Source organism: Ranitomeya imitator, chromosome 5, assembly GCF_032444005.1.
Source record: "Ranitomeya imitator isolate aRanImi1 chromosome 5, aRanImi1.pri, whole genome shotgun sequence".
In the NCBI taxonomy this organism is placed as follows: Eukaryota; Metazoa; Chordata; class Amphibia; order Anura; family Dendrobatidae; genus Ranitomeya; species Ranitomeya imitator.
In genome coordinates, this window is record NC_091286.1 from 169,269,281 (window position 1) to 169,413,459 (window position 144,179).

Below are 144,179 nucleotides of genomic sequence, written 5' to 3' on the forward strand. Positions count from 1 at the left end.
CCGCTGGAGGACTAACAGTAGCAGTGATTGCAAGACATAGCGCCACCTGTAGTGCGCGGTGGCGTCATCCCGCCAGCAGCCGACATGTAGGCTGCAGGGGTATGTGAGGAGCAGGCTCCTGTGCGGCGCTGCCACTCTGAGGGAGAGAGCCAGCAGCAATCAAGATGAAAGGTCAGACTCAGCATACCGGCCTGTGTGTGCACGGAGCTCCAGCTTCTCCTGCTCTTATCTGTTATCCCGGCAGAGAAGGAGAGACGGGGGAGGTGCCGGACACTGCAGAGCTGTGAGCAGGAGAAACTGAAGAGCTGCACACGGACATCAGCCGCCCCTGCACCACAGAGGAGAGTGTGTGATGTGTGTATGAGCCTGGTATCTGGTGTGTTGTGTATGTGATGGCTGCATGCATGTGTGTGATGGCTGCATGCATGCATGTGTGTGATGGTTGCATGTGTGTGATGGCTGCATGCATGTGTGTGATGGCTGCATGCATGTGTGTGATGGCTGCATGTGTGTGATGGCTGCATGCATGTGTGTGATGGTTGCATGCATGTGTGTGATGGCTGCATGCATGTGTGTGTGTGATGGCTGCATGCATGTGTGTGTGTGATGGCTGCATGCATGTGTGTGTGTGATGGCTGCATGCGTGTGTGTGTGTGATGGCTGCATGCGTGTGTGTGTGATGGCTGCATGCATGTGTGTGTGATGGCTGCATGCATGCGTGTGTGTGATGGCTGCATGCATGTGTGTGATGGCTGCATGCATGTGTGTGTGATGGCTGCATGCATGTGTGTGATGGCTGCATGCATGTGTGTGATGGCTGCATGCATGTGTGTGATGGCTGCATGCATGTGTGTGATGGCTGCATGTGTGTGATGGCTGCATGCATGTGTGTGATGGCTGCATGCATGTGTGTGTGATGGCTGCATGCATGTGTGTGTGATGGCTGCATGCATGTGTGTGATGGCTGCATGCATGTGTGTGATGGCTGCATGCATGTGTGTGATGGCTGCATGCATGTGTGTGATGGCTGCATGTGTGTGATGGCTGCATGCATGTGTGTGTGATGGTTGCATGCATGCATGTGTGTGTGATGGCTGCATGCATGTGTGTGATGGTTGCATGTGTGTGATGGCTGCATGCATGTGTGTGTGTGATGGCTGCATGCATGTGTGTGTGTGATGGCTGCATGCATGTGTGTGATGGCTGCATGCATGTGTGTGTGATGGCTGCATGCATGTGTGTGTGATGGCTGCATGCATGTGTGTGTGATGGCTGCATGCATATGTGTGTGATGGCTGCATGCATGTGTGTGATGGCTGCATGCATGTGTGATGGCTGCATGTGTGTGATGGCTGCATGCATGTGTGTGATGGCTGCATGCATGTGTGTGATGGCTGCATGCATGTATGTGATGTCTGCGTGAACAGGGGCGGATTATAAGAGGGTCAATATAGGCGGTAGCCCAGGGCCAAGTGGTGTGGGGGGGGGGCCTGGGCTACCGCACAGATTGCCCGCCACCATCAGGGCATTACTGCCTGTGCCCTGACTGGCGTATCATATATGGGCCCGGTTGGCAGAGAGAGGGGGCCCGCATCGGGCCCCGTCTCATCTGCTCACCGGGCCCCTACCGGCGCTGTGGCGGTTTCCTATTGACGTGCGGGCGCGTGCCCGCACGTCAATAGTTAACAACAACAGCCGCCAGCCAATTGGAGGCTGGCAGCTGAAGTCGGCCGCAGGCGCACGCGCAGCGCACACGTCGCTGGCGTCTGACGTCATTGTCAGTCGCCGGCGAATGCGCGCTGCTGGAGGGAGCTCGCCGCCTGGAGCGCTGTTAAGGTGAGAACTCAGTTTGTTGATTGCTGGACACACTGGGGCAATGCTGGACACACTGGAGCAGATTGCTGGACACACTGGGGCAGATTGCTAGACATACTGGGGCAGATTGCTGGACACACTGGGGGCAATGCTGGACACTGGGGCAGATTGCTGGACACTGGGGCAGATTGCTGGACACTGGGGCAATATGATGGACATACTGGGGCAGATTGCTGGACACACTGGGGGTAATATGCTGGACACACTGGAGCAGATTGCTGGACACACTGGGGCAATATGCTGGACACACTGGGGGTAATATGCTGGACACACTGGGGCAGATTGCTGGACACACTGGGGGCAATGCTGGACACTGGGGCAGATTGCTGGACACTGGGGCAGATTGCTGGACACTGGGGCAATATGATGGACATACTGGGGCAGATTGCTGGACACACTGGGGGTAATATGCTGGACACACTGGGGCAGATTGCTGGACACTGGGGCAATATGATGGACATACTGGGGCAGATTGCTGGACACACTGGGGGTAATATGCTGGACACGCTGGGGCAGATTGCTGGACACACTGGGGGTAATATGCTGGACACACTGGGGCAGATTGCTGGACACACTGGGGCAGATTGCTGGACACACTGGGGCAGATTGCTGGACACACTGGGGCAATATGCTGGACATACTGGGGCAGATTGCTGGACACACTGGGGGTAATATGCTGGACACACTGGGGCTGATTGCTGGACACACTGGGGGTAATATGCTGGACACACTGGGGCAGATTGCTGGACACACTGGGGCAATATGCTGGACATACTGGGGCAATATGCTGGACATACTGGGGCAATATGCTGGACATACTGGGGCAGATTGCTGGACATACTGGGGCAGATTGCTGGACACACTGGGGGTAATATGCTGGACACACTGGGGCAGATTGCTGGACACACTGGGGGTAACATGCTGGACACACTGGGGCAGATTGCTGGACACACTGGGGCAGATTGCTGGACACACTGGGGCAATATGCTGGACATACTGGGGCAGATTGCTGGACACACTGGGGGTAATATGCTGGACACACTGGGGCAGATTGCTGGACACAGTGGGGGCAATGCTGGACACGGGGGCAATGCTGGACACACTGGGGGTAATATGCTGGACACACTGGGGGCAATGCTGGACACTGGGGCAGATTGCTGGACACTGGGGCAATATGATGGACATACTGGGGCAGATTGCTGGACACACTGGGGGTAATATGCTGGACACACTGGAGCAGATAGCTGGACACACTGGGGCAGATTGCTGGACACACTGGGGCAATATGCTGGACACACTGGAGCAGATTGCTGGACACACTGGGGGTAATATGCTGGACACACTGGGGCAGATTGCTGGACACACTGGGGGCAATGCTGGACACTGGGGCAGATTGCTGGACACTGGGGCAGATTGCTGGACACTGGGGCAATATTATGGACATACTGGGGCAGATTGCTGGACACACTGGGGGTAATATGCTGGACACACTGGGGAAGATTGCTGGACACACTGGGGCAGATTGCTGGACACACTGGGGCAATATGCTGGACATACTGGGGCAGATTGCTGGACACACTGGGGGTAATATGCTGGACACACTGGGGCAGATTGCTGGACACAGTGGGGGCAATGCTGGACACACTGGGGGTAATATGCTGGACACACTTGGGGTAATATGCTGGACACACTGGGGGTAATATGCTGGACACACTGGGGGTAATATGCTGGACACACTGGGGGTAATATGCTGGACACACTGGGGTAATATGCTGGACACACTGGGGCAGATTGCTGGACACACTGGGGCAGATTGCTGGACACACTGGGGCAATATGCTGGACACACTGGAGCAGATTGCTGGACACACTGGGGGTAATATGCTGGACACACTGGGGCAGATTGCTGGACACACTGGGGGCAATGCTGGACACTGGGGCAGATTGCTGGACACTGGGGCAGATTGCTGGACACGGGCAGATTGTTGGACACTGGGGCAATATGATGGACATACTGGGGCAGATTGCTGGACACACTGGGGGTAATATGCTGGACACACTGGGGCAGATTGCTGGACACACTGGGGCAGATTGCTGGACACACTGGGGCAGATTGCTGGACACTGGGGCAGATTGCTGGACACTGGGGCAGATTGCTGGACACTGGGGCAATATGATGGACATACTGGGGCAGATTGCTGGACACACTGGGGGTAATATGCTGGACACGCTGGGGCAGATTGCTGGACACACTGGGGGTAATATGCTGGACACACTGGGGCAGATTGCTGGACACACTGGGGCAGATTGCTGGACACACTGGGGCAATATGCTGGACATACTGGGGCAGATTGCTGGACACACTGGGGGTAATATGCTGGACACACTGGGGCTGATTGCTGGACACACTGGGGGTAATATGCTGGACACACTGGGGCTGATTGCTGGACACACTGGGGGTAATATGCTGGACACACTGGGGCAGATTGCTGGACACACTGGGGCAATATGCTGGACATACTGGGGCAGATTGCTGGACACACTGGGGGTAATATGCTGGACACACTGGGGGTAATATGCTGGACACACTGGGGGTAATATGCTGGACACACTGGGGTAATATGCTGGACACACTGGGGCAGATTGCTGGACACACTGGGGCAGATTGCTGGACACACTGGGGCAATATGCTGGACATACTGGGGCAGATTGCTGGACACACTGGGGGTAATATGCTGGACACACTGGGGCAGATTGCTGGACACAGTGGGGGCAATGCTGGACACACTGGGGGTAATATGCTGGACACACTGGGGGTAATATGCTGGACACACTGGGGGTAATATGCTGGACACACTGGGGGTAATATGCTGGACACACTGGGGGTAATATGCTGGACACACTGGGGCAGATTGCTGGACACACTGGGGCATATTGCTGGACACTGGGGCAATATGCTGGACACACTGGGGTTAATATGCTGGACACACTGGGGGTAATATGCTGGACACACTGGGGGTAATATGCTGGACACACTGGGGTAATATGCTGGACACACTGGGGCAGATTGCTGGACACACTGGGGGCAGGACTGGAGGCATGGGCAGAATGTAGATACGGGGCATGATTGGAGACACGGGGCAGAATGAAAGACATGGGGCAGGATTGGATTATGGGGCAGGATGGGGAGATCATATGGAGTAGAATGGATACTCATGAGGGCAGGATGCGAGAACATATGGCTGGAGCCAGGAATTAGATATACGGGGCCAGGATGGGGATTATTACCATAGGGGCTAATTAAGGGATATTATTACTGCAGTGATGTATTTATTTTTTTTTTTTTAGTATACTGTTTTAAATGGGGGGGGGGGCAGGCCTGTTACTGTGCAGAGTGACACTATGTCGCCTTTTTTTCTTCATGTGGTGTTGTGTAGAAGTTGTGAAAAATTAAGTAATGTGTTCTGCAAGCGGAGCTCGAGATAACTGTTATTTCTTGCAGAAACGAGTCCTGGCTGGAAGAAATGATGGCAGTCTGTGCTGGATGAAAGATGAAGGAGTTCACCTAGAGACATCACTGGTGAGTCAGTGTTACCTATACACTGACACTATACACTGTATACTATATACAGAGGTCCTGTGTACAATGTCACCAGTGATCACTGTATAACCTACACATTATATACAGAGCTCCTGTGTATAATACCACCAGTGATCACTGTATTACCTATACATTATATACAGAGGTCCTGTGTACAATGTCACCAATGATCTCTGTATTACCTCTACACAGACACTGCATACTAAGTACAGATCTCCTGTGAATACTGGCACTTATGGTGATAGTATTATGTTTTTTTGTTTTTTTTATTACTGATCAGTATTGTACTATTCAGTCACTATGTGGTGGTAATATGTGGTCTGGAAATGGTGTTGTGGTATTTGTCCCTTGTGTGTGCTATTTGGTCACCAAGTGGTGGTAATATGTGGTGTTGGCATGGTGCGGTGGTATTTGTTCCTTGTATGTGATATTATTCGATCACTGTGGTTGCAATTTGTGGTCTGGTCATGGTGCAGTGGTATTTGTTCCTTGTATGTGATATTGGTCAAAATATTCCTAAATTGTATTGCATATTTTAACAAAAATTTAATAGGTTACAGTAGAGTAGGGCCCGGCCATTTTCCTGGAATAATCTGGTTCAGGTATATCGTGACCCCCGTCACATGACCCCCGTCACATGACCGAGGGGGCCCACAGTGTCTGAACAGCCCGGGGCCCTGGCTACCCTTAATCCACCCCTGGCTGCCTGTGTGTGTGATGGCTGCCTGTGTATGTGATGGCTGCGTGTGTGTGATGCATTTGTGTCAGAGCTGCGTGTGTGTGAGCTGCATGCGTGTGTGTGAGCTGCGTGCGTGTATGTCATTATATAGTGGGGCTGTGTGTGTGTGTGTCATTTTACAGTGGTGCCGTGCGTGTCATACATTATGGCTGTGCGTATGTGTCATTATACAGTGGGGCTGTGTGTGTATGTGTCATTGGTGCATTCACTCTGTGTCATTCTATGTGACTGCAGACTTGTGCATCTCACATTGCTCGCAGAGCTGTGGTTATTTGGCATGTGTCTGGCTGCAAGTTTGTGATTGGCATACATGCGGTCACATGCCGACAAGACTTGCATGGCGAATGCAACTGTATTGAACAAGGCCCAAAACCGTCTGGTCGAAATGTGGCTGGGAATATATATATTGCATGATTGTGGTCACAAGACCACCTGTTGCCGGCACCAGAGAATCCTCATAACGCACAGTGCGCACGATATGAGGATTCACACATAGTGACTGTAGACATGTAGCATTATATCCGACAACCCCTTTAAGGATGAGCCGCTCCTCATGGGCCACTGCTGTGTGCTTGCCCCCCAGGCCAAAATTTGCCAGTCAGCCCCTGCACTGACATTTGGAGTCTACAGTTTTGAGGTAGGCAACAGTGGCAATCGCTTTGACAGAAGCATCTGCAAATACGTAGTCTTTGGCTTTGTATTTCTGTAGATGGCACAGGGGTGCATGGTCTTGGCACTTTCAGTTTGGAGAGGGCTGCTTCCACCCTTCCCACTGGATCCTCTTATCAGGTGGCAGAGGTGCATCCCAGTCAGATGTTTCAATAGTTTAGTCTCTTAGTAGGAGCTTGCCTTGTATAGTAACAGGAGCTGCAAACCCCAAGGGATCGTACACACTGTTGATGGTAGACAGGATGCCTCTACGTGTGAAAGGCCTTTCTTCCTGGCTGACCTGAAAGGTGAAAGTGTCTGACTGTAGATTCCAGAGAAGCCCGAGGCTGCCTGCTTTGCATTGGTGCAGGGTCTGACCCCAGGTCCAGGTCTCTGAGACCATTACATAAGTCCTGAGAAGGGAATGCTTCCATGAATTCTTGGCTGTTTGAGGCTATTTTATGAAGCCTGAGGTTCGAGCAGGCAAGCATGTCCTGGACTCTCCTAAGAAGACTGATGGCAGTCTCATTTGAAGGCATGGCTTTCAGACAGTCATCGACATAAAAGTCTTTTCTATGAATTGTCTTGACATCTGCTCCGTATTCTGCTTCTGCTTCCTGAGCTGACTTTTTGAGTCCGTAAATGGTGACTGCAGGTGAAGGACTGTTGCCAAAGATGTGCACTCTCATGCGATACTCTGTGACTTCTTTAGTAGGATCATTGTCTCTGAACCAGAAGAATCTTAGGAAGTTCCTGTCTCTCTCTCTCACAAGGAAACAATGGAACATTTTCTGGATGTCAGCGATGAAGGCAATGGAATCCTTACGGAAGCACATAAGTACTCCCAGCAGTTTGTTAGAACGTCATTCAGGGAGACAGCATTAAACTTAGCACTGGAATCAAGCGCGACTCTAATCTGGCCTGCTTTCTTAGGGTGATATACTCCAAACATGGGTAGGGACCAGCATTCTTCAGAGTCTTTGAGAGTGGGAGCTAGTTCTGCGTGACAGTTTTCGAAAATCTTTGACATGAAGGAGAAAAAGTGATCTTTCATCTCTGGTTTCTTTTGTAGATTATGTTTGAGAGAGGAGAAACGTTGTAATGCCTGATTTCTGTTGTTCGGTAGACATGGTCTGTTGGTTTTGAAGGGAAGAGGTGCGACACAGCTGTTGGTCCCATCTTTAACAAGCCCCTTGTCCATTACCTCTAAGAACAACTTGTCCTCTACCGACATTGCCACTTGGTTGTCCTGCTTAGTTCTCTGGAAGACTGTGCACCCTAACTGATTCTCATAGCTTACCGACACTATACTGCTGTCGTGAGTAAAGTCTATTAAATGCTTGGGCAGTTAGATGCTGTGTGGCAGTTCCCTGACATGGAACTCATTGTTACAAGGTTGAAAAAGAGATGGTCGTCCTTTTTCCAATGTATTTGTTAGCATGCTTGTCACAAAAGATGGGGCATGCATGCATCCTAAGCATACGTTGCCAATTATGACCCATCCTAGGTCTAGCCTTTGGGCATAGGGAGCATTGTGACGTCCATTGATATGACGTCTCACTTTATGAACCTGCAGGATATCTCTCCCCAACAGCAGAATTAGGCTGGTTTCACACTTGCGTTTTAAAATGCATGTGTTTTTTTTAAGAAAACGCATGGTGAAAAAAACGCATGTAAACGCATGCAAACGCTGCGTTTTTTAGACGCATGCGTTTTTGGATGTGGTGAAAAAAACACGGAGTTTTGACGCATTTACATGCGGTTTTTCATGCGTTTGCGTTTAAGCGCATGATGAGAAGTGTGACAGCTGCCAATCATCAAAATCAAGTAAAAATACCACTATAAACAGAAATAGCTAGGGTTAGGGTTAGGGTTAGGGATCCTAACCCTAAAGGGATCCTAACCCTAACCCTACCCCTAACCCTAAAGGGATCCTAACCATAACCCTTAGGGTTCGGTTTAGGGTTAGGGATAGGATCCCTAGGGTTAGGGTTAGGGGTAGGGTTAGGATCCCTAGGGTTAGGGTTAGGGGTAGGGTTAGGGGTAGGATTAGGGTTAGGATCCCTTTAGGGTTAGGGTTAGGATCCCTTTAGGGTTAGGGTTAGGATCCCTTTATCACCTTTATGGTGGGGGGTGGCATATCAGTGTGTTTTCTGTTTTTCTATAAAAACGCATGCGTTTTTAACGCAACCAAACGCACGTGCTTAAAAACGCATGCGTTTCCATTGACTCCAATGCATTTTTTGCCGCAAAAAAAGCATACGAACGCATGCGTTTTTTTGCGTCAAAAAAACGCCTCTGAAAATTACTACATGTTGCATTTCTGCAAAAGAACGCATGCAGCAAAAAAAGCATGCGTTCAAAAACGCGACCAAACGCGTATAAAAAACCCGCATGCGTTTTTAATGTTAAACATAGGAAAAAACCGCATGCATTTTTTTCCGGTACAAACGCTGCAGATAAAAACGCAAGTGTGAAACCAGCCTTATCTGGGCCTGATGGTCGAGTTCCGGTATAAAGATGTGCTATTCGTTTCAAGTGAGCGTGATGGATTGTTACATCTGGCGTAGAGATTTCAGATCTTTTGTCTGGGATCTGGTTACATTCGATGATCGTAGGTAGTGGGTTATGATCCGGTGACCTTGGAGCAGCATGAAAACTTTCACTGGAGTAGGTGGTAACTATACTGACCGCAAATCCTAATCTTATCGCAACTAGAAGTAGCCGTGGGGTGTACCTAACAAACCCTAGACACCTCGTCACAGCCGGAGGACTAGATACCCCTATAGAAGAAAATAGGAATACTATCTTGCCTCAGAGCAGAACCCCAAAGGATAGGCAGCCCCCCACGAATATTGACTGTGAGTAGGAGAGGAAAGACACACGTAGGCAGAAAACAGGATTCAGCAAAAGAGGCCACTCTAGCTAAAATAGGAAAGGATAGGACAGAGTTCTGTGCAGTCAGAACATCTAACTAAAGACGTGGAACATATATCTGCAACTACAGAGAATCCTACACACAGAGCAGAAATACAATCAAATATCCAGCACACAGCATGTGTGCCATAGAAAAAGAAATAGACACTTATCTTTGCTGAGAACAGGTACCACTGATACATAGCTTAGAACAATACCGGGATACACCCCATATTACTTTGGACAAAATATAAGTCACCAGGACACTCCAGAAACACTAATCCTACAGAGAACAAGGAGTAACAAGTCCCATACACAATTATAAAAATGTATATAAATTTTATTAAACAGATATAAAAATACAGACTAACAATACAAGGTCTAGAGAATGGTGCATATACAGATGACACAACAACTGTAGTAACACAGGGGGTATACTAAACGGATATCCAATAGTAACAAGCAGCATGCTTCCTATCACATATAGGGTTAAATGCTGACATATATGGAATGTGTCCCGTTAGTCTTACCCGTATAAGTGTGCCAGTCAGTGTCGCCAGCAGCCCCGACGTGTGTTTTGCGTTGGGCTTCCTCTGGGGGCTGTGATGTATATATGTCAGCATTTAACCCTATATGTGATAGGAAGCTGTCATGATCCCAATGGCAGGGGATCACAAAAAGGACAAGCACAGATACAAACAAGCTCTAGGGCGATGGAACCTGAGCTGACCGCGACCCTGAACCTAACACACAAATAAAAGTAGCCGGGGAACGTGCCTACGATGATCCTAGACGTCTCGCTCCAGCCGAAGATCTAACTTCCCCTATCAGAAGAAACACAGACCTCTCTTGCCTCCAGAGAAATACCCCACAGCAAATAGCAGCCCCCCACATATAATGACGGTGAAATGAGAGGAAAGCACATACGTAGTATGAAAACAGTTTCAGCAAAATGAGGCCCGTTAAAGCTAGATAGCAGAGGATACAAAAGTGAACTGCGCGGTCAGCGAAAAACCCTTCAAAAAACCATCCTGAAATTACTTGAACTCATGTGCCAACTCATGGTACATGAAAAGCAATTTCAGCCCACTAGAGCAACCAGCAGCAGAGAATCACAAATCTGCAGGCTGGACTAAAAACCAAATTAAGCAAAACACAAAACAGGAAAATCCAAACTTAGCTTGTCCAGAAGGTTCTAGGAGCAGGGAGCAGAGGTAACAAGACACACTGGATACATTGATAACCGGCGAGGAAATGCCAGCAAAGCCAGGTTAAATAGGAAACTCCCATATGCTGATGGAACAGGTGGAACCCAGAAACCCAGGAAAGACAAGTCACCCAGTACCATCAGTAACCACCAGAGGGAGCCCAAAAACAGAACTCACAACAGTACCCCCCCCTTGAGGAGGGGTCACCGAACCCTCACGAGAACCACCAGGGCGACCAGGATGAGCCCTATGAAAAGCACGAACCAAATCATCAGCATGAACATCCGAGGCAACCACCCAAGAATTATCCTCCTGACCATAACCCTTCCACTTGACCAAATACTGGAGTTTCCATCTGGAAACACGAGAATCCAAGATCTTCTCCACAACATACTCCAATTCTCCCTCCACCAGCACTGGAGCAGGAGGCTCAAGAGAAGGAACAACAGGTACCTCATACTTCCGCAACAACGACCGATGAAACACATTATGAATAGCAAACGATGCCGGGAGATCCAAACGAAACGACACAGGGTTAAGGATTTCCAAGATACTATAGGGACCGATGAACCGAGGCTTGAACTTAGGAGAAGAGACCTTCATAGGAACAAAACGAGAAGACAACCACACCAAGTCACCAACAAGAAGTCGAGGACCCACGCGGCGACGGCGATTAGCAAACTGCTGAGCCTTCTCCTGGGACAACTTCAAATTGTCCACCACATGACTCCAAATCCGATGCAACCTATCCACCACCATGTCCACTCCAGGACAATCAGAAGGCTCCACCTGACCAGAGGAAAAACGAGGATGAAACCCCGAATTACAAAAGAAAGGAGAACCCAAGGTAGCAGAACTAGCCCGATTATTAAGCGCAAACTCGGCCAGCGGCAAAAAGGTAACCCAGTCATCCTGATCAGCAGAAACAAAACACCTTAAATAAGTTTCCAAGGTCTGATTAGTTCGTTCAGTCTGGCCATTCGTCTGAGGATGGAATGCAGACGAAAAGGACAAATCAATGCCCATCTTAGCACAGAACGTCCGCCAAAATCTAGACACAAACTGGGATCCCCTGTCAGAAACGATGTTCTCAGGAATCCCATGCAAACGAACCACATTCTGAAAAAACAGAGGGACCAACTCAGAGGAGGAAGGCAACTTAGGCAAGGGTACCAGATGAACCATTTTAGAAAAGCGATCACACACAACCCAGATAACGGACATTTTTTGAGAGACAGGGAGATCCGAAATAAAGTCCATGGAAATGTGCGTCCAAGGCCTCTTCGGGATAGGCAAAGGTGACAACAATCCACTGGCCCAAGAACAGCAAGGCTTAGCCCGAGCACAAACCTCACAAGACTGCACAAAAGAACGCACATCCCTCGACAAGGAAGGCCACCAAAAAGACCTGGCCACCAAGTCTCTAGTACCAAATATTCCAGGATGACCTGCCAACGCAGAAGAATGGACCTCGGAGATGACTCTACTGGTCCAATTATCCGGAACAAACAGTCTCTCAGGCGGACAACGATCAGGTTTAGCCACCTGAAACTCCTGCAAAGCACGTCGCAAGTCTGGGGAGACAGCAGACAAAATCACCCCATCCCTAAGGATACCAGAGGGCTCAGAATTTCCAAGGGAGTCAGGCACAAAACTCCTAGAAAGAGCATCCGCCTTCACATTCTTTGAACCTGGCAGGTATGAAACCACAAAATTGAAACGAGAGAAAAACAGTGACCAACGAGCCTGTCTAGGATTCAGACGCCTGGCAGACTCAAGGTAAATCAAATTTTTGTGATCAGTCAAGACCACCACACGATGTCTAGCACCCTCTAGCCAATGACGCCACTCCTCAAATGCCCACTTCATGGCCAAAAGTTCCCGATTACCAACATCATAATTCCGCTCAGCCGGCGAAAACTTTCTAGAAAAAAACGCGCATGGCTTCATCACTGAGCCATCGGAGCTTCTCTGTGACAAAACTGCCCCCGCTCCAATCTCGGAAGCATCAACCTCAACCTGAAAAGGGAGCGAAACATCTGGCTGACGCAACACAGGAGCAGAAGAAAACCGGCGCTTAAGTTCCTGAAAGGCCTCCACAGCCGCAGGAGACCAATTAGCAACATCAGCACCCTTCTTAGTCAAATCCGTCAAAGGCTTAACAACACTAGAAAAATTAGTTATAAAACGACGATAGAAATTAGCAAAGCCCAAGAACTTCTGTAGACTCTTAAGAGATGTAGGCTGCGTCCAGTCACAAATAGCCTGAACCTTGACGGGATCCATCTCAATAGTAGAAGGGGAAAAAATATACCCCAAGAAAGAAATCTTCTGGACTCCAAAGAGACACTTTGAGCCTTTTACAAACAAGGAATTGGCCCGCAGGACCTGAAACACCTTCCTGACCTGCTGAACATGAGACTCCCAGTCATCAGAAAAAACCAAAATATCATCCAAATACACAATCATAAATTTATCCAGATATTCACGGAAAATATCGTGCATAAAGGACTGGAAGACTGAAGGAGCATTAGAAAGTCCAAAAGGCATTACCAAATACTCAAAATGGCCCTCAGGCGTATTAAATGCGGTTTTCCACTCATCACCTTGCTTTATTCGTATAAGATTATACGCACCCCGAAGATCAATCTTAGTGAACCATTTAGCCCCCTTAATGCGAGCAAACAAATCAGCCAACAATGGCAAAGGATACTGATATTTTACGGTAATCTTATTCAAAAGACGATAATCTATACAAGGCCTCAAGGAACCATCTTTCTTGGCCACGAAAAAAAAACCTGCTCCCAAAGGGGACAAAGATGGACGGATATGTCCCTTTTCCAAGGACTCCTTAACATAATCCCGCATAGCAGTATGCTCTGGCACTGACAGATTGAACAAACGACCTTTAGGAAATTTACTGCCCGGAATTAAATTTATAGCACAATCGCAATCCCTGTGAGGAGGAAGCGAACTGAGCTTAGGCTTCTCAAAAACATCCCGATAGTCAGACAAAAACACAGGAATCTCAGAAGGAGTAGATGAAGCGATAGAAATCGGAGGTGCATCATCATGAACCCCCTGACAACCCCAGCTTAACACAGACACTGATTTCCAGTCAAGGACTGGATTATGAGTTTGTAACCATGGCAGACCAAGTACTAGAACATCATGCAAATTATACAGTACCAGGAAGCGAATCACCTCCTGATGAACGGGAGTCATACGCATGGTCACTTGTGTCCAGTACTGAGGTTTATTCATAGCCAAAGGTGTAGAGTCAATTCCCTTCAAAGGAATAGGGCCTTCCAGAGGCTCCAGACTAAACCCACAGCGATTGGCAAATGACCAATCCATAAGACTCAGGGCAGCGCCTGAATCCACATAGGCATCGACGGAAATGGATGATAATGAACAAATCAGAGTCACAGACAGAATGAACTTAGACTGTAAAGTACTAATGGCAACAGACTTATCAACCTTTTTTGTGCGTTTAGAGCATGCTGATATAACATGAGCTGAATCACCACAATAAAAGCACAACCCTTTTTTCCGCCTATACTTTTGCCGTTCACTTCTGGACTGAATTCTATCACATTGCATTATCTCAGGTGACGGTTCAGACGACACCGCCAAATGATGCACAGGTTTGCGCTCCCGTAAACGCCGATCAATCTGAACAGCCATAGTCATAGACTCATTCAGACCAGCAGGCGCAGGGAACCCCACCATAACATCTTTAATGGCCTCAGAAAGGCCATCTCTAAACTTTGCAGCCAGAGCGCACTCATTCCACTGAGTAAGTACCGACCACTTCCGAAATTTTTGACAATAAATTTCTGCTTCATCTTGCCCCTGAGAGAGGGCCAACAAAGCTTTTTCAGCCTGAATCTCTTGGTTAGGTTCCTCATAGAGCAAACCCAATGCCAGAAAAAACGCATCTGCATTAAGCAACGCAGGGTCCCCTGGTGCCAATGCAAATGCCCAATCCTGAGGGTCACCCCGCAGGAAAGATATAATTATCTTGACTTGCTGAGCAGGGTCTCCAGAGGAGCGAGATTTCAAAGAAAGAAACAACTTGCAATTGTTCCTAAAATTCAGAAAACGAGATCTATCTCCAGAAAAAAACTCTGGGACAGGAATTCTAGGTTCAGACATAGGAGCATGTACAACAAAATCCTGTATATTTTGAACCTTAGTGGCAAGATTATTCAGGCTGGAAGCCAAACTCTGGACGTCCATGATAAACAGCTGAGATCAGAGCCATTCAAAGATTAAGAGGAGGAGGAAGTAGCCAGGCTGCAATAAGGCTAGGCAGCAAACTCTGAGGGGAAAAAAAAAAAAACTTCCTCAGACTACTAATCCTCCTACTTCAGCCAATACAATTAACACTTTGTGGGCCGGTTATACTGTCATGATCCCAATGGCAGGGGATCACAAAAAGGACAAGCACAGATACAAACAAGCTCTAGGGCGATGGAACCTGAGCTGACCGCGACCCTGAACCTAACACACAAATAAAAGTAGCCGGGGAACGTGCCTACGATGATCCTAGACGTCTCGCTCCAGCCGAAGATCTAACTTCCCCTATCAGAAGAAACACAGACCTCTCTTGCCTCCAGAGAAATACCCCACAGCAAATAGCAGGCCCCCACATATAATGACGGTGAAATGAGAGGAAAGCACATACGTAGTATGAAAACAGTTTCAGCAAAATGAGGCCCGTTAAAGCTAGATAGCAGAGGATACAAAAGTGAACTGCGCGGTCAGCGAAAAACCCTTCAAAAAACCATCCTGAAATTACTTGAACTCATGTACCAACTCATGGTACATGAAAAGCAATTTCAGCCCACTAGAGCAACCAGCAGCAGAGAATCACAAATCTGCAGGCTGGACTAAAAACCAAATTAAGCAAAACACAAAACAGGAAAATCCAAACTTAGCTTGTCCAGAAGGTTCTAGGAGCAGGGAACAGAGGTAACAAGACACACTGGATACATTGATAACCGGCGAGGAAATGCCAGCAAAGCCAGGTTAAATAGGAAACTCCCATATGCTGATGGAACAGGTGGAACCCAGAAACCCAGGAAAGACAAGTCACCCAGTACCATCAGTAACCACCAGAGGGAGCCCAAAAACAGAACTCACAACAGGAAGCATGTGGAGACTAGCAATTAGGAATGGGTAAAGGTCACTTTATACCCTGATACCACGCATGATATGTAGCATCGTAGTGATATATGCTTAAGTACCCACTGCTTGTTACTATTGGATATCCGTTTAGTATACCCCCTGTGTTACTACAGTTGTTGTGTCATCTGTATATGCACCATTCTCTAGACCTTGTATAGTTAGTCTGTATTTTTATATCTGTTTAATAAAATTTATATACATTTTTATAATTGTGTATGGGACAACTTATCTTTGCAGAATTGGCAGCTAAGCAGGAGAAGCCAGACAGAGATCCAACACTTCCCAAGAAACATTGACAACTGGAAAGGACTAATGAGTCCTGCAAACCTAAATGCCCCAGTCAGAATTGCAATCAGCAGATACACCTGTCCAGGACTGCAGGCCAGGGACAACTGCATTACCACCTACAACCACCGGAGGCAGCCCAAAAGCAGAATTCACAACAGTACCCCCCCCTTGAGGAGGGGTCACCGAACCCTCACCAGAGCCCCCAGGCCGATCAGGATGAGCCAGATGAAAGGCACGAACCAAATCAGCGGCATGGACATCAGAGGCAAAAACCCAAGAATTATCCTCCTGGCCATAACCCTTCCATTTGACAAGGTACTGAAGCTTCTGCCTCGAAAAACGGGAATCCAAAATCTTCTCAACAACATATTCCAACTCCCCATCAACCAACACAGGGGCCGGAGGATCAACAGAGGGAACAACGGGCTCCACATATTTCCGCAATAAAGATCTATGGAAGACATTATGGATCGCAAAAGAGGCCGGAAGCGCCAGACAAAAAGACGCCAGATTAATAATCTCAGAAATCCTATAAGGACCAATAAATCGAGGCTTAAACTTAGGAGAAGAAACCTTCATAGGAACATGACGGGAAGACAACCAGACCAGATCCCCAACCCGAAGCCGGGAACCAACACACCGACGACGGTTAGCAAAATGTTGAGCCTCCTCCTGAGACAACACCAAATTGTCCACCACATGAGCCCAAATCTGCTGCAACCTGTCAACCACAGAATCCACACCAGGACAGTCAGAAGGCTCAACCTGCCCAGAAGAAAAACGAGGATGAAAACCAAAATTACAAAAGAAAGGCGAAACCAAAGTAGCCGAACTAGCCCGATTATTAAGGGCAAACTCGGCCAATGGCAAGAAAGCCACCCAATCATGCTGATCAGCAGACACAAAGCATCTCAAATAATACTCCAAAGTCTGATTAGTTCGCTCGGTCTGACCATTTGTCTGAGGATGAAACGCAGAAGAAAAAGACAAATCAATGCCCAGCCTAGCACAAAAGGCCCGCCAAAACCTAGAAACAAACTGGGAACCTCTGTCGGACACAATATTCTCCGGAATACCATGCAAACGGACCACATGCTGAAAAAACAACGGAACCAAATCCGAAGAGGAAGGCAATTTAGGCAAAGGCACCAAATGAACCATCTTAGAGAACCGGTCACAAACAACCCAGATAACCGACATCCTCTGAGAAACCGGAAGATCGGAAATAAAATCCATAGAAATATGCATCCAGGGCCTCTCAGGGACCAGCAATGGCAAAATCAACCCACTAGCACGGGAACAACAAGGCTTGGCCCGCGCACAAGTCCCACAGGACTGCACAAAAGAACGCACATCACGCGACAAAGAAGGCCACCAAAAGGACCTACCAAACAAGTCTCTGGTACCAAAAATGCCAGGATGACCAGCCAACATGGAACAGTGAACCTCAGAAATCACTCTACTAGTCCATCTGTCAGGAACAAACAGTTTCCCCATAGGACAGCGGTCAGGTTTGTCAGCCTGAAATTCCTGAAGAACCCGTCGTAAATCAGGGGAAATGGCAGAAAGGACCACCCCTTCTTTCAGAATACCGACCGGTTCTAAGACCTCAGGAGAATCAGGCAAAAAACTCCTAGAGAGGGCATCAGCCTTAATGTTCTTAGAACCCGGAAGGTACGAGACCACGAAATCAAAATGGGAAAAAAACAAGGACCATCGAGCCTGTCTAGTATTCAGCCGTTTGGCAGACTCGAGGTAAATCAAATTCTTATGATCGGTCAAGACCACAATACAGTGCTTAGCTCCCTCAAGCCAATGTCGCCACTCCTCAAAACGCCCACTTCATAGCCATCAACTCCTGATTGCCGACATCATAATTGCGTTCAGCAGGCGAAAACTTACGGGAAAAGAAGGCACACGGTTTCATCAAGGAACCAACAGGATCCCTCTGAGACAAAACGGCCCCTGCCCCAATCTCAGAAGCGTCAACCTCAACCTGAAAACGGAAGAGAAACATCCGGTTGGCGCAACACCGGAGCAGAAGTAAATCGACGTTTAAGCTCCTGAAAGGCAGAGACAGCCGCAGAGGACCAATTCGCCACATCATCGCCTTTCTTCGTCAAATCAGTCATGGGTTTAACCACGCTGGAAAAATTAGCAATGAAACGGCGATAAAAATTTGCAAAACCCCAAAATTTCTGAAGGCTCTTCAAGGATGTGGGCTGAATCCAATCATGAATGGCCTGAACCTTAACCGGATCCATTTCTATAGACGAAGGATAAAAAATGAAGCCCAAAAAGGAAACCTTCTGCACCCCAAAGAGCCACTTAGACCCATTCACAAACAGGGCATTGTCACGAAGGATCTGAAATACCATCCTGACCTATTCCACATGAGACTCCCAATCATCGGAAAAAATCAAAATATCGACCAAATATACAATCAAGAACTTATCAATATAAGTCCGGAAAATATCATGCATGAAGGACTGAAAAACAGATGGAGCATTAGTGAGCCCGAATGGCATCACAAGGTATTCAAAATGGCCTTCGGGCATGTTAAACGCAGTTTTCCATTCATCACCCTGCTTAATACGAACAAGATTATATGCCCCCCGAAGGTCAATCTTCGTAAACCAACTAGCTCCCTTAATCCTAGCAAACAAATCGGTAAGCAAAGGTAAAGGGTATTGAAACTTAACCGTGATTTTATTCAAGAGGCGATAATCAATACAGGGTCTCAAGGAACCATCTTTTTTTAGCAACAAAAAAGAACCCCGCTCCCAATGGTGAAGAAGATGGCCGAATATGCCCTTTCTCCAAAGACTCCTTAATATAGCTCCGCATGGCGGTATGTTCAGGCACAGACAGGTTGAAAAGTCGACCCTTAGGAAACTTACAGTCTGGAATCAAGTCAATAGCACAATCGCAGTCCCTGTGCGGTGGAAGGAAACTGGACTTGGGCTCATCGAATACATCCTGAAAATCAGACAAAAACTCACAGACATGGACTTCCAATCCAACACAGGATTATGTACCTGCAACCACGGAAAACCCAGCACGATAGCATCATGGAAATTATGCAACACCAGAAATCGACAATCTTCCTGATGGGCTGGCGCCATGCGCATGGTCACCTGTGTCCAAAACTGGGGCTTATTTTTAGCTAAGGGTGTAGCATCAATGCCCCTTAAAGGAATAGGGTTCTGCAAAGGCTGCAAGGGAAAACCACAACGCCTGGCAAACTCAAAGTCCATTAAGTTCATGGCGGCGCCTGAATCCACAAACGCCATGACAGAAAATGATGACAATGAGCAGATCAAGAACACAGATAACAGAAATTTAGGTTGTACAGTACTGATGGTAAATGAACCTCTTTGTCCGTTTAGGGCAGACTGAAATGACATGAGAAGCGTCGCCACAATAATAACACAACCCATTCTGACGTCTGAATCCTTGTCGTTCCGTTCTAGACAGAATCCTATCACACTGCATTGGCTCAGGAATCTGCTCTGAGGACAACGCCACAGCGTGCACAGTTCTGCGCTCCCGCAAGCGCCGGTCAATCTGAATGGCCAGAGACATAGAATCACTCAGACCGGAATGCCTGGGAAACCCCACCATAACATCTTTAACGGATTCAGAAAGACCCTTTCTGAAAATTGCCGCCAAAGCATCATTATTCCATTTAGTCAGCACAGACCATTTTCTGAATTTCTGACAATTTAATTCTGCCGCCTCTTGACCCTGAGACAGGGCCAACAAGGTCTTCTCAGCTTGATCCACAGAATTAGGTTCATCATATAATAATCCTAAAGCCTGAAAAAAGGAGTCTACATTAAGCAAAGCCGGATTCCCAGATTCCAGGGAAAACTCCCAATCCTGCGGGTCGCCACGCAGCAGGGAGATGACGATTTTAACCTGCTGAATGGAATCACCGGAAGATCGAGGACTCAGGTCAAAAAACAGTTTACAGTTGTTTTTAAAACTCCAAAAATTGGACCTGTCACCAAAAAACAAATCAGGAGTAGGAATCTTCGGTTCTAAAACAGGAGTCTGAACAATATAATCAGAAATACCCTGTACCCTAGCAGCAAGCTGGTCTACACGAGAAGCTAATTCCTGAACATTAATGCTAGCACTAGGCTCCTCAGCCACCCAGAGATAAAGAGGGAAGAGAAGATAAAGCAGACTGAAGAAAAAAAAAATGGCTCAACACCTTTCTTTCCTTCTTCTGAGATGCATTTAACTCATTATTGGCCAGTTGTACTGTTATGATCCGGTGACCTTGGAGCAGCATGAAAACTTTCACTGGAGTAGGTGGTAACTATACTGACCGCAAATCCTAATCTTAACACCGCAACTAGAAGTAGCCGTGGGGTGTACCTAACAAACCCTAGATACCTCGTCACAGCCGGAGGAAAAGATACCCCTATAGATGAAAATAGGAATACTATCTTGCCTCAGAGCAGAACCCCAAAGGATAGGCAGCCCCCCACGAATATTGACTGTGAGTAGGAGGGGAAAGACACACGTAGGCAGAAAACAGGATTCACAAAAAGAGGCCACTATAGCTAAAATAGGAAAGGATAGGACAGAGTTCTGTGCGGTTAGTATTAAAACCCTTCCAAAAATATCCACAGCAGATTATACAAAAAATTCCTCCATCTAACTAAAGACGTGGAACGTATATCTGCAACTCCAGAGAATCCTACACACAGAGCACAAATACAATCAAATATCCAGCACACAGCATGTGTGCCATAGAAAAAGAAACAGACACTTATCTTTGCAAAACATATAAATATGTACAGTTAGGGCCAGAAATATTTGGACAGTGACACAATTTTCGCGAGTTGGGCTCTGCATGCCACCACATTGGATTTGAAATGAAACCTCTACAACAGAATTCAAGTGCAGATTGTAACGTTTAATTTGAAGGGTTGAACAAAAATATCTGATAGAAAATGTAGGAATTGTACACATTTCTTTACAAACACTCCACATTTTAGGAGGTCAAAAGTAATTGGACAAATAAACATAACCCAAACAAAATATTTTTATTTTCAATATTTTGTTGCAAATCCTTTGGAGGCAATCACTGCCTTAAGTCTGGAACCCATGGACATCACCAAACGCTGGGTTTCCTCCTTCTTAATGCTTTGCCAGGCCTTTACAGCCGCAGCCTTCAGGTCTTGCTTGTTTGTGGGTCTTTCTGTCTTAAGTCTGGATTTGAGCAAGTGAAATGCATGCTCAATTGGGTTTAGATCTGGAGATTGACTTGGCCATTGCAGAATGTGCCACTTTTTGGCACTCATGAACTCCTGGGTAGCTTTGGCTGTATGCTTGGGGTCATTGTCCATCTGTACTATGAAGCGCCGTCCAATCAACTTTGCAGCATTTGGCTGAATCTGGGCTGAAAGTATATCCCGGTACACTTCAGAATTTATCCGGCTACTCTTGTCTGCTCTTATGTCATCAATAAACACAAGTGACCCAGTGCCATTGAAAGCCATGCATGCCCATGCCATCACGTTGCCTCCACCATGTTTTACAGAGGATGTGGTGTGCCTTGGATCATGTGCCGTTCCCTTTCTTCTCCAAACTTTTTTCTTCCCATCATTCTGGTACAGGTTGATCTTTGTCTCATCTGTCCATAGAATACTTTTCCAGAACTGAGCTGGCTTCTTGAGGTGTTTTTCTGCAAATTTAACTCTGGCCTGTCTATTTTTGGTATTGATGAATGGTTTGCATCTAGATGTGAACCCTTTGTATTTACTGTCATGGAGTCTTCTCTTTACTGTTGACTTAGAGACAGATACACCTACTTCACTGAGAGTGTTCTGGACTTCAGTTGATGTTGTGAACGGGTTCTTCTTCACCAAATTAAGTATGCGGCGATCATCCACCACTGTTGTCATCCGTGGACGCCCAGGCCTTTTTGAGTTCCCAAGCTCACCAGTCAATTCCTTTTTTCTCAGAATGTACCCAACTGTTGATTTTGCTACTCCAAGCATGTCTGCTATCTCTCTGATGGATTTTTTATTTTTTTTCAGCCTCAGGATGTTCTGCTTCACCTCAATTGAGAGTTCCTTTGACCGCATGTTGTCTGCTCACAGCAACAGCTTCCAAATGCAAAACCACACACCTGGAATCCACCCCTGACCTTTTAACTACTTCATTGATTACAGGTTAACGAGGGAGACGCCTTCAGAGTTAATTGCAGCCCTTAGAGTCCATTGTCCAATTACTTTTGGTCCCTTGAAAAAGAGGACACTATGCATTACAGAGCTATGATTCCTAAACCCTTTCTCCGATTTGGATGTGGAAACTATCATATTGCAGCTGGGAGTGTGCACTTTCAGCCCATATTATATATATAATTGTATTTCTGAACATGTTTTTGTAAACAGCTAAAATAACAAAACTTGTGTCACTGTCCAAATATTTCTGGCCCTAACTGTATATATACGTGAGTAATATATACCGGTAAGCGCTAGGAAAATAACGGAGGATGGTGAAAAAGAAATAAATAAAATATTCACACAATAAGTTTCTTTTAAAACCTTGCTCAAAAAAGTGTCCCGATCTCAGTCTTTTAACTAGAACAATAGCCGCTGGCAGAATGACAATATATTCATCTGGCACGGGTAATAAGACTTCGGAGCACTCGGCAGTAGTTTATACCTGTATCGTAGGATGAGGAGTCTTGAGCGCTCTTGTTGCACGATAAGTCCTTCAGCGGACACAGAAAGTCTGGTCGAGTGGCTGCCCCGGCCGGCGGCAAACCACAAACAGCTGGTCTCCGGGAGGAGACGAAGATCCTGAAAAGCTGACGCCGCGTGTGTAAGCGGCAGTGCGTGCCGGCAGTGCGTGCCAGCAGTGCGCAGGACCTGGGTGACGTAACAAGTCACGTGACCGTAACCCCCGGTGACCAGGCAAGTGAGTATGGAGTGCGAATGGGGCCAAACAACCGACGCGTTTCGGAGACGCCTGTCTCCTTCCTCAGGACCCTGAGCCTGCGCACTGCCGGCACGCACTGCCGCTTACACACGCAGCGTCGGCTTTTCAGGATCTTTGTCTCCTCCCGGAGACCAGCTGTTTGTGGCTTGCCGCCGGCCGGGGCAGCCACTCGACCAGACTTTCTGTGTCCGCTGAAGGACTTATCGCGCAACAAGAGCGCTCAAGACTCCTCATCCTACGATACAGGTATAAACTACTGCCGAGTGCTCCGAAGTCTTATTACCCGTGCCAGATGAATATATTGTCATTCTGCCAGAGGCTATTGTTCTAGTTAAAAGACTGAGATCGGGACACTTTTTTGAGCAAGGTTTCTTTTATTATTGTGTGAATATTTTATTTATTTCTTTTTCACCATCCTCCGTTATTTTCCTAGCGCTTACCGGTATATATTACTCACGTATATATTCATATTTATATGTTTTGCATTTTTTACAGACTTAGAAGTGGAAGTCTGTTGGTAGTGCTGCTGGATTATTTATAAACGGTGACACTTTGCGCCACCATTGTTTACATTTTTATAGACACTTATCTTTGCTGAATTGGCAGCTAAGCAGGAGAAGCCAGACAGAGATCCAACACTTCCCAAGAAACATTGACAACTGACAAGGACTAATGAGTCCTGCAAACCTAAATACCCCAGTCAGAATTGCAATCAGCAGATACACCTGTCCAGGACTGCAGGCCAGGGACAACTGCATTACCACCTACAACCACCAGAGGGAGCCCAAAAGCAGAATTCACAACAGTAGTGGTAGGCAGAATTGTCCGTCTAAGGACTCGATTTGGTAGTCAGTAGCCTCCCAGTACCTGCACATGTCTTTAATGAATAGGGGGTACTTGGCCCTTTGATGTTGAATAGGTGAAAGAATGTTGATCTAGCCAAGGATCGATTACTTTGATCATCCAAGATAGCATAGAGTCTAAAGGTACCGTTACACTAAACGACTTACCAACGATCACGACCAGCGATACGACCTGGCCGTGATCGTTGGTAAGTCGTTGTTTGGTCGCTGGGGAGCTGTCACACAGACAGCTCTCTCCAGCGACCAACGATCAGGGAAACGACTTCGGCATCGTTGAAACTGTCTTCAACGATGCCAAAGTCCCCGGGTAACCAGGGTAAACATCGGGCTACTAAGTGGAGGGCCACGCTTAGTAACCCGATATTTACCCTGGTTACCATTGTAAAAGTTAAAAAAAAAAAAACAGTACATACTTACATTCCGATGTCTGTCACGTCCCCCGCCGTCAGCTTCCCGCACTGACTGTGTCAGCGCCGGCTGGCCGTAAAGCAGAGCACAGCGGTGACGTCACCGCTCTGCTTTACGGCTGGCGCTTACACAGTGCAGGGAAGCTGACGCCGGGGGACGTGACAGACACCGGAATGTAAGTATGTAGTGTTTTTTTTTTTTACATTTACAATGGTAACCAGGGTAAACAGCGGGTTACTAAGCGCGGCCCTGCGCTTAGTAACCCGATGTTTACCCTGGTTACCCGGGGACTTCGGCATCGTTGGTCACTGGAGAGCTGTCTGTGTGACAGCTCTCCAGCGACCACTCAAGGACTTTCCAACGATCACAGCCAGGTCGGATCGCTGGTCGTGATCGTTGGAAAGTTGCTGAGTGTGACGGTACCTTAAGTTTCTGGAGACCTTTGTTAGATATTTTAGGGAAGTCATCGATTCTTTTGAACAAGGCTCTTTCTATTACTTCTGCTGAGCCATAACACTCACCCAGCCTCTTCCAGATCTCTTTGAGGCCAGTCTCAGGGCGGTTTATATTAATGTCTCTGATCCTTACTGCGTGTTTGACCGACTCTTCTCCCAGGTATTTGACTAACAGGTCTATCTCTTCCCTGTGTTGTAGCCCCAAGCCTCTAGTGACATTTTGGAAGGAAGCTTTCCAAGCTCTGTAACCTTCAGCTTGGTCAGTGAATTTCATGAGTCCCTTGGCAATCAGTTCATGTTGTGTTAAGAACTTGGCAAATTCTGTTGTGAACCGATTGTCAGCAGAGTATACTGGTGATGGGTCGCCCTGATAGTGATGTGAGGTGCGTTCGTACCTGTTAGTGTCCTCAGGGTGGCACCAGCCGGTGTCGTATTGCTTCGGTCTGACGTACGGTGTATCAGCAGGGTGAATCACGTTGGTTAACTAGTGAGGGGCAAGGTAGTCATTAGCAGAGTTGTTTTGCCTCATGATTTCGAGTTCGTTTCTGTCCTGGAGCTGAGCCTCATGACGACTCTCGCTCACTTCGCTGGAGACGTCGTATTCTTGTTTTGATACTGGTTCAGGGTTATAGTTTTGATCAGGAAGTTCATTAACATACTGAGATGTGCATTGTGGTGAGTCTTGCAGTGGAAACTCCAGACTCGAAATACTGCTTCAGCTATGCAACTTGGGGTTTTGTGCGGCTTCTAGCGATTCTGCTTTGGCGAGGGCTGCGGCAGCTTCCCTTTTTGCTGCCAGGCTTTCTAAGGCAGCATCCACGCGTGCCTTTTCTAACTGCGACCCTCTCTCTTGATCGGCAATCTCATCATCTATGCGTGCTTTCTCTAATTTAAGTTGCATCTCTTGGTCAGCAAAGCTCGCTCGCATTTTAGTGGCTTCAGCATTTGTGCGGGCAATGGCGACCGCGCTGTTGATGGATGTTGTCTTTGAGGAGACGGAAGTAACAGATCTTGTCCTGTGTGATTTGTGAGACATGGTTTCTTGGGAAAGTGCTTGGCTTTGCAGAGATTGCTGTAGCTGTATTTAGTCCCTGTGTAGCCGGTGACTTGAATCCCACTAGTTGGATGGCTGCCGTTTCACTGAATCCCACAAGCTGGATGGTTGCCGTTTCACTGAATCCCACTAGCTGGATGGTTGCCGTTTCACTGTTCTCTCTTCACTTAATGGGCTCATATGTAGCTATACAGCTATACCGGAGTCCAATAAGGAGACTGTGATTGAGTCTGTGCTTTTATTGAACGTAGTAGAATATTGATGCGGTGAAATGGCAATACAATCGCAAGGGGGATGAAGTGGAAGCATCTTTCCTTGAAAGCAGACTGAAGGAAGTGAAAAGAAAATGGAGGGAGATGTAGGCTGAGCTACCATAATGCTTTGCAAAGGGGGGGGAGAATCAGACATGGAAAATAGAAAACAGAAAATGGAACTGTGAACATGACTTTGACCGCTAGAGGGAGCCAAAGCACTACAGCCAAATAAAGGTATGATTATATATCAATTACTGTATACTCGCTACTGAGAAAACTGCAAACTATGCAAACAGATAATCTGATGTAACAAATTAGATGGTGGAGACAGACAGTGACTTTACTTCAATTTCGACTAATCGGTTAACTCAATGCATGACCAAGAAGTGGTTTTTACAATATATGCCAATGGACCCTTGTTCGGACGCTCGTTATACTTGTATTGCGTAAGCCACTTCAAGGTCACACATAGACTTAAGGTACCGTCACATTAAGCGACGCTGCAGCGATATAGACCACGATGTCGATCGCTGCAGCGTCGCTGTTTGGTCGATGGAGAGCTGTCACACATACAGCTCTCCAGCGACCAACGATGCCGAGGTCCCCGCAGGGCCGCGCTTAGTAACCCGATGTTTACCCTGGTTACCATTGTAAATGTAAAAAAAAAAAACACTACATACTGTACTTACATTCCGGTGTCTGGTCATGTCCCTCGCCTTCAGCTTCCCGCACTGACTGAGAACCGGCCGTAAATCACAGCGGTGACATCACCGCTGTGCTCTGCTTTACGGCCGGCCGGCGCTCACCAGTCAGTGCGGGAAGCTGAAGGCGAGGGACATGACCAGACACCGGGAATGTAAGTATGTAGTGTTTTTTTTTTTTACATTTACAATGGTAGCCAGGGTAAATATCGGGTTACTAAGCGCGGCCCTGCGCTTAGTAACCCGATGTTTACCCTGATTACCAGTGAAGACATCGCTGAATCGGCGTCACACGCGCCGATTCAGCGATGTCTGCGGGAGATAAGTGACGAAATAAAGTTCTGATCTTTCCCCAGCAACCAACGATCTCCCAGCAGGGGCCTGATCGTTGGTCGCTGTCACACATAACGATTTTGTTAACGATATCGTTGCTACGTCACAAAAAGCAACAATATCGTTAATGATATCGTTATGTGTGATGGTACCTTTAACGGGCTAGATGGAATTATGGTAATTTCACTGGGAAACAGAGCAGAACAGTGCTGGATCCCGAATAAGGCAGTGATAGGCGCATATAATATAATACACACACGACATTACACGTGTAAGGAGAAGACCCGGACCAGGCCTACCTACTCCGTGACGGATCTGGAACTGTCGGGGCTGTCACCCAGGTTTCATGGGGGAAAGCTTAAAGCCCCGGACCGACCTCTGCACCTAGGAGTAGGGGGCGTGGCTAAGATAAAAGGGCCACAGTGCACAGCAAATCAGTTAGTTGCCGTGGGAACATGCATTGCGCAGGAGGGCAGTGTCAGGGTTTCTGCTGGGGGGCCAACTGCCAGAGTGGGCAAAAGCCAGCAGAGGCTAAAAGCTGTTAACAGACTGCCGACAACGATGTACCTGGTCCCCGCTGACATTGCTGACCTTGAGTGACAGGACACCCAGTCAGGACATAAGCCTGCACACGTACGAATGGGAGAAATGGGACACCCGCTGTGAGGGGTTTCCCTTTGTACCTGAATCGAGTTGCTCATTGTCCCTGTACGTTGACAGGGGGAAAGACTGTGCTCTGTCTGGCTCATTGTTTCCTGACACACCGATCATCAACAGAACCACGAGAAATCACCGCCGCCGCCAGAATCCAGGATGCCATCTTTTACAGGACCATACTGGACCCCTTATGCACCACTGCTTTGGTGCCAATCTCCACATCCTGAACAAACCGCATTCTGAAATCATCAGACTGATAAGTTTGCTGTCCTTGAACTTCCTACCCTATGTTTCACACCTGCTTCCCCTGAGTTACGCCCTCTGTGTTCCTTTATACGGTTTTATCTGTTTTCTCCCTGCAAGGAGTATACCTGTTAAATTAAACCCCACATTAACACTTGCTCTGCCTCCGACCCATTACTGCATCTTCCTACCTGCTCACACTTGCATATATACACACACACATTTAATAAAAAGCATAGATGGGACTGCTTTTTTAATAGCCAGCATGGCGATATTATCACTACCGTAAATGCTGGTGTAATTTGTCTGTTACAATATTATTAGTTTTATTATTAAATCTTATATAGTGGTGTTATTGGAAATATAGGTAGTGGTAAATCTTGATTTGCTGCATCCAGGGTCATTTAAAGTAAACCTGTCAGCAGGATTGTGTTGAGTAAACTACAGATACTGTCAGATTGGCGCCGTTATACTGATTAAAATGATAAATGGGGTGATGAAATCAATCTTTTGGTTGTTGTTTAATCTTTAATTGCAGTTTTCAGTTAATGAGATTCTCGTGCTCCAGGGTGGGCCTGTGGGGGATGGTGATCTACTTACATATTCATCTGTATGACTTATGACGGGTCACTGATCCCTCAGTGACCTGCCCCCTATTTTACATACTGAACATAATATGGTTTGGAAAAAAAATCACATTCAGCATGCAGGTAACGGCGGTGACACCTGCACTGCAGCATGATAAGGTGGATAATGTGCCTATTTCTTTTTATTTAGACATATAGTTTTGTGTAAAAAACAATAATAATAATAATTAAAATGGACCCCCGGCAGAAAAAAAATTTGGGATAGACCGTAACATCATTCCCAAATAAAGATTAAACAGCAACCACAAGACAGATTTATTTAACCCAGGTATCATTTTAATTAGCGCAACCTGACAGTGTCTGTAGTTTACTCAAAACAATCCTGCTGACAGGTTTACTTTAAGTAATAGAGACCCTAATCTGAGGAAGGGGATGGAGCTGGCATGAGCCTGTTTTCAAATGCTAGGGCTGAATTTTAGCCCCATTCCATCACTGTCTATATACTATTTTATGTTATGCAGAATGCGAAAAAGGTTTAATCAATAGTATATTAAATTAATCTTACCTTGAAGTCCCCATAGATCTACAACCAATGCATTTTTTTGTAGGTAGTTCAAGAGTCCATTAGAAACATTTAATGCAAGAAAATGCAGCTTATGATCAATCACAGGATTTATGTTTTTCCAGACTGGTTTTGTATGTACTGACTGAGGAACATCATAAAAGCAATACCTGTGAAAGTAAAAGAACAACTGGATTTTTGTTATGACTGTAAAAATCCCTTCTTGTTGAATACATTAGGTGACAGAAGACCATGGGTATAGGTTGTACCAGTAGAAGGCTGACACTAAAGGGTTGGCTCTACCTTGTGGGCTATACCACCTCCTCAGACTCTAAGTTTGTATCAAAAGAGTACAAAACAAATGTGTAACCACATGTAATCATCATGTCACCATGATCAGAACTGAGCAAAGAGAATAACACCCAAAAGCAACCAGAACTGACCCTGCTAACAAGGACATAAACTTTTCTCCTAATGTATTCAATATGAAAATGATTTTGCGGTGCATTCAAAAGTCCACATTTCCCCTTTTAACAGCGGAGGACAAAGCATTTTAGTAGAAAGGATGCCATAGGGCATAAGACCATTTCCTCAAGGAGGCATAGGAAGGAGAGCCTTGCAGTAGAATACAGAAAGCTCAGACACTCACATAGCAAATGTAGTGCTAATATTCAAAACGTGGGCCTGGAAACCATTGGCTATAATTTATACTCTATTGTGAGCAAATTATTTTAAGGTTTTCTAAGTTATGCTATTGTGAAGTATCTCAATGAAAAAAATATAACCAAGCATCAACATGTTTTTTTTTTTATAAAGGATCTGTTTTGTCAAACTAATCCTATCATCCTCTATGAGACGGTAAATTTCAGATTTGACCAGGTTAGGGTTGAATGTTGTCTATCTGGACTTTTCAAAGGAGATCAATATCCCCTGCCACTGCATCCGGGGAACGTGACACCTGCGGCTGCAGGAGTGTCATCATCTAATGGAGCACGGGCGCAGAGTCCGATGTGGGACAGAGTGACACAGGACACATCGCTGAAATAGTGAGTGACATTTAAAGGAGAAAACATGCTTGTTGCACCAGAGTAAAAATGGGACTGTTCCACGTCCCTATGGGCAGAGGAGCCCTGTAGAACCAGACTCCGGTACAGTGTGGCCGGTATGGGCACGCGCCACAGTTGGACGTTGAGCAAATTTTGTTGAACATTATTTTCCTTTCCCCCCAAGTTTCGTTGTGCATGTTGCGCTTTCCCTGCTGGATTGGAGGACTTTAACCCAGTGGAGTGAACTGCAAATGGACTGTGTGTGGCTGCTGCAAAAGACTGTGTTTTAGTATGTTTTAACCTGAATTTTATTTCTAGGAGAGTGCAGCACACATGTGTTTAAAGGACCGTACTCAGTGCAAAGGAGGGAGGGGGAAGACCTCCCAAAGATAACTTGATGGCAGTGTAATAAGGACTGTAGCTGCTGGGACTGTGTTGAAACTTAAAATGGAATGAGAATGTGCTCAGGTCCCGGACCTAAAAGGGACCGAAGCCAATGGGACTTGAGGTGCTGGCTGGAGGACTTTAACGTGACACCTGTTCTAGGCCCTTGAATAATAAACAGACTCTCACGTGGAGCCAAAAGACTTTCTCCGGTTGTTGATAAGTTATATAAGAACTAAACGTGTGTTTTATATTAAAATGGTGTTCTACCATCACTGCATGATCGGGGATGACCATATTTAAAGGAGGGAGGTGTGTAAGGGGGTACAGAGACTGGATCATGCCCCACATTCCTTACGTACGTCCCTGAAGGACTGGTATATTTTTTGTGGTAATGTTATGTTGTGTAATGTCCTGTATATATACATAATACCTCATATGTCTTATAATGCTGATATAATGTCTAATGTAATGTACATATATTCCTTATATTATGTGGAAGTAGGGAAAGTGTAGAATTTAGACTTCGTCCACTAGGGGGAGCACAACAGAACATAATAGAGTAAGAAAGGAAGAAAGGAACAAGTTTACCAATAGGATTTAGTTAGGAAGGGCCAACTGGGACTCTGGCTGGGCAGGGGGGCAGAGAGGCAAATGCCCCCCAGGCAGCTCCCCCAGCAGCTGTACATTGCCGGCCGCCTGATGGCTATGCACAGCAAATTGTACGCGGCCATGTCCACTGTATTGTGACATGGCCGGCAGCAGACACAGCCTCATCACAGTCTGTCAACGCACACATCAGCCCACATGTTGTGAACTGGGGCCGGGAGTTGTGCACAGCCGTCTAACCTTGATGGCTGCCACTGCACAGCTCCAGCTCCCTTCATGTTCTCTGTTCTTCCGGGTCAAGTGAGGAAATAGAATACACCGCACTCTCTATATATTAATGATGCAATAATAGTGAGAAATTTATTAAGGACATTAAACATAGGATTCCATACGTTGAAAGCGACTAGAAGTTTAAAATGACGTTTCGGGAGCCGAAACGTCATTTTAAACTTCTAGTCGCTTTCAACGTATGGAATCCTATGTTTAATGTCCTTAATAAATTTCTCACTATTATTGGATCATTAATTGTGCGGTGTATTCTATTTCCTCTGCTAATTTAGGACTTTTACAGTCCGTTACACCAGCACCTCGCTCCCGTAGAATACCGAGTGCGCGCCAATATCTTTCTATATACTTCCGGGTCATGTGTCAGCGCGTGCGCAATGACATTATTGCGTACGCATCGACATATGCGGGATGCCTGAAGCAGAGCAGCGCTGCTGAGGAGCGACTGTGAGCTAAGTATGAAAAACTTTTTTGATTTCTTTATAAAATTAATTCAATGGGTGAGGGGGTGAGGGTAACTGCAAGTGATGAAGTGGGGAGTGTAAGGGGGACTGCACATGATGGAGTTTGGGGGTTAAAGGAGACTGCACATGATGACGTGGGTGGTAAGGGGGACAGCACATGATGATGTGAGGGGAGTGGGGCTGCACATGAAATGGGGGTAAGGGGGACTGCACATGATGAAGTTGTAATGACCAGAGGTCCGAATAAGATCCAGTGAGTCACAAACCAAGACCAAGGCAGAAATCTCCAACGGTATTTACTCACAGGCAAAATAATCAAGGTAATATGGAGAATATTAAGGCAGATGCACCCCAAAGATACACTAGCTCAGCAGCAGCTGAAATCACTGTACCACTCCAAGGTCTCCTGAGAACTGTATACTACAACAGACTAGTAAGAAATTTACCTAACAGGCAACTAAAAACAGGAACAAGTGTAAATTGAATGTAGTGTTATTAAGGGAGCCCCTGGAATGGCACATTGAGTATAACTTACACAACTCTAATATAAGATACATCTCTAAAGTAACAATTTAACACTCTGAGCAGAGATACCCGGGTATCTATAACTATGGTACCGTATCCTGAGATAGATTTCCTCTCAGGCAGGAATCCGCACAGACTGCAGCCAGTCCTTATCTTCAGCACCAATAAGTTACAGCAAGCTCCTCTTGTCTTGTCGGCCAATGCCGAGCCCAAACGCCGGGGACTTAGTTAGTGGTCTCACGATGTAGTCTCTGCTTCTGTAGCTCCTAGGAATGCTTCCACGACAATCCGTCCGTCTCTGTATCAGCAGTCTGTCCAGACTTGTTCCTCCACTCAATGCACAGGGAATCCACAGACTTCCAAATACGTACTGGGTTCTTAGTAAAGTCGCAGTCTTTTCTTAGATAAAGGGTTAGCTCCTCTCCAGGAAACGTTAGCAACACAAGTCTCTCACAGAGTTAAACAAAAGGTTAGCTCTTCTCCAGGGGAACGTTAGCAACAAAAAGTCTCTCAAAAGCTTCTTTTCCTCCAAAAACACTTGCAGTAAATCCACACAGTCTCTTTTTAAGATCTCACAGCAGCTTCTCCTTTTGCTTCCCGCCTTTTCTCTCTCAGCTCTCACTTCTTAGTTTCACTTTACACCGGAGACACTAGACCCCACCCCCCAGCACACATTGTCTCTGGGAGTTTTGCACAGTCTGTCCTTTGCTGCAACAGGCAAAAACCACAGGGTCCTAGTGCCCTCTCAGATGGACTACAGTTCACCCTCTTACATGCCACCCCACTAGAGGTTGGTGTCCTCGACATACCTTCCCACTCAAATTCATCTTGAGCATATCGCTGAGGCGGTATTCCTGCCGTAGATCGTGTAGTTCTCCTGAGTCCTACATCAACAGGTGCGACCTTAGAGGGAGCTAGAGTCTCTTCCGTGGTCATGTTAGTGGGCGTAAGTGGAGTTGTCTCCTCCTGCGGCTCGATGTCCTGTGATACAGCGCCAGGACCAAGCAGTTGACCTGATGCACTCTCCTCAACAACATCCTCCATATCCCCAACATTCTGATCACCCGAGGCCAGATCGGTCACAGGGGGCAAATAAGCAGGCGCAGGAGTAAGCACACCATCAAACTCAAGATCATTCAGAGTTCCCGCCCCTTGGAACATGGCCTCTGGCTCTAGGGGAGTAGGCGCCGAATCTTCAAACCAGCACCGTTGTAACATGTTACGATGCAAATTACGGGTTGGCCCCCCTGTCCCCACCGGTTCAACCTCGTACACTGGAATCTCAGGGTTCACCTGTTTTTTTATCAGATACGGTATCGCCTCCCATCGGTCACTCAGCTTTCCTGACCGTCGTTTTGTCCTCACCAACACTCTGTCTCCCGGAGAGAACAGCTCTGTTTGTACAGGTTGCGTGTCCTTATGGACCACCTGGCGAAGGCGGTCGCCCACCACCTGATGCACCACCCTCAACCGCCGCCGATGCTCTCGTACCCACTCGGATGCAGTCTGAAGGGGGGCGGAGGAGGGATCTGGCATGTTCAAATCCTCAATGTCTCGGCCAGGTCTACCAAACATCAACATGTGTGGTGAGTAACCAGTAGTACTGTGCACCCTGTTATTGTAAGCCCACATCAATTCGGGGAGATACTCAGGCCAGCATGTCTGATGCTGACTCTCTAAGGACCTCAACATTTGCAACAGGGTCCGATTAAAACGCTCACACGCCCCATTACCCTGAGGGTGGTAAGGCGTTGTTCTCGACTGCTCGATACCATAGAGCTGGTGCAACTCTTTCATCAGCGTCCCCTGAAAGCAGGCCCCTTGATCTGAATGTATTCTCTGCGGACACCCGAACACTTGGAAGAAATGTTGGCACACTGCCTCAGCCGCCGACTTGGCCGTCTGATTTCTTGTCGGCACCGCTACAGCATACTTGGTAAAGTGATCTGTCATCACCAGGCAATAGGAGTACCCTGACGTAGAGTACCCTATCAACACGTAGTCAATCATGAGTAGTTCCAGTGGAGCTGAAGTCTTAATAGACTGTGTGGGAGCCCACTGCTCAGGGCTTTTGTTGAGCCCACAAATTCGGCACTGCCGACACGCGTCAGCCACCATCCTTCCCAACTCAGGGCAGTAGAGGACTCGCTGCAACCACTGAAGTGTCTTTTCACTTCCAAAATGGGCCCCCTTCTCATGCGCCTCACGAGCGACCACTGGCCCCATCCCTACAGGAATTATCAGTTGGTACCGATGCTGCAGCTCCGATGGCAGGTACACCTTACGATACAAAAGACCTTGTTCCACACACAATTTATCCCATTGTCGAAGGAGTTTCATTCCTTCCATGGACAACTGAGCCTTGTCCTCTGCACTGGGCCAGGCCTTGTTTTGTACCCAACGGCGCACAAGTGCAACGTCCGGACACTCATCCTGGACTCTTGTCCAATCTGAGGGTGTTTTACCCAGGACACAGGGCATCCCGGTGGCCACCCAACTTGAGTGTACCACACTTTGGAAGATAGGTATTTGCCCCAAAGCTGGAGTTTCAGTATCCTCAAGTTGTTCGTCAACATCTTCCCCGGATGACCCAAGGGGAACTCTTGACAATGCATCTGCATTGCCGTTCTCTCGACCAGAGCGAAATTTAATGCGGTAATTGAACTTGGCCAGTCTGGCGACCCACCGCTGCTCCAACGCCCCCAGTTTTGCATTCTCTAAGTGAGCTAGCGGGTTGTTATCTGTCATGACTAGCACCTCAGCTCCTGTTAGATACTCGGCGAAGCGTTCTGTCATTGCCCACACCAGGGCCAGCAATTCCAGCCGGAATGAGCTGTAGTTAGCCGGATTTCGCTCGGAGTCTCTTAAAGATCTGCTGCCATAAGAAATCACTCGTTCTCGGCCGTCCTGCACCTGTGTTAGTACTGCCCCCAACCCATGAAGACTACCATCGGTATACAACAAAAAAAGGGGTGTCAAACCGGGCGTAGGCAAGCAATGGGGCACTCGTTAGGGCGGTTTTCACTCCATCAAATGCCTTTTTCTGTAGGGGCCCCCATGGAATGGGGCGATTTCGAGGACCCAGCACTGTCCCTCTCAAAAGTTCATTCAAGGGACTCACCACTTGTGAGAATTTAGGCACAAACCGCCGATAGTATCCTGCTAGGCCCAGGAAGGCCCGCACTTCTCGCAGGTCACAAGGAGGTGGCCACTCTTGTACCGCCTTAATCTTACTGGCTAAAGGTAGTACCCCGTCCGGGGTCACCAGATGCCCCAAATATTCAATCTGGTTTCGTAACAGTTGACTTTTTTTGGCTTTATTTTCAGGCCATAGCTCTTGAGCCGCCGGAGAACTTGACGCAGCTTCTCCAGATGATCTTCAAATGAGGTTCCGAACACCACAATGTCGTCTAGATATATCAGGACTGATTCAAAATTTAGATCGCCCAAGCAATGTTCCATCAGGCGTTGGAAGGTTCCCGGGGCGGTAGCGAGGCCAAAGGGCATCCGGTTGAACTCAAAGAGCCCCATTGGCAAGACAAACGCCGTCTTGGCCCGATCTTTTTCAGCCATTGGGACCTGCCAGTACCCGCTTGCCAAATCCAACGTTGAGAAATACTTGGCCCGACCCAGGGCCGACAGGGATTCTTCAATACGCGATAAAGGATATGCGTCCCGTACGGTGTGGGCATTCAATTTCCGATAGTCCACACAAAATCGGAGTGTCCCACCCTTCTTGCGGACCAAGACTACAGGGGCCGCCCAGGGACTCCGGCTCTCTCGGATCACTTGGTTGTCCAGCATACTGGCCACATTGCTCTTCACCTCTTGATAGAGCGCCGGAGGAATTTGACGATATCTTTCTCTAATGGGTGGAGTATCCCCTGTTGGAATCTCATGCTCAATCGTCTGGGTACACCCGAAGTCCTCTCCATGTCGGGAAAAGGTCTCTTGATGTTCCCACAAAACTCTCTCCAACTGCTCCAACTGCACGGGGGTCAGCTTCTCCCGATCCACTCCCATCTGCTCCATGATCACATGAACATTCCATTCCTCCGTAGGAGGTTCAGTCCGGCCTACCTCGACCGCGAATGTCCAGGATGACTGTTGGTCTGGTCGCAATTCGAACCCTGCATTTTCCGACACCTTCTCTGCCGGCACGAGCAGTTCAGCCAGTATGGTCCCAGCGGGAATTGCAACAGCTTCATCTAAAACATTGATGCATCGGACCGGCACTCGTCCATTCTTCACAATCACCAAAGACCGGGCCACATGTACCTTGGCAAATGAGGAACCCTCTCGGGCGGGCTCAAGTAGCACTTGAAGCCCATTCAATCTCTGTGCAGCTCCCACAGGCAGCATTAAGAGTTCCTCTTGTCTGGGTCCCAGCAGGATTGGGGCCCTCGAAGTCACTCAGACCCGGCCCACCCGGCCACCTGGGACCGCACTTTTCAGCAAGTCGCAACTCAGCACTAGACGGTGTAGAATTCTCTGTGTGGGTCGGTGTCTTGTCGCACGGGCCCAGTATCGGGGTCCTTCACTGGCATACATCTGGTGATTCAAATCTCGCAGCACGTTCATTCCGAGCGTCACTTCCATCCCTCTTCTAGGGGGGTGATCCACCAGTACTACCCCTTTCTGCCCCAGCTCTTGACCAAACATTTTTAGTTGCATCCACACGATCCCTTTGACTGACAATTGACCATTATTTGCGGCGGTCAGTCGTATCACTCGGCCATCCTCTGGAATCACTAGTCGACTGAAGTATCTCTCATATACTTCTAGAGGCATTATAGTACATTCGGATCCCGTGTCAACCAAGCACCTCATCTTCCGCCCTTCAAACTCTGCTTCTATCACTGGACTACATGCAAACAAATCTTGTTCATTCCGTCGAGGGCTTTGTGTGGGTGGGGCCGCTGCTGCTTGCCCTCTCATGGCAGCGGACGGAAGTTTAAAGCCGGCGACGGGGTAACGCGAGATGTGTCCCTGGCGGCCACACTTCCAGCAGGTGATTGTTCCTCGTGGGCGAGGGCTTGACTCATTCTGATAGGACGACCTGGCCATTTGCGGGGTCACCGTTCCAGGGGGTGGGGCAGGAGGTTCCCGTGAGGGGGTAGAGGCGGGATCAACTGTCAGTTGAGACAATTTCAGCTTCAACTCCTTCACCTCAGCACGCAAAGCTTGTACCACGCTCACCAGCCCCTCTCCCCCCGACCCTGATGACCTACCTTCCTCCAGCTGGGCACTGTTCACTGACCCCTCGGGAACATAGGCTGATTTCTCTTCCCTTTCCACTGCAGCTCGGTAAATCTGCCAGAAAGATAACTCTGGTGCAACCCGGGCCATTTCCAACAGTTTGTCCCGGAGAAGTCTATTGGCTAAACCGGTGATGAATTGGTCCCGGAGCAAGCGGTCTACCTCCCGGAACGCCCCCATGGCCCCCGGGTCTAGTCGCTGCATCTCATTCAACATCTCTTGCAAAATATTAGAGTACTGCATCAGGGACTCACACTCTCTCTGGGGACGATTAAAGAATAGGGACCGAAGCTGGGCCACACGCGCTCGGCCCCCCAAACTCCCCTCTAACAGTTCCAAAATCTTTTCTAATGTATCCCTCTCTGATTCTGGGCGCACCATCACCATACGCCTAATATCACCCTCCAGTGCATTTAATGCCAGCTCAGCGCGTAACGCGGGGGTCAAATTACACATGCGCAGAATACTCCGGATTCTCGCAGCCCAATCTTGCAACGCCATATTGCGCCCATCGTATTTCGGCATGTGCTGAAGTAAAGCCCCTACAGGCACATACCCTCCCGGAGTCGCAGCGGCTGCCAGGGGAACCCCAACCCCCGAGGAGGATGCGGATACAGCGGGGTCATTTCCACCCTCGCCCTCGTCCATGACAAACACTGGATCCTGCCGACTACGCCAAAAATGTAATGACCAGAGGTCCGAATAAGATCCAGTGAGTCACAAACCAGGACCAAGGCAGAAATCTCCAACGGTATTTACTCAAAGGCAAAATAATCAAGGTAATATGGAGAATATTAAGGCAGATGCACCCCAAAGATACACTAGCTCAGCAGCAGCTGAAATCACTGTACCACTCCAAGGTCTCCTGAGAACTGTATACTACAACAGACTAGTAAGAAATTTACCTAACAGGCAACTAAAAACAGGAACAAGTGTAAATTGAATGTAGTGCTATTAAGGGAGCCCCTGGAATGGCACATTGAGTATAACTTACACAACTCTAATATAAGATACACCTCTAAAGTAACAATTTAACACTCTGAGCAGAGATACCCGGGTATCTATAACTATGGTACCGTATCCTGAGATAGATTTCCTCTCAGGCAGGAATCCGCACAGACTGCAGCCAGTCCTTATCTTCAGCGCCAATAAGTTACAGCAAGCTCCTCTTGTCTTGTCGGCCGGTGCCGAGCCCAAACGCCGGGGACTTAGTTAGTGGTCTCACGATGTAGTCTCTGCTTCTGTAGCTCCTAGGAATGCTTCCACGACAATCCGTCCGTCTCTGTATCAGCAGTCTGTCCAGACTTGTTCCTCCACTCAATGCACAGGGAATCCACAGACTTCCAAATACGTACTGGGTTCTTAGTAAAGTCGCAGTCTTTTCTTAGATAAAGGGTTAGCTCCTCTCCAGGAAACGTTAGCAACACAAGTCTCTCACAGAGTTAAACAAAAGGTTAGCTCTTCTCCAGGGGAACGTTAGCAACAAAAAGTCTCTCAAAAGCTTCTTTTCCTCCAAAAACACTTGCAGTAAATCTACACAGTCTCTTTTTAAGATCTCACAGCAGCTTCTCCTTTTGCTTCCCGCCTTTTCTCTCTCAGCTCTCACTTCTTAGTTTCACTTTACACCGGAGACACTAGACCCCACCCCCCAGCACACATTGTCTCTGGGAGTTTTGCACGGTCTGTCCTTTGCTGCAACAGGCAAAAACCACAGGGTCCTAGTGCCCTCTCAGTGGGACTACAGTTCACCCTCTTACAAAGTGGGGAGAGTGGGGATGCACATGAAGTGGGGTAAGAGGGACTGCACATGATGAAGTGGGGGAGTGGGGCAGCACATGATGACATGGGGGTAAGGCGGACTGCACATGATGAAGTGGGAGTGGGGCTGTACATGAAGTGGGGGTTAGGGGGACTGCACATGATGAAGTGGAGGGGAGTAAGGGGGATTGCATATGATGAAGTTGGGGAGTGGGGCTGTACATGATGTTGTGGGGGTAAGGGAGACTACACATGATGAAGGGGGAGTGGGGCTGCACATGAAATGGGGGTTAAAGGGGACTGAACATGATGAAGTCGGGGGGAGTAGGGGGATTACACATGATAAAGTGGGTGGAGCGGGCTACACATGATGAAGTGAGGGGTAAGGGGGACTGCACATATAGTGGAGGGTAAGGGGGACTGCCAGGGCCGGTTTTAGACAAAGTGGGGCCCTAGGCAAAAATTTAATGTGGGGCCCCAAATGCTAACATTGTAAAATCACACAAACATTTATGTTACATTACATGAGCAGTAAGTGGATACAGTTGGTGGAGGGGCCTGGAGCCAGTGCTCACACTGTGGCCCCCATATTTAGGAGCCTTATATCTTCCAACAGGTCTGCCACTATTAGCTACATGCAGGGGCGTTGCTAGGGTCAGAAAAGATTGGGGGCCCAAGCCCCAAGACAAAGAGTTGCCCCCAACCCCTCTTAATTTTTTTTTTAACACCACAGATAAAGCAGTGATAACTCTCTGAGTACAGATAATTTAGGAGATGTAACCTGCAGTCCTATGTAACACCACAGATAGACATAGCGTTTCAGAGTAAGACTATGTTCACATGCAGCATTTTTTTCAGTAGCCAAAACCTTTTCTATTAGCAGTAAAAATGTTGCGTTCAAAACACCTGTTTTTCAGCTTGTTTTGTGGCGTTCTTCACACTTTTTTCAGCTTTTTTTGGAGTGAGGATGTTTGCTTTGTCTACAGTATGTTTAAGGCCACATTCATACGATCAGTATTTGGTCAGTATTTCACATCAGTATCTTTAAGCCAAAACCAGGAGGATGATAAACAGAAGTGGTGATGTGTTTCTCAGGGTATGTGCACACGCTGCGGATTTTGCTGTGGATCTGCAGCAGTTTTCCATGCGTTGTACAGCACCATGTAAACGTATGGAAAACAAAATCCGCCATGCACATGGTGCGGAAAATACCACGCAAAAACGTCTGCGTTGTATTTTCTGCAGCATGTCAATTCTTTGTGCAGATTCCTCAGCATTTTATACCTGCTCCATAATTGGAATCCGCAGGTGTAAAAACGCTGTTGAAAACAACACAAAAAACGCGGTAATTCCGCCATAAATCTGCAGGTAAAACGCAGGGCGTTTTACCTGCAGATTTTTAGGAATCTGCGTGGAAAAATCCGTGGCAGATTCCGCAACGTGTGCACATAGCCTCATTGTTCCACTGCTGTTTCTGCATTACAAATACTGATGTGAAATACTGAACATGTGAACGAGACCTAATAGTTTAATTCACCAAAACCACTTAAAAAATTGCAGTGAGAAATGCCGTTGCAATAGCTGCAGCTTTTTTATTCTTTCATTGCTTTCTACAGGTGAAAACACACTGAAAGAAGTGACACGCTACAGATTTAAAAAGCGCTTCAGTTCTGAAATCCAGTCAGAAAACAAACAAGCGCCTGCAGGAGATTTCGGAAATCTCCTATGTTTAGCTGGCACTTTGAAAAGCAGCTTTTGGCCATGTTCATATGCAGAATGTTTGCAGCTTTTTTTTCTGCAAATAAGAAGTTTACAGCATTTTACAGCACAAGCAAAAACTGAGATTTTCAGAAATCTCCTGCACACCCTTTTATTTTCTCCTGACTGAATTTCACAACTGCAGCCTTTTTTAAATCTGCAGCGTGTCGCTTTCAGCAATTTTTTTCACCCGTAGAAAGCAATGAAAAAGTTTAAAAAATGCTGCAAATGTTGCAACATTGTTTTTCACTGCGTTTTTGGTGAATAAAACTAACTTTATTAAACATGTAATGTAGACAAAATGCATACTGTAAAAACCAAAAGCTCAAGGGTGTGTGTCCACAATCAGAAAACACTGCAGGTCGGCTGCTGTGTACTTGTACAGCGTCCAACCCGCAGCGGCCACATGTTACAGTATAGTGGATGGGATTTCAAGAAATTCCATCTCTACTATGCGTGCACTGACACCCACACCTTACCTGTGGAGACGGACATGCGGCGCATCTCTCCAGACCCCAGCATGACAATTTATCTGGTGTAGACACGAGTCTCCACAAGAGAGATCTCACCCATGCAATGTATAGGACGCAGTGATTCCGCGTGATTCAATGAACACATGAGGAATCACTTGTGTTCAAAGCATGGCAGCACTTTGGACGCAGCACATGCCCACTGAATCCAAAGGGCTGCCATTTCTGGATCCTCTGCACATACCCTAAAAAATGGGTGCTTTGAAAGCAGTGTTCTTACTGCCAAGAGAGCAGGTTTTGGCTGCAAAAAAAAATACACCAAAAACGCTGATTCCTATGCACACCTGTACTATATATGTGTATGTTTTACCCTTATTATTTCACATGGGAATTCATTTATTTCTATGTAATAAATGCCCTGATTCAGCAGACAATATTCCTGTCTTGTGTCATCCAGACAGTAGTGACAGGAGGTCGCCCTGTCAGATTACAAGCAGTGATTTAGTGACTGGTCAGAGCCCATGCTGATGGCTGCTGTATGTGACTATGAAACCTGATCCTACAGCAATCATAACAGACCTCTGGGACAACAGTGAATAAATCACAGCACTGAGAGGGTCTCAAGGGGGGTTTGGGAGAGACGCTCTGGGACTACAGAGCAATGCACAGCATTATTCACTGCTAAGCACCCTCTGGGCAATTCATACATGGGGTTGCAGATGCAGGGGACCCCCTTTGTAGGTGGGGGCCCAAAGCGTCTGCCTGATCTTCCTGTGCCAAACACAGGCCCTGGGAACTGTACATGGTGAAGTGGGGGGAGTAAGGGGGATTGCACATGATGAAGTGGGTGGAGTGGGGCTGTACATGATGAAGTGGGGGATAAGGAGGACTGCACATGAAGTGAAGGGTAAGGGTGACTGCACATGATGAAGTGGGGGGAGTGGGGCTGCACATGATGAAATGGAGAGGTAAGGGGGACTGCACATGATAAAGTGGGGAAAAAAGGAAAAATTGAAAAATTGAAAAAATTACACACTAAGCAAGCAGCCAGCACGTGTGGGGAATGATAGCTGTCCAATAGTGATACACAACAAGGATAACCCAATATGGCAGACCATTCGGCAAGAATCAAATTGAAACAATTAAAGGAAAAAAAACAAACTATAGGGTCTAATGCGTGAAAGAATTAAAAGACTCCCCCTGACGACTTTATCCGAAATGCGTGTCGGGGCTCGTTTCTGCCTGTACCGACATGACCACACAGGTAATTACTCCTTATGCTACTATTTAGCCTTATTAAGCAACTTGTGCCTTTTCTGCCTGAGTGCTGTATTGACACTACGGCGTTTACCCTCACAGCACTGTGGCTTTTTTGGCGCAATTTTGGAAATATCACATTTGGCAGATTTGTGTCTTTCTTTACTTTCACGTACATTGTACTCTCAGTCCTTTTGTGGTAACATGGATACCCTGCTTGCCTATATGCACATGCACTTGTACTTTATCACCACTTTGCTTTTCATTTATGCAGGTTACCCGTTTTTATTATTTTTTGAGGCACATGCCATGACTACATTCTATTATGTACACATTTTTTGTACTGACACATACGAATTTTTTCCAGTACTAAGTACTTGTTGTTTATGATCTCTCTAGATTACATGATTTAGTATTATCCATCATTGATTAATTATAATACACCTTCCAAGTACCACTGTCAGTCATATGTGGGATGTTCCTCTGGTCTGTTGTGTTTACGGCAAATATACACTTCGTGTTGTCAATATCATGGTACCATCCTCTGCTTCCTTGTTTTGTATTAAACAATAAATTATGTTTTAGTACTATATACATGCATTGTCTTTTATTCTTTCACGCATTGGACCCTACAGGTCATTTTTTTCCTTTAATTATGCACATGATGAAGTGTGGAGGAGTAAGACGGATTGCACATGATGAAGTGGGTGGAGTGGGGCTGCACATGATGACGTGAGGGGTAAGGGGGACTGCACATGAAGTGGGGGGTAAGGGGGACTGCACATCATGAAGTGAGGGTAAGGGGGACTGCACATGATGAAGTGGGGGAAGTGGGGCTCCACATGATGAAATGGAGGGGTAAGGGGGACTGCACATGATAAAGTGGCGAGTAAAGCGGACTGCACATGATGAAGTGGGGGAAAGGGACTGCACATGATGAAGTGTGACTGAGGGAGGACTGCACATGATGAAATGGAAGGGGGATAGGGGGCTGAAAATGATGGATGGGCACTGCAGATGAAATGAGCGGGTGATAGGGGACTGCAATGGATGAAGTAAAGGGACTTCAAATTAAAGAGGGGGACTGCAAATGATGAAGTGAGGGGAGAGGACGGGAGACTGCAAATCATGAATTCAATGTGAGGGACGGGGACAGCAATTTAATTGAAGGTGGGGGGGGTGGGAGAGCAAATGATGAATTGAAGGTGGGGGTGGGGAGAGCAAATGATGATCTAGGGGGAGAACAAATAATGAATTTTGAGGGTGGGGAGTAAATGTTGTATTGAATGTGGGGCAGAGCAGTTGATAATGAATAGGGGGTGGGAGAGAAAGACATGACAATGAATTGGGGTGGGAGGTAAATGTAAATATAATGAATCGGGGTTAGGGTTAGAGAGGGAGGTACATAGTGGGGGGTGTTGATGATGAAGTAACTGGTAATGAATTGGGGGAAATAGTACAGGTGCTAAATAATTTATATATTAAATGGGGAAAGTGGCTATTTATAGTTAGTGGGTGCACAGTGGTGGATTATAATTTATATTTGGAATGGAGGGTTCATAATAACCAATTATATATTGACTAGATCAGTGGTCCCCAACTCCAGGCCTCGAGGGCCGCCAACAGTGCAGGTTTTCAGGATTTCCTTAGTATTGCACAGGGGTTGGAATCCTTCCTTAGTATTGCACAGGGGTTGGAATCCAACCACTGTGCAATACTAAGGAAATCCTGAAAACCTGCACTGTTGGCGGCCCTCGAGGCCTGGAGTTGGGGACTACTGGACTTGATGGTGGCCCGATTCTAACGCATCGGGTATTCTAGAATATGCATGTCCACGTAGTATATTGCACAGCCCACTTAGTATATTGCCCAGCCACGTAGTATATTGCCCAGCCAAGTAGTATATTGCCCAGCCAAGTAGTATATTGCCCAGCCACGTAGTATATTGCACAGTCATGTAGTATATTGTAACGCCACGTAGTATATTGCCCAGACACGCAGTATATTGCTCAGTGACATAGTATATTGCCCAGCTACGTAGTATATTGCCCAGCTACGTAGTATATTGCCCAGTGACGTAGTATATTGCCCAGTGACGTAGTATTTTGCCAGCTACGTAGTATATTGCCCAGTGATGTAGTATATTGCCCAGTGATGTAGTATACAGCACAGAGCCACGTAGTATATTGCCCAGTGACGTAGTATATTGCCCAGTGACGTAGTATTTTGCCCAGCTACGTAGTATATTGCCCAGTGATGTAGTATATTGCCCAGTGATGTAGTATACAGCACAGAGCCACGTAGTATATTGCACAGCAAAGTAGTATACAGCACAGAGCCACGTAGTATATTGCACAGCAAAGTAGTATACAGCACAGAGCCACGTAGTATATTGGCCAGTCACATAGTATATTGCGCAGCTACGTAGTATATTGCCCAGCCAGGTTTGTCACAGGTTAAAAAATAAAAAATAAACATATACTCACCTTTCCGAGGGCCCCTTGTAGTCCACGGCAGCTTCCGGTCCCAGGGTTGGTATGAGCGCAGGACCTGTGATGACGTCGCAGTCACATGACCGTGACGTCATGGCAGGTCCTTTTCGCGCAGGCGCGCAGGGCCTGTGATGACGTCGCGGTCACATGACCGTGACGTCATGGCAGGTCCTTTTCGCACAGGCGCGCAGGGCCAATGATGACGTCGCAGTCACATGAACGTGACGTCATGGCAGGTCCTTCTCCCATACCATCTTTGCCACCGGAACCTCCAGCGGAAAATGGTGGCCGGCGCGAGCGACTACGGAGGGTGAGTATAACAGGTTTTTTTATTATTATTATTATTTTTAACATTACATTTTTTACTATTGATGCCGCATAGGCAGCGTCACTAGTAAAAAGTTGGGGACACACAGGGTTAATAGCGGCGGTAACGGAGTGCTTTACCCGCGGCATAACGCGGTCCATTACCGGCGGCATTAACCCTGTGTTAGCGGTGACCGGAGGGGAGAATGCGGGCGACAGGCACTGGCGTTGGAGAGTAAGGAGCGGCCATTTTCTTCCGGACTGTGCCCGTCGCTGATTGGTCGCGGCAGCCATGACAGGCAGCTGGCGAGACCAATCAGCGAATGAATAACCGTGACAGAAGGACAGACAGAAAGACGGAAGGGACCCTTAGACAATTATATAGTAGATTGTGGGTGCACCTCTGTATTCAGATGTGTAGTGTAGAAGAAAGGGAAAATGTGGGGAATGTTACCTGTACACTGACAGTAAATACAGAGTTCCTGAGTACAATGGCACTTAGCATTGTTTTTTTTTTTAATTAATGATCAGTATTGTAGTATGCAGTCACTATGTGGTGGTAATATGTGGTCTTGCCATAGTGTGGCGGTATTTGTTCCTTGTATGTAGTATTTTTCGGTCACTATGTGGTGGTAATATTTGATCTAGTCATGGTGTGACGATATTTGTCCCTTGTATGTGGTATTAATGGTTGTTTAAAAAAATGTATGTGATTCATTCCCTTAAAGAAAAATACATAAAATTATAGTTATTTTTAATAGTTTAGAGTAAAGTAGGGCCCGGCAGAAAGAGTCTACCGTGTCGTGGTGGCAGCTTAAAAATTCTTTTGGCCAGAACAAAAGCTGTTGATTATGACTGTGCTTCGGTGGAGCCTGGGCGGAGTGTCAAGGGGGCCCGAAATATTTGCAAGTATGGGACCCTGAAATTCCTAGTAGCAGTTCTGGTCTGTCTCATAAGCTGCAGACCGCAGTTTCTTAAGACTTCAGTGTGCTCATGCAGGCAGCGCGATGACATTATTGTCTTATGCCAATTTGTGGATGGTAAGAGAAAGGCTGCAGTGCCGGGAATCAGGATGAGTTGAGTATAATTGTAATTATTTTTAATATGGAGATCTGGGGCCATCATCTATATACATATTTGCCTAAGGTCCACTTCCGTCTGTTTGTCTGTAACTTCCGTCTGTAACGGAAATCTCGGGCCACTGATTGGTCGCGGCTGCGACCAATCAGCGATATTGGGGCGAGATTTAAACACCGCTTCACTTTTTACTATTGATGCTGGCTATGCAGCATCAATAGTAAAAACATATAATGTTAAAAATAATAATTAAAAAAAATCATTATATTCTCACCTTCCGGCGTCCGCGGCAACCTTTCCTGCTCCTCGCGACGCTCCGGTCCCAAGAATGAATTGTGGCAATGACCCCAGATCACGTGGCGGTCTCGGGAGACCGCTACATGATCACGGGTTATTGCCGCAAGGCATTTCTGGGAACGGAGTGGTGTAAGGAGCCTTGCTAAAGGCCTGGGCTGGTTCCGGTGGCCACCTGAAGGTGAATATATAACTATTTTTTATTTTAATTGTTTTTTTAACAGGGATATGGTGCCCACATTGCTATATACTACGTGGGCTGTGTTATATAATACGTGGGCTGAGTTATATACTGCGTGGGCTGTGTTATATACTGCGTGGGCTGTGTTATATACTGCGTGGACTGTGCTATATACTACGTGTTCTTTGCTATATACTGCGTGGGCTGTGTTATATACTGCGTGGGCTGTGTTATATACTACGTGGCTGTGCTATATACTACGTGGCTGTGCTATATACTACGTGGCTGTGCTATATACTACGTGGCTGTGCTATATACTACGTGGCTGTGCTATATACTACGTGGCTGTGCTATATACTACGTAGCTGTGCTATATACTACGTAGCTGTGCTATCTACTACGTGGCTGTGCTATCTACTACGTGGCTGTGCTATATACTACGTGAGCTCTATTATATGATACGTGGGCTGTGAGACTCTTTCTCCCGGGGCCCTCAAAAACCTGGAGCTGGCCCTGGCTTCACTGATTGGTCGCGCCCAGCCAGCCATGAACAATCAGTGACAGATGCAGCCTGGCCGCGAATTGGGGCGGGATTTGAACTACGTTTCGCTGATTGGTTACGCCTGGCCGGCCGAATCCTGTGTATTCATTGCATTATTCTGAAATCTTCATAAATAAACTACATACATATTCTAGAATACCCGATGCGTCAGAATCGGGCCCCCATCTAGTACTATATATATATATATATATATATATATATATATATATATATATATATATATCTACTATATAAAGCTGAATGTGTGTGTGTGTGTGTGTATGTGTGTATGTCCGGGATTGGCATCTGCACCGTCGCAGCTACAGGCACAAAATTTTGCACAGTCACACGTCTGGACCCCGAGAGCGTCATAGGCTATGTTGTGAGGTGAAATTTTAACCCCGCACTTTCCAATTCACCAAACAATTTTGCCCCTATCTACATAATGGGGAAAAGTGAAAGGAAAAGTGTAGGAGGCAAATTGACAGCTAGAACACAGCTAGAAGAGTATAACCCAATAGAAATAAAACATAACTTTTACTAATGATATTTAAAAGTGGACAAAACAATACAAAATACAAATAAAAGTGCTCACGCCGAAAACCGTGCTCTAATAAAAAACTGGTTTGATCTCACCAATTATGGACGAAGGGTACCCATACCAGTGATGAAGGGTCCCAGGGAGGGTCCAGAAGTTGTAGGGCAATGTAAAGGGGACGGGGGACCTGTTGTGAATTCTGTGGCTGAATTCACTCCTGTGGTCACAAGTGGTACTGCAGCTTCTGAGCTTCCTCCCTCAGGTGTTCTGGTGAGCTCGTTAACTGCTTCATTACTTAACTCCGCCTGATGCTGCTATCCTTGCTCCTTGTCAATGTTTCAGTGTTGGATCTGAGCTCCTCCTGATTGTTCCTGTGACCTGCTGCTCTGTATAGCTAAGTGCTTTTTGCTTTTTTGTTGCTTTTTTTCTGTCCAGCTTGTCTTTTGTTTTGCTGGAAGCTCTGAGACGCAAAGGGTGTACCGCCGTGCCGTTAGTTCGGCACGGTGGGTTTTTTTGCCCCCTTTGCGTGGTTTTGCTTTAGGGTTTTTTGTAGACTGCAAAGTTCGCTTTACTGTCCTCGCTCTGTCCTAGAATATCGGGCCCCACTTTGCTGAATCTATTTCATCCCTACGTTTTGTCTTTTCATCTTACTCACAGTCATTATATGTGGGGGGCTGCCTTTTCCTTTGGGGAATTTCTCTGGGGCAAGTCAGGCCTATTTTTCTATCTTCAGGCTAGCTAGTTTCTTAGGCTGTGCCGAGTTGCCTAGGTAGTTGTTAGGCGCAATCCACAGCCGCTTTTAGTTGTGTTTAGGATAGGATCAGGTGTGCAGTCTACAGTTTCCACGTCTCAGAGCTCATTCTTGTATTTTTGGGTATTTGTCAGATCACTGTGTGCGCTCTGATCGCTAAGCACACTGTGTTTCTGGATTGCCTTCATAACACCTGTCATTAGCAAACATAACAGTACAAGGAGCCAAACTAATGATTCTCAATAGAGGGAAAGAAAAAGTTCTGACATCATTTTTTTTTTTTCTGCTCTGTGTTCATTTATTTTTTTCCCCTAGATATTTGGGTGATTCTGGACACAGGTGTGGACATGGATATTCAGGGTCTGTGCTCTTCAATGGATAATCTCGTTATAAATGTACAAAAAATTCAAGATACTATTGATCAGAAATCTATGTTAGAACCAAGAATTCCTATTCCTGATTTGTTTTTTGGAGATAGAACTAAGTTTCTAAGTTTCAAAAATAATTGTAAGCTATTTCTGGCCTTGAAACCTCATTCTTCTGGTAATCCTATTCAACAGGTTTTGATTATTATTTCTTTTTTGCGCGGCGACCCTCAAGACTGGGCATTTTCTCTTGCGCCAGGAGACCCTGCATTGTGTAGTGTCGATGCGTTTTTCCTGGCGCTCGGATTGCTGTACGATGAGCCTAATTCAGTGGATCAGGCTGAGAAAAATTTGCTGGCTTTGTGCCAGGGTCAGGATGATATAGAAGTATATTGTCAGAAATTTAGGAAATGGTCAGTACTCACTCAGTGGAATGAATCTGCGCTGGCAGCTTTGTTCAGAAAGGGTCTCTCTGAGGCTCTTAAGGATGTCATGGTGGGATTTCCTATGCCTGCTGGTTTGAATGAGTCTTTGTCTTTGGCCATTCAGATCGGTCGACGCTTGCGCGAGCGTAAATCTGTGCACCATTTGGCGGTACTGCCTGAGGTTAAACCTGAGCCTATGCAGTGCGATAGGACTATGACTAGAGTTGAACGGCAGGAATACAGACGTCTGAATGGTCTGTGTTTCTACTGTGGTGATTCCACTCATGCTATTTCTGATTGTCCTAAGCGCACTAAGCGGTCCGCTAGGTCTGCCGTCATTGGTACTGTACAGTCCAAATTCCTTCTGTCCATTACCTTGATATGCTCTTTGTCGTCGTTTTCTGTCATGGCGTTTGTGGATTCGGGCGCTGCCCTGAATCTGATGGATTTGGATTATGCTAAACGTTGTGGGTTTTTCTTGGAGCCTTTGCGGTGTCCTATTCCATTGAGAGGAATTGATGCTACACCTTTGGCCAAGAATAAACCTCAATACTGGGCCCAGCTGACCATGTGCATGGCTCCTGCACATCAGGAAGTTATTCGCTTTCTGGTGTTGCATAATCTGCATGATGTGGTCGTGTTGGGGTTGCCATGGCTACAAACCCATAATCCAGTATTGGATTGGAATTCCATGTCGGTATCCAGCTGGGGTTGTCAGGGGGTACATGGTGATGTTCCATTTTTGTCGATTTCGTCATCCACCCCTTCTGAGGTCCCAGAGTTCTTGTCTGATTATCAGGATGTATTTGAAGAGCCCAAGTCCGATGCTCTACCTCCGCATAGGGATTGTGATTGTGCTATCAATTTGATTCCTGGTAGTAAATTCCCTAAAGGTCGATTATTTAATTTATCCGTGCCCGAACACGCCGCTATGCGCAGTTATGTGAAGGAATCCCTGGAGAAGGGACATATTCGCCCATCGTCATCACCACTGGGAGCAGGGTTCTTTTTTGTAGCCAAGAAGGATGGTTCACTGAGACCGTGTATTGATTACCGCCTTCTTAATAAGATCACTGTTAAATTTCAGTATCCCTTGCCATTGTTATCTGACTTGTTTGCTCGGATTAAGGGGGCTAGTTGGTTCACTAAGATAGATCTTCGTGGTGCGTATAATCTGGTGAGAATCAGGCAAGGAGATGAATGGAAAACTGCATTCAATACGCCCGAGGGTCATTTTGAGTATCTAGTGATGCCGTTCGGACTTGCCAATGCTCCATCTGTGTTTCAGTCTTTTATGCATGACATCTTCCGTGAGTATCTGGATAAATTCCTGATTGTTTACTTGGATGACATTTTGATCTTCTCAGATGATTGGGAGTCTCATGTGAAGCAGGTCAGAATGGTTTTTCAGGTCCTGCGTGCTAACTCTTTGTTTGTGAAGGGATCAAAGTGTCTCTTCGGTGTGCAGAAAGTTTCATTTTTGGGGTTCATCTTTACCCCTTCTACTATCGAGATGGATCCAGTTAAGGTCCAAGCCATCCAGGATTGGATTCAGCCGACATCTCTGAAAAGTCTGCAAAAGTTCCTGGGCTTTGCTAATTTTTATCGTCGCTTCATCTGTAATTTTTCTAGCATTGCCAAACCATTGACCGATTTGACCAAGAAGGGTGCTGATTTGGTTAATTGGTCTTCTGCTGCTGTGGAAGCTTTTCAGGAGTTGAAGCGTCGTTTTTGTTCTGCCCCTGTGTTGTGTCAGCCAGAGGTTTCTCTTCCGTTCCAGGTCGAGGTTGATGCTTCTGAGATTGGAGCAGGGGCGGTTTTGTCACAGAGAGGTTCTGATTGCTCAGTGATGAAACCATGTGCTTTCTTTTCCAGGAAGTTTTTGCCCGCTGAGCGTAATTATGATGTGGGCAATCGAGAGTTGCTGGCCATGAAGTGGGCATTCGAGGAGTGGCGTCATTGGCTTGAAGGAGCTAAGCATCGCGTGGTGGTATTGACTGATCATAAGAACTTGACTTATCTCGAGTCTGCCAAGCGCTTGAATCCTAGACAGGCCCGTTGGTCGTTATTTTTTGCCCGCTTCGACTTTGTGATTTCGTACCTTCCGGGCTCTAAAAATGTGAAGGCGGATGCTCTGTCTAGGAGTTTTGTGCCCGACTCTCCGGGTTTATCTGAGCCAGTGGGTATCCTCAAGGAAGGAGTCATTGTGTCTGCCATCTCCCCTGATTTGCGGCGGGTGCTGCAAAAATTTCAGGCGAATAAACCTGATCGTTGTCCAGCAGAGAAACTGTTCGTCCCTGATAGGTGGACTAATAAACTTATCTCTGAACTTCATTGTTCGGTGTTGGCTGGTCATCCTGGAATCTTTGGTACCAGAGAGTTAGTGGCTAGATCCTTCTGGTGGCCATCTCTGTCACGGGATGTACGTACTTTTGTGCAGTCCTGTGGGATTTGTGCTAGGGCTAAGCCCTGCTGTTCTCGTGCCAGTGGGTTGCTTTTGCCTTTGCCGGTCCCAAAGAGGCCTTGGACACATATTTCGATGGATTTCATTTCTGACCTTCCCGTTTCTCAAAAGATGTCAGTCATTTGGGTGGTCTGTGATCGCTTTTCTAAAATGGTCCATCTGGTGCCCTTGGCTAAATTGCCTTCCTCCTCTGATTTGGTACCTTTGTTCTTTCAGCATGTGGTTCGGTTGCATGGCATTCCTGAGAATATTGTTTCTGACAGAGGTTCCCAGTTTGTTTCAAGGTTCTGGCGAGCCTTTTGTGGTAGGATGGGCATTGACCTATCCTTTTCCTCGGCTTTCCATCCTCAGACTAATGGCCAGACCGAACGAACCAATCAGACCTTGGAAACATATCTGAGATGTTTTGTTTCTGCAGACCAGGATGATTGGGTGTCCTTTTTGCCGTTGGCTGAGTTCGCCCTTAATAATCGGGCCAGCTCGGCTACCTTGGTTTCTCCATTTTTTTGCAATTCTGGGTTCTATCCTCGTTTCTCTTCAGGACAGGTTGAGTCTTCGGACTGTCCTGGTGTGGATTTTGTGGTGGATAGGTTGCAGCAGATCTGGACTCAGGTAGTGGACAATTTGATCTTGTCCCAGGAGAAAGCTCACTTTTTCGCTAATCGCAGACGCCGTGTGGGTCCCCGACTTCGTGTTGGGGATCTGGTTTGGTTATCTTCTCGTCATATTCCTATGAAGGTTTCCTCTCCTAAATTTAAACCTCGTTTTATTGGTCCGTATAGGATTTCTGAGGTTCTCAATCCTGTGTCTTTTCGTTTGACCCTCCCAGACTCCTTTTCCATACATAATGTATTCCATAGGTCGTTGTTGCGGAGATACGTGGCACCTATGGTTCCATCTGTTGAGCCTCCTGCCCCGGTTTTGGTGGAGGGGGAATTGGAGTATATTGTGGAGAAGATTTTGGATTCTCGTGTTTCTAGACGGAAACTCCAGTATCTGGTTAAATGGAAGGGTTATGCTCAGGAAGATAATTCCTGGGTTTTTGCCTCTGATGTTCATGCTTCCGATCTTGTTCGTGCCTTTCATGCGGCTCATCCTGGTCGGCCTGGGGGCTCTGGTGAGGGTTCGGTGACCCCTCCTCAAGGGGGGGGTACTGTTGTGAATTCTGTGGCTGAATTCACTCCTGTGGTCACAAGTGGTACTGCAGCTTCTGAGCTTCCTCCCTCAGGTGTTCTGGTGAGCTCGTTAACTGCTTCATTACTTAACTCCGCCTGATGCTGCTATCCTTGCTCCTTGTCAATGTTTCAGTGTTGGATCTGAGCTCCTCCTGATTGTTCCTGTGACCTGCTGCTCTGTATAGCTAAGTGCTTTTTGCTTTTTTGTTGCTTTTTTTCTGTCCAGCTTGTCTTTTGTTTTGCTGGAAGCTCTGAGACGCAAAGGGTGTACCGCCGTGCCGTTAGTTCGGCACGGTGGGTTTTTTTGCCCCCTTTGCGTGGTTTTGCTTTAGGGTTTTTTGTAGACTGCAAAGTTCGCTTTACTGTCCTCGCTCTGTCCTAGAATATCGGGCCCCACTTTGCTGAATCTATTTCATCCCTACGTTTTGTCTTTTCATCTTACTCACAGTCATTATATGTGGGGGGCTGCCTTTTCCTTTGGGGAATTTCTCTGGGGCAAGTCAGGCCTATTTTTCTATCTTCAGGCTAGCTAGTTTCTTAGGCTGTGCCGAGTTGCCTAGGTAGTTGTTAGGCGCAATCCACAGCCGCTTTTAGTTGTGTTTAGGATAGGATCAGGTGTGCAATCTACAGAGTTTCCACGTCTCAGAGCTCATTCTTGTATTTTTGGGTATTTGTCAGATCACTGTGTGCGCTCTGATCGCTAAGCACACTGTGTTTCTGGATTGCCTTCATAACACCTGTCATTAGCAAACATAACAGGGACCTGTTTCCTAAACCCCTGTCGTGCCCCAGCAATAGCTCCTGTCCTTACAAGGACAGGCCCAAGTAAGCCCTACAATGGACACCCCCCGCCGTATGTAGTATGGTAGATACCTCCCTACGCGTTTCCTCTCCAATCACGGAGATTCATCAGGGGAGTTTTAATGGCCAAGAGGCCCAGAGGTAACTTCAAAGTCCATAAATGCTCAAAAGTCCATAAGTTAGAAAAGGTAGGGGATATACGCAGTGGCTGTATGTCATCCCCGGCATTACATATATAGGTAAAACTATTAGGGAACTTAGAAGAAGAGTATGTGAGCATTTGGGGGACATCCGGAATCGGAGGGATACCCCCATTGCAAGGCATGTTAAAACCTGCCATGATGGAGATACTAAGGTTATGAGCTTTATGGGGATCGACAAAGTGGCCCCTCTATTGAGGGGAGGTGATTTTGATAAGATCCTACTGCAGAAAGAAACAAGGTGGATCGTCTTGTTGGACACCTGTCACCCCCGTGGACTCAACGAGCAGCTCAACTTTAGTTGCTTTCTTTAGACATACTTGAGTATATATAATGGTTCTCTTTAGGTCAGCTTGATCCGTATATTATTTTGCCCTATGTTTCCTTCTTTGTTTCTATCCCTTATCCCTCTTCCTATCTCCCTCAACCACCCGTACTGTTTCTCTGTTTAGGGAATTCTTCATATATTTGCATATGTCCGTTGTTTAGTGTCCGGCACGTCTTGTTCCGGAAAACAGCCATAATAAACAAAATGCTTGCAATTATATAGGACAGGGTCATTACTCTGTACCGGTGTTCCCCTCTTGAATTTATCCCGGGTTTCGGTTAGTGGAAACTGTGATGTATATTACCGAATGATTTCCCAGGGACAAGGGGCACGTTTGTTCTTGATGTGGGCAAATTTTACATTCTTATCTGATTATGGCGCAGTGATAACATGTCCGCATACATATGGGTCCACTTATCTTTCTCCCTCTCCCCCTGGGTCTGCTCCCACTCCATCTCTCAATGTCCCACCCCCCCCCCCCCCTCCCCCCTTTTTATTATGGATGCGTCGAATGTGGTTGGTATGGTCTGGACATTTCCAGCCACTAACCATGTTGCACACTTGGTATATTACCATGGGTATATCTAGGTTGCCTTTGATAGTCTGGTTATTTCCAGCTATCAATCACTCCTCATTATTTGGTATGGACACTTTCAGCCATGAATACAGTGTTTAGGTTCCCTGGTATGGAGTGTGTAATCTATGCATAAAAGACGCCGTAACTTTCAGGCATCTATGCATCCAGGTTGTTATTTGTATGCCTGGTAAACAACTGTGGCGTCTGTTTCCCCCCCCTCCTCCCCCCTTGTACTGTTCTCCTGTGGGGCAGTGAATGGGTGGATTTATTTTATTATTATTTTTTTCTTGTTTTATATGGCGTTCTAAACCCCAAACCCCCCCCCCCGCCCGGTCCCCCCTTTGGTCTTGGTGCCTGCGCTCCGTTGCAGTGCTACATAGGCATAGATTTAGTTAATGACATTTGCTTTCATATGGGTCCGGGGCAGTGATAGGCGCCTGTGTCACCATTGGGCGCTGGGGTATCTGCGTTCCTCTGTCAGAACGCGCCACACCAGCAGTATATTACGTCAGTATTATGCGCCCATTGGTTGCGTTCCACAACGGGAGCGCTCTTTGCTATCGGCATACCGGAAGCGACGTCTCTTGTTACTTCCGGTCTCGCCGGGACGAGCGGATCATTATGCGCCCAGGGCTTGCGTTCCACCGCTGGAGCGCATTCCTTAGCGGCGCTGGTACTTCCGGTTTCGCCGGCATGAGTGGCCAGCAGCCGGGCGATATGTGGGGGAAACATGGCGTGCGTTCCAGCCCTTGGAGCGCAGCGCGGACTCAGCCCACTCAGGTATTATAGGGGGATGGGGGCATACACAGGTGATCTGATTGATGTGAGGGGGAGTGGTCCCTTGTTTATAAGGAGCTAGCGGGCGCCATACTGAGCTGACTCACCTTCTGTGACTACACACAGACATCACACAGAACTGCCTATGCCGGGGATGACATACAGCCACTGCGTATATCCCCTACCTTTTCTAACTTATGGACTTTTGAGCATTTATGGACTTTGAAGTTACCTCTGGGCCTCTTGGCCATTAAAACTCCCCTGATGAATCTCCGTGATTGGAGAGGAAACGCGTAGGGAGGTATCTACCATACTACATACGGCGGGGGGTGTCCATTGTGGGGCTTACTTGGGCCTGTCCTTGTAAGGACAGGAGCTATTGCTGGGGCACGACAGGGGTTTAGGAAACAGGTCCCCCGTCCCCTTTACATTGCCCTACAACTTCTGGACCCTCCCTGGGACCCTTCATCACTGGTATGGGTACCCTTCGTCCATAATTGGTGAGATCAAACCAGTTTTTTATTAGAGCACGGTTTTCGGCGTGAGCACTTTTATTTGTATTTTGTATTGTTTTGTCCACTTTTAAATATCATTAGTAAAAGTTATGTTTTATTTCTATTGGGTTATACTCTTCTAGCTGTGTTCTACTTATCTACCCTGAGAGTTGTGCAATAGCTTGGTCTTTCTAAGCTACAGCTGTCTAATTGCAAATTGACAGCTGCCAGATGTGAACAAGGGGGACTTAAAGAATGAGAGCGATGGCGCCAAAGAGTATATACCGTACAGTTGCTAAGGTGGGGCCCCGACATGGGATACTCACCACACACGGGGATATGAACACACACACAAAATGCGCCACACACTACCACGTGCTTGAACACATATTACCCTCAGCACACATTTCACCACAAATACACCAACCTCACCACATAAAAGTCGAAACACAAAAGTCGCCACTCAAAACTCGCCATGCGCAGAACTCGCCACATGCAAAAACTAGGCTCTTGCAAAACTTGCCACAAGTGCAAAACTCACCTCATGGAAAACTCGCCACACGCAAAACTTGCACACGCGGAAAAATTGCCACATGCACAAAAGTTGCGATACATGCAAAAGTTGCCTCACACAAAACTTGCACATACTCAAAAGGCACCACACATAAAACTCGCCACGCGCAAAATTCGCCATGCGCAAAACTTGCTGCACACAACTTGCTACACTAACCTGTCACATGCAACTCGACACACAAAAAGTTGCTACACGCATGTTGCCACACAAAACTCATCTCACAAAAGTCGCTACATGCATGTCGCCACACGCAACTCAACACACACAACTTGACAAACGAAACTCGCCCTAAAACACACACAAGTCTGGTATTATCCTTAAAAAATAAAAATCTGATTAATAAGCAGACAAACTACAACAAATGTACCATATAGGAAATACGGCAGCTGTCAGTCACATGACCTGTCTATTATGTGTATGTGTGAGCTAATATATACTGCCAGGGGGAGGGCTTCCTGTTGGCTGGGGATTTATCAGGCTGCCAATTTAGCTTACAAATACTGAAGTAAAAATACTGAGCAAATAACGTGTGAACGAGGTCTAATACAGGAGGAGATGACACACAGGTATATACTATATACAGGGGAGATGACACACAGATATATACTATATACAGGAGAGTTGACACACAGGTATATACTATATAGAGGAGGAGATGACATACAGGTACATATATATACAGGAGGAGATGACATACAGGTATATACTATATACAGGAGGAGATGACACAGGTATATACTATATACAGGAGCAGATGACCTACAGGTATATACTATATACAGGAGGAGATGACATACAGGTATATGCTATATATAGAAGAAGACATGCAGGTATATACTATATACAGGAGGAGATGACACACAGATATATACTATATACAGGGGAGATGACACACAGATATATACTATATACAGGAGGAGATGACATACAGGTATATACTATATATAGAAGGAGATGACATACAGGTATATACTATATACAGGGGAGATGACACACAGATATATACTATATACAGGAGAGATGACACACAGGTATATACTATATAGAGGAGGAGATGACATACAGGTACATATATATACAGGAGGAGATGACATACAGGTATATACTATATACAGGAGGAGATGACACAGGTATATACTATATACAGGAGCAGATGACCTACAGGTATATACTATATACAGGAGGAGATGACATACAGGTATATGCTATATATAGAAGATGACATGCAGGTATATACTATATACAGGAGGAGATGACACACAGATATATACTATATACAGGGGAGATGACACACAGATATATACTATATACAGGAGGAGATGACATACAGGTATATACTATATATAGAAGGAGATGACATACAGGTATATACTATATACAGGGGAGATGACACACAGATATATACTATATACAGGAGAGATGACACATAGGTATATACTATATAGAGGAGGAGATGACATATAGGTACATATATATACAGGAGGAGATGACATACAGGTATATGCTATATATAGAAGATGACATGCAGGTATATACTATATGCAGGAGGAGATGACACTCAGATATATACTATATACAGGGGAGATGACACACAGGTATATACTATATACAGGAGGAGATGACATACAGGTATATGCTATATATAGAAGATGAGATGCAGGTATATACTATATGCAGGAGGAGATGACACTCAGATATATAATATATACAGGGGAGATGACACACAGGTATATACTATATACAGGAGGAGATGACATACAGGTATATACTATATATAGAAGGAGATGACATTCAGGTATATACTATATATAGGGGAGATGACACACAGCAGGTATATACTATATACAGGGGAGATGACATACAGGTATATACTATATACAGGAGATGACATACAGATGTATACTATATATAAGGGAGATGACAAACATGTATATACTGAGGTGATGAGGTGAAAATGAGAGGTGTGAGGTGAAAATGAAAAGGTGTGAGTGCAAAATGAGAGGAGTGAGGAAAAATAGTGGAGTGATCAGAAAATGACAGATGTGAGGTTGAAATGACAAGTGTTAGGGGGGAATGAGAGGAGTGAGGGAGAAAATGAGAGGAGTGAGGGAGAAAATGAGAGGTGTGAGGGAGAAAATGAGAGATGTGAGGGGGAAAATGAGAGATGTGATTGGGAAAATGAGAGGCGTGATGGGAAAATAAGAGAAGTGAGGTGCTATAACTAACCACAGATATTTACTATGCCCAGGCAACGCAGGGCTCTTCAGCTAGTATATATATATATATATATATAATAATAATAATAATAATTTTATTTATATAGCGCCAACATATTCCGCAGCGCTTTACAAATTATAGAGGGGACTTGTACAGACAATAGACATTACAGCATAACAGAAATACAGTTCAAAACAGATACCAGGAGGAGTGAGGGCCCTGCTCGCAAGCTTACAAACTATGGGCATATATATATATATGGGGGAACTGGGGCCATCTTACTACATACATGGGGAAAACTGGGGCTATCATACTATATATATATGGGAGAACTGGGGCTATTATACTAAATATATGGGGATAACTGGGCCGTCATACTATATATGTGAGGTGAGGAGAACTGTCGCCATCATACTAGATATATGGGCAACTGGGGCCATTGTGCTGTATTTTTGGTGGGAACTGGGGCCATCGCACTATATATACTATATATGTGGGGCTGTGGGGACCATCATACTATATATGTGGGGCAGTAAGATACCTTCATACTATATATAGTATATATATAAATAAAAGAAACTGTGGGGACCATCATATGGGGGCTGTGGGGCCACCATATTTCATATAGGGGGTGGTAGGGACATGATACTATATTTAGAGGGGATGCGGGATCAGCATACTATATATAGGAAGATGTGAGGTACATAATATCGCAAATAGAGAGCTGTAAGAGACCATCATTTTATATATAGGGGGTTTTGGAGACATACTATTTATGGGGAGTTATAGTATATATAGGAGCCTGTAAAGAATCACAATATATAAAGAAGGCAGTGGGGACATCATGTTGTATATAGGGGGTTATGTAGCCATTTTACTATATATAGGGAGTTTTGGGATCCTCAATGTATAATAAGGGGGTATTGGGGGCTGTAGGACCTTCATTCCATATATAAAGAGCTGTGTGGGTGCTCAGAGGACATTATTTGTTATGAATGGGGACATTATTAGTTTTGATAGGGGCACTCAAGTTCCATTATTTTATTTTTTTTTTGGGGGGGGGCATTGTTACTTTAAGTGAACACTCAAGGGTATTTGTTGCTGGAAGGGGGCACTTGGGATATTACATCCTTCAAAGGAGCAAACAGGCCTTTGCATAGTAGGGGCATTAATACTATCTGTGGGACACACATTTTTTTAGGGTGGGAGTAATCCTAGTAGTGACACAATTGATTAAATATTGGGGTCAGTGGTCCACACTGCAGGTGCATGCAGAGTGGGGAGTTTTTGTAGGTTGGGAATAGATGGAGATTTGAGAAGTCAAATGTACCTTTGTTGTAATCTGTGCAGATGAGTCCTGGCTGGAGAAGTTGTCATGTCGGTCTGGGCCAGATAGAAAAGTGAACAACCCAAATCAGAAAGAACGTCATCTGTAAGTTACTACATATAACTGTACTGTAATCACTTGTTCTGTGGAACTGGTATATCTACCAATATACGGTTACTCTAAGGTTGTAATACTGCTCTTTTTAGGTAACATTTTTTTTAAATTTAGCAGCGGCTTAATGTAATTCAGTCATTATAGTAAAAGGTGTATATTGGTATCATTGGTCTTTGTATAGCATGTAGTTTCATGTAGAGGTAATGGTGATATTATAATATTATGTATTCGGGCATATCTAGGGCATAAATATTTCTTGTCATACAATAGGTGCATTTTGGTGAAAGGGTAAATGAGAATAAGAGGTTGAAGAAATGTGTCACCAGAAGAGATGTTGAAGATTAAGGAGCAGGACACTGAACTGAACCGCAGTAGAGATATTAAAGTCACTTATTGTAAATATACTGTAGCAAAACATGAAATTAAGAACAAAAATAGCCAAAGTAAAATGGTCTTATTGACCAATGGACATCAATGTGCAAGTGCACATCCGTATTCATTTGAAAAAAATTCAGAATGCACTACTCTTGTCTATTTCTCAGACTAGAACATTGCATGAAATGACAGATAGTTCCTGCATCTGTCTGTGATGTGGATAAACACATATTGCTCCACATGGACTCAGTCAGATGTGACTGACACAATTATTTTAACTCTCATTTAAACCTAAGAGATAGGAAGGAGTTAGAAGAGAAAATATTATGGACCAGGATAATTATGCATTTCTGAGAAACAATAAGTGAAAAAACATAGAGCTTAAGAACAGTTTTCAGGTTGGGAGATGTAAGTAGACATGATGTAAGGCTGTACATAAATGTGAGTGGTTGATGTCCGCAAAATTAGCATTAGCAAGAGCTGATATGAATATTTATAAAGTGGCCTTACTAGGCTATTCTTCACTTACTTACCCTATTTGAATTCCTCTTTCTGTGGCCTCCTTTATCCATCGAACACCAAGACACTGTTGTATATGAATATGGAAACCAATTTTTCTTCCTAATAACTCCAAAGGATCAACAACAACATCTTCTTCACTGAGGGGAAGGGACAAGAAAAATGACGAGATTAAAGGGGTTTTCACATGAACAATATTTTTACCATTTCCACAGGTTACATGAAAAATGTATGATTGCTGTTGCTAATGACTGATGAGACCTCCCCCAATACCTAGAACAGTTCTAATGATTAGCTGTAGTCCAATTGGTGGGTTCCCCAGAAATCATACATTTTAAAAGGGTAACTGCTTTCAACTAACTATTTAGAATAAACTGTTCCATGCAGGTGCTTCTCACAAAATTAGAATATCATCAAAAAGTTAATTTATTTCCGTTCTTCAATACAAAAAGTGAAGCTCATATAATATTATTACTATTACTAGATGGCAGCCCGATTCTAAAGAATCGGGAGTCTAGAATCCATATATACTTTATTTATTCAAATGTAAGAATAATACAATTAATAAATAATAGTAAGAAAGAACAAAAATAATAGGCAGTATATGGAGAAAACACCAAACAAAAGTTCAAAATTGGTGTGAAAATGTCACTGAACCACTTCACAACTAAATATATATAGTTTTGGTAAATGGTATTATCATTTTTTTGACGAAATTCGGCAGGAGCTTGAAGAGCAACGTCACTGGGCCCGCCTCCACGCAGTAGAAACTTGCTGTGAGGTAAAAATTCAAAAATCACACCAAAATGGCGGGCGGAGTGTGTCACAGTACAGCACGTTTCTGATTGGTCGCTCGCAGCAGGCGGCAACCAATCAGACACTGGACACTGTTGACGTCACTTATCTCCGGACATTAGCTCCGGACATTAGCTCCGGACATTAGCTCCGGACAAAGCCACGGAAGTTGGCACAAATTGCAGGAAGTAGTATTCTAGGCAATTAGCTCCGGACATTAGCTCCGGACATTAGCTCCGGACAAAGCCACGGAAGTTGGCACAAATTGCAGGAAGTAGTATTCTAGGCAATTATATATTTTATTATAATTATTATAGCGCCATTTATTCCATGGCGCTTTACATGTGAGGAGGGGTATACATAATAAAAACAAGTACAATAATCTTAATTAGTGATGAGCGAGTGTACTCGTTGCTTGGGTTCTCCCAAGCATGCTCGGGTGGTCTCCGAGTATTTATGACTGCTCGGAGATTAAGTTTTCATCGCCTCAACAGCATGATTTACAGCTATTAGCCAGCTTGATTACATGTGGGGATTACCTAGCAACCAGGAAACCCCCCCCCCCCCCTGTACTCAACCTGACTAATAGCTGTAAATCATTCAGCTGCCATGAAAACTAAATCTCCGAACACTAACAAATACTCGGAGGTCACCCAAGCGTGCTCGGGAAAACCCAAGCAAGAAGTACATTCGCTCATCACTAATCTTAATCAATACAAGTCGCAACTGGTACAGGAGGAGAGAGGACCCTGCACGCGAGGGCTCACAATGTACAAGGGATGGGTGACGATACAATAGATGAGGGCAGAGCTGATCGTATGGCGGTTTGGTGGATCGGTGGTTACTGCAGGTTGTAGGCTTGTCGGAAGAGGTAGGTCTTCAGGTTCCTTTTGAAGGTTTCCATAGTAGGCGAGAGTCTAATATGTTGAGGTAGAGAGTTCCAGAGGAGGGGGGGGATATGCGGGAGAAATCTTGTATGCGATTATGGGAAGAGGAGATAAGAGGGGAGTCGAGGAGAAGATCTTATGAGGATCAGAGGTTGCGTGTTGGTAGGTACTGGGAGACGAGGTCACAGATATATGGAGGTGACAGGTTGTTTATGTACTACAGTCCTTGTATTTTTTCATATATCTTCCAGCCACTTTCTGCCACTGCATCGATTCAAAGTGACAGGAGACAGCATTTGTCCAGTATGGTTACGAACTACTTTTCCTCCCTTATCGATGTTCTCCCTCACAGGTCATTCCCCTTTGATTACTGGGCATCTAAACTAGACACCTGGCCTGAATTGGCAGAATATGCATTACAGGAGCTTGCTTTCCCTGCTGCTAGTGAGCTATCAAAAAGAGTCTTCAGTGCTGCTGGTTCAATGCTGAACGAAAAAAGGACACGTCTGGCTACCCAGAATGTTGATGATCTAACCTTCATTAAAATGAACCAATCATGGATTTCAAATTATTTTGCCCCACCTTCTCCTGCTGACACGTAGCTTGCCTGAAAAATGTCTTACTTTTGGCCTCCTCTTACTGACTTCTCCAATTCCGCCATTTGCGGCTGCTGAATGTCCACCATAGGCCATTTTTATACCACCCTAAATGGGCTGACTTCCCCCCACAGGGCCGTGGTCACCACCTGGCGCAAGCACCCGTGCGAGTGCCGTTTGCCTGGACAGGTGGGTGTGCCCACTCTTGGGCGACGGCACTGGCACAGGGTCCATCATAGTACAATGAAGTGTCTCTGATGGTGGTGGTGCACAACCAACGTCAGACACACCGTCGTAATATGAGGGGCCCTGTGCCAGTACAACCGCCCATGAGAGAGTATTCCCCCCCAGCTCGAACAGTGCTCTACCACTTGCAATACTTACCTCTCCCTGCTCCACCACTGTGTAGTCTGTGCTGTTAAATCCTTCTATGGCACTGCCAATACAAATTTGTTGAAATTATAGATGATAGTTAAAATATACAGGGGCCCTGGCCTCCATTTAGACCGGTTAATACTTTGCACCTACTACCACTGTCTGCTACTCAGCAGAGGAGCCCACCTCAGTACCTAGCTATGCCACCTGTTTAGTCCTGTTACCAATTTTGAACTGCTTTTAGCCTACTTTTGTATTTGGGCCTACTAACCGTGTCTGCGCCACTCATTACAGTTGTCCTCCACTGAACAAAGCTATGCCGCCTGTTTAGTCCTGTTACCAATTTTGAACTGCATTTAGCCTACTTTATTATTTGGGCCTATATCTGTGTTTCCTCCTCATCCTGCCCATTGCCCAGCCACTGCTAGATGAGTCTGCTGGTACATTGCCCCAGACCACTACATTCCCCTTGCACTCTACACAGCCTGAATCTGACCCTGCTGAAAGTCAGATTCCCCTTCCCGCATTCTATACCACCTTACACGGGGACAAAGAGGAAGGTGCAGAAGAAAGTGCAAGTTCCTTCATCAGGTGGGGGGGCATACTCGTTGACGACGTCACTGGCACAGGGCCCCTCATAGTACGCAAAAGTGTCTCTGGCAGTGGGAGGCACCACCTGCCGTCAAACACACCACCGTACTATGAAGGGCCCTGTGCCAGTGCCAACGAGTGGGCCCCCCCTGCTTGCTCAGGATCACAGCACTTGCACAGTTGAAATACTTACCTCTCCCTGCTCCACCGCCGTGACTTATTCCATGTTTCCTGGACCCACGAAAATCTTGAGCCAGCCCTACGCCCCCACAACTTTAGCCAAATGACCACCTGTTTTCAATGCCTAACTATTATTATAAAGTAAATTAAGATTGACAAGCTTAAGAAATAAGAATTGATTTTTTTGGCATTAAAATGGGCACTGTAGGTGTTTTCCTGTCCTCCACTCACTGCCGACTTTGATTCCCCTTTGACTTGCATTGGGTTTCGTGTTTCGGTTGGCCGCAGACTTTTCGAAATAATCGGCCGATTCGATCCTAAAAAAGAAAAAGTCGCTCAATTCTACTTAGCATCTGTCCACACTGACAAAAAGTACCAATACCTGTTTTAAAAACAACAGTATTACTGTGCTTGATTTGCCAGCAAACTCGCCTGAGCTTAAACCCTTAGAGAAAACATGGGGTATTATCAAGAGGAAGATGAGACACCAGACTCAACAATGCAGACGAGCTGAAGGCTGCTATCAATCAAACCTGGGCTTCCATAACCCTTCAGCAGTGCCACAGGATGATCGCCTCCATGCTACGCCGCATTGATGCAGTAATTGATGCAAAAGGAGCCCCGAACAAGTATTGAGTGCATTTACTGAACATACATTTCAGTAGGTCAACATTTTGGATTCTAAAATCATTTTTCAAGCTGGTGTTATAAAGTATTCTAATTTACTGAGATAATGACTTTTGGGTTTAATCATCAACATAAACACTTGAAATAGATCACTCTATTTGTAATGACTCTATATAATTGTAACAACTCTGCTGGCATCACAGCATGGCCTCACATCTCTCACACAATCTTACCCACTGCTCCAGGCCATGATGTGGTTTCTCTTTAATGCCAGCTCCATGTTCTGTGTCTCTGCTCTCTGCATGCCTCATGGCTATGTGTATAGGGGGCCGGCGCCTGAACTCTCTGGTTCTTATAGGAATCAGGTGCATCTGTCTAATCAGTTTCTGACCAATTACCAAGAGGCCTCCTGTATATAGTGCAGCTCCACCCTGTGGTCTGGGCCTGTGCAATGTGTTAGCTCAGTTAGTGTTTAGCTGCTGAGTTTGCCTGGCCTTGCTCTGAGTTACTCCCTCTCTGGAGGCTTTTCTCTGTGCTATTGCCTTGACCTTGTAGTCCGCCCTCCAGGAGGCAGAATATCCTGGTCCCTGTGTCTTTGTCCCTGTGTCTTGTTCTATTGCCTTGTCTGTACTTTGTCTTTTCTCGGTCTCCTTGTCTGTGGCTTCCTTCCCTGCTTTCTTTCCTTGTGTTTTCTGTCTGCTTACACTCCGCACTCTTGCGGCTCTGCACTCAGACCTTGCTTCGCACTCTCTGGCTTTGCTCTGTGGCTCCGCTCTTTGCGGTACTATCTGGCTCCGCCTCCTGTGTTTCTGCTCTTGGCTCCGCCTCCAGCATCTCCGCTCTTGGCGTTACCTCCAGCGTCTCCGCTCTTGGCTCCGCCTCCAGCGTTTCTGCTCTTGGCTCCGCCTCCAGCGTCTCCGCTCTTGGCTCCGCCTCCAGTGTCTCCGCTCTTGGCTCCGCCTCCAGTGTCTCTGCTCTTGGCTCCGCCTCCAGCGTCTCCGCTCTTGGCTCCGCCTCCAGCGTCTCTGCTCTTGGCTCCGCCTCCAGCGTCTCCGCTCTTGGCTCCGCCTCCAGCATCTCCACCCTTGGCTCCGCCTCTTGCGGCTCCGCCCTTGGCTCTGCTTTCTGCTTCTCTTCTCTTAGTTCCACCTTCTACTTGTTACTTGGTCCTCCTGTCTGAACAGGTTCCAACCTGTTTCTCATACCTTCCTGCAGACCGGTCCCTACCGGTTCTTCCTATGTTCCAGTCGTACCCGCCTGCCTACCAGAGAGCCAGCCGTGTCCGCCTGCCCGCCAGTGTCTCTGTTGTACCCGTCTGCCTGCCTGTGTCCCAGCCGTGCCCGCCTGTCAGCCAGAGTGCCAGCCGTGCCCGATCCATTCCTTAGTGGGATCAGCAGCCACAGCCAGACATCACCCTGGAGTGGCACCTAGTAGCTTCCTATTGCACAAGTCTGACCTCACCATCAGAGGCTCCAGCGAACACCTAGGAAGCTACTTAGTTACGCCCCTTCCAGGGAAGTTTGGTCTGTGGTCCAGTGGGGCCACACCCCCGTATGCCCGTGCCAACCAGTCTGGGCGCGTGTGTGACAATAATAAACAAGTTTCACTTTTTGTATTGAAAACTGAAATAAATTAACTTTTTTGATGACATTCTAATTACACACGTGGTCAAAATTTCTGGTACCCCTCATTTAGTGACAGAAAAACCCATAATGGTCACAGAAATAACTTGAATCTGACAAAAGTAATAATAAATAAAAAATCTATGAAAGTGATCAAATGAAAGTCATACATTGCTTTCAAATATGCTTCCACAGAATTAAAAAAAAAATAAAACTCAGGAAATATGCCTAGACAGAAATTATGGTACCCCTGAAAATAATGTGACAAAAGGGACATGATAAATCAAGCTGTGTCCACTAACTAGCATCACTGGTGTCTATAATCTTGGAATCAGTGAGTGGTCCTGTATATAGTGCTACAGATGCTCACTGTGCTGTATGGTGACATGGTGTGTATCACATTCAACATGGACCAGAGGAAGCGAAGGAAAGAGTTGTCTCAGGAGATTAGAAAGAAAATTATAGACAAACATGTTAAAGGTAAAAGTTAAAAGACCATCTCCAAGCAGCTTGATGTTCCTGTGACAACAGTTGCACATATTATTCAGAAATTTAGAGGTGAATAATAATTCGAATGGTAACAAAAGAGCCCAGAAAAACTTCTAAACAGATTAAAGGTGAACTTCAAGATCAAGGAACATCAGTGTCAGATCACACCATCCTTCAATGTATGAGCCAAAGTGGACTTCATGGGAGACGACCAAAGAGGACACCATTGTTGAAAAAAAATCATAAAAAAGCCAGACTGGAATTTCCCAATCTATATGTTGACAAGCCACAAAGCTTCTGGGAGAATGTCCTATGGACAGATGAGGCAAAAATTGAACTTTTTGGCAAGGCACCTCAGCTCTATGTTCACAGATGGAAAAATGAAGCATATCAAGAAAAGCACACTGTCTCTACTGTGAGGCCGGCGTCACACTTGCGAGTTTTACGGACGTAAGAGCGCAGAAACTACGTCCGTAAAACTCGCAAAAAATACGGCACAATTATTCTCTATGCCCCTGCTCCTATCTGCCGTATTTTACTGATCAGTATTATACGGCTTTCTACGGCCGTAGAAAATCGCAGCATGCTGCGTTTGTCACCGTATTGCGCAAATAAAACGCCAATGAAAGTCTATGGAAGCCCCAAAAATACGGATTACACACGGACCAGCAGTGTGACTTGCGAGAAATACGCAGCGCTGTTAGAGAGAAAAGCCGGTAATTCAGTGCGGTGTACAGTAAAATCACACTGACAGCTTACAGTAGAATAAATATGTACACATATATATATATATATACCTATTCTATGTCAGTGAGACACATATATGTATATATATTCTTACTTCATACAGCCGCGAGATAGCAAAAAGCCGGTAATTCAATTACCGGCTTTTGCTTTCTCCTTCCTAAAACCCGACATGATATGAGACCTGGTTTACATACAGTAAACCATCTCATATCACCTTTTTTTTTGCATAATCCACACTACTAATGTTAGTAGTCTGTATCTGCAAAATTTGGCCGTTCTAGCTCTTAAAATAAAGGGTTAAATGGCAGAAAAAATTGGCGTGGGCTCCCGCGCAATTTTCTCCGCCAGAGTAGTAAAGCCAGTGACTGAGGGCAGATATTAATAGCCTGGAGAGGGTCCATGGTTATTGGCCCCCCCCTGGCTAAAAACACCTGCCCCCAGCCACCCCGGAAAAGGCACATCTGGAAGATGCGCCTATTCTGGCACTTGGCCACTCTCTTCCCATTCCCGTGTAGCGGTGGGATATGGGGTAATGAAGGGTTAATGCCACCTTGCTATTGTAAGGTGACATTAAGCCTAATTAATAATGGAGAGGCGTCAATTATGACACCTATCCATTATTAATCCAATTGAATGAAAGGGTTAAAAAAACACACACATTATTAAAAATTATTTTAATGAAATAAAAACAAAGGTTGTTGTAATATTTTATTTAACGCCCAATCCAATCACTGAAGACCCTCGTGCTGTAAAAGAAAAAACATAATAAACCAACAATATACATACCTTCCGAGGATCTGTAAAGTCCAACGATGTAAATCCTTCTGAAGGGGTTAAAACATTTTGCAGCAAGGAGTTCCGTCAATGCAGGCTGCTCCTTGCTGCAAAACCCCGGGGAATGAAGCTAAATATAGGTCAATGATCTATATTTAGCTTCATTTGCGGTGAGGCGCCCTCTGCTGGCTGTTCATAGATCGTGGGAACTTACCTAGAAAGCTCCCAGGCTTTGTTTTTTTAACCCTTTCATTCAATTGGATTAATAATGGATAGGTGTCATAATTGACGCCTCTCCATTATTAATTAGGCTTAATGTCACCTTACAATAGCAAGGTGGCATTAACCCTTCATTACCCCATATCCCACCGCTACACGAGAATGGGAAGAGAGTGGCCAAGTGCCAGAATAGGCGCATCTTCCAGATGTGCCTTTTCTGGGGTGGCTGGGGGCAGGTGTTTTTAGCCAGGGGGGGGGGGCAATAACCATGGACCCTCTCCAGGCTATTAATATCTGCCCTCAGTCACTGGCTTTACTACTCTGGCGGAGAAAATTGCGCGGGAGCCCACGCCAATTTTTTCTGCCATTTAACCCTTTATTTTAAGAGCTAGAACGGCCAAATTTTGCAGATACACACTACTAACATTAGTAGTGTGGATTATGGAAAACAATGGTGATATGAGATGGTTTACTGTATGTAAATCATGTCTCATATCATGTCGGGTTTAGGAAGGAGAAAGCAAAAGCCGGTAATTGAATTACCGGCTTTTTGCTATCTCGCGCTGTATGAAGGAATAATATATATATATACAGTGGGGCAAAAAACTATTTAGTCAGTCAGCAATAGTGCAAGTTCCACCACTTAAAAAGATGAGAGGCGCCTGTAATTTACATCATAGGTAGACCTCAACTATGGGAGACAAACTGAGAAAAAAAAATCCAGAAAATCACATTGTCTGTTTTTTTAACATTTTATTTGCATATTATGGTGGAAAATAAGTATTTGGTCAGAAACAAAATTTAATCTCAATACTTTGTAATATATCCTTTGTTGGCAATGACAGAGGTCAAACGTTTTCTGTAAGTCTTCAGAAGGTTGCCACACACTGTTGTTGGTATGTTGGCCCATTCCACCATGCAGATCTCCTCTAGAGCAGTGATGTTTTTGGCTTTTCACTTGGCAACACGGACTTTCAACTCCCTCCAAAGGTTTTCTATAGGGTTGAGATCTGGAGACTGGCTAGGCCACTCCAGGACCTTGAAATGCTTCTTACGAAGCCACTCCTTCGTTGCCCTGGCGGTGTGCTTTGGATCATTGTCATGTTGAAAGACCCAGCCACGTTTCATCTTCAATGCCCTTGCTGATGGAAGGAGGTTTGCACTCAAAATCTCACGATACATGGCCCCATTCATTCTTTCATGTACCCGGATCAGTCGTCCTGGCCCCTTTGCAGAGAAACAGCCCCAAAGCATGATGTTTCCACCACCATGCTTTACAGTAGGTATGGTGTTTGATGGATGCAACTCAGTATTCTTTTTCCTCCAAACACGACAAGTTGTGTTTCTACCAAACAGTTCCAGTTTGGTTTCATCAGACCATAGGACATTCTCCCAAAACTCCTCTGGATCATCCAAATGCTCTCTAGCAAACTTCAGACGGGCCCGGACATGTACTGGCTTAAGCAGTGGGACACGTCTGGCACTGCAGGATCTGAGTCCATGGTGGCGTAGTGTGTTACTTATGGTAGGCCTTGTTACATTGGTCCCAGCTCTCTGCAGTTCATTCACTAGGTCCCCCCGCGTGGTTCTGGGATTTTTGCTCACCGTTCTTGTGATCATTCTGACCCCACGGGGTGGGATTTTGCGTGGAGCCCCAGATCGAGGGAGATTATCAGTGGTCTTGTATGTCTTCCATTTTCTAATTATTGCTCCCACTGTTGATTTCTTCACTCCAAGCTGGTTGGCTATTGCAGATTCAGTCTTCCCAGCCTGGTGCAGGGCTACAATTTTGTTTCTGGTGTCCTTTGACAGCTCTTTGGTCTTCACCATAGTGGAGTTTGGAGTCAGACTGTTTGAGGGTGTGCACAGGTGTCTTTTTATACTGATAACAAGTTTAAACAGGTGCCATTACTACAGGTAATGAGTGGAGGAAAGAGGAGACTCTTAAAGAAGAAGTTACAGGTCTGTGAGAGCCAGAAATCTTGATTGTTTGTTTCTGACCAAATACTTATTTTCCACCATAATATGCAAATAAAATGTTAAAAAAACAGACAATGTGATTTTCTGGATTTTTTTTTCTCAGTTTGTCTCCCATAGTTGAGGTCTACCTATGATGTAAATGACAGACGCCTCTCATCTTTTTAAGTGGTGGAACTTGCACTATTGCTGATTGACTAAATACTTTTTTGCCCCACTGTATATATGTGTCTACTGAGATAGATATATATATATATATATCTAACAGTATATATGTTTTTATTTTTTTTTTAACACATGGATCCCTTGTATAGGCGTATGTCGGTTTGGCAAGCCTGCGATAAAAACACGCAGTACGGCTGCCATACGGATTACATACGGAGGATGCCATGCGCAAAAAACGGTGACACACCCTGCCTACGGAGGAGCTACGGACCACTATTTTCGGGACTTTTCAGCGTATTACGGCCGTAATATACGGACCGTATTTGCATACGCTGAGTGTGACGCCGGCCTGAAACATGGAGGAGGCTCTGTTGTGTTCTGGGGCTGCTTTGCTGCATCTGGCACAGGGTGCCTAGAATCTGTGCAGGATACAATGAAATCTCAAGACTATCAAAGTATTCTAGAGAGAAATGTACTGCCCAGTGTCAGAAAGCAGGTCAAGGGTCTTGCAACAGGATAATGACCCAAAACACACAGCTAAAAACACCCAATAATGGCTAAGAGGTAAACATTGGACTATTCTGAAGTGGCCTTCTATGATCCCTGACCTAAATCCTATTGAACATCTTTGGAAAGTGCTGAAACATGCCATCTGGAAAAGGCAACCTTCAAACACGAGACAACTGGAGCAGTTTGCTCTTGAGGAGTGGGCCAAAATACCTGTCTAGATGTGCAGAAATCTCATTATCAATTACAGGAATTGTTTGATTGCAGTGATTGCCTCAAAAGGTTGTGCACCAAAATATTAAGTTAATGGTACCATAATTTCTGTCCAGGCCTATTTCATGAGTTTTTTTTTTTTTTTTTAATTCTGTGGAAGCATGGTTGCAAAGCAATGTCTGACTTTCATTTGTTCATTTTCATAGCTCTTTTATTATTACTTTTGTCAGATTCAAGTTATTTCTGTGACCATTGTGGGTTTTTCTGTAATTAAACAAGGTTGTGTACCAACAATTTTGACCACGTGTGTATGTCTATATGAGGCATAACATGATTTCTGGCCATTCTACATATAGGCAGCCTGTATATTATTAAGATAATATTAGTTACTTACCGATAACAGGATTTCACAGAGCCCATGACAGCACCATCTGAGAGAGGATATCTGCCCATCAAGGACAGGAAACCTATTGAAACATACTGAATAAAAGGATGGCACCTCTCCTCTACATCAGTTGGGTGTCAGAGCATGAGAGGATCTCCAGACATTTATTAATACAACTATCCACCATCAAACATTTCTAGTTATACACCCCATAATGTAGTGCCCACTAACCAGTGATAAGAAAGGGAGGGAATATAAGGGTACTGGCATGGGCTCTGTAAAATCGGTAACTAACTAAGATTTTTCCAATTCTCCAATGACAGCACCACCTGAGAGATTTATATAGTACAAACACCTTAGGGAGGGGTCTCCAGTAGTAACACCTTTCTCTCAAAGGACAGATTAGAAGAGGAAGACAGATCAAGCCAGCAATGCTTATAGAAGATGGAAGGAGAGGACCATGTTGCCTCCTTATATATTATGTTGATGGACACGGACAGTTCCGCCTTCTCAGTCCAGGAGGTTGCCACGGTCCTAATGAAATGAGCCTTCAAGTTCTCTAGAACTGACACATTACTAGAGGCATAGGCTAACCTAATGGCCTCTCTGATCCACCTAGTTAGGGTACAGCTTGTCATGGAAGGAAACAAACAATGCCTCACTCTTCCTCCACTGTTTCGTCACAGTCAAGGGCCAGTCTAACATTTAGGGTGGTAAGTCTCTGCTTCTCTGAATTTTAGGATTATTAAAAAATGAGGGGAGAACAATCTCCTTGCTTTTATGGAATTTGGAGGCCACTTTCAGGAGATAGTTATATTAAGTTAAGTCTATCTTCAGTGACCTGCCTGGGTGGTTAACTGATAATGCCTGTATGTCACTGATTCTAGAGGTGTCAGAGCCACCAATATCACTGTTTTTTAAAGTGAGTGCCTTATCTGGGAATTCCTTTAGAGATTCAAAGAGGGTTTTAGTTAATGCTTCCAGGACCAGATTTAAATCCCAGCTACTTATTCTTGGGGCAAGGTATTGGCCTGGATCTGTCACATGCCGTGATGAATCTAGCAATCCAAATATCAGGTTTAGTTCCCATTCCCCTTGTTTTAATGTGTTTTGACTCAGAAAGTCTGCTCTTTCATTTTCCTTCCCTTTTATGTGAAATGCTGTTAGTATTAACCAATGTTCTCCCGCAATCTGAAAGATCTCTTCCAACAGCAACCTTAGAGAGTTAAGGTACCGTCACACTGAACGATATCGCTAGCGATCCGTGATGTTGCAGCGTCCTGGCTAGCGATATCGTTCAGTTTGACAGGCAGCAGCGATCTGGATCCTGCTGTGCGATCGTTGGTCGAAGCAGAAAGTCCAGCACTTTATTTCGTCGCTGGATCTCCCGCATACATCGCTGAATCGGCGTGTGTGACGCTGATTCAGCGATGTCTTCACTGGTGACCAGGGTAAACATCGGGTTACTAAGCCCAGTGCCGCGCTTAGTAACCCGATGTTTACCCTGGTTACCAGCATAAACATAAAAAAACAAACACTACATACTCACATTCCGGTGTCTGTCGCCCGGCGCTGTGCTTTCCTGCACTGGCTGTGAGCGCCGGCCAGCCGTAAAGCACAGTGGGGACGTCACCGCTCTGCTTTACGGCTGGCTGGCGCTGACAGTGCAGGAAAGCACAGCGCCGGAGGACAGACACCGGAATGTGAGTATGTAGTGTTTGTTTTTTTATGTTTATGCTGGTAACCAGGGTAAACATCGGGTTACTAAGCGCGGCCCTGCGCTTAGTAACCCGATGTTTAACCTGGTTACCAGGGGACCGGCATTGTTGGTCGCTGGAGAGCTGTCTGTGTGACAGCTCTCCAGCAACCACACAGCGACGCTGCAGCGATCGGGATCGTTGTCTAGATCGCTGCAGCGTCGCTTAATGTGACAGTACCTTTAGATTTCGTACTTCCTTGATGGTTGATGTAGGCGACTGTTGTCTGGTTGTCTAACATCATGAGAACATTATACCTTGCAGGAGGGAAAGGAATTTTATTACTGCATTTCTTACTGCCAACAACTCCTTTATACTTGCTGAATAACTCTTCTCGGTCTCTGACCAGACTCCCTGGACTATGCAATCTCTCAGATGTGCTCTCCATCCTTTCGAACTTGTGTCTGTTGTTATTATAACCTTGACCTGATATGACCAAGGGACTCCTTGTGACAGATCTCTATCTCCAACCACCATGTGATGGAAGCGATAGTCACCTGGGAAAGTGTTATGTTCACCTCCAAACAGCGCTTTTTTTTCGCCCTTCAGAATGTCCTGCTGTAAATGCCTGGAGTGTATCTGGGCCCATTCGACTGCTGGAATACAGGAAGTCATTGTCCCTCGTAGTGACATTGCCCTTTTAGAGTCATAACAGTTTTTACGACTGCTGCTAAGACTAAGGCCATGACTGTATTCTTTTTTTCTTTCAGCAGTTGGCTGGTCTTTTCTCTTGAATTCAAAATAAGCGCTAAGAAAAACTGAACCCCCAGTGGTTCCAGTTTTGAATTTTCTAGGTTTAGCAACCATCCCAGTCTGGTCACGCTGGTCCTGATAACTCTTTTTAGTTGACCACTGCAGTACTCACCACTAGGAAATCGTCTCAGTAAGGTAATGTTTGTGTATTCTGCTCCCGGATAGGAACTGTGATTCCAGTAAAATCTTTGTGAATACATTTGGAGCTATTGATAGGCCGTAGGGTAGAGCTCTGTACTGGAAGTGTCTGACTTGTTTGTTCACATACAAGGCCACTTTCAAGAATTTTTGATCTTCCACCTGGCTTTGGACATGGTAATAGGCATCCTTCAAGTCTAGTATATTGTTGTAATGGAGCGCCCCCAGACACAGGGCCACGGGTTCTCGATACCGGGCCCCTCAGTCTCTGTATTGGGGTCATCACGGTGGCTAGACCCGGACCGTGACCCTGCTAAGGGGCACCCAATGAAAGGTGATGGTGTGATGCGTGGTGCGAGGCGCGATGAATAACGAGGACACAGGGTTGCAGTCTCTTTACCTCTTTACTGAAGGCTTTGGGATCCGCAATCCAGAGCACTGCTAACAGGGCTGGCTGAGACCGGCCAGTCCGAAGGCACATCCACAGTTTCCTTTGCAGGTGGAAATTAGTGCCTACCCACTAGCGCCTGTGTGTTGTAGTCCTTCCCTGCTGAGCACCACGGGATAGTCCTCACAACTGTTGTGTCTGTGTTCGTTCGTTCTTTCTCTCTCTCTTCGTCCCCCAGATGATATGGTTAGGACGCACCCGTATGATGGGTAGGCCTGGAGTTATTCTGGGACCCTAGAGATGACCCTCTCCCACAGTTGCCTCCCTTGTCTGCTTTAGGTGATTTAGGTGAGACAGCCAACCTATAATTAACTGTCCTGCCGTGTTGAAGTAATGCGTAAAGTCTCTTACTTTCTCGGTGCTCCGGCCACCGCTATGCGCCTCAGAAGGATGTTGCCTCGGTCTCACGGCACGACTCCTACTGGCTCTATCTCCTTTACACTGTGATCCTGCTTCTCACTTCTCCACAATCAACTTCGCTTCGTGTCCTTTCTTAGAATACCACCGCAAGGTAGTGCATGCGCGGCTCCGTAACGATCTGTTCTCTTTCTAGACCGCTGTCAGGATCCCACCCCTGATAGGTCCTCTCCCGAACTCTCCCGGGCTCTTTCTAACTAACTTCCTGTCCAACTCCCAGTTTTACCAGAGTGTGAAGAGTGGCCTACTAGATAGAACCACTCCCCCTGGTGGCCGGAGTGTGAAGTGTCATGTGTGTTTGTGATACCTGGTCAGAACTCCTTTAGTGCCATCAGACGTACCATCACTCCCCTTAGTGGCAGAGTGTCATACTGCAACGACCAGATCTCTGGGGCACTGCACTAACACTATGGAAATAGCATCTTCCATGCTGACTTTATGGGCTCCATCTTGAAGGGCCTGTAGACTAGAAACTTGGTCCTGAAGGTGCCGTCTGTTTTTTTTTATTAGGAATAGTGGGGATAGAATCCCTTCCCCTGTTACTGCACTAGCACCTCCGTCAGAATTTTCTTCTTCACCAGGTTCAACACTTGTGTCTCCAGAGCTGATTGTTCCCTGGGACTTCTGGGAGATGATAATCTGAAGGTGTGTTGGGGAACAGATTTGAATTCCAGTCTTAGACTTGATCTTACTATCCCAAGAATCCAGGCACTGGATGAAATCTTTTCCCAGGCGGGCAGGAAGTGGGACAGCCTTCCTCCTACATGTGAAAGCTCATCACTAGGAATGCTTTCTAGACTCAGAGGAAGGGCCCCCAAACATGAAGCCTTCATCTTTAGGCTTCCTCTCTTTCCATCTCCCTTGCTTCCTAGGCAGAGGCATAGCTAGGGGTTTAGCTTTGGGGGGGTAGGGGGGGACTTCTGAGTGGGTCCTTAACCATGTAACCATGATTACAACTATAGCGGAGCACCTTAATAGTGGGCATAGGGGAACCTCGGCAGATGACCATGGTTTTACTGAAAAGAAATCACTATAACAAAACCTCTTCAGAGAGAAAGAGGACTTGAACTGTATATAGTGCCACCTGTTGGAAGTAGCGACCTTACAAGTAGGATCGCTACTTCTAACAGTTGGCGCTATATAGAATTCAAGTCCTCTTTCTCTCTGAAGAGGTAATTTACATATAAAATTTCCCAGAGGCGCATTGCACGGCGAATAAGTCTCCTTAGGCCGGGTTCACACTGCGTTATGGTGGTACGTTAAACGGACTACGTTACACCGCGGCATGACGCGGTGTAACGTAGTCCGTTAACGCCGCCATTGAAAGGGCCCTGAGACGCGGGCTGCAGCGTTTCCGGGTCCGTCACTGCTAGTGCAGATAGAGCTAGCAGATGATTTATCTGTGCTAGCGCGATGTAAACGTCGGCACTTGCGTTACAGCAGCCCATTAGCTTATGTGCTGAACGGGCTGCTGCTAACGCAGTGTGAACCCGGCCTTACCTTGACAAGCCAGAGCTGGTATGTCACTCTCCACACGGAGAAGTGTAATGTGCTGCTGCAGTGCAGTATAGAGCAACCTCCACCAGGGGGTGCTGATTAACCCCTTCATGACCAGGGGATTTTTCGTTTTTCCGTGTTCGTTTTTCGCTCCCCTCCTTCCCAGAGCCATAACTTTTTTTATTTTTCCGTCAATTTGGCCATGTGAGGGCTTATTTTTTGCGGGACGAATTGTACTTTTGAACGACATCATTGGTTTTAGCATGTCGTGTACTAGAAAACGGGAAAAAAATTCCAAGTGCGGTGAAATTGCAAAAAAAGTGCAATCCCACATTGGTTTTTTGTTTGGCTTTTTTACTAGGTTCACTAAATGCTAAAACTAACCTGCCATTATGATTCTCCAGGTCAGTATGAGTTCATAGACACCTAACATGACTAGGTTATTTTTTATCTAAGTAATGAAAAAAAAATTCCAAACTTTGCTAAAAAAAAAAAAAATAATTGCGCCATTTTCCGATACTCGTAGCGTCTCCATTTTTCATGATCTGGGGTCGGTTGAGGGCTTATTTTTTGCGTGCCGAGATGACGTTTTTAATGATAGCATTTCGGTGCAGATACGTTCTTTTGATCGCCCGTTATTGCATTTTAATGCAATGTCGCGGCGACCAAAAAAACATAATTCTGGTGTTTCGAATTTTTTTCCCGCTACGCTGTTTAGCGATCAGGTTAATACTTTTTTTTAATTGATAGATCGGGCGATTCTGAGCGCGGCGATACCAAATATGCGTAGATTTGATATTTTTTTAATTGATTTATTTTGATTGGGGCGAAAGGGGGGTGATTTAAACTTTTATGTTTTTTTTATTTTTTTCACATTTTTTTAAACTTTTTTTTTTAACTTTTGCCATGCTTCAATAGCCTCCGTGGGAGGCTAGAAGCAGGCACAGCACGATCGGCTCTGCTACATAGCAGCGATCTGCTGATCGCTGCTATGTAGCAGAAATGGAGGTGTGCTGTGAGCGCCGACCACAGGGTGGCGCTCACAGCCACCGGTCATCAGTAACCATAGAGGTCTCTAGGACCTCTATGGTTACAATATACAAGCATCGCCGACCCCCGATCATGTGACGGGGGTTGGCGATGACGTCATTTCCGGCCGCCCGGCCGGAAGCGGTAGTTAAATGCCGCTGTCTGCGTTTGACAGCGGCATTTAACTAGTTAATAGGTGCGGGCAGATCGCGATTCTGCCCGCGCCTATTATGGGCACATGTCAGCTGTTCAAAACAGCTGACATGTCCCGGCTTTGATGCAGGCTCACCGCGGAGCCCTGCATCAAAGCAGGGGAGCCGGCATTGGACGGTATAGTACTTCCGATGCCGGTAAGGGGTTAAGGAAAGGAGGCTGCACACACAGCACAGCAAGACTGAACAACAACACAGGTGTCACAGGTAATGAAAGGGACATGAAACAAGCCAAGGTCATACACGGAGATAGCAGCGCGGTACAGAAGGGTCGAGCAGAGAATCGTCGGGGACAAGCAAGATGTCAGAACCTACCGGGAACATGGTAACCAAAACGTGAGACGTAAGACAGAGTCGGGGTACAGGCCAAAGGTCAGAACAAGTAACAAACGGGTGCAGGCAGTCAGAGGCAAAGAGGAACACTAGAACAGGGATCCAGGTCAGGAGCTCAAACAGTGCAGGATGAACTATAGCTGACACTGGCCCACAGGCTGCAGAGGACTTAAATAGCTCAGCCAGCTCCAGGGTGAGGCAGAGAGGATTAACTCCCACATGACCAGTCCAGAGACAAGAGAGCTGAACATAATCTCAGGACTGGATCATGACAGAAGCCTTACCGCTTATAAAAAAAACCAAGACTGATATTACCACCATATAGTGGTAGACACCAGTGCTGCAGATGATATAGGGGATTACAGTACAGTTATAGATAGTGACTTACAGCTGGTTTTCTTTCTGATGGAATCATTCATTTTTCAGGTCTTTTCCTCCTGGCCCAGACTGACATGACACCTTCTTCCAGCCAGGACTCATCTGTAAAGATTACAAAGACAGATTAGACCTCTCACATTTCCATCCCCATCCCCATATATTCCCAACCTTCATAATCTGATCATCCTGCTGATACCCCAATGCTGAGCTACTGCTGCCCTATGTGTTCCTATTACTGTACATGCTGTGTGGTGCAAAAACAGAGCTTGTCTTACTGCCCCATGTAGTAATGCCACCATGGTGCCCCTTACAAAGTAATAACGCCTCCTTTGTGCCCTCTAGATGCTAAAATTACCTCCTAGAAAATATTAGTGCCCTGTGCAAGTGTCCTAGAAAATAGTGTCCACATTTTGCCCTTAGAAAGTGATAATGTCTCATGTGCATCTTTGACCATCACAATGCTCTACAACCTGCAGTAACCACCGATTGACCAAACCGCTGCACAGCCAGCTCTACCCTCACCTACTGTATCCTCACCCATCCCTTGTAGATTGTGAGCCCTCGCGGGCAGGGTCCTCTCTCCTCCTGTACCAGTTGTGACTTGTATTGTTAAAGATTATTGTACTTGTTTTATTATGCATACCCCTCCTCACATGTAAAGCGCCATGGAATAAATGGCGCTATAATAATAAATAATAATAATAATACTCTGAGTGCCCCTATAACAATAATGCTTCTTAAGTGCCCACTTAACATTTGATAATGTATATACATAGTGTCGGACTGGGGTGCCAAGGGCCCACCAGTAACATTGACTTTGGGAGGCCCACTTTTCAACTGCATACAAATATTACACAACCCTGGTTCACAAATTTACCTATATCCCTATATAATGATAATAATAAACTGTGTCGCTTGGTTAATGAATGAGATGCTGTTTTTTTCTGTATGAGTGAACCAAGTGAATTATGACAAGTATGGCTTATACAGTAAGGTTGGTGGCCCAGATCTGCACAGGGGCCCACCGGGGATTCCCCTGTTCCGCTATGGGCCAGTCCGAGCCTACATACTATGAGGGACCCACAGCTCCACTATACACAGTATATTCCTCACACAGCTACCCTATACACAGTATGAGGGACCCACAGCTTCCCTATATACAGTACGATAGGCTCACAATTTTCTTGTACACAGTATGAGGCGCCCACTGCTCCCCAAAAACACAATATAATGACCCCCACAGTAGTCCTGACACTGTATAATGGACCCTAGAGTAACACCAAGAGTATATAATAGCTCCCACACTGTATAATGGCTCCAACAGCAACCCCAATATTATTTAATGGCCTTCATACATCATATTAGCCTTCATAGTAGTCGCCACACAGATTGATGGCCGCTAAACTGTGTAATGGCCCTCACGACGTCCTCCCTCCACAGCCCCTTCAGTTCCCACCTTGCATCCCATCGTCTCACATTTATCCCACAGTGACTTTAGTAAATCTAATAAATTCTGACCACCCTCAGATGAGTTTTGCAGGCCGGTAGTTAATGGATGGCACTGGCAATTTCTGATACAAGTGCTGAAGGGGAGCAAAGAGCATAAGATGAGCAGCTACCTGCATTAATGGGAAATTGGCCAGGATCTTATCTCTAATAAAAAAACAGAGCAAGGGGGCGCTCCTAGGATTACACCTGATGGTCAAGAGGAACATACAATAAATCGGAGATCCACTCACCTGTCCGGGTTGTGCACCCCTGCACAACCACGGGAGAAGCCTGCAGTGAGTGAAGAGCCAGCCGTCAAGCTCCAAATGGTAATGCCTGTGCTGCTCCATCCACAACTCACAGCGGAGTGTAGGTAAATGAAGGAAAGAATGTGGGGTCAGGCGGAGCCAGGGCTGCCACTAGAAATTTCGGGGCCCCATACTGGCAAAATTTTCGGGGCCCCCTTGAGATTCCACCAAGGCTCCACCCCAGCCCCACCTCCACGCTCCACCCCTCGAACTGTCCACAATCCCACCGCTCTCTCTTGGAAAAACTACACTTCTCACCTATCACTAATTAACAGTTCCCATCACCAGATCGCACATATAGCCGGCAGCTTTTGTTTTGGCCAAAAGATTTTTTAAGCCGCCACCATAACACGGTAGACACTTTTGGCCGGGCCCTACTCTACTGTAACCTATTAAATATTTGTTAAAATATGCAATACAATTTAGGTATATTTTAATTTATTTTTCAATTTTTTAAATGACCAATAATAACACATACAAAGAACAAATACCACAGCACTATGACCAGATGACATATTACCACCACAGTGATCGAATATCACATACAAAGAACAAATACCGCTACACCATGACCAGATGACATATTACCACCACAGTGATCGAATAATATCACATACAAAGAACAAATACCACTACACCATGACCAGACCACATATTACCACCATATATACACTTGGCTTGGGACAACTCATAAAGTCCCATGGATTCCAGTACCACCTCTATGCTGATGACACTCAGATCTACCTCTCTGGCCCAGACGTCACCGCTCTGCTGTCCAGAATCCCAGAGTGCCTATCAGCCATATCCTCCTTCTTCTCCTCTCGCTTCCTCAAACTCAATGTGGACAAATCTGAACTCATCATCTTTCCTCCATCCCACAAATCTTCCTTACCTGACCTATCTATCGCAGTCAATGACATCATGCTTTCCCCTGTACCCGAAGTCCGCTGCCTCGGAGTAACCTTCGACTCTGCCCTGTCCTTCAAACCACACATCCAAGCTCTTTCCACCTCCTGTCGCCTCCAGCTCAAAAATATCTCCAGGATCCGTCCTTTCCTCAACCATCATTTCCCGCCTTGACTACTGCAACATCCTTTTCTGTGGCCTCCCTGCTAACACCCTTGCACCTCTCCAGTCCATCCTTAACTCTGCTGCCCGACTAATCCATCTCTCTCCTCGCCACTCCTCCGCTTCCCCCCTCTGTAAATCTCTTCACTAGCTCCCATTCCCTCAGCGTATCCAGTTCAAATTGCTAATACTGACCTACAAAGCCATCCACAACCTGTCTCCTCCATATATCTCTGAACTAATCTCTCGATATCTTCCCTCACGTGATCTCCGGTCCTCTCTCCTCCACACTTATTCGCTCCTCATCCAATCGCCTCCAAGACTTCTCCCGAATATCCCCCATCCTCTGGAACTCTCTGCCCCAACACGTCCGACTATCAACCACAGTCGGATCCTTCAGACGGAACTTGAAAACTCATCTCTTCAGGAAAGCCTACGGCCTGCACTGACACCGCTGCTGCCTCATCACTATCGAAGCTACCGCCTCACCAACACCGGAGCTACCGCCTCACCAACACCGGAGCTACCGCCTCACCAACACCGGAGCTCCTGCAACCCTTAACCTACTGTCTCCTTCGCCATAATCCTGTAGAATGTAAGCCCGCAAGGGCAGGGTCCTCGCCCCTCTGTATCAGTCCGTCATTGTTAGTTTGTTTACTGTATGTGATATTTGTAACTTGTATGTAACCCCTTCTCATGTACAGCACCATGGAATCAATGGTGCTATATAAATAAATAATAATAATAATAATATAGTGACAGAATACTACAATTCTGATCAGTAATAAAAAAAAGCACCATACTATCACCATAAGTGCAATTATACACAGGAGATCTGTACTTAGTATGCAGTGTCTGTGTACAGATAATACAGTGATCACTAGTGAAATTACACACAGGAGCTCTGTATATAGTATACAGTGAATAGTGTCAGTGTATAGGTAACACACTGACTCACCAGTGACGTCTCTAGGTGAAGTCCTTCATCTTTCATCCAGCACAGACCACCATCATTTCATCCAGCCAGGACTCGTTTCTGCAGGAAATAACACAGTTATCTCGAGCTCTGCTTGTAGAATACATTACTTAATTTTTCCAACTTCTACATTACACCACATGAAGAAAAAGAGGCGACATAGTATCACTCTACACAGTAACAGGACCGCCCCCTCATTTAAAACAGTATCCTCAAAAAATAAAATAGATACATCACTGCAGTAATAATATCCCTAAATTAGTCCCTATGGTAATAATATTCCCCATCCTGGCCAATGTGTGTCTCATTCCTGGCGTCAGCCATATGTTCTCTCATCCTGCTCTCATGAGTATCCATTCTGCCCCATATGATCTCCCCATCCTGACCCATTTGTCTCCATCATATCCATCCTGCCCCATGATCCTGCAAGATCTGTCTCCAATTCTGCCCCCAGTGTCTCCAATCATGCCCCCATGTCTGCAATCCTGCCACTTGTCTCCAATCATGCCACCTGTGTCTCCATTCTGCCCCATCTGTCTCCAATCCTTCCCCATCTGTCTCCAGTCATGCCCCCATGTCTTTCATCATACCCCGTATCTCCATTCTGCCCGTGTCCAGCATACTGCCCCTGTGTCCAGCATTCTGCCCCTGTGTCCAGCATCTCTGCCCCTGTGTCCAGCATCTCTGCCCCTGTGTCCAGCATTCTGCCCCTGTGTCCAGCATTCTGCCCCTGTATCCAGCATACTGCCCGTGTCCAGCATTCTGCTCCTGTGTCCAGCATACTGCCCCTGTGTCCAGCATTCTGCCCCTTTGTCCAGCATGCTGCCCCTGTGTCCAGCATACTGCCCCTTTGTCCAGCATTCTGCCCCTGTGTCCAGCATTCTGCCCCAGCGTGTCCAGCATTCTGCCCCAGCGTGACCAGCATTCTGCCCCAGCGTGTCCAGCATTCTGCCCCTGTGTCCAGAATACTGCCCCTTTGTCCGGCATAATGCCCCTGTGTCCAGCATAATGCCCCTGTGTCCAGCATAATGCCCCTGTGTCCAGCATCTCTGTCCCAGCGTGTCCAGCATTCTGCCCGTGTAGCATTCTGCCCGTGTCCAGAATACTGCCCCTTTGTCCAGCATAATGCCCCTGTGTCCAGCATTCTGCCCCTGTGTAGCATTCTGCCCGTGTCCGGAATACTGCCCCTTTGTCCAGCATTCTGCCCCTGTGTCCAGCATAATGCCCCTGTGTCCAGCATTCTGCCCCTGTGTCCAGCATAATGCCCCTGTGTCCAGAATACTGCCCATGTCCAGCATAATGCCCCTGTGTCCAGAATACTGCCCCTGTGTCCAGAATACTGCCCCTTTGTCCAGCATTCTGCCCCTGTGTCCAGCATAATGCCCCTGTGTCCAGCATAATGCCCCTGTTCCAGCATTCTGCCCCTGTGTCCAGCATAATGCCCCTGTGTCCAACATAATGCCCCTTTGTCCAGCATAATGCCCCTGTGTCCAGAATACTGCCCCTTTGTCCAGCATTCTGCCACTGTGTCCAGCATAATGCCCCTGTCTGTGTCCAGCTTTCTGCCCCTTTGTCCAGCATTCTGCCCTTGTGTCCAGCATCTCCTCTGCCCCTGTGTCCAGCATAATGCCCCTGTGTCCAGAATACTGCCCCTTTGTCCAGCATAATGCCCCTGTGTCCAGCATTCTGCCCCTGTGTCCAGAATACTGCCCCTTTGTCCAGCATTCTGCCCGTGTCCTGCATAATGCCTGTGTCCAGCTTTCTGCCCCTTTGTCCAGCATAATGCCCCTGTGTCCAGAATACTGTCCCTTTGTCCAGCATTCTGCCCGTGTCCAGCATAATGCCCCTGTGTCCAGCATTTTGCCCCTGTGTCCAGCATAATGCCCCTGTCTGTGTCCAGCTTTCTGCCCCTTTGTCCAGCATTCTGCCCCCGTGTCCAGCATCTCCTCTGCCCCTGTGTCCAGCTTTCTGCCCCTTTGTCCAGCATTTTGCCCCTGTGTCCAGCATCTCCTCTGCCCAGCTTTCTGCCCCTTTGTCCAGCATTTTGCCCCTGTGTCCAGCATCTTCTCTGCCCAGCTTTCTGCTCCTTTGTCCAGCATTCTGCCCCTGTGTCCAACATCTCTTCTGCCCCAGCGTGCCCAGCATTCTGCCCCCGTGTCCAGCATACTGCCCCGGGCCCCCTCCCCTGGATCGCCTCTACCCAAAAAGAAAAAAAAAACTTCTTACCTGGCCGTGTGCTCTTGCGGCGGGCGAAGCTCCTCCACGCAGATGAAGGACGCACTCGCCGGCGGCTGACGATGATGTCAGATGCCGGCGACGTGCGACTGCGCACTGCGACCACTCAAGTCAGCTGCCAGCCTCCGATTGGCTGGCGGCGACTGTTAACTATTGACGTACAGGCACGGGTCCACACGTCAATAGTGTGCCGCAGCGCCTGCAGGGGGGGCCCGGTGAGCAGATTAGACAGGACCCGATGCGGGCCCCCTCTGCCCACCGGGCCCCATACGCCAGTCATGGCTGTCATGCCCTGATGGCGGCCCTGGGCGGAGCGCTGGGCATATAGATAAGGACAGAAGGTTATGAAATGTACAAACCTTTATTAAAATGCTGAACACAAAACGCGTTTCGGCGGCTGAATGCAGCCTTCATCAGGTGTGGGGAGAACATTACAAGCAGGTAGCTTATATATGAACAAATGAAAAGGAAGTGATCTGAAAACCATTAGCCCCTCCTTAGCCTATCCATCAAAAACATGCTTAAAAAGTGAAATGACAATAATCTACTCATTAAAAGGAAAAACAATAATGAAAATAAAAATGAAAATAAAAATAAAAAGATTAAAAAAAAAAAAACTAATAAAAAAAACAGAATAAGGGATAAATAAAAACAATAAGAGAACATGTATATTACATCGCCTTGTCCAATGATGAATTAAGACCCTCAGGGGACAATGTACCACGTTTGAAGATCCAGTAACATAGTAACATAGTTAGTAAGGCCGAAAAAAGACATTTGTCCATCCAGTTCAGCCTATATTCCATCATAATAAATCCCCAGATCTACGTCCTTCTACAGAACCTAATTGTATGATACAATATTGTTCTGCTCCAGGAAGACATCCAGGCCTCTCTTGAACCCCTCGACTGAGTTCGCCATCACCACCTCCTCAGGCAAGCAATTCCAGATTCTCACTGCCCTAACAGTAAAGAATCCTCTTCTATGTTGGTGGAAAAACCTTCTCTCCTCCAGACGCAAAGAATGCCCCCTTGTGCCCGTCACCTTCCTTGGTATAAACAGATCCTCAGCAAGATATTTGTATTGTCCCCTTATATACTTATACATGGTTATTAGATCGCCCTTCAGTCGTCTTTTTTCTAGACTAAATAATCCTAATTTCGCTAATCTATCTGGGTATTGTAGTTCTCCCATCCCCTTTATTAATTTTGTTGCCCTCCTTTGTACTCTCTCTAGTTCCATTATATCCTTCCTGAGCACCGGTGCCCAAAACTGGACACAGTACTCCATGTGCGGTCTAACTAGGGATTTGTACAGAGGCAGTATAATGCTCTCATCATGTGTATCCAGACCTCTTTTAATGCACCCCATGATCCTGTTTGCCTTGGCAGCTGCTGCCTGGCACTGGCTGCTCCAGGTAAGTTTATCATTAACTAGGATCCCCAAGTCCTTCTCCCTGTCAGATTTACACAGTGGTTTCCCATTCAGTGTGTAATGGTGACATTGATTCCTTCTTCCCATGTGTATAACCTTACATTTATCATTGTTAAACCTCATCTGCCACCTTTCAGCCCAAGTTTCCAACTTATCCAGATCCATCTGTAGCAGAATACTATCTTCTCTTGTATTAACTGCTTTACATAGTTTTGTATCATCTGCAAATATCGATATTTTACTGTGTAAACCTTCTACCAGATCATTAATGAATATGTTGAAGAGAACAGGTCCCAATACTGACCCCTGCGGTACCCCACTGGTCACAGCGACCCAGTTAGAGACTATACCATTTATAACCACCCTCTGCTTTCTATCACTAAGCCAGTTACTAACCCATTTACACACATTTTCCCCCAGACCAAGCATTCTCATTTTGTGTACCAACCTCTTGTGCGGCACGGTATCAAACGCTTTGGAAAAATCGAGATATACCACGTCCAATGACTCACCGTGGTCCAGCCTATAGCTTACCTCTTCATAAAAACTGATTAGATTGGTTTGACAGGAGCGATTTCTCATAAACCCATGCTGACAGGGCTGCCACTAGAAATTTCGGGGCCCCATACTGGCAAAATTTTCGGGGCCCCCTTGAAACTCCGCCCAGGCTCCACCCCAGCCCCGCCTCCAGGCTCCACCCCACGAACTGTCCACAGTCCCACCACTCTCTCTTGGAAAATCTCCACTTCTCACCTATCACACATTAACAGTTCCCATCACCAGATCACACATATAGCCGGCAGCTTTTGTTTTGGCCAAAAGATTTTTTAAGCCGCCACCACAACAAGGTAGACACTTTTGGCCGGGCCCTACTCTACTGTAACCTACTAAATATTTGTTAAAATATGCAATACAATTTAGGTATATTTTTATTTATTTTTCAATTTTTAAAATGACCTATAATACTACATACAAGGAACAAATACCACAACACTATGACCAGATGACATATTACCACCACAGTGATCGAATAATATAAAATACAAGGAACAAATACCGCTACACCATGACCAGACCACATATTACCTCCACATCATGACCAGACCACATATTACCAACAATGACTGAATACTACAATACTGATCAGTAATACAAAAAAAACCCCACAATACTATCACCATCAGTGCCATTATGCACAGGAGATCTGTAATTAGTAAGCAGTGTCTGTGTACAGGTAATACAGTGATCACTGGTGACATTACACACAGGAGCTCTGTATATAATGTATAGATAATACAGTGATCACTGGTGACATTGTACACAGGACCTCTGTATATAGTATACAGTGTATAGTGTAAGTGTATAGGTAACACTGACTCACCAGTGACGTCTCTAGGTGAAGTCCTTCATCTTTCATCCAGCACAGACCGCCATCACTTTATCCAGCCAGGACTCGTCTCTGCAGGAAATAAAACAGTTATCTCGAGTTCCGCTTGTAGAACACATTACTTAATTTTCCCAACTTCTACATTACACCACATGAAGAAGGCAACATAGTATCACTCTACACAGTAACAGGACCGCCCCCCCATTTAAAACAGTATACTCAAAAAATAAAATAAATACATCACTGCAATAATAATATCCCTTAATTAGCCCCTATGGTAATATTCGCCATCCTGGCCACCGTGTGTCTCATTTCAGGCTCCAGCCATATGTTCTCTCATGTTCTTCTATGTTCTTCCTGCCCTCATGAGTATCCATTCTACCCCATATGATCTCCCCATCCTGCCCCATCTGTCTCCATCGTATCCATCCTGCCCCATCTGTTTCCAATCCTGCACCATCTCTGTCCAGCACTCTGCCCCATCTCTGTCCAGCACTCTGCCCCATCTCTGTCCAGCACTCTGCCCCATCTCTGTCCAGCACTCTGCCCCATCTCTGTCCAGCACTCTGCCCCATCTCTGTCCAGCACTCTGCCCCATCTCTGTCCAGCACTCTGCCCAGCACTCTGCCCCATCTCTGTCCAGCACTCTGCCCCATCTCTGTCCAGCACTCTGCCCCATCTCTGTCCAGCACTCTGCCCCATCTCTGTCCAGCACTCTGCCCAGCACTCTGCCCCATCTCTGTCCAGCACTCTGCCCCATCTCTGTCCAGCACTCTGCCCCATCTCTGTCCAGCACTCTGCCCCATCTCTGTCCAGCACTCTGCCCCATCTCTGTCCAGCACTCTGCCCCGTGTCCAGCTTTCTGCCCCTCATGTGTCCAGCTTTCTGCCCCCCATGTGTCCAGCTTTCTGCCCCCCCCCGTGTCCAGCTTTCTGCCCCGCCCCCCCCCCCTGTCCAGCTTTCTGCCCCCCCCGTGTCCAGCTTTCTGCCCCCCCCTGTGTCCAGCTTTCTGCCCCCCCGTGTCCAGCTTTCTGCCCCCCCCCGTGTCCAGCTTTACTGCCCCCTCTGTGTCCAGCTTTACTGCCCCCTCTGTGTCCAGCTTTACTGCCCCCTCTGTGTCCAGATTTACTGCCCCCTCTGTGTCCAGATTTACTGCCCCCTCTGTGTCCAGATTTACTGCCCCCTCTGTGTCCAGATTTACTGCCCCGTGTCCAGCTTTACTGCCCCCTGTGTCCAGCTTTACTGCCCCCTCTGTGTCCAGCCTTCTGCCCCCCCTGTGTCCAGCTTTACTGCCCCCCTGTGTCCAGCCTTCTGCCCCCCGTGTCCAGCTTTACTGCCCTTCTGTGTCCAGCGGCCTTCTGCCCCCCTCCCGTGTCCAGCTTTACTGCCCCCCTGTGTCCAGCGGCCTTCTGCCCCCCTGTGTCCAGCTTTACTGCCCCCCTGTGTCCAGCTGCCTTCTGCCCCCTCTGTGTCCAGCTGCCTTCTGCCCCCCTGTGTCCAGCTGCCTTCTGCCCCCTCTGTGTCCAGCTTTACTGCCCCCCTGTGTCCAGCTGCCTTCTGCCCCCTCTGTGTCCAGCTGCCTTCTGCCCCCCTGTGTCCAGCTGCCTTCTGCCCCCTCTGTGTCCAGCTTTACTGCCCCCCTGTGTCCAGCTGCCTTCTGCCCCCTCTGTGTCCAGCTGCCTTCTGCCCCCCTGTGTCCAGCTGCCTTCTGCCCCCCTGTGTCCAGCTGCCTTCTGCCCCCCTGTGTCCAGCTGCCTTCTGCCCCCTCTGTGTCCAGCTTTACTGCCCCCCTGTGTCCAGCTGCCTTCTGCCCCCTCTGTGTCCAGCCTTCTGCCCAAACCCCCCCCCCCGATCGCCGCTCTCCGCTCTCCGCTCTCAATAGAAAAAAAAAAAGTTCTACTTACCTGCCGCGCTCCTGATCTCTCCATGCAGCTGCACTGTGCACTCGCCGGCGACTGACAATGACGTCAGACGCCGGCGACCTGCACGCTGCGGCTGGCGGCTGTTAACTATTGACGTGCGGGCGCGGGCCCGCATGTCAATAGCGTACAGCTGCAGCGCCGGCCGCCGCTAAGGGCCCGGTTCAGCCTGCGGCTGCCGGTAGGGGCCCGGTGAGCAGGTAAGAGGGGGCCCGATGCGGGCCCCCTCTGCTCACCGGGCCCCTTACGCCAGTCACGGCTGTAATGCCCTGATGGCGGCCCTGCATGCTGATATGGAGTTAAACAGTTATTCTCATTGAGATAATCCAGAATAACATCCCTCAGAAACCCTTCAAATATTTTACCAACAATAGAGGTTAGACTTACTGGCCTATAATTTCCAGGTTCACTTTTAGAGCCCTTTTTGAATATTGGCACCACATTTGCTATGCGCCAATCCTGCGGAACAGTAATTCTCCTTATTAATGAGTGTCCTATATCTATTTGCACAATACTCGGATATACACTGCGTTCCAAATTATTATGCAAATTGGATTAAAGTGTCATAAAGATTGTTTTGTTTTTCAAATAAACTCATGGATGGTATTGTTTCTCAGGGCTCAATGGATCACTGAAATCAATCTTAAACACCAGGATCCTGGTTGTCACAGTGGCATCGCTTTCCTCCTGGGGAGAGTGATGTCACGCTTGGAAGCAATGATGGATTCCTCTTATCAAGTAATCACAATGCACACAACATGTTCACAATCCAGGCCAGAAGGGGGAGCTCTGAACCTGGTTTTCAGGGGAACTCCCCTATTGATACATTCTGGTTTTGGAGGGAAAGTCAATCAGTTGGTCCAGGGAGACCAAGGGAGAAGGAAGTCTGTCAGAGAGGAGAGCAGAGTGAGTGAGAGGGCCAGACAGCAGACTGGAGCAGTCTGAGGCTGGAAGGAGAGTTGGAGAAAGCCAAAAAGGAGCTTGTCACAGAGCTTCAGCTGAGTCGGAGCTTGAATGATAGCAGAATAGATGAGCAGTCGTGGGGGTCTGCAGCTCCTCGCGGAAAGAAGAGAGACGTGTGAGGGGCCGTGCAGCCATAGATGCTGCAGCTCCTGAATAGTGATATACCAAAGGAAGAACAGCGTTTAGTGAGCATGCAGGATAGCGGAGCACAGGAGAGTGACATTTGGGGAGAACAGCTGCGACTGGGCTACCTCCCTGGCAGAGCGCAGATTATCAGTAGCTGGAAGACCGAGGTTGTGAGGGACTCCAAGACTTACAGCAGAAACCAGCAGGACAGTTGAACTACATGTAACCTGTCTGCCCTAATACCCAGGAGACACAGTGACATATAGAGCCTTGGTCGTGATAGAGACCCTATAAAAAGGTTCGAGCCACCTGTCATACGGGTTTGTGTCCCACCTTTATGGAGGACAGAGAGAACTGTGAGGACCTTGCTAGAAGCCATAGGCAGTAAAGAACTACAATACCACCGTGCTATGAGGAAGGCTTTTAACTCCACCTGGTAAGGGGGACTCTGAATTCGCTTCCAAGCTGACCGGACCCTGCCTGTACCTGTGATCTGGTGCCCTGGACTGTGGCTGCCTGAAGTCTTCAGTAAACCAGGTAAAGAGACTGCAAACCTCCTTCCTCCGTTCTTTACTGCACCACTCACTGTTAGGGTTGGCAGAACGCACCGAATATATTTATTAAGTGGGATTGGTGCGTTCGCAACCCGGGATCCACCGTGCAGGAAAGAACCTGCTGCTAAATAAATGGCGGCACCATATGGCGGTATAAACCAGCTCTGTTAGCTTCACAGAGCAGCCGAGAAGGCAAAGCTCTGTGCCCTGTTAGACTTTCACAGAGGCACAGGCCAACTACCCAGATGTGAGCAGTGAGTGGTCATGCATGCACACAAAACTCCTCGCTGGAGGTGCCAGCATTCTAGGGGCTTATTTCAGCCGGGTCCCTGAACACATTTAAACACAATCTCCTCACCGGAGGTGCCAGCATCCTAGGGGCTTATTTCAGCCAGGTCCGTGAACACATTCAAACGCATGACCACACTGGCGCAAAGTACATAACATAAGAGGATACTAGCGCATGGCCGTGCGGCCATGCGAGCCTTAAATAGCTGTAGCACATATAGGACCTTTCAAAGAAGGACCAATGGAATTGCTGCAGTACCTGAGCATGTGACCCCGGATCTCCACTGAGAGATCTTGCCCTGGGCATGCTCAGTGTGCAAAGCAGAACTTAGTCCTAGTACCTACAGGACCTTTCGTGAAAAGGACCAATGGAAGTCGCTGCAGTACCTGAGCATGTGACCCTAGATCTCCACTGAGAGATCTTGCCCTGGGCATGCTCAGTGTGTGCAAAATAGGACTTAGTCCCAGAAAAGCCTGCTCGCCGCAGATCAGTGCAGGGTACAATAGCAGAGCCAGGAAAGGCAGTAGTAACCCTTTGCACAGAATCAGTCTCAGTGAGATGCTGGGAGCGACTTCTCCACTGAGCAGGCTCCACTGCGGCCGATGCAGAATGGGAGACCGCAGCAGACACGGATCGAGATTCCCCCTGTGCAGCAGAGGAAACTTGACTTCTAACACTCACCATCCTCATCCATACACCGGAAGCCCTGGGGACATACTTCACCTGTGGGAAGTTACACCATCTCAGCTGTCTTAACATCACCCCAGTGGACTCCTTTAAGCAGCGTCGGTCCCCACTGACCGAAAACCACAGGTGGCGTCACAAATACAAACTTTATTCAAAACCCCTTTAAGGACATTCCCTTTAACATGGGCGCCCAGGGCCACGGACAGAGTCGCTGCCACTGTGACATCCCCCTGTGAGTACTGGACCCGGTACCGAATACCCCACAGCCCTGGCAGGCATTCCACAAGTGATAATCAGGTTACCAGGTGATTCTAATTAAAGGAAAACTACTTAAAATGATGTTCCACATTATTAAGCAGGCCACAGGTTTCAAGCAATATGGGAAATAAAAAGGATCTCTCTGCTGCTGAAAAGCGTTAAATAGTGCAAAACCTTGGACAAGGTATGAAAACATTAGATATTTCGCGAAAACTTAAGAGTGATCATCATTCTGTGAAGAGATTTGTGACTGAAACAGAACACAGACAGAGTTCATGCAGATAAAGGCATAATGAGGAAGGTTTCTGCCAGACAAATTCATTGGATTAAGAGAGCAGCTGCCAAAATACCATTACAAAGCAGCAGTTATTTGAAGCTGCTGATGACTCTGGAGTCCCTCGAACCTCAAGCTGTAGGATCCTTCAAAGGCTTGCTGTAGTGCATAAACCTACTATTCGGCCACCCCTAAACAGTGTTCACAAGCAGAAACGGTTGCAGTGGGCCCAGACATACATGAAGACTAATTTTCAAATAGTCTTGTTTTCTGATGAGTGCCGAGCAACTCTGGATGGTCCAGATGGATGGAGTAGTGGATGGTTGGTGGATGGCCACTGTGTCCCAACAAGGCTGCAACGTCAGCAAGGAGGTGGAGGAGTCATGTTTTAGGCCGGAATCATGGGGAAACAGCTGGTAAGGCCCTTTAAGGTTCCTGAAGGTGTGAAAATGACCTCTGCAAAGTATATAGAGTTTCTGACTGGTATAAAAAACAGAAAAGTGCCTTCAGGAGCAAAATCATCTTTATGCATGACAATGCACCATCTCATGCTGCAAAGAATACCTCTGAGTCATTGACTGCTATGGGCATAAAAGGAGATAAACTCATGGTGTGGCCACCATCTTCCCCTGACCTCAACCCTATAGAGAACCTTTGGAGTATCATCAAGCAAAAGATCTCTGAGGGTGGGAGGCAGTTCACATCAAAACAGCAGCTCTGGGAAGCTATTCTGACTTCATGCAAAGGAATACAAGCAGAAACTCTCCAAAAACTCACAAGTTCAATGGATGCAAGAATTGTGAAGGTGATATCAAAGAAGGGTTCCTATGTTAACATGTTAGGATGATTTGGAGTTAAATAGCTTTTTTGTTCAGTGAATGTGACCTCTTAATGCTGCAAATTCCACAAATGAACATTTTCAGTTCTTAAAAACATATCAAATGTTTAGAAATTCTACTGTGCCTAATAATTTGGAACATTGCATTTTGAGTTTTTATTCATTTTGGAGATTATACTGTTATCATTGGGAGATTTCTTCAATAAAATCCAACGTATACTCTAACGGGTGATGACCTTTATTTAGACTGTCATTTGCACCGACCATTTAGGAAAATCGAGAAAAAAGTCATTTGCATAATAATTTGGAACATGGTGTATGGTCACTAATGGCCAGCCTCATCTTTATAGGGTTTTTTGAATGTTCCAATAAAAAATGTTTAGAAGCACTGTAAAGAAGGTAACTGTTAGGGGTCGAGTTCCCACCATCTTCACTGGGGGAATCTCGGGCCATCTCCACTGCGGTCTCCCATTCTTCTCCTGCCGCAGTGGAGCCTGCTCAGCGGAGACGTCAGTCCCAGCGTCTTGCTCAGTCCCACTCTGTACAAAGAGTTACTGCTGCTTTTCCTGCTTCTGCCATTGAAGCCAGTGCTGGGCAGCGGCGAGCAGACGCTTCTAGGACTAAGTCTTGCTTTTCTCGTTCTGAGCATGCCCAGAGTAAGATCTCTCAGTGGAGATCGAGGGTCACATGGTCAGATACTGCAGCTAAGTCCATTGGTCCTTTCAGGAAGGTCCTGTAGGTGCTCTGGCTTTGTGGCAGCCTCTCATTGGTCCTTCTAGGAAGGTCTTGTACTTGCTGCAGCTATATAAGGCTCGCATGGCCGCACGGCCATGCGCTAGTATCAATCCAAATATGTGCTTTGCGTCAGTATGGTTATGCATGAATGTGTTCAGGGACCAGGCTGAAATAAGCCCCTAGAATACCGGCACCTCCGGTGAGGAGATTGTGTGAACGTATTCAGGGACCCGGCTGAGGTAAGCCCCTAGAATACCGGCACCTCCGGTGAGGAGATTGCGTGTGTGCATAACCACTGACTGCTATCAGTTCGACAGTAAGCTTGTGCTCCTGTGAGGCTAACAGGGCGCAGTGCTTTCCTCTCACGGCTGCTCTGTGAGGTAACAGAGCTAGTCTATACGGCCAAACAGTGCCACCATTCACTAGCAGCAGGTTCCTCCTGCACGGTGGACTTCGGGCTGCGAACGCACCATCTAATATATAATTGCCTAGAATACTACTTCCTGCAATTTGTGCCAACTTCCGTGGCTTTGTCTGGAGCTAATGTCCGGAGCTAATGTCCGGAGCTAATGTCCGGAGATTAATTGCCTAGAATACTACTTCCTGCAATTTGTGCCAACTTCCGTGGCTTTGTCCGGAGCTAATGTCCGGAGCTAATGTCCGGAGCTAATGTGCGGAGATAATGTCCGGAGCTAATGTCCGGAGCTAATGTCCGGAGCTAATGTCCGGAGATAAGTGACGTCAACAGTGTCCAGTGTCTGATTGGTTGCCGCCTGCTGCGAGCGACCAATCAGAAACGTGCCGTACTGTGACACACTCCGCCCGCCATTTTGGTGTGATTTTTGAATTTTTACCTCACAGCAAGTTTCTACTGCGTGGAGGCGGGCCCAGTGACGTTGCTCTTCAAGCTCCTGCCGAATTTCGTCAAAAAAATGATAATACCATTTACCAAAACTATATATATTTAGTTGTGAAGTGGTTCACTGACATTTTCACACCAATTTTGAACTTTTGTTTGGTGTTTTCTCCATATACTGCCTATTATTCACTGACTGTTATACTGAGAGACTGCCGTTTATTAACCTCTTCTTTGCCACATTGGGTATATTGCTCTATTATTTGCCACATAAGGACATTGTCCATTATTGCCCAGCAATTTCTCTGCAATATAAACTGCCTATTTATTAATATCTGCATTCCTGCAAAGAACTATTGCCTATTATTAACTGGCTATTTTCCTACTACCTGACACTGCCTCTTATTAACCTGTTGTTTGCCACCACCACGCTTAAAGCTGTTTAGCTTAGCCAACATGAGCTCTAATAGTAAGGATACTAATGACACAGAGCCCAAAGCTGCTGATGGCGCACGTAAGATTAGGTCTGATAGAAAGTATACTAATAATGCAGAGCAAAAAGATGCCGATGCCGCACGTAAGCGCAAACAGCGTGCTAACAAGAGTACAGAGGATAGATGCAAGCGCATGGACACTGTTAAGTATACTAATGACACAGAGTCCAAAGCTTATGATGGCGCACGTAAGATCAGGTCTGATATAAAGTATGGTAATGATGCAGAGCGAAAAGCCGCCGATGCCGGACGTAAGCGCAAACAGCGTGTTAACAAGAGTACAGAGGATAGATGCAAGTGCCTGGATACTGTTAAGTATACTAATGACACAGAGCCCAAAGCTGCTGATGGCGCATGTAAGATCAGGTCTGATATAAAGTATGGTAATGATGCAGAGCGAAAAGCCGTCGATGCCGCACGTAAGCGCAAACAGCGTGTTAACAAGAGTACAGAGGATAGATGCAAGCGCCTGGATACTGTTAAGTATACTAATGACACAGAGTCCAAAGCTGCTGATGGCGCACGTAAGATCAGGTCTGATATAAAGTATGGTAATGATGCAGAGCGAAAAGCCGCCGATGCCGCACGTAAGCGCAAACAGCGTGCTAACAAGAGTACAGAGGAGAGATGCAAGCGCCTGGACACTGTTAAGTATACTAATGACACAGAGCCCAAAGCTGCTGATGGCGCACGTAACATCAGGTCTGATAATAAGTATACCAATGACGCTGAGCGAAAAGCCACCGATGCCGCACGTAAGCACAAACAGCGTGCTAACGAGACTACAGAGGACAGACATAAGCGCCTGGACACTGTTAATGCTGCTTGCAATAACGCATTACTAATGAGTCTTTTGAGGACAAAACTAATCGATTAAGTAATAAAGCTGCTGCTGCACGCTCTCAACGTTGCAAACATAATATTTCCACGTCCTCAGTCATAGATTCTGCGCACAATACAGCTTCTTTGTCTCCATTCATAGAATGTGTGCAGCTTGAAGCTCCTTTAACCGTTGGTAAATCTGCACGTAAGCGCAAACACTGTCCTACTTACACTCCAAATGATAAACGCCGTCGCCTGCACACTGTTAAGTCTGCTTATAAGACATGCTTCACACCTGACTCTTCTAAGGCAACAAACAAACCATTACCAAATGCAGCTGGTGCACGCCGTGAATGGCGCAAAAAAACCGCTTGCACCTCCATATTAATAAACTCTGACCACGATACACCTTCCAACTCCTCAGTGATTGAATCTGTGGACAGTGAAGATCCTCTACCAGGTCCACGCTTTATATATGTTGGCTTACAGAAACATTCCAATGCTCCGTTATCACAACCTGTACCTCAACATCCTACAGGTTTTACTAATGATGACAGTACCATAGTAGAACACTCCTGTGGTCCTATGAACTATTTATGTGAACATTGTCAAGCATTACATTTTAATGCTGAGATACCAGCAGATAAAAATTTTACTCTGTGTTGTCACAAGAGTAAAGTGCATATACCTATACCCCAATATCCCGAGGTCTTTAAACGATTGCTGACAGGGGAGAGTGAGTTCAGTAAGAATCTCATGGAAAATATTCGTAGTATTAACAGCTCATTTGCTTTCGCCTCCATGGGTGCCAATATATCCCCTCCACCTGGACATGGCCCTTACTGTTTCCGTATACATGGACAAATATATCATCGTACTGGAACTCTACATCCCAGTGATGATCAAGTTCCAGCTTATGCCCAACTGTATATTTTGGATACCGCAACCGCGAATGAACAACGTTTAAACTGTGAACAAAATCAAAAATGTCATCCCACTTTGATGAGTATAATTGCTCTTCAGTTAGACAATGTGAATCCCTTTGTTGCTGCCTACAAAATGTTACGAGATGTGGAACATGAAGAACATCTTAAAGCTGAAGCTAATGGCACTCTCATGCCAAATATCATCATGGCCCTTAAACAAGATCGGAATCAAGACCCTCGCCGATATAATAATCCAACTACTGTCAATGAAGTTGCTGTCGTATTTGAAAATGACAATGGAGAGCCACCATTTAATCGTGATATTTTAATACATTTACAACCGGACCCCAAAAATCCTTTGGCGCCAAGAACACAACAGGTCAGCATTCTACACAGTAATTTAGATGCTTTACTCTATCCTTTATTTTTCCCTTACGGAGACCAGGGCTGGCATGATGGCCTCAAGCAACAAGGGCAAAGTCCACGCAGAGTTACACAACTGCAATATTACTGCTATGTGCTGTCTGTCCGTAATCAGTTTAATCCACTCCTGAATGGTGGCAAACTCACTCAGCAGTACTTAGTGGATGCTTATGTGAAAATCGAGGCAAATCGCCTAAATTATATCCGTCAACACCAAAAGGATTTGAAAGTAGAGGATTATTGTGTACTCCAGGAACATCTCCAGAAAAAATCCATTGAGAAGGGCATCCCCATTGGAAAAACGGTCATTTTACCATCTTCGTTTGAAGGCAGTCCCAGGAATATGCAGCAGCGGTACCAGGATGCCATGGCTATTGTGACTAAATATGGTCGTCCTGATCTATTCATCACCATGACCTGTAATCCGAAATGGAATGAGATTACTGAGAATTTGGAACCTTGGCAGCGTGTGGAACATAGACCTGATTTGGTGGCACGTGTTTTCAAAATAAAACTGGAAGCACTCTTAAAAGACATTAACAATGGATTATTTGGGAAAGTTTGCGCTATGGTTCATGTAATTGAATTTCAAAAACGTGGCCTTCCACACGCTCACATTTTGATTATTCTGGACAGCAACTCCAAATTAAGGACTGAGGAGGACATAGACAATACAGTGTGGGCTGAAATTCCCAATCCTACCCACTACCCTCAGCTCCATAAAATTGTTCTCCAACATATGATTCATGGTCCGTGTGGAGAACACAACCCAAATTCTCCCTGTATGGATCTGGGGAAGTGTACAAAAGGTTTCCCTAAAGATTTGCAACCAAGAACCATCATAGCTAAGGACGCCTATCCTACTTACCGCAGACACTTTGGCCCATCTTTTCAACACCATTCTAACATGATTGATAATTCGTGGGTGGTTCCATATAATCCGTTCCTGCTATTAAAATACAAGTGCCATATAAATGTCGAAGTATGTGGTTCCATTCAGGCTGTGAAATATTTATTTAAATACGTCTACAAAGGACATGATAAAGCCAATCTTGAAATCTGCCAGACTAACATCCAACATGATGAAACACACCAATTCATGGATTCAAGATATGTCAGTGCACCAGAGGCAGCTTGGCGAATATTCTCATATCCAATGCATAAACAATCTCATAGCATCATTCGCCTTGCTGTACATCTACCGCATTCTCAGCCACTCTATTTTCATGAGGATGACTCTATTGGAAACATCAAACAAAAGCTCCATCAAAATTCTACACTTATGGCCTACTTCAAGCTTAATCAGAACGACCATCATGCTCATATTTATTTATACCGTGAAATTCCCGAAAACTATGTTTGGAAAGAAGGTTCTTGGGAAGTTAGAAAGTGAGCAGGTGGTTCTGTGATTGGACGAATGTATACTGTCAGTGTGAAAGACCAAGAACGCTACTATTTAAGATTGTTATTGTTACATGTCAAAGGTGCAACCAGTTTTGACAGCATAAAAACTGTACACGGAGTCACACATGAAACCTTCAAAGATGCGGCATTAGCTCTTGGCTTACTATTTGATGATAGTCTGTGGAGAAATACATTACTTGATGCCAGTATTCTCAACATGCCAGCAGAGCTATGTGACATGTTTGCCTACATTTGTATTTTTGGTCCTCCAGCTAAACCTCGGGACTTATGGGATGAATTTAAGGAACACTTTGTAGAAGACTACTGCCATGCATACCACTCCGACACTCTGGAGTGTGTCAATTGTGAAGGCTATGCTATGACAGATGTCCAACATGCTCTTAAAGCTCATGGCAAAACTTATATTGATTTTAATTTGCCACGTCCAGTCAAGAAACAACACCTCCTCCCACAGTATGATAAAGATTATGAGTTATCAGCAGCTGCTGAAATGAAAGCTACTCTAAATGAGGACCAACTTTTTGCTTTTGATGCTATCACTCAAGCTTTAGAAGACACTAATTCTACAGCAAAGTGTTTTTTCCTTGATGGTCCTGGTGGCAGCGGAAAAACGTACCTATATCATCTACTCCTACATCAGCTAAGAGGACAAGGAGACATTGTGTCACCTGCTGCCACTACTGGAATTGCCGCCAACTTGCTACAAGGTGGACGAACCATTCATTCTCTTTATGGGATTCCAATTCCTGTGAATGAAACATCTGTTTCCAGGATTAAGAATGATACCGATGCAGCAAAAGATTTGCACAGCACTAAACTTTTTATTATTGATGAGTGCACAATGCTATCCAAATATGCATTGCATGTCATTGATAGAGTTTTACGTGATGTCATGACAACAAATGTAGCTCACAAAGAAAAAACACCGTTTGGAGGTAAAGTGATTGTTTTTGGAGGCGACTTTAGACAATGTCTTCCTGTCATCCCTCATGTGACAAGAACTGATGTTGTAGAGAGCTGTATAAAATATTCACAACACTGGCAACATTTTACTCGCCTGCCACTTATTAACAAAATGCGCTCCATTGATCCTCACTACAGCAGTTGGTTGCTTCAACTGGGAAATGGTGAACTATCTAATGAACATAACCTTGGAGATGATGTAATTGAAATTCCTCCAGACATGGTATGTACTGGATCTTTAATAATTGAAATTTTTGGAGATAATCTTTGTATTGATGTGAATGACACCGAAAGTATAAATACAGCTGCATCTCATGCAATTTTATGTCCAAAAAATGAGGACGTTGAGAAAGTCAATTCCCAAGTCATGGATTTATTGATAGGTGACTATACTGAATATATCAGTGATGATTCCATCGATCCTGATGAAGCTGATGACCTCGATCAATACCCACTTGAGTTTTTGAATTCACTAACACCAACTGGTATGCCTTCACATCGGCTGAAACTTAAAATTGGCACCATTGTCATGTTATTACGTAATGTGAACACGAACAAAGGTCTCTGCAATGGTACGCGGCTCATTGTCACTGCCTTACATGCCAATATCATACTGGCTAAAGTAATTAGTGGGTCAGCAGCAGGAAATGTGGTATTCATTCCACGAATTGATTTGTGTCCATCAGAGACTGGATTACCTTTTAAATTAAGACGGAGACAATTTCCCATCAAGCCCGCATTTGCAATGACCATAAATAAATCTCAAGGCCAGACCCTCCATCGAGTTGGCATTTATCTACCAGAACCTTCTTTTGCCCATGGTCAATTGTATGTTGCTTTTTCCAGGGTGAAGCAATGTTGCAATGTGAGGGTTAAAGTGGTTAATACACCACTTCAAGGACAATTATTGGCTGATAGTACTAAAGTCTTCACACGTAATATTGTGTACAAAAATATTTTAGTTTAAACTTAATTTTCTTTTTTTTCATTATTCAGTTTTTCTAATAACATAGACAGCAATAGGCAAATTCTATGTGTAGAGATAAGGAAAAAAAAAAAAATAAAAAAAAATTAGTGTAGCCATAGACATATAGATTTTAAGTACTTATGTAGGAAATACGTATATAACATACGTACTCATTAGCATATAAGGTTAATAACTCTATATCATATCTACATAAATTTAGAAATATGATATATCAATACATATTTTTATAGGTAAGTAGAACACACATTAAGTACAAGATGTAAGATGTGTATCATTCAAATGCCTGTATTTGGTGATAGGAACCTGTATTTGAAGCTCCAGCAGTATAGCTGCTGAGAGATTTCATTTTGTTTTTAAAAAGGGTGAGGTTTTTGTGAACAGGTAAGAGACGGGTGGGATGGCTGTTCACACACATCTCTATCTTCAGGTGTGTTCTGTACATAGAAATAGATATATAGATAGGTACATTTTTAGATAGATAGGGAAAGAATAGAGATTTTGCTTTCACATCAACATTTTTCTGCTATTTGGAGAATTTATGGTGGAAAAAAGGCTATTTCTGCACTTCCTGCCTAAGGGCTGACCCACGCCACTCTTGCTGTAAGTTGCATGCAATGTATACGGAATTTGTACTTCACTTGCGGCAGGTGCGGCACATGTGGTTTCTGCTGTTTTCGCCACAAAATCTCCACTTACCAGTGTTTTTGTTGTGGCTGCATTTAATGCAATTGCCGAAGCTGCGTTTGCTGCATTTACTGCAAGTTAACTCCAAGCTTCATCTACATTGCATGGCACTTGCTGAAAGTGTGTTGTAGGTCAGTTCTTTGGTGCCAAGTGTGGAAGTTGTATTGTTTTTAACATTACTTCTGCAAATATCAGAAACATGCAGATGTGAAAGAGGTCTGAGTATTAAGAAATAGGAATCAGTTAGTTAGGACCCATCAGTTCAAAGGCTACCGTGATGTGGTTGATGGGCATGCTTATATTAGCCCATCGGTGTACTATGAACGTTGATTTCTTCAATTTTACACTTCTGTAAAAAAAAAAACACAAAAAATTTGGGTACACAAAAAGGCTTTTATTTCTGTTGTACCTATTAGAATTATTTAAAATGAAGGCTTAGCTAAGCCCAAGAGATGATTAAAAACGTTTCATACCAACCCATCAGATGTAAAATTACTGTGAAAATACCTGATGGGCACACAAGTATGCGCCAGTATGGGTACTAAGAGCCTTTCCACATAATAATGAAATATTTTAAAATGTCATAGAACATACCAATATACATAATTATTGATACATATTATTTATTATTTACATTATTGTTCTTAAGCAAAGAACCGTTGTTGTGGCATTTGCCAGAACACGCAAAGTTGTCGTCTGATGTCTTTCATCCCTCCCCTCATAAGCATGTTCATGGATCCTGTGTAACTGTACCTTAAATAACAAGAATTGTCAAGAGCTGGTGAGTGCAGCCATTTTTTGTTCTTTCTTACTATTATTTATTAATTGTATTATTCTGACATTTGAATAAATAAAGTATATATGGATTCTAGACTCCCGATTCTTTAGAATCGGGCTGCCATCTAGTTTATAATAAACATCTATTTTTACTCGGTGCGTTCCGCTAGCCCTAACAGTAACTTGTCCTAATGTTGTGTCTATGTTTATTATGTCTGGCCTGCATGGTCTGTATCGTGTGACCTACATATTGCAGGCCGCATGTACATTCCATCAAGTACACAACATAGGACGAATGACATGAAACATTATATTTAATTTGAAATGTTTCTCCCATAGTGAGAGATAAAAAAAGTTCTGGCCCCATTAACAATAATAGGGCAGCATAGACATTTATGAGCATTACACCAAAAACAACCTAGCTTGCATTCAAGATTACCCCCTTTTTCCTCAGGGACTTGCAATATGCTACTAGGAGCTACTAAATTTCTAAGATTTCGGCTACACCTATAAATAATCCTTAGTTTAGTGGGTAAGCTTTTTGAGAAAACTGGGTCATTCCTCAGGATGAACCAATATTTATTCACAACCTTTGGAGCGTCTGCCGTGACTGACTTAAAGTGGTGGTTGATTCAACTTCATGTTACTTCGTGTCAAATGGAGGATCTAGCCCTTGTTACTTGTTTTTTTTAACCTTTTCTTTTTGGACTTTAATTGGAATACTGATTTGCTCCCTTATAAAATTCCCAGTTGGTGGCTACCCTTAATCCTGTGTGTTGATTCTTATGAATCATTATTCAGTCATCTTAGTGACCTTCTTACAGCTAACTGTTAGCTTCCTCAATTTTATACACAGTGGTTTTATTTTTCTTTGTAGGATTTTAGTAATTGCCACTTGTCTTCTGGTGGTTATTTTACTGGATATATTTTATTAGATGTGTTTTAATAGGATTGTTATATTGTATTCTAATATCTTTGGTTAAGGTTATACGAGTTAAGCCATTTGTGCGGAAGTAGTTATTTCTACTTGCACCTTTGATTTATAATTATTTTTGTACATTACTGAGCCATATGGATTTTTATAATATTGATAGGGAACTGCTTAGGCAGCATGTCATCCCGGAATTAATTGGCACTGTGTGCATTTTATCTACTGATGAAGCCTTTGACGAGGTTTCAATCGTATTTAATGAGGATGAAAAAAAGCGTATATGTTTAGTTTGTTTATGGAATATGAAACTAAGTGTAAGATTGAAATATCTAACCACGACACTATGTTCCTTAAGCAGTATATAGTTGAAAGGATTGTACCTCGTGGTCACCGGTTATCTCAGAAATCCTCTTTTCCCCAGGATTATATTTTTACTAGAGTGGAACAAATTTATTTTGGATTGCTCAGTAGTACTGATGAGCGACCGTGCTCGCCACTACTTGGTACTCGCCCGAGTATCACTATGCTCGGTGTACTCGGCGAGCACCGAGTATTTCCGGGATTATTCGGCAGGAGCTCGGGTCTCCGCTCTGCAAATCTGGCGCTCTTTAGAGTGCCAGTGACAGTGCAGGGATTGTGTGCCATGCACTGTAATGCCGCAGCCTTCTTTGTTGTGGTATTACAGTGATTGGCTAGCCACACAGCATCATCAGGTCTATAAGAGACCTGGCGCCGCCCTGCCTTGCCGCATTCTACTCCGGACTTAGCGAGTGTAGGGAGAGCTGCTGCTGAGATAGGGTCAGAATTGTCCTTTTAATAATTAGTGTAGGTCTGCAACTGTTCAGTCCACAACTCCTGAGAAACTATCAGTCCTTTTTAGGGCTAATTCGGGGGTCTAGAGATTGCAGCGCAAGGTAGGCAGGGGAGTCTATGCACATATCCACATCAGTGCAAGGCCTGCAGGCACTGTATATGGGTACATAGCTCTCACTGCATACCTCCAAAAGCTCCATTACTTTATGCTGCAGCAGCTTATTTAATATATACCTAGCAGAAGTTTTCTGTGGCATTTTTTTCTTCAACTTATACCTGCTCCTTTTATTCTAAAGCAATCCATAGCACCCTTATTTCAACATTTATTTGCTTGGTCACGCTGCAGACTACAGCCATGTTATTGCAATCGAAGAGCGTGCAAATCTAACATTTTTTTTGTCCCAGGTATCAGATGTGAGTTTTCCAATTTTTTTTTTTCTTTGTGTGTCATAACCAACTTGTTGACATAATTTAGTTGTGCCCCCCCAAAAATCGAGAACACATTTAGATCAGTCTGTTATCTGAGGCTGACGGCTGGTGTAACTATGGTGGAAAAATTGTACCTTCGCAGGCATAAGTTTCATAGTTCTGTCTGCTAGCCTTGTTGTAGTCATTTTTAACTTTTTTCCAAATTTCACATACAACAGAAAAAAAAATTATACAGTCTGTTATCTGAGGCTGCGGCCTGGTGTATCTGTGGTGGAAAAATCGTACTTTCGCAGGCATACATAGCATAGTTCTGTGTGCTAGCCTTCTTCTCCTTTTTTTTCAAAAATTTGCCAAAAAAACTCCAAAAATGTATATAGTCTGTAATGTCAGGCTGAGGCCTGGTGTATCTGTGGTGGAAAAATCGTAGCTTCGCAGGTATAAGTTTCATAGTTCTGTCTGCTAGCCTTGTTGTACTGATTTTAAATTTTTTTCCAAACAAATTTCACATACAACAAAAATTTTTTACAGTCTGTTATCTGTGGCTGTGGCCTAGTGTATCTGTGGTGGAAAAATCGTAGTTTCACAGTCATACGTAGCATAGTGTGTGTGCTAGCCTTGATCTACTTTTTTTTTTTTCAAAAATTCACCCCCCAAAAAATTGACCAAACCCCCCACAAAAAATACAGTCTGTTATGTCAGGCTTTGTCCTGGTGTATCTGTGATGGAAAAATCGTACCTTCGCAGGCATAAGTTGCACAGTTCTGTCTGCTAGCCTTGTTGTACTAATTTTTTATTTTTTCCAAATTTCACATACAATAGAAAAAATAATTGTACAGTCTGTTATTTGTGGCTGTGGCCTGGTGTGTCTGTGGTGGAAAAATCGTAGTTTCAGTCATACGTAGCATAGTGTGTGTGCTAGCCTTGCTCTACTTTTTTTTTTTCAAAAATTCACCCCCACAAAAAAATTGTTACAGTCTGTTATGTCAAGCTGAGGCCTGGTATATCTGTGTTGGAAAAATTGTACCTTCCCAGGCATATGTTGCATAGTTCTGTCTGCTAGCCTTGTTGTACTCATTTTTTTATTTTTTTCAAAATTTTACATACAGCAGAAAAAATAATTATACAGTCTGTTATCTGTGTCTGTGGCCTGTTGTATCTGTGGTGGAAAAATTGTAGCTTTGGAAGCATACTGATCAAATATAATTTTGCTCCAAATAAATACATTTGTGTTGAGCTTATGAAATAGTTCAGTAGTCCATTTAAAATAGGCAAGGCAAGGGGCAAGGGACGGGAAAGTGGACGTGATGTTGATGGTGCATGCAGAGGACAAGGCCATGGCCAAGCTGAAAGTGGGCCACAACAAAGACCCACATCTTCTCACTCGACCTTCCAGTCCCAGTTGCTAGGGGACCACAGCACACCACTATTGAAGGCAGAGCAGTGTGAAACGGTTGTTGGTTGGATAGCGGATAATGCTTCCAGTGACTTAACCACCACTACCACCACCTTGTCTTCCACACGGTCAAGTCTGAGTAGCCGTCACCCTGATCCTCCTTCCTCCCACCATGCCGAGTGCCCTGAGACAACTGATCCCACACTTGGACACTCCGAAGAGCTGTTCAGTTTTCCCTTTCAAGATTCCGGACTCTTGGCCGGTCAACTTGAAGTGGGGCCAGATGAGATCGCATGTAGCGATGCCCAAAGCTTTGACCAGCCATGGTCACATGAAGGCGATGGTGGGAAACTGTCACAAGAGGTGGACGATGATGAGACACAATAGACAGAAAGTCAGGAGGAGGAGCAGGGTGCGGATGTGGAAGATGAGGTGGTGGATGACATAGTGACTGACCCAACCTGGCAGGAGGACATGCAGAGCGAGGACAGCAGCACACATGGGGAAAGAGGCATATCACCCTAACAGGCAGGAAGAAGCAGTGTGGTGGCCACACAGACAGACGGCGTGCATCCATTCCCTGTAACACTAACATGAGGGAAGTTGCCATTCCAAAAGTTATATCTTCCCACGTCTGGTTATTTTTTAAAGACTCTGCCGATAACCCCAAACAGGCCATTTGCAGCACCTGCCATGCTCACATCAGCAGGGGTAGCAAACTTCCAGCCTGACCACCACCAGCATGATCAGGCACATGGCAGCAAAGCACCTGACTTTGTGGTCCGAACCCCAGGCTCCAGGAACACTGTCTGCAGGTGACACCACTGCTTCTTCCACTGTTTTGCATAGAAGCCAGTCCCAAGTCCACCGTGCATGTGAAGATGCCTCTAGCCCTACACCTGTTGTTGCCCACAGTCAAGCAGCACCATTATCAAGCCTGTCCACGTCCTTATCCTGGCACAGCCTTCAGTTGTGTATACCCCAGTCTTTGGAACACAAGCGGAAATATCCAGCCAATGCCCCACAGGCCAGTACTAAATTCTAACATTTCTGTTCTGCTTGCGCTCAAAATGTTGCCTTAGGCTCATTGAGCCATAAGCTTTTCGCAACCTGATGGCGGCGGCCATCCCCAGGTACTCGGTCCCCAATTGCCTTTATTTCTCCCGGTGTGCCATACCGGCATTATACCAGCATGTGTCGCACAACATTACCCGTGCCCTCAACAATGCTGTTACTGGGAAAGTCCACCTAACCACGGACATGTGGACAAGTGCTTGTGGGCAGGGACGATACATCTCACTGATGGCACACTGGGTTAACATATTGGAAGCCGGGACCAAGTCGGACCTTGGGATGGAACACATCCTCCCCACGCTGAGGATTGTGGGCCCTAGGTCAATCAGGGTTACCCCTACAGTCTACAGCTCCTGCACCTCCTCTTCCTGTTCAGCCTCCATCTCTGAAATCAACACATCAATCAGAAGCTGGAAGCACTGCAGCACTGCCTCAGCCAAGCGGCAACAGGCTGTGCTGAAGATAATCTGCATAGATGACAAACCGCACAATGCAGAAGAGTTGTGGATAGCCCTGAAAGAGCAGTCAGATATTTGGATGACACCGCTGAACCTACAGCCAGGCATGGTCATATGTGACAATAGCCGGAACCTGGTGGTGGCTCTGAGGCAAGATGAGCTCACACACGTACCTTGCTTGGCCCATGTGCTTAACCTCACGGTTCAACGTTTTCTGAAAAGCTACCTGGAGCTGCAGGATCTGCTAGTGAAAGCACGCCGTCTGTCTACCCATTTTAGAAAGTCAGCTACAGCTTCAGTCACCCTTGCCGTGCTTCAGCAGCGTTTGCAGCTTCCAGCTCACTGACTGGTGTGTGATGTCCCCACGGAAAATTCTTATGTGAGAACGCTGGCAGCAGACGTCAGAGTTTGTTGTACAACCAAAGAGTCCAAGCGAGACAGACAGAAGTGATTTGCTGATGCCCGTTACTAATTAGAAACCAAAATAATCTCCCCCAGGGGGAACTGTCATCAAAATGAGATGTACATATATTTTTCCCATTTATTCTTATATATTCCAGTTTTAATATCTCTGGACCGTCCTTTTATGACCTAGTGTATACCTCTACAATATGAAAATATTGAAATACTATTATAATTTATTTTTTTTAAATTCCTGTCTCTGAGCTGTTGCTAAGGACAAACATATCTCATTGGACACAATCTGGCATCATATATATGAATCTGTGGTCAACCCTCCGTTTTGTTATTTACTTTGATCGGCGTATTCACATCCTTTATTTTTTTGTTTGATTTCAGTATGATTTATCTTTATGTCTCCTCATTCTCCACCACTAGATCACCACGCTTAACGTGTTCTCTGCTGCTCTAGGCAGTCCAATTTTTGGCAAAGGTGTCATGGCCATAGTATATTTTTAAGAAATGTATCCCCCTTGGGGAAATGTTTGTCAGCCCATACACTTTGTATGTGGGCATTACAAGTCTAGGAGAGACACTCATTTACATTGGGCTTAGTTTTTAATGAGGCCTTCAGCAATATCTCCTCATTCTCCACCACTAGATCACCACGGTTATCGTGTTCTGTGCTGTTACAGGCAGTCCAATTTTTGCTAAGCCTGTCTATGATGTCCATAAAAGATTTTTTACCCCCCATGGAGAAATGTTTATCAGCCCATGCACTTCATGTATGGGCGTTACAAGTCTAGTAGACCTGCTCCTTAACATTGGGTCTAGTTTTCAATTGTGATAGTTGGGTAGGAGAGTCTATGTGCACATATCCACATCACTACAAGGATTGCAGGCATTGTATGTGAGTCTATAGATCTCCCTGCATACATCACAAGGCTCCATTACTGACTGCTGCTGCGTATTTTATATATATCTAGCTGCAGTTTTCCGTGGCAATTTTTTTTTTAAGGCTATGCCTGCTCATTTTATTATAAAGCAATCCTTAGCCCCTTTTTTTCAACATTTATTTGCTAAGTCACACTGCAAACTACAGCCAGGTCATTGTAATTCAAGAGCATGAAAATATAATTTTTTACCTATTTTTTGAGAGGCCCAGGCATTAGATGTGAGTGGGCCTAAAAATCTGTCATTTTTTGGGGGTGCCATCTAATATTTTGTAGTGTGTTACAACATTTTTGGACACCATTTTGCTGCCCAAAAAACTGAAGCTGGCCCCCAAAAATTTAGCTACAGTTGTTATATTTATCACTGTGAGTTGTATGCCACACGCATCGCATATCATTGCGCTAAATATCTTACAATTTTAGTACTACAATTTTATTTTTGGGTGTCATAGCCAACTTTTTGACACAATTTTGGTGTGCAAAAAAGGCCACATTTTGATCTGTCTATTATCTCTGGCTGACGCCTGGTGTAACAGTGGTGTCAAAATCCATGTTCTGCAGGCATACTTTGCATTCTTCTGTCTGCTACCTTTGGTCTACTCAGTATTTCTTGCTTTAAAAAAAATAAATATATATAATTATACAGTCTGTTATCTCCGTACACGCCTGGTGTATTTGTGGTGTCAAAATCTTCTGTTCGCAGGCATACATTGCTTTTTTCTGTCTGCTAGCCTTGGTGTACTCAGTATTTATTGTTTTACCCCCCAAAAAAAAAAATAAAAAAAAACTTATACAGTTTGTTATGTCAGGCTGAGGCCTGGTGTATCTGTGGTGGAAAAATTGTAGCTTCGCAGGTATAAGTTGCAAAGTTCTGTCTGCTAGCCTTATTCAAATCATTTTTATTTTTTTTCAAAAAATCTGAAAAAAACAAAAATAAATGTATACAGTCTGTTATGTCAGGCTGAGGCCTGGTGTATCTGTGGTGGAAAAATCGTAGCTTGGCAGGCATAAGTTGCATAGTTCTGTCTGCTAGCCTTGTTCTACTCTTTTTTCCTTTTTTCCAAAAATTCACCAAAAACCCCCCAAAAAAGTCCTCGACTTCAACCAACACCGCCCGGTTCATCTTGATATGCATTTGCTGTGTGATCTTGAACATGTTCTGCAGAAGAGCGTTCACCACGTCCTAATTTCTCCAGATGTAAAAGAGCAGCCAATTATTCATATCTCGGGGGCTGATCAGGACGGGACCCCTTAGCTCTCGCAACCAATCTGTAAACTGTGGATTATATTCAGCAGATTTGTTGATTTGTCTTTTTGCAGGATTCATTTCCGGGGCTGCGATTCTTCCTTCGAACTGTAGCAGTTTGGTATCGAAATTCAGCCCCCAGTCACGTAGCTCTTTCTGAACGCTCTCATTCTTGTGTATGTAGTTACATAGTTACATAGTTCCATAGTTATTAAGGTTGAAGGAAGACTATACGTCCATCTAGTTCAATCCATAGCCTAACCTAACATGCCCTAACATGTTGATCCAGAGGAAGGCAAAAAAAAACCATGTGGCAAAGAGTAAGCTCCACATTGGGGAAAAAAATTCCTTCCCGACTCCACATACGGCAATCAGACTAGTTCCCTGGATCAACGCCCTATCAAGGAATCTAGTGTATATACCCTGTAACATTATACTTTTCAAGAAAGGTATCCAGTCCCCTCTTAAATTTAAGTAATGAATCACTCATTACAACATCATACGGCAGAGAGTTCCATAGTCTCACTGCTCTTACAGTAAAGAATCCACGTCTGTTATTATGCTTAAACCTTTTTTCCTCCAAACGCAGAGGATGCCTCCTTGTCCCTGTTTCAGGTCTATGATTAAAAAGATCATCAGAAAAGTCTTTGTAATGTCCCCTCATATATTTATACATTAAAATAAGATCACCCCTTAGTCTTCGTTTTCCAAACTAAATAGCCCCAAGTGTAATAACCTATCTTGGTATTGCAGACCCCCCAGTCCTCTAATAACCTTGGTCGCTCTTCTCTGCACACGCTCCAGTTCAGCTATGTCTTTCTTATACACCGGAGACCAGAACTGTGCACAGTATTCTAAGTGTGGTCGCACTAGTGACTTGTATAGAGGTAAAATTATGTTCTCCTCATGAGCATCTATGCCTCTTTTAATGCATCCCATTATTTTATTTGCCTTTGTAGCAGCTGCCTGACACTGGCCACTGAATATGAGTTTGTCATCCACCCATATACCCAGGTCTTTTTCATTGACGGTTTTGCCCAGAGTTTTAGAATTAAGCACATAATTATACATCTTATTACTTCTACCCAAGTGCATGACCTTACATTTATCCCCATTAAAGCTCATTTGCCATTTATCAGCCCAAGCTTCTAGTTTACATAAATCATCCTGTAATATAAAATTGTCCTCCTCTGTATTAATTACCCTGCAGAGTTTAGTGTCATCTGCAAATATTGAAATTCTACTCTGAATGCCCCCTACAAGGTCATTAATAAATATGTTAAAAAGAAGAGGGCCCAATACTGACCCCTGTGGTACCCCACTGCTAACCGCTACCCAGTCCGAGTGTGCTCCATTAATAACCACCCTTTGTTTCCTATCCCTGAGCCAGCTCTCAACCCACTTACACATATTTTCCCCTATCCCCATTATTCTCATTTTATGTATCAACCTTTTGTGTGGCACTGTATCAAAAGCTTTTGAAAAGTCCATATACACTACATCCACTGGGTTCCCTTGGTCCAATCCGGAACTTACCTCTTCATAGAAACTGATCAAATTAGTCTGACATGAACGGTCCCTAGTAAACCCGTGCTGATACAGGGTCATGAGGTTATTCCTCTTCAGATACTCCAGTATAGCATCCCTTAGAATGCCCTCCAGGATTTTACCCACAGTAGAGGTTAAGCTTACTGGCCGATAATTTCCAAGTTCAGTTTTTGTCCCCTTTTTGAATATTGGCACCACATTTGCTATACGCCAGTCCTGTGGTACAGACCCTGTTATTATGGAGTCTCTAAAGATTAAAAATAATGGTCTATCAATGACTGTACTTAATTCCTGCAGTACTTGAGGGTGTATCCCATCCGGGCCCAGAGATTTATCAATTTTAGGGATTTTTAGACGCCGCCGCACTTCCTGCTGGGTTAAGCCGGTGACATTTAATTGGGAATTTTTATCACTAGTCATTTTGTCTGCCATGGGATTTTCTTGTGTAAATACTGATGAAAAAAAGTAATTTAGCATATTGGCCTTTTCATCATCCTCATCCACCATTTCTCCCAGACTATTTTTAAGGGGGCCAACACTATCATTTTTTAGTTTCTTACTATTTATGTAGTTAAAGAATATTTTAGGATTATTTTTACTCTCTCTGGCAATGAGTCTCTCTGTCTCAATCTTTGCTGCCTTGATTTGCTTTTTACAGAATTTATTTAATTTTTTGTATTTATTTAATACCTCCTCCTCACTACCTACTTCCTTTAATTCTCTAAATGCTTTCTTTTTGTCACTTATTGCGCTCCTTACAGCTCTATTTAGCCATATTGGTTTCCTCCTATTTCTAGTATGTTTATTCCCATACGGTATATACTGTGCACAGGTCCTATCCAGGATGCTAATAAACGTCTCTTTGTGTATTTTTATGTCTCAGTATATCGTCCCAGTTAATTGCACCAAGATCCTCTCTCATCCGTTGGAAATTTGCCCTCCTGAAATTTAGTGTCCTTGTAAGCCCTCTACTACAAATCTTATTAAAGGATACATGAAAACTTATTATTTTGTGATCGCTATTTCCCAAGTGACCCCCAACCCTGATGTTTGATATGCGGTCTGGCCTGTTGGTTAATATTAGGTCTAGCAGTGCCCCCTTCTTGTTGGGTCCTGAACCAGTTGTGAAAGGTAATTGTCTCTCATAGTTGTCAAAAACCGATTACCTTTGCTGGAACTGCAGGTTTCTGTTCCCCAATCTATTTCAGGGTAGTTGAAGTCCCCCATAATAATGACTTCTCCTTGAGTCGCAGCTTCATCTATTTGCTTTACGAGGATATTCTCCATTGCTTTAATTATTTTTGGAGATTTATAACAAACCCCTATCAGTAATTTATTATTTTTTCCCCCTCCCCTTATCTCTACCCACAGGGATTCAACATTTTCATTAAATTCACCTATATTATCACGCCGTATGGGTTTTAAGGACGATTTTACATACAGACACACCCCTCCCCCTCGCTTATCTGTACGGTCATTTCTGAACAGGCTATAGCCCTGCAAGTTAACAGCCCAGTCATGGCTCTCATCCAGCCACGTGTCAGATATCCCCACCATGTCATAATTATGCTCCAACAACATTAGATCTAATTCGTCCATTTTGTTGGCGAGGCTTCTGGCATTAGTATACATGCACTTGATGTTCCTCTCTGTACCCCTATTCTTTCTTAAATTATTAACTGTTCTAACCCCACCCCCCATGCCACCGCCACCCCCAAATTCCTTATTTGTGCAAAGGTCTCTGTCTGCACTATCTTCCCCTCCTATAAATTGAATACCCTCCCCCCCAATTCCTAGTTTAAACACTAATCCAACCTTCTAGCCGTTTTCTCCCCCAGCACAGCTGCACCCTCCCTAGCGTAGAGCCTGTAGCCAACTGAGAAGTCGGCCCAGTTCTGCAGGAACCCAAACTCCTCCTTCCAACACCAATTCTTGAGCCACTTATTAACCTCCCTAATCTCCCGTTGCCTCTCTGGCGTGGCACGTGGTACAGGCAGCATTTCGGAAAATACCACGTTGGAGGTCCTTGCTTTCAGCTTGCGGCCTAAATCCCTGAAATCATCTTTAAGGACCTTCCACCTACCTCTAACTTTGTCATTTGTGCCAATGTGCACCATGACCGCTGGGTCCTCACCAGCCCCTCCCAGTAATCTGTCCACCCGATCAGCGATGTGTCGGACTCGAGCGCCAGGTAGGCAGCCCACCGTTCGACGATCCCTGTCTTTGTGACAGATTGCCCCATCTGTTCCCCTAATAATTGAGTCTCCCACTACCAGCACCTGTCTGGCCTGCCCTGCTCTCCTATTTCCCTCCTTACTGGAGCAGTCACTCCTCCGGCTTTCAGAGGACATGCCTGGCTGCAGCAGTGCTACCCCTGTACTGTCACCCCCTCATCTGCCAACTTAGCAAACTTATTGGGGCGTTCCAGATCAGGACTAGCCTCCCTGGCACTCTTCCCTCTACCCCGCTTTCTAACTGTCACCCAGCTTCCTACTTTACCATCCTGCAGCTCCATCCCACCATCCCCCCCCCTCATCTGTCCCATTGAGCGTCTGCTCCGTGAGCAGAAGACTCCTCTCCATATTGTCTATGGATCTCAGTGTTGCCAGCTGCACATTTAGATTCAGAATCTGGGTTTCCAAATGCACAACGTGCTCACATCTCGCACAGCAGTATGCACCCTCGATCGGCTGCTCAAGGATTGCATACATGTAGCAAGATGTGCACTGGATGGCATTAACAAGAGTGGAGCACATTTCCTAATGGGGATTGCACCAGACTGAAAAACAGACAGCAATTCCTCCCTTGGAAACTCCCTGAATCCAAAGTCACTGAATCACAAGTCACACTTACCGCCGTCCACACTTACGCTCAGGCTACACTCAGCTCGCTCACACTCGCTCTGCTGAAGATTTATAGATTTTTTTTTCTCTAGTTCCCTTAACAGCAATCCACCTTGCTGTTCAAATGCACTTCCAAAAAGGAAGTGGGAAGTTCATGAACTTCCCAACTTGCCACTCCCTTTATTATGTTGGTAAGCGAGTGTGAACGGCCAGGTCTTTCATGACGTTGAAGTTGTTTCTCATTCTGTCATTCAGACCTGTTAGGTTACAGAACTCTGGCAGCAGTATCATGGCTCCGTCTGTGGCTCCCGGCTTGGGCCTCTGGGGGATGTTCACGATTAGCGGCTGGATCATGTCTTTCACTTGTTCATTGTATTGGTTCTAACTCCACAAAGCTGATCTTGCTTCCGTCTGCCTTCTTTAAGGTGGATGCAGTAGTCATGTTCCAGGCAATCTCGTCTATATGGTAGGTTTTAGTGTTGTACTTGGTGAGGATGATCTGTCCGATCAGCTCCTTGCAGCAGGCGTCCTGGAACCTCTGTAAGCCACATGAGGAGTAAAGGCTGCTCAAGATGTCATGCACAGGCTCATTCCTGAGGATTTTATGGCTGACATAAATGCTCAACATGATGCTGGACTCGTACTGGAGGATGGAGGTGGAAAACCCCGGGCAGATGGCAAGTCGGTGGGCTCTGAGTTTGGTAGCGTCGCTCGGGTTGTAATAGTTGAGTCCTATCTGCTTCATATCTATTATCTTCAGGAGTCTTTGGAAAATGATGTTATAGAAATGGAAGCAGGTGGGCGAGGTCAGTGGAAGCTCGTTAGTCAGAGTGATTGTTATCCGCACGTTCTCTCCATTTTGAGTTTGGTTGAACACCTCGGTGACCTTATTCAGTCTTTTTGGTAAAAACTACACGGTTTCATCAAACGCCCGCGCCTTCCTGATGGTTTCTTCATGCTGGTATAGGAGGCCATACCGTAAATGCTTGGATTCCATGGTGGGGTTGAAGTCAAAGTGATACTGGTACAGGGCCCACTGTGGTTGGGACACCAGCTTGATGTGGTTGGTCACAAGAGCAATCTTAGTTCCAGAGGCGCCAGCTTTTGATTTTTGGACGTGTTCGATAGTCTGCCGTGTCTTCACACCGAAGTCATGGAAGTCACACCTACGGCCGCCCCGTTCCCCGATAGACACTTCTGCAAGTCTGGATGATGCCTGCAGAACCTCGGGCAATGGTCTCTCTGCTGCCGCTGCCGGCGGACCTCTCTGGTGCCCTCTTCCAAAGAGCAAAGGTGCTGGCTGCTGAGATGTGACTGCTGGCCAGGGTCCTTGGGGCTGCTGTACCTGTCCAGGTGGTCTTTGTGGGGCCTGCTCCTGCATACGAGCTCAGCTGCGGGCCCGGGATCTTGCTCATCAGCTCATCTTTTACTTCGTACACAAACCACGCACTTTGTGCATGGGCATTACAAGTTTAAGAGACACGCTCCTTTACATTGGGCCAAGTTTTTAATAAGGTCTTCATCAATGTTTCCTCATTCTCCACCACTAGATCACCAGGTTTAATGTGTTAAACATGTTAGGGCATGTTAGGTTAGGCTATGGGTTGAACTAGATGGACATATAGTCTTCCTTCAACCTTAATAACTATGTAACTATGTAACTATGTACTGTGCTGATACACCAGTGCAATTTTTGGCAAAAGTGTCTATATGATGGCTGTTACCAATTTGAAACCAAAAGAAATGTTACTCCCTCGGGGGAAAATTTCAGAAAAAGGAGATGTACGTATCTTTTTCCCATTTATTATTATATTTTTCAGAGCTCTGGATAGTCCTCTAATGAGGTAGCGTATACCTCTACAATATGAAATTATTCAAAGACTTTTATATCATATTTTTATTTATAGCCCCGTCTCTGAGCTGTTGCTAGGGACAAACAAATCTCGTTGGACACATTCTGGCTTCATATTTATGAACCTGTGTTCGCCCATCCCTTTTGTTATTTTCTTTCATAGGTCGAGTCTTATGTCTCCTCATTCTCCAACACTAGATCACCAGCGTTAACTGGTTTTGTGCTGCTATGGCTAGTTCAATTTTTGCCAAGGGTGTCTATGTGTCTATGATGGCCATAAAAGATTTTTAAAATTTTTTACCCCCATGGGGAAATGTTTGTCAGCCCATGCACTTACTGTATGGTCATTACAAGTCTAGGAGACCTGCTCCTTAAAATTGGGCCTAGTTTTTAAGAATGTTTTCCTCAAGATGTCATCATTCGCTGCCACTAGATCACCAGGGTTAACTGGTTTTGTGCTGCTACCGCCATTCCAATTTTTGGCAAGGGTGACTATGATGCCCATAAAAGATTTTTAAAAAATGTACCTCCCATGTTTGGACAATTTGAGTACTCCAAATGTTTTAAATGTTTTATTTTAGTGTCATAGCCTACTTATAGACACATTTCTGGTTGGCCAAAAAAACAAGAACACATTTTGATCATTGTTATCTCGGTCAGACGCACAGTGTATCTATGGTGTACAAACACTTCCTTTGCAGGCATACATTGCATTTTTGGATCTGCTAGACTGCTATCCTTGGTGTATACAGTATTTTGTGGTTTTTAAAATTTAAAAAAATACATCCCACATATTGAAACAGTCTGTTATCTCAGTCACACGTATGGTGTTGTGAATTCTGTGGCTGAATTCACTCCTGTGGTCACAAGTGGTACTGCAGCTTCTGAGCTTCCTCCCTCAGGTGTTCTGGTGAGCTCGTTAACTGCTTCATTACTTAACTCCGCCTGATGCTGCTATCCTTGCTCCTTGTCAATGTTTCAGTGTTGGATCTGAGCTTCTCCTGATTGTTCCTGTGACCTGCTGCTCTGTATAGCTAAGTGCCTTTTGCTTTTTTGTTGCTTTTTTTCTGTCCAGCTTGTCTTTTGTTTTGCTGGAAGCTCTGAGACGCAAAGGGTGTACCGCCGTGCCGTTAGTTCGGCACGGTGGGTTTTTTTTGCCCCCTTTGCGTGGTTTTGCTTTAGGGTTTTTTGTAGACTGCAAAGTTCGCTTTACTGTCCTCGCTCTGTCCTAGAATATCGGGCCCCACTTTGCTGAATCTATTTCATCCCTACGTTTTGTCTTTTCATCTTACTCACAGTCATTATATGTGGGGGGCTGCCTTTTCCTTTGGGGAATTTCTCTGGGGCAAGTCAGGCCTATTTTTCTATCTTCAGGCTAGCTAGTTTCTTAGGCTGTGCCGAGTTGCCTAGGTAGTTGTTAGGCGCAATCCACAGCCGCTTTTAGTTGTGTTTAGGATAGGATCAGGTGTGCAGTCTACAGAGTTTCCACGTCTCAGAGCTCGTTCTTGTATTTTTGGGTATTTGTCAGATCACTGTGTGCGCTCTGATCGCTATGTACACTGTGTTTCTGGATTGCCTTCATAACACCTGTCATTAGCAAACATAACAGTACAAGGAGCCTCACTAATGATTCTCAATAGAGGGAAAGAAAAAGTTCTGACATCATTTTTTTTTTTTTTCTGCTCTGTGTTCACTTTTTTTTTTCCCCTAGACATTTGGGTGATTCTGGACACAGGTGTGGACATGGATATTCAGGGTCTGTGCTCTTCAATGGATAATCTCGTTATAAATGTACAAAAAATTCAAGATACTATTGATCAGAAATCTATGTTAGAACCAAGAATTCCTATTCCTGATTTGTTTTTTGGAGATAGAACTAAGTTTCTAGGTTTCAAAAATAATTGTAAGCTATTTCTGGCCTTGAAACCTCATTCTTCTGGTAATCCTATTCAACAGGTTTTGATTATTATTTCTTTTTTGCGCGGCGACCCTCAAGACTGGGCATTTTCTCTTGCGCCAGGAGACCCTGCATTGAGTAGTGTCGATGCGTTTTTCCTGGCGCTCGGATTGCTATACGATGAGCCTAATTCAGTGGATCAGGCTGAGAAAAATTTGCTGGCTTTGTGCCAGGGTCAGGATGATATAGAAGTATATTGTCAGAAATTTAGGAAATGGTCAGTACTCACTCAGTGGAATGAATCTGCGCTGGCAGCTTTGTTCAGAAAGGGTCTCTCTGAGGCTCTTAAGGATGTCATGGTGGGATTTCCTATGCCTGCTGGTTTGAATGAGTCTTTGTCTTTGGCCATTCAGATCGGTCGACGCTTGCGCGAGCGTAAATCTGTGCACCATTTGGCGGTACTGCCTGAGGTTAAACCTGAGCCTATGCAGTGCGATAGGACTATGACTAGAGTTGAACGGCAGGAATACAGACGTCTGAATGGTCTGTGTTTCTACTGTGGTGATTCCACTCATGCTATTTCTGATTGTCCTAAGCGCACTAAGCGGTCCGCTAGGTCTGCCGTCATTGGTACTGTACAGTCCAAATTCCTTCTGTCCATTACCTTGATATGCTCTTTGTCGTCGTTTTCTGTCATGGCGTTTGTGGATTCGGGCGCTGCCCTGAATCTGATGGATTTGGATTATGCTAAACGTTGTGGGTTTTTCTTGGAGCCTTTGCGGTGTCCTATTCCATTGAGAGGAATTGATGCTACACCTTTGGCCAAGAATAAACCTCAATACTGGGCCCAGCTGACCATGTGCATGGCTCCTGCACATCAGGAAGTTATTCGCTTTCTGGTGTTGCATAATCTGCATGATGTGGTCGTGTTGGGGTTGCCATGGCTACAAACCCATAATCCAGTATTGGATTGGAATTCCATGTCGGTATCCAGCTGGGGTTGTCAGGGGGTACATGGTGATGTTCCATTTTTGTCGATTTCGTCATCCACCCCTTCTGAGGTCCCAGAGTTCTTGTCTGATTATCAGGATGTATTTGAAGAGCCCAAGTCCGATGCTCTACCTCCGCATAGGGATTGTGATTGTGCTATCAATTTGATTCCTGGTAGTAAATTCCCTAAAGGTCGATTATTTAATTTATCCGTGCCCGAACACGCCGCTATGCGCAGTTATGTGAAGGAATCCCTGGAGAAGGGACATATTCGCCCATCGTCATCACCACTGGGAGCAGGGTTCTTCTTTGTAGCCAAGAAGGATGGTTCGCTGAGACCGTGTATTGATTACCGCCTTCTTAATAAGATCACTGTTAAATTTCAGTATCCCTTGCCATTGTTATCTGACTTGTTTGCTCGGATTAAGGGGGCTAGTTGGTTCACTAAGATAGATCTTCGTGGTGCGTATAATCTGGTGAGAATCAGGCAAGGAGATGAATGGAAAACTGCATTCAATACGCCCGAGGGTCATTTTGAGTATCTAGTGATGCCGTTCGGACTTGCCAATGCTCCATCTGTGTTTCAGTCTTTTATGCATGACATCTTCCGTGAGTATCTGGATAAATTCCTGATTGTTTACTTGGATGACATTTTGATCTTCTCAGATGATTGGGAGTCTCATGTGAAGCAGGTCAGAATGGTTTTTCAGGTCCTGCGTGCTAACTCTTTGTTTGTGAAGGGATCAAAGTGTCTCTTCGGTGTGCAGAAAGTTTCATTTTTAGGGTTCATCTTTACCCCTTCTACTATCGAGATGGATCCAGTTAAGGTCCAAGCCATCCAGGATTGGATTCAGCCGACATCTCTGAAAAGTCTGCAAAAGTTCCTGGGCTTTGCTAATTTTTATCGTCGCTTCATCTGTAATTTTTCTAGCATTGCCAAACCATTGACCGATTTGACCAAGAAGGGTGCTGATTTGGTTAATTGGTCTTCTGCTGCTGTGGAAGCTTTTCAGGAGTTGAAGCGTCATTTTTGTTCTGCCCCTGTGTTGTGTCAGCCAGATGTTTCTCTTCCGTTCCAGGTCGAGGTTGATGCTTCTGAGATTGGAGCAGGGGCGGTTTTGTCACAGAGAGGTTCTGATTGCTCAGTGATGAAACCATGTGCTTTCTTTTCCAGGAAGTTTTCGCCCGCTGAGCGTAATTATGATGTGGGCAATCGAGAGTTGCTGGCCATGAAGTGGGCATTCGAGGAGTGGCGTCATTGGCTTGAAGGAGCTAAGCATCGCGTGGTGGTATTGACTGATCATAAGAACTTGACTTATCTCGAGTCTGCCAAGCGCTTGAATCCTAGACAGGCCCGTTGGTCGTTATTTTTTGCCCGCTTCGACTTTGTGATTTCGTACCTTCCGGGCTCTAAAAATGTGAAGGCGGATGCTCTGTCTAGGAGTTTTGTGCCCGACTCTCCGGGTTTATCTGAGCCAGCAGGTATCCTCAAGGAAGGAGTCATTGTGTCTGCCATCTCCCCTGATTTGCGGCGGGTGCTGCAAAAATTTCAGGCGAATAAACCTGATCGTTGTCCAGCAGAGAAACTGTTCGTCCCTGATAGGTGGACTAATAAACTTATCTCTGAACTTCATTGTTCGGTGTTGGCTGGTCATCCTGGAATCTTTGGTACCAGAGAGTTAGTGGCTAGATCCTTCTAGTGGCCATCTCTGTCACGGGATGTACGTACTTTTGTGCAGTCCTGTGGGATTTGTGCTAGGGCTAAGCCCTGCTGTTCTCGTGCCAGTGGGTTGCTTTTGCCCTTGCCGGTCCCAAAGAGGCCTTGGACACATATTTCGATGGATTTCATTTCTGACCTTCCCGTTTCTCAAAAGATGTCAGTCATTTGGGTGGTCTGTGATCGCTTTTCTAAAATGGTCCATCTGGTGCCCTTGGCTAAATTGCCTTCCTCCTCTGATTTGGTACCTTTGTTCTTTCAGCATGTGGTTCGGTTGCATGGCATTCCTGAGAATATTGTTTCTGACAGAGGTTCCCAGTTTGTTTCAAGGTTTTGGCGAGCCTTTTGTGGTAGGATGGGCATTGACCTATCCTTTTCCTCGGCTTTCCATCCTCAGACTAATGGCCAGACCGAACGAACCAATCAGACCTTGGAAACATATCTGAGATGTTTTGTTTCTGCAGACCAGGATGATTGGGTGTCCTTTTTGCCGTTGGCTGAGTTCGCCCTTAATAATCGGGCCAGCTCGGCTACCTTGGTTTCTCCATTTTTTTGCAATTCTGGGTTCCATCCTCGTTTCTCTTCAGGACAGGTTGAGTCTTCGGACTGTCCTGGTGTGGATTCTGTGGTGGATAGGTTGCAGCAGATCTGGACTCAGGTAGTGGACAATTTGATCTTGTCCCAGGAGAAAGCTCAACTTTTCGCTAATCGCAGACGCCGTGTGGGTCCCCGACTTCGTGTTGGGGATCTGGTTTGGTTATCTTCTCGTTATATTCCTATGAAGGTTTCCTCTCCTAAATTTAAACCTCGTTTTATTGGTCCGTATAGGATTTCTGAGGTTCTCAATCCTGTGTCTTTTCGTTTGACCCTCCCAGACTCCTTTTCCATACATAATGTATTCCATAGGTCGTTGTTGCGGAGATACGTGGCACCTATGGTTCCATCTGTTGAGCCTCCTGCCCCGGTTTTGGTGGAGGGGGAATTGGAGTATATTGTGGAGAAGATTTTGGATTCTCGTGTTTCTAGACGGAAACTCCAGTATCTGGTTAAATGGAAGGGTTATGCTCAGGAAGATAATTCCTGGGTTTTTGCCTCTGATGTTCATGCTTCCGATCTTGTTCGTGCCTTTCATGCGGCTCATCCTGGTCGGCCTGGGGGCTCTGGTGAGGGTTCGGTGACCCCTCCTCAAGGGGGGGGGGTACTGTTGTGAATTCTGTGGCTGAATTCACTCCTGTGGTCACAAGTGGTACTGCAGCTTCTGAGCTTCCTCCCTCAGGTGTTCTGGTGAGCTCGTTAACTGCTTCATTACTTAACTCCGCCTGATGCTGCTATCCTTGCTCCTTGTCAATGTTTCAGTGTTGGATCTGAGCTTCTCCTGATTGTTCCTGTGACCTGCTGCTCTGTATAGCTAAGTGCCTTTTGCTTTTTTGTTGCTTTTTTTCTGTCCAGCTTGTCTTTTGTTTTGCTGGAAGCTCTGAGACGCAAAGGGTGTACCGCCGTGCCGTTAGTTCGGCACGGTGGGTTTTTTTTGCCCCCTTTGCGTGGTTTTGCTTTAGGGTTTTTTGTAGACTGCAAAGTTCGCTTTACTGTCCTCGCTCTGTCCTAGAATATCGGGCCCCACTTTGCTGAATCTATTTCATCCCTACGTTTTGTCTTTTCATCTTACTCACAGTCATTATATGTGGGGGGCTGCCTTTTCCTTTGGGGAATTTCTCTGGGGCAAGTCAGGCCTATTTTTCTATCTTCAGGCTAGCTAGTTTCTTAGGCTGTGCCGAGTTGCCTAGGTAGTTGTTAGGCGCAATCCACAGCCGCTTTTAGTTGTGTTTAGGATAGGATCAGGTGTGCAGTCTACAGAGTTTCCACGTCTCAGAGCTCGTTCTTGTATTTTTGGGTATTTGTCAGATCACTGTGTGCGCTCTGATCGCTATGTACACTGTGTTTCTGGATTGCCTTCATAACACCTGTCATTAGCAAACATAACAGTATGGTCTATGTGTGGTCTTCAAATCTTGGCTTTTCAGCCATAAATTCCAGTTTTTGGTCTGATACCCTTGCTGTAGACAGTATTTTGGGTTTTTTAAAATTTAAAAAAATACATCACTTATACTGAAACAGTCTGTTATCTCTGTTACACATCTGGTCTATCAGTGGTCTTTAAATCTTGTCAATTCAGACATACATTCCATTTTTTGGTCTGTTACCCGTGGTGTATACAGTATTTTGTGGTTACAAAATTTTTAAAAATACAGGCCACATATTGAAACAGTCTTATCTCCATCTGACGGCTATTTTATGTGTGGTCTAAAAATAGTCTTTTTTCATGCATACATTCCAATTTTTGGTCTGTCTAATACCCTAGGTCTATACACTATCTTGGTTAAAACAAAAATAAAATTACAGTGTGGTAGTTCCGTGACACGCCTCATCTATCTGTGGGCTACAAAGTGTGCCTTGGAGGCTTCTATTATCCTTTTATTGCTGTGTGTTACCCTAGCTCAAAACAGTAAACACTATTTTGTCATGAATTTGAAAAAAAAAAAAAATAATTACCCCCATTGGGAAATGTTGGTCAGCCCAAACACTTAGTGTATGGGCAATAAGAGTCTAGGAGACACGCTCCTTGGTAATGGCACAGTTTTGTTTAGGAGGCCCTCCTCCATGATTTTTCAAAGGGGGGATGGGGTGCATGCAAATTTGGGTAAAGGCAGCCCTCGCATTGAGTGCATAAGGAACCTGTATAGCAGGACCAACTGAAGAATGTGAAGTGGGTTTTCCATTGGTCATCCAGTATCTGGGTTCAAAGGCTTATTGGGATGCATATGACTTGATAGCAGGGTAAGCCTTGCATTCAATGCAACATTTTTCCAAGTGAATGCATTTGTATTGGTTGAAAGCAATGTTAAAGTTGAAAAACACATAAAAAAGCTGTGTGTGAACATAGCCCAAGTGGTGGAGGAACATTTTGGTCTGGGGTAAATAATTTTGCCTTATTGTTGGAGGTGATTTCCCGTCCTGTATCCTGTCCTGAATATTTCCTATATAATCAATAACTCAAGTTTGGGAAAATGATAAAGATATTTAATGACAAGTAAAATAAGATAGTAATAAGACAATTCAAATAATAATGTAACAAAAAAACCTTTTCTTCAATGTCCTATGATTAGAGAAAATACCAATACAAATATCTATGTATTATAAGTATACTTAGCAATGATTCATCATGGCAATAATGAGAGAGAAAGATGGCCTTTATTCTTCCTCCATTTATACCAATATTTCACATCCACACCCACACACAAGCCATGATTCCACCCTTACTTCCGGTATCTTCTGTGGCAAATGTCCAATCATCTTCAATGTGAGCATTGTTATTGGCTGCAGTAATCATTACCTTCCTGCAGATGGCATCCTCGTACTTGGGAAGAAAGTTCTTGTGTAGGACAGGTTCAACTCCATTTTTGCTGGCTCCAAATTGTCTATTTAACCCCTTTCTGACCTCGGACGGGATAGTACGTCCGAGGTCAGAAGCCCCGCTTTGATGCGGGCTCCGGCGGTGAGCCCGCACCAAAGCCGGGACATGTCAGCTGTTTTGAACAGCTGACATGTGCCCGTAATAGGCGCAAGCAGAATCGCGATCTGCCCGCGCCTATTAACAAGTTAAATGCCACTGTCAAACGCAGACAGCGGCATTTAACTACCGCATCCGGCCGGGCGGCCGGAAATGACGTCATCGCCGACCCCCGTCACATGATCGGAGGTCAGCGATGCTTCTCCATTGTAACCATAGAGGTCGTTGAGACCTCTATGGTTACTGATCGCCGGTAGCTGTGAGCGCCACCCTGTGGTCGGTGCTCACAGCACACCTGCAATTCTGCTACATAGCAGCGAACAGCAGATCACTGCTATGTAGCAGAGCCGATAGTGCTGTGCCTGCTTCTAGCCTCCCATAGAGGCTATTGAAGCATGGCAAAAGTTAAAAAAAAGTTAAAAAAAATGTGAAAAAAAATAAAAAAAATATAAAAGTTTAAATCACCCCCCTTTCGCCCCAATCAAAATAAATCAATTAAAAAAAAATCAAATCCACACATATTTGGTATCGCCGCGCTCAGAATCGCCCGATCTATCAATAAAAAAAGCATTAACCTGATTGCTAAACAGCGTAGCGAGAAAAAAAATCGAAACGCCAGAATTAAATTTTTTTGGTAGCCGTGACATTGCATTAAAATGCAATAACGGGCGATCAAAAGAACGTATCTGCACCAAAATGCTATCATTAAAAATGTCATCTCGGCACGCAAAAAATAAGCCCTCAACCGACCCCAGATCATGAAAAATGGAGACGCTACGAGTATCGGAAAATGGCGCAATTTTTTTTTTTAGCAAAGTTTGGAATTTTTTTTCACCACTTAGGTAAAAAATAACTTAGTCATGTTAGGTGCCTATGAACTCGTACTGACCTGGAGAATCATAATGGCAGGTTAGTTTTAGCATTTAGTGAACCTAGCAAAAAAGCCAAACAAAAAACAAGTGTGGGATTGCACTTTTTTTGCAATTTCACCGCACTTAGAATTTTTTTCCCGTTTTCTAGTACATGACATGCTAAAACCAATGATGTCGTTCAAAAGTACAGCTCGTCCCGCAAAAAATAAGCCCTCACATGGCCAAATTGACGGAAAAATAAAAAAGTTATGGCTCTGGGAAGGAGGGGAGTGAAAAACGAACACGGAAAAACAAAAAAATCCCAAGGTCATGAAGGGGTTAAAGAACAATGCTTTGTGACCCAAACACCACAGGCATTGTGTATCAATAGACATATCCATAGGCCGAAGACAGGATGTCTATCTCAGGACCACTGGCTTATAAGGGTATGTGCACACGTCAGGATTTCTTGCAGAAATTTTCCTGACAAAAACCGGACATTTCTGCCAGAAATCCGCATGTGTTATTTTCGCGTTATTTCATGCGTTTTTGACGCTTTTTTGTGCGTCTTTTCCCAAAGGCATAGAATAGCGGGAAAAACGCAGAAAATCCACAAAATTAATGAACATGCTGCTTTTTTTTACCGTGATGTGTTTTTTTCCGCGAATGTGCACAAAAATTGCAGAATGCATTCTAAATGATAGGATGCATATGTCTGCGGTTTCTAATGCGGTTTTATCGCGTTTTTATTGCGAAAAAACATGAAAAAACGCGAAAAAACCTGAACGTGTGCACATATCCTAATGGAAACCCACAGGAGTTGTGTACATACAGTATGTAGATAATGAGGTCACAAACAGGATAGAGGCTATTCATTCAAGATTTCCACAGTGTACACCTGTATCCTCTATTAGGTTTTAGGGCCAATATTCATTTCATATGTGGATGCACCTCTGCCTTATCACTAAACAAAGGACATCACACAAAAGAACACAGGCCTTCTCGCTTAATAGGTTCACAGTCTTGTATCAACAGAGTCCTGGAAATATCCAGCACTCAAAAATTCAATATAGAGTTCAGTTATTTTTATGATACATTCATTGTTCATGTTGTCTTCCAACATACCCCCCCCTTTGTGTCTGAATGACACACAACTGTTAAGGTGCCACAAATCCAGAATCCTCTTCACCACTGTAGTTGATTCTTCTTAGGGCAAGGAGTCTTGATTCATTCACTCACCAGCTGCCCACACTCACTCCAAAAAAATTAACTTTGTTATAGCTTGATTTCTATTAGGACATTGAAGGAGGCATGAAAAGAAGAAGGCACAGTAGGAAAGATTGTTTGATTCCAAAATGAAACCTATAGGTAAATCCTAGTAAGAAATTGATATCCTATCACAAATTATGAAATTGTTTCTTTTCTATATGATTTTTTGTGTGATGTAATGATTCTATGTATAATTTGATGCATATTGGTTTAATATATATGTAAGGATTAGTTATATATCTCTTCCTTCCCACATCCCAGTTTCCACTACCCTCTCCTATTAGCTCTTCCCTTTAATTGTACCCTTGTCCCTTCGTTAGACTTCGTTTGTAATAAACCCCTTTTAAAGATCCAGTAGTTCTTGTTAATTAGTATTAACTGGCACCCCAAAACGCAGCAGATTCTACATTTGGCACCCCAGCAAATCGTGGAAAAACAACATTTTTCCCCGAACCGAGAAGTTCCCAACTGCTTCAAGGAAACAGACCGAAGGAGAATATCTTATCGGTGAACAAGTGACACGCTGGTTCGTGCAAACTGGAAGGCCTGAGATACTGGCCAGAAGTTCTGTGGTATTCTTCATCAGTGAGCGGACGCGCTTAATTGGTAAGCATACATTCCTTTAATTAGATTTTATACATGCATTATATTTTATGTTTATTAATGTCTTTCTGTTAAGCTTAGACCTATTGGTATGTGTTTGTTTAAGTGTTGTTAAATTATTGCCGGTAAAGTTAGGGTAGCACCCTGTTGATTGAGTTTCTCATAAAATCTAAAGGATAAAACCAGACATCTCTGAGAAGAAAGTAAGTTAGAGGTTAAAATCTAAATCTCATGTTAAGGGGAAGTAGCCTTATGCTTCAGTAGGAGATCACTCTTGGCCTGGATCTTGGATCTGTATTTGATCAAGTGCATGAGATACTGTCAGTCAGATATAGGTAAAGTCACAAGACTCTAGTGTTGGAGTGTGACTGCCTGAGGGAAGATTGTATTCAATCTGAGTCCCTGTTTAGTGAAGTGATATTCACTGGTTTCTGTATTGTGTTTTGTTAATTTGTAATTTCTGTTTGGAAAGTTGGTTTGTTTATTTTTGTTTGTCTTCTATGAAAATAGTTGGAAATAATTAAAATGGAAATAGTCAGTAAAGTTATTGAAAAGTATGCCTCTGCTCAGTTTAATACTTGTGAAGATGATGCATTGGCACATCAGTTTAATGACCTAATGAAACAATGTGAGGCTGTGTGCACACTTTCAGAATTTTTTGCGATAAAACCGTGAAAAAACACATACATTAAGCATCCTATTATTAGAATGCAATCCGCAATTTTTGTGCACATGTTGCTTTTTTTTCCGCAGTGGAATCGCATTTTGGAAAAAAACGCAGCATGTTCACTCTTTGTGCGGAAGTGCAGGGATTCCGCACACATAGGAACGCATTGATCTGCTTACTTCCTGCATGTGGCTATGCCCACCATGCGGAAGTAAGCGGATCATGTGCGGTTGGTACCCAGGGTGGAGGAGAGGAGACTCTCCTCCAGCCCCTGGGAACCATATAATTGTTAAAAAAAAAGAATTAAAATAAAAAATCATGATATTCTCACCTTCCGGGCGTCCCTCGCAGCATTCCCGCACCTCGCGTTGCTTCCGTTCCCAATGATGCATTGCGAAAATAACCTTTGATGACGTCGCGGTCTCGCGAGACCGTGACGTCATCTGAGGTCATTACCGCGAGGCATTACTGGGAATGGAAGCTGCTGGGAGCATCGCGAGGAGAGTGAAGGCTGAGGGGGAAGCCGGAAGGTGAGAATATCACAATTTTTAACTTTTTTTTATTATTTTTAACATTCTATCTTTTTACTATTGATGCTGCACTGGCAGCATCAATAGTAAAAAGTTGGTCATACTTGTCAAACATTATGTTTGACATGTTTGACCAACCTGTCAATCGGTTTTCCAAGCGATGCTACAGATTGCTTGACAAATGCTAGCATTCTGCAAGCTAAAAGCGCTTGTAAAACGCTAGTGTTTAGTGGGAATACGCATGTCAATTCCGCATGCGATGTACCCGCGGGATGAGTTGCGGAATTGCCGTGGAAATTTCCGAGGCAATTCTGCAACGTGTGCACTTAACCTAAAGGGCAGAGTGAGAACAAGAGTAAATTGTCAAAAAAGAACGCAAAGAAAGAAGTTAGCAAATGTTTTGTGTATGTTGTTGAAATTGAAAAGAATTGCAGAACAAAAGGAATTGCACTGGTATTCAGAGAAAGCTCAATTAAGAGGTGAGGTGGACAAAATTGAACAGGAAGTCAGTATGCAGGGCCGGCTCCAGGTTTTTGAGGGCCCCGGGCGAAAGAGTCTCAGTGGGCCCCCCTTTAACACATACCACGATTCATGATCGCATATAAACACAGCCATGTAGTATATAACACTGCCCACGTAGTATATAGCAGCCCATGTAGTATATAGCAGCCCACGTAGCATATAGTAGCCCACGTAGTATATAGCAGCGCAGCCCACGTAGTATATAGCAGCGCAGCCCACGTAGTATATGGCAGCGCAGCCCACGTAGTATATAGCAGCTCAGCCCACGTAGTATATAGCAGCGCAGCCCACGTAGTATATAGCAGCGCAGCCCACGTAGTATATAGCAGCGCAGCCCATGTAGTATATAGCAGCGCTGGAGTTGGGACGGACGGACCCTCACCCTCTTTTAACCTCACCGAAGACGATTCACTGACAGTCACGAGTCACGACGACACACTCATAATCAGTGCAGGGTAACAATCAGTGCAGGGTAACAATCAGTGCAGGGTAACAATCAGTGCAGGGTAACAATCAGTCCAGGGTAACAATCAGTACAGCAGGGTAACAATCAGTGCAGCAGGGTAACAATCAGTGCAGGGTAACAATCAGTGCAGGGTAACAATCAGTACCACGTGTAGTAGTCATCAGTGCAGACTATCAGTGCGGGGTGATAATCAGTGCCATGTCTAGTAATAATCAGTGCAGGGTAATAATCAGTGCCACGTGTAGTAGTCATCAGTGCAGGGTAATAATCAGTGCAGGGTAATAATCAGTGCTATGTGTAGTAGACTAGTAGTCATCAGTGCTGACTCACTGCTTCGCTGGCCCCCTCGTTGTGGACACAGCAGGAGAGGAGAGGGTGCACCGTCCTCACCTCACTGCAGGCTGCAGCTGCTGCTCGTCTTCTCCTCCTGCTTGGCGCGCCGCTGCAGGTCCGGATCTGTCCTCTCCTGTGCTGTCCTGGATCATCTGGAAGGATGGTGGACGCATAGATTCTGACTGGACTGCCTGGAATGGGAAGAGGGAAGGCTTCAGCGGCGCGGTCCAACTCCGAACGGCTCTCTCTGTCTCTGTCCTCTCCTTGCCCGCCGACCGGATGTACTAACAGGAGAGGAGATGACCCAGCGTCCCGACCCGGAAGTTTCTTCTGTATCCATGGTGACGGCCGGCAGAGGTGAATATTGCTGCTATTGCAGCTGCGCTGCGCCAGGCGCCAGCGAAATGGCCTCAGACACAGCTGACTGTGCCCCCTGCAGCCAAGGTGCCGCCGGGCGACGTGTGGACAGTGGATGGATATAGTGAGTGACGCGCGCTGGCGGCTGACGTGTACTACCAAATGGGCCCCCCCGTCTTGCCAGGGCCCCGGCATTTGCCCGGGTGCGCCGGGTGCTGACGCCGGCCCTGTCAGTATGGCTATTGCTAGTGCTGAAGATCATAGTTGTGATTGTGAAAATCTAAGGCATAAGGTAGACAATATGATTTGCCAAAATTGTGAGTTAGAAGATAAGCTCGAGGAGTATAAGGAAAGGTGTAAACTTAGGGAACAGCGAATTGCTTTGCTAGAAGAAAAGGAAGCAAAGTATAATGATGTTATGACAATACTTAGAAATCAGTTGCATGATGCTAATGTAAAACTGGAACTAAAAGAACATGATGATAATATGTCTTTGAAATCACAGGAAAGTACTAAACTGAATAATCATTGCTGTAATCAAATGTGCAAATCTAATAACAAGGAAGAAAGAGACTGGAAAAGGGGGGAGGAGCAGCCTGTATGCACTGCTGATAGCCCTGAAGGTAACCCAAATCAGAGTTCCTCTCTCTTTTCCTGAGTCAGGTAGATTGAGACAAATAAGGGAGAATTCACTTATAAATAGCAGCAATCAAGTACATTACACAACACTCACCATACAAGAAAAAACAAACCTATGCCAGCCATTAGTCTCTCCAATAAGTTAGAGGCTGTAGTGACACAATACAACCTAGGTAATAGGGCTGCGTGTGCATTACATGGTGATAATGGTAGAGGGTCCTGATCCCCCTCCCCACAGACAGTAGAAAATACCACCAGAGTCAGTCCCATACATTAAGAGAATACTGGACGATTTACTAATCCAAAATGTCATCAGAGAATGCCAATCCACCAATAATGCGCCCCTATGGCCAGTTCAGAAACCAAATAATTGGCTGTGTCACCTACCTGCGATTCTAATGGCAATACGGGGAATGGGTTCAAAGAGTACTGCAATCACCCCATGTCAACTAATGACTGGTTGTTCTGTCTCCGCCATCTAATATTGTTACCCTGATTATCTTTTTGCATAATTGCAGGTTTCTCAGTATGGATGTTCATATCTTTATTTGTTTTTAGTGCTTTGGCTCCCTCTAGTGGTCAGAGTTATGTTGGCAGTCCTATTTTCTGTTTCTGGTATTTTCCATGTTTGATTCTCCTCCTCCTTTGCAATGCATTATGGTAGCTCAGCCTCCATTTCCCTCCATTTTTCCTTTCACTTTCTTCGGTTTGCCTTCAAGGAGAGATGCTTCACTTCATCCCCCTTGCGATTGCATTGCCGGTATGTCTTTATGCTTCCTATAGATATTTCTGCTCTATATTAGCTTAGTTTAACCAGTTGTACTCCTAGTTTAGTCACTAGCCTTCTAAATGTTATGCATAATGTATATCATGTGTATTATGTATCTGTTCTATGCCATGCACTGATTCTATGTATATCATTGTTCACAGTTTCACCGCATCAATATACCACTACGTTTAATAAAGCACAGACTCAACCACAGTCTCCTTATTGGACCCCGGTATAGCGGTTTAGCTGACTGTATAGCTACGTATGAGCCTGCCTCAGCTAGTGAGGACAGAACAGTGAAACGGCAGCCATCCAACTAGTGGGACTCAAGTCACCGGCTACACAGGGACTAAATACAGCTACAGCAATCTCTGCACAGCCAAGCACTTTCCCAAGACACCATGTCTCACAAATCGCATAGGACAAGATCTGTTACTTCCGTCTCCTCAAAGACAACATCCATCAGCAGCGCTGTCGCCATTGCCCGCGCAAATGCTGAAGCTGCCAAAATACGAGCGAGCTTTGCTGACCAAGAGATGCAACTTAAATTAGAAAAATCACGCATAGATGATGAGAGAGCCGATCAAGAGAGAAGGTCGCGGTTAGAAAAAGCACGCATAGATGATGAGAGAGCCGATCAAGAGAGAAGGTTGCAGTTAGAAAAAGCACGCATAGATGATGAGAGAGCCGATCAAGAGAGAAGGTCGCAGTTAGAGAAGGCACGTGTGGATGCCGCCTTAGAAAGCCTAGCAGCAAAAAGGGAAGCTGCCGCAGCCCTCGCCGAATCAGAATCGCTAGAAGCCGCGCAAAATCCCAAGCTGCATAGCCAAAGCAGTACGTCGAGTCTGGAGTTTCCACTGCAAGACTCACCACAACGCACATCTCAGTATGTTAATGACCTTCCTGATCCAAACTATAACCCTGAACCAGTACCAAAACCAGAATACGACACCTCCAGCGAAGTGAGCGAGAGTCGTCACGAGGCTCAGGACAGAAACAAACTCGAAAATGTGAGGCAAAACAACTCTGCTAATGACTACCTTGCCCCTCATCAGGTAACCAACGTGGATCACCCTGCTGACGCACCGTACATCAGGCTGAAGCAATACGACACCGGCTGGCGCCACCATGAGGACACTAACAGGTACGAACGCACCTCACATCACTATCAGGGCGACCCATCACCAGTATACTCTGCTGACAACCGGTTCACGACAGAATTTGCCAAGTTCTTCACACGACGTGAACTGGTTGCCAAGGGACTCATGAAATTCATTGACCGAGCTGAAGGTTACAGAGCTTGGAAAGCTTCCTTCCAAAATGTCATTAGAGACTTGGGGCTACAACACAGGGAAGAGATAGACCTGTTAGTCAAATACCTGGGAGAAGAGTCAGTCAAACACGCAGTAAGGATCAGAGACATTAATATAAACCGCCCTGAGACTGGCCTCAAAGAGATCTGGAAAAGGCTGGATGAGTGTTACGGCTCAGCAGACGTAATAGAAAGAGCCTTGTTCAAAAGAATCAATGACTTTCCTAAAATATCTAACAAAGGTCTCCAGAAACTTAGAGAGCTAAGCGACCTGCTGAAGGAAGTCCAAGTTGCCAAATATGAGGACGACCTACAGGGACTTGCATTTCTCGACACAGCCAGAGGTGTTAACCCTATAGTCCAGAAGTTGCCCTACAATCTACAGGAGAGGTGGCTCACACATGGTTCCACGTACAAATACAAACACAGCGTTCCATTCCCTCCCTTCTCCGTTTTTGTAGACTTCATACACCAACAAGCGAGAATTAGAAACGATCCCAGCTTTGACTTTGCAATACCATATGCCACACCGTCACCACCTGCAAATCCACGCAGAACATCTGTGGCAGTACACAAGACTTATGTTTCTTCTTCAGGTTCTAATTACAGGTCTGCTGGCTGCTCCCAATCAGAGACAAAGGTGCAGGACCCTGACAAGCAGTGCCCACTTCATCAGAAGCCTCATCCTCTCCTGAAATGCAAAGCCTTCAGAGGAAAATCTATGCCAGATCGTAGAAGCTTCCTGAAAGAAAACGGTATCTGCTACAAGTGCTGCTCGTCCACAGCTCATCTCGCCAAGGATTGCAAGGTCAGTGTAAAATGCACAGAATGTGGCACCACAGACCATAACACCGCTCTACACCCTGGCTCAGCTCCATGGAGTACACAAAACACGCCAGCTGACAGTGAGCATGGCGGGGAGGAAAGGAACACTGATACAGCTACGCCAGAGATCACTTCACAATGCACCAAGGTCTGCAAAGGGACAATAGACAGTAGGTCCTGTTCAAAAATATGCCTCGTCAAAGTATACCCGAAGGGCCATAGAGACCAAGCTGTAAGACTGTATGCTATCTTGGATGATCAAAGTAATCGATCCTTGGCTAGATCAACGTTCTTTGACCTATTCAACATCAAAGGGCCAAGAACTCCCTACTCCTTAAAGACGTGTGCAGGTACTGTGACAACAGCAGGCAGGAAAGCTACTGACTACCAGATCGAGTCTTTAGACGGACAATTCTGCCTACCACTACCTACAATCATCGAATGTAACCAGATCCCAGACAATAGATCTGAAATCCCTACACCAGATGTAGCAATCCGTCACGCTCACTTAAAACGAATAGCACACCTTATACCGGAACTCGACCATCAGGCCCAGATAATTCTGCTGTTGGGGAGAGATATCCTACAGGTTCATAAAGTGAGATGTCATATCAATGGACTCCACAATGCTCCCTATGCCCAAAGGTTAGACCTAGGATGGGTCATAATTGGCAACGTATGCTTGGGACGCATGCACGCCCCATATTCTGTGACAAGCATGCTGACAAATACATTGGAGAAAGGACGTCCATCTCTGTTTCAACCTTGTAACAATGAGTTCCATGTCAGGGAACTGCCACACAGCATCCAACTACATGATCATTTAATAGACTTTACTCACGACAGCAGTATAGTGTCGGGAAGCTATGAGGATCAGTTAGGGTGCACAGTCTTCCAAAGAACTAAGCAGGACAACCAAGTGGCAATGTCGGTAGAGGACAAGTTGTTCTTAGAGGTAATGGACAAGGGACTCGTTAAAGATGAGACCAACAGCTGGGTCGCACCTCTTCCCTTCAAAACCCACAGACCACGTCTACCGAACAACAGAAATCAGGCATTACAACGTTTCTCCTCTCTCATTCGTAATCTGCAAAAGAAACCAGAGATGAAAGATCACTTTTTCTCCTTCATGTTAAAGATTTTTGAAAACCGTCATGCAGAACTAGCTCCCACTCTCAAAGACTCTGAAGAATGCTGGTTCCTACCCATGTTCGGAGTATACCACCCTAAGAAACCAGGCCAGATCAGAGTCGTGTTTGATTCCAGTGCTAAATTTAATGATGTCTCCCTGAATGACGTTCTGCTGACAGGACCAGACCTCAATAACAAACTACTGGGTGTACTTATGCGCTTCCGTAAGGATTCCATTGCCTTCATCGCTGACATCCAGCAAATGTTCCATTGTTTCCTTGTGAGAGAGAGAGACAGGAACTTCCTAAGATTCTTCTGGTACAGAGACAATGATCCTACTAAAGAAGTCACAGAGTATCGCATGAGAGTGCACATCTTTGGCAACAGTCCTTCACCTGCAGTCGCCATTTACGGACTCAAAAGGTCGGCTCAGGAAGGAGAAGCAGAATACGGAGCAGATGTCAGACAATTCATAGAAAAGGACTTTTATGTCGACGACTGTCTAAAAGCCATGCCTTCAAATGAGACTGCCATCAGTCTTCTCAGGAGAGCCCAGGACATGCTTGCCTGCTCAAACCTTAGGCTTCATAAAATAGCCTCAAACAGCCAAGAACTCATGCAAGCTTTCCCATCTCAGGACCTATGTAATGGTCTCAGAGACCTGGACCTGGGGTCAGACCCCGCACCAATGCAACGCAGCCTCGGGCTTCTCTGGAATCTACAATCAGACACTTTCACCTTTCAGGTCAGCCAGGAAGAAAGGCCTTTCACATGTAGAGGCGTCCTGTCTACCATCAACAGTCTGTACGACCCCTTGGGTTTCGCAGCTCCTGTTACTATACAAGGCAAGGCCCTACTAAGAGACTTAACTAGGGAAACATCTGACTGGGATGCACCTCTGCCACCTGATAAGAGGATCCAGTGGGAAGAGTGGAAGAACTCGTTAGCGGCACTCTCCAACTTGCATATGCCAAGACCATACACCCCTGTGCCATCTACTGAGATACAGAGCCAAAGACTGTACGTATTTGCAGATGCTTCTGTCAAAGCAATTGCCGCTGTTGCCTACCTCAAAACTGTAGACTCCAAATGTCAGTGCCACATTGGTTTCGTCATGGGAAAGGCCAAACTCGCACCACAACCAGAGCACACTATACCCAGGTTAGAGCTTTGTGCCGCAGTCTTAGCCACTGAGTTAGCGGAGTTCATCGCATCCGAAATGGATATCGACCTGACACAGGCCAAGTTCTACTCAGACAGCAAAGTAGTCCTGGGATATATCCACAACGAAACCAGGCGATTCTACGTTTATGTCAATAACAGAGTGCTACGAATCAGGAGATCAGTTCACCCACAGCAGTGGCATTACATACCCACAGACCAGAATCCCGCAGATCATGCAACCAGAGCAGTTGACGCAAGTCGACTAGGAAGCACAACGTGGCTCTCTGGACCAAAACTATTGTACATTGAGGAATGTTTTCCAGACACCTTCGAACTTGTAGGAGAGGACTCAGATGCTGAAATCCGCCCTCAGGTGTCTACACTACATACAATGACCTCTGTTATCCAGCTTGGATCTTGCAGGTTCGACAGATTCTCAAGTTGGAAGTCACTTACTCGAGCCATTACCTGCCTGACACATATAGCTCGCTCATTCATGGCTACCAGAACTTGTGGCACAGAAAAATGTAAAGGTTGGCATCTTTGTAAAAATACCTACGTTACCTCCGACTTAGAGTTCTCTAGAAATCACATCATCCTCACTGTTCAAAGAGAAACCTACTTTGCAGAAATCCAATGTCTTACTAACAAAGCTCCAATATCAGCGAGCAGCGTATTGAGAAAACTCGACCCATTCATCGACAACAGCGGCCTGCTGAGGGTAGGAGGCCGACTCAAAGAAGCTGAGATGGAGTTTGTGGAGAAATTCCCTCTTATACTTCCCGGAAAATGTCATGTTGCCTACCTAATCATACAACATTACCACAATCTGGTCAAGCATCAAGGAAGACTATTTACAGAAGGAGCCATCAGATCTGCTGGCTTGTGGATCATCGGTGCAAAAAGACTCATCAGTAGTGTCATCTACAAATGTGTTACCTGCCGTAAGCTTCGTGGTTCAACTCAAACCCAAAAGATGGCTGACCTACCAGCAGATAGACTCAGCCCAGACCCTCCCTTTACTAGCGTTGGTCTCGATGTGTTTGGGCCTTGGTCAGTTGTTACACGTCGTACAAGAGTCGGCCAAGCCAATAGTAAACGTTGGGCAGTCATGTTCACTTGCATGTCAATCAGAGCCGTCCACATAGAGGTCATCGAGTCCCTTGACACGTCAAGCTTCATCAATGCCTTAAGACGTTTTATGGCCATCCGTGGTCCTATCAAGCACATACGTTCAGACAGAGGTACTAACTTCGTTGGTGCAGCAAAGGAATTAGGAATACCCTCAAATCTAAACTATAAGACTCTCGAGAGGTTCCTCAGTGACCAAGGCTGCACATGGTCATTCAACCCACCTCACTCTTCACATATGGGAGGATCTTGGGAACAAATGATTGGTCTAGTACGGAGAATTCTTGACTCCACTCTTCTTCAAGAAGGAGCAGCGAGACTCACCCACGAAAGTCTCATCACCTTCATTGCTGAAGCTGCAGCTATAATTAACGCAAGACTCCTGGTTCCAGTTCCTAACGACCCTGAGGAGCCTTTGTTATTGACTCCAGCTACTTTACTTACCCAGAAAACAGGACTGTCCAGTGCCCCTCCAGGAGGATTCGACGCGAAGGACCTCTACAAGCGCCAATGGAGACAGGTACAAAGTCTTGCAAATACTTTCTGGGACAGGTGGCGCAAACAATATTTGTCTACCCTGCAGCCACGGACGAAGTGGCAATCTACTAAACCTAATCTGAACATAGGTGACCTTGATCTTGTGAAAGACTGTCAGATTCACCGGAACCAGTGGCCACTTGGTCTAGTTACCACAACGTTCCCGAGCAAGGACGGCAACGTCCGCAAAGTTGAGCTAAGGATGACCAAAGGGAATGAACCTAAGACATTTTCCAGACCGGTATCTGAACTGGTCCTATTGTTGCCTTCGGAAGAAAGGAGTAGTGACATCCGTTGATGCCAGACGGGGAGTGTTCTGTCTCCGCCATCTAATATTGTTACCCTGATTATCTCTTTGCATAATTGTAGGTTTCTCAGTATGTATGTTCATATCTTTATTTGTTTTTAGTGCTTTGGCTCCCTCTAGTGGTCAGAGTTATGTTGGCAGTCCTATTTTCTGTTTCTGGTATTTTCCATGTTTGATTCTCCTCCTCCTTTGCAATGCATTATGGTAGCTCAGCCTCCATTTCCCTCCATTTTTCCTTTCACTTTCTTCGGTTTGCCTTCAAGGAAAGACGCTTCACTTCATCCCCCTTGCGATTGCATTGCCGGTATGTCTTTATGCTTCCTATAGATATTTCTGCTCTATATTAGCTTAGTTTAACCATTTGTACTCCTAGTTTAGTCACTAGCCTTCTAAATGTTATGCATAATGTATATCATGTGTATTATGTATCTGTTCTATGCCATGCACTGATTCTATGTATATCATTGTTCACAGTTTCACCGCATCAATATACCACTACGTTTAATAAAGCACAGACTCAACCACAGTCTCCTTATTGGACCCCGGTATAGCGGTTTAGCTGACTGTATAGCTACGTATGAGCCTGCCTCAGCTAGTGAGGACAGAACACAGGTAGAGTAATGAACCTTTGTCATCCTGCAGATCCCAAACTTAGTACTCCCATGAGATAAAGTGCAGAGAAGGAAAAAATCCTGACACAGTTACAGGACCAAGTACAAAAATATTTAAATTTTGCAGCTGCTAATATGGCTCTAAAGGCAAAGGAAGAACCAGGCAAACCACCAATAAAATTACAACTAGGAGACAGGGTGATGGTAAAGAATTTTGTACCCAAATCTTCATGGGATGCAAATTGGATAGGACCTTAAGTGGTAACTATGACATTGAGTGAACAAGTGGTAAAAGTTAAACGGATAGACAAGAAAAGTGTCGAATGCATGAAAAGGAGAGATATAGAAAAGTGGGTTCATGCAGATCAATGTAAACGGATATAACTGATAAGAATTTGATGCCGCTCTTGTTCTTGTTTCCCAGGATCCTAAATGAAGTGTGAATGAAAAGATGGAAATTTCTGTATTCAGGATTTAAGAATTGCAGCAATTTTGTTGGCAAATTAAATCATCAATGCTATGGAATCAACTCACATTGAACACTCTGGAGATATCGAGCAGGGTATAGTACCCTACGAGGAATATGGGAACGTATTATTTACACACACAGACGTAACTATTAATGCAAATAGCGACTATAAAGATAATAGTGTTAAAAGTAGGACAGTGAGACTGATACCAGAGGGTAAAAAGGTAACTGGGAGATATTATCAGGGTCCCAGCAATCTGTATAGTGTTGTCTTTTCGTTTGGAAGAGTCAATCATAGCTCTAGTACCCAGAGGTTAATATATATGGACAGAGTACAAAATATAGATCCAGAATCACTACAGCCATTCATGAGGGCTACAGTTTATGTAAATGAAACTGGGTACTGGTTGGGGGAAGAGTCTGAGTTACCCAACAAAAATGAGGATAAAGGGATAGATTATTTTAGTGACAACTTAAAAGAAGAAGAATATTTGTTTGTATGTGGTATATATTGGCATAATAATAGCACGGTGGCGCAGTGGTTAGCATTGCAGCCTTGCAGCGCTGGAGTCCTGGGTTCAAACCCCACCAAGGACAATATCTGCAAAGAGTTTGTATGTTCTCCCCGTGTTTGCGTGGGTTTCCTCCGGGTACTCCGGTTTCTTCCCACATTCCAAAGACATACTGATAGGGAATTTAGATTGTGAGCCCCATCGGGGACAGCGATGATAATGTGTGCAAACTGTAAAGCACTGCGGAATATGTTAGCGCTAAATAAAGATTATTATTATTATTATTATATACCCAATGTTCAGATCAAAAAGGATTACCCTCACATATCATGAAGCATACATTGGAGATGCTACAGAGGGTGAGATGTCAGTTCAGCAAGGCCAAATTTTATAATTGGTTCACTGTCCAAGCCATATGAGTCCTATAGAGAAATGGTTGGTTATTGGTCATGTGGAACACCAGAAATAGAGATAGGTGAGATGCACATTATTGATGCCACTCCAGATAACATGAAACCATGTGTCACCAATGAATCTGACAGCAATCAGCAGACAGTGTACTTAGAAGAGGGACACCCTTTACAGGTCAACCTAGATTCTACTCAAACAATTACTAGTGACGTTCAATATGCGTTTGTCACTTGGCGAGTTAATATCTCCCTATGGCTGATAAAAATCTACTACCCAATTTGTGCAGGATATACACTAAATCATGTACATGCCCTATATAGATGGTTTACTAATAAAAATGCAGGAAATCAGATAAAATACAATCAGAAACTATTTAATTCAAAGAATGAAAGAGGGCAAAGGGATACTTTCAGCACATTGTTGGGAGGATTAGGAACAGGTATGGGTGTCATTAATGAAGTTGATATCAGTAGTTTAAGGACAAAACTTATAGACATAGCAACCAATAGCAAGAAAGGTTTCGAAGTACAAAGGAAAATCAATGATATAATTAACAATTTGCAACAAGATAATGTAAACAATTATATCGGAGTATCAAAAAATTTCATCCAACATTTTAAAGAATTAATGGAAGATATTCCGGCAAGAGGTAGGAATATGTCCTGGACTCTAGTCTGTACACAAGGACAAATGGAATTATCAACTAACAATAAGCTAGCAGTACAATCTATTTATGATGGACAATGACCATTTGAGTGGTTGTCTCAAGCCACTACAAAAAAAGAAAAAAAGCCAGCTCACCATTTCCAGCAGAGCACGGAACCAGGCCCTGATGAGATGCGAGTCAATAGAAAAAACGAAAATGTTCCAGTTTCAAGTGAGTAAAATAGAAAAACTTTAATAAGAAAATTTAAAAACATAATACTCCAATGCTCCATACAGACAACACCATGACCTGAGTGAATTCGGCAACGCGTTTCGACCGGAAAGGTCTTTGTCAAAGCACAACTACCAAGATTCCAATGGGAATAAATGGAATCTCTCTGCCAATCTGGCAGCTTCAAAGAGGTCACATGTTTTAAGGTCCTATAGGACATAGTATATCAAAAAGAAATTGATTAATAAACAAAGAAAATGCAAAAAAACAACAGAAACAAATATACAAATAATAACATGAATATAATACAGAAATATCTTACAAAAATATCATGAATGACATATCTCAGTAGTGAAACATAATTTCATTGCGTTTATTCAACCCATCGGGAAATCTAGTCCCTAGGTTAAAAATCCAGTATGCTTCACGTGTGAGTAAAGCTCTGCCGAGATCGCCGCCACAAGGAGGTTTTTTCACTCTTTCAATACCGGTAATTGTTAAAGAACTGGTGTTTCGTGCATGCACATCTATAAAATGTTTTGCTGCAGAAGAAACATTACGATTAATATTCCTAATATTGGAAATGTCATACAAATGTTCCGTAAAACGTGTCTTTAATTTTCTGGTAGTGCAGCCAATATAGGATTTATGGCAAAGGTTGCAATCAATTTTATAGACAACATATTTTGTATTGCAGTTGATAAAATCATGGATGTGAAAAGAATTGACATTATTGAAATCATAGAAAATTTTGGTGACAGCCATATGTTTTCACGTAGTGCAATTAACGGTACCACATTTATAACTGCCCTTGCAGTCCAACCAAGTTCCTGATCTACTATTATTCTGTGAGACAAATAAACTCGGGGATAATATATTACCAAGGGTTGGTGCTTGTCTTGCCACAATATTACAACCTCCATCCAATATCCTCGCTAAGATGGGATCTTCATATAATATGGGTATTGATTTATTAATAATAGCTTTGATAGCATTAAATTGAGGACTGTATTGCAGGCACACAACTGGCTTGCTTGAAAATTCTTTCTTTTGCCTACGTGATTTATGACCCCCTTGAGGTGAAATAAGATCTCTTTGATTTTTGTTTGAAACAATATTATAAGCTCGATTCAGCATCCAATTTGGATACCCTCTGTCATGAAATTTCTTACAAGACCCAATTCAATCCTTATTAAGCTGGTCGTTGTTATTACAATTCCGTTTAAGTCTAATGAATTCACCTACTGGAATTGATTTTATTGTGTGCCTAGGATGGCTACTATTAGCACGCAAAATTGTATTGCCAGAGATGGGTTTCGTGTAAGTTCTGGTAGAAATAAATTGCTCAGGAATACCGGTCAACTCTAAATCAAGAAAAGAAATAATGGATTCGTGATGAACAAAAGTAAATTTTATGTTGTAATTATTAGAATTAATGTAATCAATAAACATCGGTATGGCAGATACATCGCCCGACCATACAATTAACGTAT

General features: G+C 45.3%; 1 pseudogene; it reads right to left on the bottom strand.

Annotated features, from left to right (window-relative positions):
- Window positions 1–25,871: 25,871 nt before the first annotated feature.
- LOC138637703 (piwi-like protein 1 pseudogene) lies at window positions 25,872–117,750 on the bottom strand (annotated as a pseudogene).
- Between the last annotated feature and the right edge of the window lie 26,429 nt (window positions 117,751–144,179).